The sequence below is a fragment of the Phytophthora infestans genome, genomic scaffold (assembly GCF_000142945.1).
Source record: "Phytophthora infestans T30-4 supercont1.1 genomic scaffold, whole genome shotgun sequence".
Taxonomy (NCBI): domain Eukaryota; phylum Oomycota; class Peronosporomycetes; order Peronosporales; family Peronosporaceae; genus Phytophthora; species Phytophthora infestans.
Window position 1 is genome coordinate 5,242,714 of NW_003303758.1, and position 112,856 is coordinate 5,355,569.

Below are 112,856 nucleotides of genomic sequence, written 5' to 3' on the forward strand. Positions count from 1 at the left end.
GCCGAGTGGTGACCATTGTGATGAAGGAAGTAGTCGTAACAACAGTAAGTTGCAGGGACTGAAAGTCCAGCAGGGGAGAAAACCGAGTGCTGCTGCTTGCTCTTGACGGCGCAAGTTGTCGAGTGTGTAGCAGCACACGGAAAAACCCCGGTAACATATATTGGTAGGATTAGCAGTAGGATGGAGCTGGCGGCTCGCCAGCCAATGGTCCGTCGAAGTCCGGCTTCTGGACGCGAGCATCGCGTCCTGGAGGCACCTGAGCCTCAGGTTTGAGCTGGACGCAGTCCTGGCTCTTCCTCCACACTTCACAAAGGCCACCGCCGCCAGCGCCACGATGTGCATTGCACCCGTCTGTCGTCCGAGCGCCTCCAAAGGTGCTGGTCGGATTCATGCACCTTCATGGTCTGTCGTGGGTACCGGCAAGCGCAACATGGGCGCGTGTCATTGGTGAGTTAGAATATGTGATTTGGAAGGTTAAAGTAGATTGCGCTTAGAAACTGAAATGCACAGACAGTAAACTCCCTCGCAAACTTGGGATTTCTGTTTTCAGCCTTTTCAGCTAGAAGTAGAGTGAAACTAACGATTTGCAAGATCTCATATCCTTTTCTCGCTTAATATCCTTTCGGAACTTAGTGAGGTCACCCCTTGTATTTTCTGGACGGAGTCTGTAGTACATAGATCGACACATTGTGGAACTTGGCAAGCTTGAAATTATCGAAATAAAGAGGCATTTCACTGGTGGACCATGTGACATTGACCGGCCTCTGCAAACAATCCCCTCGTTAGTCATAGCGACATTATATTTCTATTTAAAAAGATTCCTATCGCGAAAAATACCAAAATAATGGGTCCTAGATACTTTAGCTCGGTGCTAAAAAGTACTGTAAAGACTGTCAAACCTGGTAATACGTACCAATAGCTGCTGATAGCTTGACCTATTTGCATGCGTTTACTCGCCATCGCTGCAACCATCTCGCGAACGGGTTGTTATTTCTAGGGCTGTCAGGAGGCAAGTTTTTTTTGTGCGGATGCTTCTGGATGTTGTCGATGGCTACAAGGAATACTGTAGGAGGCGATCAGGGAAAGAATGGCCGGGAACGCCCGGTCTTTTGGTGTCCTGTGCAAGTGGGACTTTGTCATAGCTAAGCACCCTACAATAGGAATAGATGCGAATTCCTTCTAGCAACTGAGGGGTAAGAGGGGAATTAATTTAAGCTTGTATGCTGTTGGTAGCATTGTTTTTATTGTTATTGAGGGTGTGTTCCAAGTCTTAGGAATACTACCGAGGGGATTGTCTGTACTGTACCAGCCGATATCTCTGAGGGCGTCATTTTAGCATATCAATGGACACACTTTACGCCAGAGTCACACGCACATGCAGCACCAAAACACTTTAATCCGACCACCTGTACACTGCGCGTGGATCCTGTCTGATGGAGAGAACAGTTTACTCACTCATGTCCACCCGCTTTATAAATGCTGTCACGGATTCGAGTATTTCTTAATGCGTTGCAGTAAGAATCCGCTTGGAGCCATCCAGTTGCCTTCGCTGTGTGGTCACCGCGAGTCCTGCTGTACATTACGAAAGAGATTCCTCAGGAGTCACGCGAGACTGATTGGGAAGGCTTCAGAGGCGCTGTAGTTCGTGCGTCCATGTCCCCAGTGACGACAGCGGCTGGCTGCAGCTGAACCAGTAGTCTTGATAGGACGTTGATGCATGTGCCATTCTTCTAATGATAATTTGTGTCTATCTAGCAGGAACCACGTGTTGTTTTCGCATTTTGGCGTACATGTATCATTATATTTATTGTGGGGTGGACTGGTTTCGCGGGGCTTGTTCTTCTCTTCGTATTGCTGACAACCGCTTCAACTTGGGATCTCCTGGCTTTACGCACGCTTCGTTTCTTGCTCTTCCTCTCGCACCACATTGACGAGGAAAACTGCGCTGACACAATTAAAGCTTCAGCCGAGCGGCAACTACAGCGTTTCCTGTTGAGCATTTCGTCACGAAACTTATTAGCGCAGTCCCAGAAGTCGCTGGAAAAAAAAACTTACAGCACGGCATTCATCTTTGATCTACTAGCGGATCTTGCCGAATAAGTACCCGAACTACTAATACTTTGTGCCCCCCCCCCCAAGTCAAAGGGGGTACTAATTCGGATACATTAACGAATGACCAGTGCTGGCAGGAAATGGAGGTGGTAGGGGCTGGATGAAGGTTACTAACTATAATCACCAAAAATTGGAGTAAGCAAGCTTTAAAAGAGTAATGTTGCTCTAACGGATTGACAGACACTTCGGTATCATAAGAGTCGAAACAAAACGTTGTTTTCGATTTAAAGACCGGGTGAAGGTCCCGTATTTCTTTAATCGGGCACCAAAATCCTACGGGGTCAATACATTCACGTACCCTAAGCTTATGCCTCGATTAGTGGGTAGTTTGATGAATTTAGCGTCGTAGCTTACAGTACGAAGCGGAAATATCAGATTGAGCCCATTTTGTTTTAGAAAGGCGATTTTATTCTACCTCCGCAGTTTGATTACTCGTAAAAATTCACTCGAACTTGAAAGTATTTGTGGGTTTACTTGACATTTGTAACGGATGAAATCGTGTATCAAAAACACACACACGGGTCTCCTTTGAACTGTACGTTAACTTTGATCCGAATCCCTACCAGTAATATTTGTGCTTGTTAGTTTCTCCAGTTGCTTTCATAGCGCAACCGATCCGACACCCTTATCCGTTCTGACAAGTTTTAGACAGCTCGGATTCGCCAATCAGATCATGACGGTGTATTCAGATTAAGTACGCTCACCCTCGCATCGGGTCTCATTCGTGAATTTGCTGGCTGGAGAGCCCAGTGGTGCAAAGCCTATAACCCCAACATATTTTGTCCTTGGAGAAAGGACCAAAATTTGGTCAGTGTTTGCCGCCTTCTGGGGAATTTTGTCCTTTTGAAGGACAAAAACAATCGTACTTAAGGCGTTTTTGACACTCTGAAGGGAAACTTCAACCGCACTCTTGGCGCGCGCGCTAGTGCAGCTACAGGGCCCTTAACGTTACAAGGAGATGCTTGAGAGCGACTCATCTAGCAGTTCTTCGTCTGATAGCGACGAGAACACCGCTACTGAGGCAACGACATGGCGAGACGTGGAGAGCTGCGAAGTGCAGCTGCAAGTGAACGATGTTGAGCGCACGCTGCTGATCAAGTCTCGTACTGAAGCGGGCGCGGTTTTGGCGCGTCTTCGACGGCGCATGTTTGGATCGTCGTCGTCTGGGCGAGCTAGTGTCGGTGATCTAGTAAGTGCGTGGATGGGTGAATCCATACTATCTGCAATCAAGAACGTCGTATATAGAAGCATGGAGCCGGAGTGGCATGTGTGCGTGAAAGAGTTGCTGCAGTTTGTGGAGGTGGAGCTTTGGCTGAGCTACTATGCCGTCACGCCGACATTCTTCTACCACCGAGACAATCGTAATTACTTTCCCCCGGCACAAAGCGCGATGCCGCAAACGCGATACATGGCAATATTGAATGCGTTGGGAGCGCAAAGAGCTCGTAGTGATGGTATGACAGAGCAATGGACCGCTCCGATGAGTCCTGATAGAGATATTTCTCATGTGGCTGGACTCATTAGACAGCTGTGTGGAGAAATCGGATTCGTAGAAGGCACATCAATTGCCTCGCTTGATGATGATATGATTCGCCTTCGGTCTCATTTGGTTGATGACGTGGGGCTGACACATGTTCGAAACCCAAAAAAGGGGTAAGCACATTATGCCGTGAATATATTGCGTCTTCATCAATGCTTATATCGGTGGTGTATACAGGTATGGACCCGTTCAACATGGGATTGTTTCTCTTACAACGGGACTGTTTCTCGGAGGGCATGTTGCCACTCGTGGGGAGCAGACTGTAGACATTGTGAAGCTTTTACAACGGTCTTTATGCGGTGCCGCTACTGAAAGCCGGATTAAACTCCCTGGTATAGTTCATGCATTGGACCGGGGTTATCAATCCATTGCAGTAAACCAGCACATCCATAACGTTGGTGGTAAAATAGTTGGCACACACAAGCGAGCTGGTAACTTTCCGTTTACCTACGGAAAGAAAGCTTGGAAAGACCAACGAGAAATTGCAGAGAAGGGTGAAAAAACAGCGTATTGGGCGTCAAAAAAACTTCCTGCTGTAAAAGCAACAGATACTGCGGCGGGAACTGCGTATGCTCTGGCGTATCGATCCGGTCTTGGTAAAGTGGCCACATGCTATACTACAGATCGAGCTTTTGGACCGGGGCGCTGGTCATATGTTTGCACCCCAACCAAAACGCAAAGTGTGTCAAATATTGACGTTTTGTTTGAAGCTTTCGAATGTGGCATTCAGAAGCTAACGGAGACACAACGTACTCCGGACTGGTTTCTTATGCGAAAGTTTCGGATTACAGGCTCGACAGCTAGTCGAATTTTTCACCATATTGCTCGTTCTTCACCGGATCCACAACTAGTGCAAGACCCCGTAACTGATCCCCACGTGAAAACTGTAACGGGGTTACATGGTGTGGAGCACACAGGGGTACGAAGTACCCGGAGAGCTAACAAACTCTCAGTACATAAGTTGGAGAGTTAACAAGGTCTCTCAGTACGTTGGCTGAAAGCCACACGTTATGCATTTGATTAGGTTTAACTATGCTAGATAGTTAAAGAGATACATTTACCCCTAGGCGGCTTGGCCGCAATAATAGTAAATAAAACACTTCTGGTTTTGAAGCATAAAAGTTAAGGTGTTAACTTTGAGCCCTGGTCTTGGGCTGTAAGTGTCCTTTGGATAAGGAACTTAGTATTAGTGACTCTTTGAGTCGAACGTCTTCCTCTGACGCTAAAGCTACGGCAGCCCCGCTGCACTTGGTAGCACTTGTAGTCAATCCCGCTCCTGAGTCGGTTGACTATATCCTCTGCGAGGATGGAGCACCCCGTGTTCGCGAATTTGCCCCCGGCGCAGCAGGACGCGCTTACTAAGCTTATGTCCTTGCTTGGCCCGGAGGGCGTGGCTCATCTTGCATCGCAAGGTCCAGAGGCGGTCACTGCCAGGCTGGAATCGTTCTCCCGCTACGAGAACGCGCTCTTGGAGCATGTCCAAGAGAAGATGAGCGCCGCAACGGCGGCGGCGTCGATGACGCGTGAAGAGTCTATGAGACTGAAACCGCTCATGGTGAGCGTAAAAACCTTCGAGGGGAAGGATGGAGAGAATCTCCTTCTCTGGACCCGTGAGGTCGAGATGGCCATGGGATCGGCCCTGCTCCAGTCTGAGCATCAGCGCGTGGCGCTGGCTATCTCCAGGCTTGGAGGTCGCGCTCGCGAATGGGCACTAACGTGCGGCACGTCTGTTGACGCTGCATTTCCCACTTGGGATCAGCTGAAGCAACAGCTTTCGCGCGTGTTCGCGCCGCCTAATCAGGCGTACCGTATCCGGTCAAAGTTCCTTGCTACCCGCCAGGGTAAGAAGGATTTATTGGACTATGTCCAAGAGTTGAGAACTCTTATCGCCGGAATGGCGGCGGACCCTCTTCCGGAACTGGTCAGCGTGACCGTGTTCATGGAGGGACTTCGTGTGAGCGCAGCTCGAACGGAAGTGGTTCCGTGTACACTTTAACTCTTTTGAAGAGGGCGGTGGATGTGGCATTGAATGCCGAGCACAAACTTCAGGTCGCCGCGACCTGGTTGGAGTGCTGGTAGCGCCAGCTCTCGAGACGGTCCAGAGCCGATGGACCTTCGCTATGCTGAAGATGAAGAAGCTGAGCTTCTTGCTGCGGAGCAAGCGCGCCCGCATCCGCCGATGCTTTGTGTGCAATAGCACTAAGCACTTGAGGGCCTATTGCCCTCTGCGCAAGAAGCGCGAGGCTCCGGCGAGCCAACCCTCCGGGTCATCGCCGGGAAACGGCAACTCCCAGTAGGCGCGGGGCGGCCTACTGGGGAAGAACTGAGTTCTGTTGTGCCTCATAGAGGTAGAGGACAACGGGGCTCAGCCCCGAAGAGAGCTGAGCTCTCTTACGAGAAGAGTGTGTGCAAGCCGGGCTTGTTGGTCGTTCAAGCGAACGTGAAGGGCTTTGCAAAGCCATGGAGAGTCTTGATTGACTCGGGAGCCTCGGGCAACTACGCCCGTCGCTCCACCCTGGAAGGGAGTCAGCTGTATGCTGAGGCACTGGAAGTGCCAACGAGAGATACGATCTCTGCCCGTCTCGCGACGGGGACACTGGTAACTGTGTCGAAGGTCTCTGTCGACCTTGGAGTGAAGTTTGAGAACTTCGATAGCGTGGAACGCTGTTTGGTCTTAGACCTGGATGCGAGGTATGACCTCATCCTTGGCATGGCATGGCTGGAACGTCATGAGCCATGGATCGACTGGAAGTCGAAAACGCTGGGTGCGTCGCACCCTGCTCCTAGTGGAGCTTTGGTGAGTCATGAACCCACCTCTGCTAGGAAGCAGAAGCGCTTTTGGCGCGAGCACGAGGCCGAGGCGGCCGTAGTGCTGGACATTGGTATGTCCGAAATTGTTAGCAACGAGGTTGCTGTTTGCCCTGAGGGCGTACGTGGTGCGGCACGTTATCCGCGGAGCGGTGCAGGTCAGGTCAATGACCAACTGCTGGGTCCTGGTGAGGACGAGCGCGGAGTGGCGCGTAATCCACTGAGTGGTATGAATCTGGTCGATGACCTACCGCTGCGTGACCCGAGGGTCGCGGTCGACTGCGAGTCGAGGCATCATGGGCGTGGCCCAGGAGATGCAGGTGAAGTGACACCTAGTTCACTGTGTGAAGGTCAAGAACCTCTTGGCTTTCAGCCGAGTGTCTTGCGAGACACTGTATCCTCTTCGAGGAGTGATGGTGCTGCTGCACCCGGTGGTGGTGACGGAGATGTCGCCACACCGCCCTCATCCGGCCGGGCTCGGTCGCGGAGGGAGAGGAGAAGAAGACGCAGAGCGTCTGTGACGTCTTCGACGTCGGACGATGTGTCCAACGTGACGAGCGGTGATGCTCCACGTGATTGCTGTGAACAGCTGTATACACTCGTGAACAGAGTGACGAGAGAGGTAGAAGGCGATATCAGCCTTGATACTCTGCCCGCTGCAGATGCTCTGCTAGCGCTGGACGAGATGTCCATTGCCGAGTTCGGCGAAGCCTTAAAGGCAGGCGAGCTAGCCGAGGTGGTCTTGCTGGGACCTGAGGAGGAGTTGAACTCCTCATCCGTCGTGGACGACGCGGTCCTAGAGGACACCAAGAAGGCGCTGAGCGCAAGAAGTGGATCGGCGATCCTCAAAGATCCTTCGGATCCCTTCTACCCGGTGGTGAAGGAGTATGGAGACGTTGTCTCAAAAGACCCACCGACGGGCCTGCCTCCGGATCGAGGCGTGTGTCATGAGATTGACCTGGTTCCTGGAACCAAATACTGCGTAACAAGGCAATGGCCTTTGCCGAGAGAGCAGTGTGACGTCATTGACGCATTCTTCCGTGCGAAGCACGAGGCAGGGATGGTGCGTGAGAGTAAGTCTCCGCACTCGACCCCCACGTTCTGTGTCAGAAAGCCGAACGGCAAGTAGCGCATTGTTCATGCTTTTAACAAGCTAAATGCGGCCACTATCCCGGCGCAAACGCCGATTCCTCGCAAGGATGTTCTGCAGAACAACATGGTAGGCTGTACGCTGTACAGCGCGCTCGACTTGGTCGATGGCTACTACCAATTGCTCATGAGAGCGAGCGACATTCCGCTGACAGCGGTGAGTACTCCGAGCGGTATGCTCTGGGAGTGGCTGGTGATGCCCCAGGGGCTGTCGAACGCACCAGCAACGTTCAATCGTCTTGTGACGCAGCTGTTTAGGCCCCACCGGGCGTACGCTCAAACGTACTTTGACGATATATTCGTCCATAGTCGTGCCGAGCACGGAAAGTCAGACGTGGATAACCACATTGACCACTTGCGAGCGGTGCTCGAGTGCATGCGCACTAATAAGTTGTATGCCAACTTGGACAAGTGCGTCTTTGGCGCGGAGGAGATACCTTTCCTCGGGTGCTTCATTGGGAAGCGTGGCTTACGGGCAGATCCTGCCAAAGTCAAGGCCATCGTGGACTGGCCGGTTCCCAAGAACCAAAAAGACTTACGCAAGTGGCTAGGCTTAGCCAATTACTTGCACAAGTACAGTGCGAACTACGCGGAGATGACTCGGCCATTATCAGATCTACTTAAGAAGGACGCACCATGGTGCTGGAACGTCGAGCACGACGGAGCCTTTGAGGCTGTGAAGGAGAGCCTTCTCCAGGCTCCGATCCTTGCGCTACCGGACCCGGATAGTCCGTTTAGCGTCGTCTGTGACGCCTCCGATTTTGCAATCGGTTGTGCTTTACTACAAGCAGACGCCGAAGGGCGTGAACGCGTGATCGCGTTTGAGTCTCGCCAGCTCAAAGCTGCAGAGAAGAACTATCCAGTTCATGACAAAGAGCTACTTGCAATGAAGTATGCTCTAGTCAAATTCAGGGTACACCTGCTAGGCTCTAAGCCTTTTGTGATCTTTACTGATCATGCGTCGTTACGCACTGCGACACAGTCGCCTCATCTCTCTCAGAGAATGGCAAGATGGCTTTCCTTCTTTGCCGAGTATAACTTCGAGGTGAAGTACAAGCCGGGGCGGCTTAATGTAGTGGCCGATGCGCTCTCGCGCAGGCCGAACTACGAGTTAGCTCATGTCACGACAGTGACGTCGTCAGTGCCTGACTTGATACGCGGAGCGTATGCACAAGACGACATGTGCGTAGCGCTGCTACGGGCTCTTGGGAGCGAAGAGTTTAAAGACTCGGACAAGGAATTGTCTGGGCGCTTACGCGCGAGGCTGCATCGATACTCACTCGATGGCGGCCTGCTGTACTACAGCACCGACGCTGAGGATAACCCTCGTGTAGTCGTTCCTCATGATGAGGATCTAAAGTATCGAATCCTCTATGAGGTTCATGATACGCCCGTGGGCGGGCACTTAGGTCGGGAGAAGACCTATGGCTCGGTGAGCTCGATGTACTGGTGGCCCAAGATGTATAAGTGGGTCGGCACCTATGTACGCACGTGTGAGACGTGTCAACGGACAAAGTCCGCGCCGAGCACGGCAGCGCCATTGGCGAGTTTGCCTGTCCCCAAGGGATGCTGGCAGTCCATGAGTATGGACTTTGTGTTTGGCCTTCCCAAGGATAAGGCGGGAAACACAGGTATAGTGGTCTTTGTAGACCGATTGAGCAAGATGGCTCATTTAGCGGCAGTGCCGGACACCATTGATGGTGAAGGTACAGCTTTGCTGTTTTTAGACCGAGTCTTTCGCCAACATGGCTTGCCTGAGGCAATTGTCTCGGATCGAGATCCGCGCTTCACCGCGAAGTTCTGGACGTCCCTCTTCAGAGTGCTCGGCACTCGTTTGGACATGTCCACGGCGGACCATCCGCAGACCGATGGTCAAACCGAACGCGTGAATCGCGTTGTGGAGGATACCCTCCGAAGCGTATGCGCTGAGGCGCCAAAACGCTGGAGCCAGATGCTCCCACTCGTTGAGTTCGCATTAAATAATGCAGTGCACGCCTCGACAGGCTACACTCCGTTCTATGTGAACGGCTTGGTTAACCCTCGCGTCCCACTGACGCCGCCACGCAGTGGCTCAGGGCTTGGTGGGGGAGGGATAGCCGAGCGGCTAGCTGATGTCAGCCCTGTTGCGGTTCGCAAGCAAGTCGATGACTTTGTCTCTTTGAGACTGAGCGTAATGCGTCAAGTACGCGACGCTATGGCTGAAAGCCTAGACGCGCAGAAGGAACATGCAGATGCCAAGGGCAGAAGCAATGTTGAGAGGTTTGAGGTCGGTGACCAAGTTTTATTAAACGCTAAAAACCTACCTACTCATGCAGTGTCTGCAGTCTTCAAGACGAAGTTAAGACCTCGGTTCATAGGACCGTTCAAGGTCGTGGCCAGGAAGGGCCTAGCGTATACGCTCAACCTTCCGAAGAAGATGCGCACGCATCCGGTCTTCTATGTCGGCTTGCTTAAGCCATACCAAGACCCTGCTCAGGTGAGCGCGGAGGCGTTGGCACCAACGGTGGCTGGGCCACGGACAGCTGCAGGGCAGCAGGTGGTAGAGCCACGGGATGCTGAACGACAGCAAGTGGTGGATCCACAGATGGCTGATCAACAGCATGTGGCAGAGCCACAGGTCGCGGAGCGAAGTGCTCGAGATGCAGGAGCAAGGCAAGCTGAACGTTCAGCCGATCAGCTGGACGCTCAAGGTCCGAGACCTGGTTGTGAGTCAACAGTGGTGGCTCTAACCTATCCACAAGGTGGATCATCTCTTCGAGATCGACCGATGGGCGGTGAACGTTCGCGTCGTGGACGCCGGCGTCGTATGGACGCAGACGCCGTTCCGGCAAGTGCTGACTCTCCCCGCGAGAGCCCAGCTGAGGCAAGGCCTCCTCCTGCTCTGCTCGATGAGCATGGTGAGCTCCACTTTCACGTGGAACGCCTTGTGGCGTGGCGTAGACGCCAGGGTCGTACCCAGTACTTAGTGAAGTGGAGGGGCTACCCTCACTCACAGAACTCATGGGAGTTTGAGGTTATCCTCCGGCAAGATTGCCCTGACGTCGTTGACGCTTACGACCGGGCACATCATGTGCCGAAGCGCCACCATGGCGTGCGACAGCGTCGCCAGACGCTGGGCGCCTCCCACTAGAGTGGGGAGCGATGAGGTCAGTAGTTGAGCTCAGGCTCTGACCAGTGGCTGCAGCAGCCAGCTCGTACGTATGAGCGGTGCTCGCAGCGGGAGCAGGAGGTGGAGAGAACTCGTAGTGTTAGGGACATGGTCCCGAAGGAAGCAGGTGCTTCGTGTTGTGCTGAACAAGGTTCAGGCACAAGCGTCTCGATAGACGCATAGTTGTTTGAAACAACTTGCTCGATGAGCATGATCCAAATGTGGATGCGCTGTAACAGCGAAAGTGGTGTCCCGGACGGGGATCGAACCACTGGCCTTTGGCTTGACAGGCCGGAGCTCTACCATTGAGCTATAAGGGCGATGCCCGTACGTCAGTCCGAGAACGGACTACTCATGGTATGAGAGGGCTGCGCCCGGGTGGATTTGAACCACCGACCTGTGGCTCTCAAAGCCAACGCTCAACCATTGAGCTAAAAGGGTGTTGCCCTTAAGCTTGTCCAAGCGTGAACAATCGTTCATGGAACGAGAGGGCTATGCCCTAGTGGGTTTGAACCACGGACCTATCGCTTGTGAAGCGAGTGTTCAACCGCTGAGCTGTTGTCGACGACTCGAATGAGTCAAGAGCATTGCTCTAAGCGGTTTGCAGCTCTTGGAGTAGGCGCGGAGCGCGAGCGTAGGTCTGAGACCGCTTGAGAGCAAGATGCGCGCTGCGCTTGGAGCATTGGGCCGTGGGCCGACGACGAGAAGTTGGGCATCAACGATGCGTAGGCGTTTGTGAGCTCACGGAGCTGTACAACGCTGGTGTGAGGTGTAGTAACCTCCGCCGTCTTACAAGGACGTGACCTCGCTGAGGAGAGTTTCGAGAACGGAATGTTCTCATCTTAGTGGGGGAGAGTGTAACGGGGTTACATGGTGTGGAGCACACAGGGGTACGAAGTACCCGGAGAGTTAACAAACTCTCAGTACATAAGTTGGAGAGTTAACAAGGTCTCTCAGTACGTTGGCTGAAAGCCACACGTTATGCATTTGATTAGGTTTAACTATGCTAGATAGTTAAAGAGATACATTTACCCCTAGGCGGCTTGGCCGCAATAATAGTAAATAAAACACTTCTGGTTTTGAAGCATAAAAGTTAAGGTGTTAACTTTGAGCCCTGGTCTTGGGCTGTAAGTGTCCTTTGGATAAGGAACTTAGTATTAGTGACTCTTTGAGTCGAACGTCTTCCTCTGACGCTAAAGCTACGGCAGCCCCGCTGCAAAAACGGTGTTATTGCTGTTGTCAATTCAATGCTCTCGTGGCGTGTCTAATGGGGAAGTAGTTGCCCCTGTTCTCCTCTCTAGACAAGAGCTAGAAGCCAAAACATGTGAAGAATTGAAGTCGCTTTGTCGTGATGGTGGCCTCCCAATTACCGGCAGAAAAAAGGAGGTTGTTGAGAGGCTTTGTAATGGGAATTTGACCGACACTACGGATCAAAACTCCTCTGGTGTGAAACTCTTGTCGTCTTGGTTCATGTCGCCAACGTCGTCAGCTGCGATGAAAATTGGCTCACACAATGAAGCAAGTATTTCAGATCACATTCAACAGTTTTTCGACAAACATTCTCGTTACCATGTCGAGCGACTGAAAGATTACGGTCTACTGTGCGGGTAAGTGGGTTGTCCCTGCTAACAATTGAATTTGTTACTGGATAAAGCTTTTGTTATTCTTCTAGACGTGAAGCTCCGCACGCTGCCTTTTCACAAGATGACATAGGATCGATTCTCTGCACTAATCGAGGCAGATTTTTTGCTGTGATGGAATATAAGACACGGGTGGTAGAGCGAACAAAAGAGAAAGAAAACGAGCTGGCGGAAAAGTTTGGAGTGTTTACCTCTGTAGAGGTGGCTGCAAGCTGGTACGGTACTACGACGTTCAAAGAATTGATACTAGATACAAGTCACAGATGTCAAATTCTACATGGGATCGTTTGCAGTGGGCTTCGCGATGGCTTTATTGTTTATGCCTCGCCGACAAAGATCATTCGTGTGGTTCATATTTTAGTTGGAGACGATATGTGTGGAACATACCATGAGGCGATGCTGGTAATTCGTGAAGCATACATGAGGTGGATCTACGATGAATCTGTGCCAAATCCATCGTTTTCCTCGCGCGACTTAGGTCACTGTATTGATTTCGATACCTTGGCTCAGAATTTGGACTTGTGGAGAGCTCTCGTACGGATGGTAGATGAAAAAGGGTGTCCTTTGCCACCTGCAAAGCATATCCTACCATCGTTGGTTGCATACTGGAATCGGATTTAGGGAGGTATCGACGTTTATTCTCGATATCTTAAAAACGCCAAGGCTTGCCATTCATCACTGCCGCCGACGGCGGCAATTTGGTTACGAATGCTCATGACACTCGTATAGAATGCGTACCAGTCACACCAACTCTTTCAGGTAATGTGATCTTTACAATTCTTTTCTTGATTCCTTTTCATCATAGTGTATACACGACTAGGTGGAAGACCACTTGCGCGACAACACGCGGTGTTTGTCGCATACCTCGTACCAAAGCTACAAACACAATCTCTCCAGTTTTAAAGGTTTTTGCCGTGATGCAGCTCTTTCCCTCGGAGCCCCTGCCACCTCCGACACAACGCGCGTTCTGCGATCACTGGAAAATCTTCCGGGAGATAATGAAAATGACACACATGAGCTGTGGTCGGGGCGAGGTTTTGCTTACAAAAAGAGAGATCACTACGACAGAGATCCGGAGTGGATAAATCGACGGCTATCAGGGCGATTGAAACACGACCACGTAAGGCTATTTGATCTGGAAACATTTTGATAAATGTACGCTCTAACCCGTGGACTTCGTACCAGATATTAATTGAAGGTGAATCTACACAATTATGCTGTGTTCTATGCTGCCAGCTGAAGCACGACCAAGAAGATGCCGGACATACTCGGAAAGGTTTTAAAACGCGGTATCAGTGCAGTGACTGTGGGGTTGCTCTGTGTCGTACCGAGCGCTGGGTCGGTCAACTGTCGTGCTACACCAGATTTCACACTGATCAAGAGTTATCAAAGCCATGTGAAGCACCCGAGCAGCTTCTCCCGAGTACAAGACAAAACTCGCGGGTTAGAACCGCACCAAACCGTCAACGGAACTCGCTGAATACCTCAAAGCAGCGTGCTCCGAGTGTGCGCTTACAAAGCAAGAAGCGTAGGCGATCACTGCGCTTACAGGAGCAGGAATAAGTGCTCCTTAAACTTAGTCCTATGGAAAAGGACAAATTTTTGGCCTGGTATGTAGGACAAATCGTCGTCACGTAGCTCTTCACGACGCCAAGTTTCAGTCGTTATGCACGAAGCAAGATTTCAGTTGCTTTCATCACAAACGGGTTTATATTGCTGCTTAACGTGTTGGGTGGCCATGCCTAGCATCTAATTGCTGTTGTTTTTTATTTGCTTGTGGCAAGCAACAGAAGTGAGAATTGGTCCTATTTTTTGTCCTACCAAAAGGGGCTGTTGGGGATAATGCCTCTACACCTTTGCCAGTCCAAATCGGCGACAGTGTAAAGCAAAGTGGAACGTCCCGTAATTAATTTTTTTTAATTTTTAAATTTATTTTTTTAGAAAAAGCCTGTCATGCAAAGTTGATTTAGTGTAGTGCAAAACTTTACGTGCCGTACTCCATAGGCTCGCTACGAATAGCTGCCACTGACAACGCACAGTGGCGCGCCATCTTGTTAACCAAGCGCAGATCCATACATGGAAGCTATGCTCTGCAGCGTTTTCAAGCAGCTGCATCCGGCGCTCTGTTTTCTGGGCAAGCGGACGATGTTGAACTGAGCGCTGACTGGGAAAAACAACGCAAGGCAAGTCACTGAGTGTTTGTAAGTGGATGGAGCAGATCCACCAAATCTGGTGCTTGCATGGCAGCGGCGCGAGTGAGTGGCCACCCGGGAGGGGCGCGTGAACGACATACAGCCGACGCCCTCTGGGTCTTTCCTCCATTCCTTTCTCGCCCCAGTCCAACAGCCACATACACAGCAGCCATGGCGACCAAGAGCGTACGCTGGTCCACCGTCACCGTCTACGAGTTCGGCGTGGGCATCGGCGGCAGCGCAGTGCCTCGACGCGGTGGTCCAGCGGTCGGGCTGGCTCGAACCCCGCAATGTGTGTGGAGGACTTCAGTGAACGCGACGCAGCATCAGCGGGAGAAAACACAGGCGGGGGACAGGCAGGCAACCGCAGGACGACATCACGATGCTGGAGAAGGCAGGCTACAGCGAGGAGGGTATCTTCCTCATGCTCATGGAGTCGTCCAGCATCGCCCAGTCGCGACGGCTCTGTCTGCGTGTCGAGTGTGTGGCCTAAGTTGCATTTTGCACGTGTCGACGACGACCGAGGTAGCATGAGATGGAGTATCAACGCGGGGGTGCCGGGTACGATGGTGCTCGGAAGGGAGAAGCAAAGGGCGAAGACATTTTTTAACCTGTTTTGATGCCGACCACCAGTTAGCTCTGCACTAAATCGCCATTGCTCTAAAGTCAATTTTTGAAAATAAAAATTAAAAATTTCTTTGTCACTTAAGTTACTTCACACCGCCTTGCTTTACACTGTCGCCGATTTGGACTGGCAAAGGTGTAAAGAAGTGAGCTTTGGAAAGTGAGTTCGAAGGCGCAAGGAAATGATCTTAAAAGGCCTGTAGGCTGAAAGAGCTCATTTCTTTAGGGGCATTATAGGCTTTGCACCACTGTGCTCTCCAGCCAGCAAATTCACGAATGAGACCCGACGCGAGGGTGAGGGGTCACTGGTAGATATTTTAAAACAATAGCACCTAAGCCAAAAATAGTGACATCATTCTCGTAGGTCAGTCATTTGGATTAACCTCATTCAGGTTGGCCAATAAAACAGCGTCACTTATTAAACCTTGCCTAGGTTCTTTACGTAGCGAATCTTACAGCGCCAAAAATACCGACAGTGGCCTTGTGGTCTCAGTCTTCTTTTTTCGGAGCCATCCCAGCAGATCTCCCTTAGCAAAGGACCAGTTCAAAGCACAGTTTCCATTGCGCCCACAAATCTCGCCGGCACTGCTGGCGCAGCGCTGGGATGGTAGCGAGTCCGATTCCATGCTGTCGTCTTTATGATGTTTGCGAAGAGCTGCTATTCATATACATCTACTGACTTGTCTTACACATGTCCTACGAATTGAAGTGTGTCTTGAATCGATGTATGCGCAGGGCTAGCAATTTTGTCCGCGATGAGGTGTGTACGGTACGTGGTGATACAGCCGTCGAGGGCCCCATAGCGATGAAGTTTGCGCATCTCACGCAGTACGCTACCGCCGCCCTTCGCCTTGTCCACTCAGAAAGCCGAGGACCGCCGATTCTGTGCGTTGTCCGATCTCGAGAGCGCAATCTTTGTAGCCCTCCGATCTCTCGTGAGGCTGGAACCCGCCCTCAAGAAAAAAGCTTCATGGACGCGACGATCCAGCGGTAATCTGGCTTCTCTTTTCAGTCGTTAGAGCTTCAGACGCGAGACTGCCGTGTGTACCACTCGAATTAGATCGATGACAAGTTGGTAGTCGCTTTCTTTCTGCATTTCGATGCAGGTGTTTGAGCTGATGAACTTGCTCCTGTTCTGTAGTTTGGGCTGGGTCTTCATGCGCAGGTAATATAAGGATGGCAGCCTCCAGTACCAGCAGGCGTGCATACAGCAGCCTATTGCTTTTGATGAGCTCGTTTATGACAGCAGCGTGATGACACTCCGCCCCATTGCAGTCGTTCTTATCAGCGTCCTTCCTTTGTTGAGCAGGTCTGGGGACGCCATGCGACCGACCACGCCAGCGTGTCGGTGTGGGAGATGTCAGCTGCTTCTAAAGAGGCTTCTACTCGAACAACAAACAAGCTCCTGTGTTCAAGTGTCTTCACTTCCGGGAAATGCTTAATCAGGTAGGCTGTAAGGACCTCAATTACTTTGCGACTCACGTTTAGCTCGTTGCTCCTCAGCCCTACACAGGAAGCGAACAGCAGCTCCTGCAATCGGGTCATGCGCTCCTGTGTCCCATGGTCGAGAATGGCAGCATCAAGAATCGTGAATGACTCGTCAGCAGCCCACCCGCTCAAGACCCGTGCTACTTTACGGACCTCGCGTGGCGTGTTAAATACGTAGACCAAGCCTTTGTTGGTGCGCGTCTTGTCCCACAACCCACGATCAAAGCTCCACTGTGCAGCCAGCCGCTCATCCCCGTTTGCATGATGCGCCCCGCCCCGCCTGAAGAAGTGCGAAGTCAAGTGGCTGAGGCCCCTGCAGGCTCTGACACCCGCTTCAGGAACCGGTTCACGTACGCTTGGACCCTGTCGTCACCGCGAGCTTGGCTGGTCGCTAAAGCGTTGGCTGCAGCGGAGCTCGGAACGCTTGGCTGGGTGGCAGCAGCCTGGTTAGTCATCCCTGCTGCAGGAAGCTGCGAAGAGGTGTCAGCATTGACCGCAGGTACTTGTAGTACATCGAAAAGGGGTGCTCCTGTATCAAGTGAGGGCGCGGACGGTGTCACAACAGAAGGAAGCTGGCTTAACAGGGGCACACAAGGCGACGCCTGCGTCACCAATGCTACTGCGAGTGTGCAGCGGGCAGGTCACAAAATCCGCTCGATCAGGTACGAGCGTGAGGCCTTGCTCCTCAGCTGTCTTCATTCGTAGCATCCGAATGTAGAAAACGTTGTCAGGTGATATTGAGATGTGCTGCTTTGTGATGTATCCGATGACCGGCCGAAGCATTCCACATGAGGCACGCAAGCGCTGCTTCTTCCTAATACGAGGCGACGGATGCTGTTTTGCCCACATAGCAAATTAGTGAGCGCAAATCCACCTTTGTACAAGGTGGCGCCTTGCTAGTAGACCCTCCATTATCATGTTTTAAGCAGTGGTTTTCTAGAGTCTTCCCTTGTTTAAGCAATATTCAATCGGTTGGTACTCTAAGATGACGATACTCTTAAAAATACAAAGCTTCACGTTTCTAAAGTAAGAAATGGCGGTGTTGGGCGCCAATTTACATGTCTTACCTTCGCATGTGGCGAGATATTAGCCAAAACGATCCAGCACCGCCGCTAAGCTCTTATCGGAGCTGTCACTGAAAATGCATGCTCGGACAACGTCCATGGATACATCCTCGACTTTCAGCATACGCTCAAACGCGCCTATTCCGGTAGTACGCGCTTTTTGCGTGTTTGAAGGGATAAGTACGGAGAGGCTCATGATGGTTGCTGCTTGTCTCTTCTGTTATTTTTTTGTACAGGGCATGACTGGTTGAGTGTACCATTACACTACTATTCAATGTTATCCTTAACTCGGAGGTATACCGCATTGTCGAATTCACAAAAGTATTAATATATTCCTTACACGACTTAAATTCAGTATTTTTTTCAATATTTAGCTCTAGCTTCCGACAAATATTTGTCAGCAAATGTTGGAATGTAGAACCTGCTCTTGTGCGATCTAATTGGCTTAATTAAGAGAAATGGTAATATATGATTGGATGTTAAAAACATTTCACATTCTTGCCTCTGTACTGTACAGTGCACGCGGAAGATCGTTTTTTTACCATTTTTTCTTCCAATCTCAAGCTCTGTCCAAATGAGTTTTACTCAATAAAAAGCTCGTTTAAACGATTTGTTTGCGGTACTATCCGACAACTGACACTCGAGATACAGCCCATTCTATTCAACCATACCGTCAAAATTCCATCCGTCCGACCGGGGTTCCAACCGGTACCGGTATAAACGTCTGGAATAATATCGAACTTAGCCGTGATTCAAAATAAAAAATCCCTGCTCTCTCAGGCCACACAGGCATTCTCCAAACACAATTGCCACCACGACGGCACAGGAGATGGCGCGCGGAACACCGGCTGTACTGCGGCGACAAGCCCTCGTTCGACCCCCCGAGCGCACCGCGCGGCTGACCAAGACACGCCGCCTGCCGCTCCCACTCTTGCCGCTTCTCAAGTCCGTTGCTGTGATGTAAAATGACCCGGTAGGGCGGGCGGTATGCTGCCGGAGGTGTATAATCACAGAGTGGTGGTACTTGCGGTTTCCCTCGGGCTCTATACTACTCGTAGATATGGTAAGTGTTTTCTATATCATTACTTGAGCCGGTATGTGTCATCTAACTTGTTCTTGTAGCTATGCTGTAATATATCGTGAATGTTTTATAATAGTGCGCGAAATGCATTCAAGTCTATCGGATGTTTACTACCGGTGCTGTGTAGTCCGTGGTTGTGGGTGATATTCTTTGTTTTTATTCTACAGACTAACAGCCAAGGCGCTTCAAGCGAATAAATTCTGGTAAGGCAGCAGTTGGAGTAGGGTCAACCACGTCACCGCGCTCAGCACGATCATGGAACTGAGCTAAATGCGCGTCGAGCTTCCCGGCCTTATGGAGCTTACGAAAAGCTTTCAGCGCCGTACCGGATGCAGCTGCTGAGGACCCATTTTCTTTCAAGAATGCTAGCGCATTTTCTTGCGCCTTCTCACCCAGGGCCAGCACCTCGCTCTTGAACGCTGGAGACGCTGCATCTAGTGCGAATCCAGTCGGTGAGAAAAGCATCATGTACCCTGCGGTGTGTCTAAACTCGTACAGCGCTGCCTTTTTACAGATCACGCGGCATATACACGAGGCTCCGCCGTAAACCAAGCGAACCACGTGGCTACCAGCGACTGTGCTCCCTTCTTTTTCGACGGAGCTGCTTTGACCCCAGGCTGTGGTGGTTGTGAAGGTATTGTTGCGGCAGATGGGTCGATCGTGGTTGCTGCTTGCGTTGTCGTGCTGGCTGTCGAGCGGTAGCACTTTGTAGTCCTTCCAACGACCAAGTCTACGATGAGCCAAGTCCAGATCTCCGGGGCGACCCTAGAGCATGCTGCATTCCCCCATCTCACTCGCGTGGAGTAAGAAGCGCTTCACCGCCTCGTGGCGGTGTCCGGAGACGCTGTTGTCGCATCGCTGCTGAGCTCAGCGACGCCCGACCAGCAACGTCTTGCAGCACAAGAGTTCATGGAACGCGAGCTCGCCGATGCGAATCGGCGGGTGTCAACTCCCTCGCGTCCATCCCAGAATGACGTCGTCAAGATGGAGACGTCTACGTATTCTGGCGCCGGTGAAAACCGGCTCCCGCTAAACCGGTGGTTCCGCGAGATCGACATCGCTATCGCCTCGCGACGCATCGAGGCGTCATCCGCCAAGATGAACTTCCTCCTCTCCCGGTTAGCCGGTAAGGCCAAAGAATGGGCCCTCGGGAAGCTGGTTGTCGACCCCGAGGCTTTCTTGACTCTGGAAACTCTCCAGAGCGACTTGCGCCTCGCGTTCGAGCCCCCGCAAGATGAGTCTCGCGTTCGCGCAGAGTTCTTCGCTCTTCGGCAAGGGCAGATGTCCATGCGTGATTACGTCCAGAAGACGCGACATCTGGCGTCATGCATCGTGACCAAGCCAATCGACATGGTCTCGCAAGTCCACGTATTTGTGTTCGGCACGCGCGAGGGTATGACCCGCTACTGCCTCACCAGAGCTGATCCCTCCTCTCTCGAGGAGGCGTTTGCACTCGCGATTCGCGAGGATTACATGGTCTCTGCATCGTACGCCGCAGCCATACCTGCGGAAACCGAGAGTCTACCCCCGAGCCCATGGAGATCGACGCCATCAGCGCGTCGAGCGATCGACGTCGCGGGTCCTACCGCGGCAGCGCTGGGCGAAGCAATCGTTCCCTCAATTGCTTCCGCTGTGGGAAGAAGGGTCACCGCGCGGCGGAGTCCCGCGCGCCAGCTCCCGTCGCCTCTCACGTCGATGCGGAACACTCCTCGGTCGCTCATTCAAAAAACGACCAGGACTAGTAGGTGCGGGGCGCCCTACTGGCTTAAACGAAGGACCGGGCCCTCCGGTGGCAGCCCAACCTTCGAGCCCTCCCGTGCTCCAGGCACACACCAATGCCACCACTACGCCGGGCGACTCGAGACTGATCATTGTCAGCCTCCACGTCACCGGTGCCCGGCGACCACTGCGCGCGCTCCTTGACTCAGGAGCGACCAACAACTTCTTTCGCGCGTCGTGTTTGTCGGTACTACCCAAGAACGTCCGCGTCCGGAATGGTCCGGGCGAGATCCAAGTCAAACTCGCAGATGGTAAGGCTCGCCGCGTTGCGCGGCGTGACGTGTCCTTGTCGTACACGTTCGACGGCTTCCGTAGCAAGGACGACTTCTTGGTGATCGAGATGAACTACTCGTTTGACTGCATCCTGGGCATCCCTTGGCTTGCGCGATATCAGCCAGAGATTGACTGGCTGGCCCAATCAGTCAAGCGTCGACGTGGATTCGACGTGAGTGAGGTCTTCACACACCTCTTGGTGGCGCCAAGAGACTGGCCCCACGTCACAGTCGTGGACAAAACAGCAACGACACAGGCAGTGCACAGAGCGAGCGATGGCCCCCTCTGCATGGCTTGTGCTACGTTGTTGGACGACGAGCCCTCGCGGTTCCGCGAGGTAGATGATGAAGTGGTTGAGCAGAGGCTCCCACAGTACAAGACGCTGGTCGAGCAGGGGCTCCCACAATACGAGACAGTGGTCCAGCAGGGGCTCCCACACAACGAGACGGCGGTAGAGCAGAGGTTCCCGCCGAACGATTCGGCGATCGAGCAGATTAGGCTCCCGTCAAACGATGCCGCGGTTGAGCAGGGGCTCTTGCGTGTTCCCGGCCCGGTCGAGTACGGTCTCCCGCGCCTAGAGGAGGGTAATGCATCGTCGAGTAGCAGTGCGTCAGACTCGAGCGTAAGCTCGAGGAAGTCGAAGAAGAAGTCGAAGAGACGACGCCTGAAACCTCGTCGAGACTCCACGACCAGCGATAGCCCGCCGATGGAATCGGTCAGCGCGCTGGAGTACGTGGAAGGAGGCCCGAATCGGTCGCGCAGCATCGCAATCGCGAGTCCGCCGTGCGAAGCGGCGGCGATCACACGCCTTCCAGGCTTGTCCCGGAAGAACTTTTTTCGGGACCTCAAGGCTGGAGACGTCGAGCAAGTATGCTTGGTCACCGAGGCAGTCTCGGTGGATGAGTCAGCAAATGCGGTCACAACGGACAGTGAACGTTCACGTCCGCTAGGTGCTAAACCTAAGTCTGCTCGAGAGGAACGATTCCAAACGCAGTCCTGGGAGGCCTTGCGGGAGTCAGCGAATCCCGTATACGACACCGTCTGCGAGTACGCCAACGTCTTCCCGGATGAGATCCCCGTCGAGCTACCGGCGGATCGTGGGGTTCAGCATGAGATCGACCTCGCGCCATGTACGAAGTACTGCGTCACCAGACAATGGCCACTTCCTCGTGATCAAGTGAAAGCGATCGATGACTTCTTCGAGGGCCGCCGAAAGGCGGGTCACGTGCGTGAGAGTACCTCTCCCCATTCCAGTCCAACGTTCTGTGTGAAGAAAGCTACAGGGGGATGGCGTATTGTTCACGCATTCAACAAGTTGAATGATGCCACCATCCCCGCGCAGACTCCGATCCCTCGGAAGGACATGGTACTGAACTCCATGGCTGGCAGCGTCATCTACAGCGCCATCGACCTGACCGATGGATTCTATCAGATCCTGATGAGAGCATCTGATGTGCCTCTCACCGCCGTAAGTACATGTACACCGAGCGGGATGCTCTGGGAGTGGCTCGTGATGCCACAGGGTCTCAAGAACGCGCCTGCCACCTTCAATCGCATAATCTCCCATGTGCTTCGCCCGCTTCGAGACTTCGCGCCGAGTTTCTTCGACGACATCTTCGTGCACAGCCGCGCTGAGGGCAACCTCAGTGCCGTGGAAGTACATCTGAAACACCTGAGACAAGTCTTCTAGGTGATGCGAGAGAACAAGCTCTACGCAAACCTGAAGAAATGTGTCTTCTGCGCACCGGAGATTCCGGTGTTGGGATGCTACGTGAGCAAGAACGGTGTGCGCGCGGATCCCGAGAAGGTATCGTCTATCTGTGCTTGGCCAACGCCGACAAGCCCCACTGAGTTGCGTCAGTGGCTTGGCATGGCCAATTACTTGCACAAGTACACGAAAAATTACGCTGGGTTGATCCAGCCGCTGTCCTCGCTGCTGAAGAAAGACGTGATCTGGGAGTGGAAATCGAACCACCAAGCTGCATTCGACTCGGTGAAGAAGAGCTTGGCGTCTGCGCCGATCCTGAAGCTTGCTGATGACTCAAAGCCATTCCACGTCGTCTGCGACGCGAGCGATTTTGCCATCGACTGTGCGCTGATGCAGTTCGATGATGACGAACACGAACGCGTTATCAGCTATCAGTCGCGCCAACTGAAGCCAGCCGAGAAGAATTACCCAGTCCACGACAAGGAGCTCCTGGCAATGCGGTACGCTCTGATCAAATTCAGAGTGTACTTGCTCGGTGAACAGTCGTTTGCGGTTTACACTGATCACGCATCGCTGCGGACAGCGATGAAGAGCCCTCACTTGTTGCAACGGATGGCCCGTTGGCTGTCCTTCTTCTCCGAGTACAGCTTCGTTGTTCACTACAAGCCGGGCAAGAATAACATTCTCGCCGACGCGCTGTCTCGGCGTCCGGACTACGATCCCCGTGAACCGCTAGGACATCAGCTGGCTGATGAGGACGACGACGAATGTGCGGTCTGCGTGTCGTCAGGCATCAACTTGACGTTGACCACGCCCACGCTCCCGCTGGGTGACGAGATTGCAACAGCGTACGATGATGACCCTATATACGGTGCCATCATGAAACACCTGCGTGCTCCTAGTAGTGACACGCTAAGTGCCCTGTCAAAGACCACGCGGAATCAGATCGATCGATATCGACTGGACGGCAATCTGCTCAAGTACAGCATCGACAGGTTCGATGGACCTCGAGTCGTCGTCCCAAACGACGCTGATATACGTGCGCGCATAATCCACGAGTACCATGACGCCCCAACTGGAGGACATCTCGGTCGCGAGAACACGTACGCGGCTCTGTCGAGAGACTTCTACTGGCCGCACATGTACAAGTGGGTACGCAAGTGGGTCCGAACATGTGAAACTTGCCAGCGAGTCAAACCGTCTTCGACGTCTCAGGCCCCATTGCGCCCTCTTCCGGTCGCCACGGAAGCCTGGCGCTCCATTTCGATGGACTTCATCTTTGGTCTTCCGCCCGATACAGCCGGGCGCACGGGTGTACTTGTGTTCGTCGATCGTTTCAGCAAGATGGTCCATCTCGTTCCGGTGACAGCCTCAATCACCGCGGAAGCGTCCGCGGCCCACTTCGTCGACGTGATTGTTCGTCACCATGGTCTGCCGGAGTCCATCGTGTCCGACCGCGACCCGCGGTTTACATCCGCGTTCTGGTCACGCCTCTTCGAGCTCTTGGGAACAAAATTGCTGATGGTGACTGCGACACATCCGGAGACGGATGGACAAGCAGAACGCGTCAACCGAGTCCTTGAAGACGTTCTCCGCAGCTACGCGACTTCGTACGCGAGCTGGAGCTCGTTCCTACCGCTAGCCGGGTTCGCACTCAACAACGCCAAGCACTCCTCGACGGGCATGACGCCGTTCTTCGTGAGCAACGCTCGACATCCACGTGTTCCGCTTCTCGCCGAGGGCCACCCCACGGATGCTGGCGGCTCCACCCTTAGTGGGGGAGGATCTCCTTCGGTCGACATGGATGCTGAAGTTGCAGTCAGTCCTGCGGACAGCGAGTCCGTGTCGTGGTCATCACCGGTACGTGAACCGGTGTCTCAGCACGGACCGGTAGCCTCACCGGTGCCAACAGGCCTGCCGGCACACTCGACTTCAGGGTTATCTTCGGGTGTAGCCAGTGTGAACGCCTTGACTCGCTCTCCGTCCAAGCAGTCCATCGAGCCTCCTCGGCGTACTGCATCTCTGATAACGAGATGGACGTCGCAGAACTTGATTGATCCAGGCAACAAGATTCGCGAGCAGGCAGTTCTCACGGCCAATTATACACCGAAACACTCGGTGCTTCCTGCCGATCGCTCGGCAGTTGCGGAATTCGTCATGCAAAGGCAATCCATCTCAAGGTTCGTCCGCGACGCACTGCAGAATGCAGTGGACAAGCAAAAGGGGCAAGCTGATAAGCACGGTCGAAAGAACGTGAATATATTCAAGATAGGAGATTGCGTTCTCCTATCGACCGAGGGAATCCGAGCTTCTGCCGTAGTCAACCTCGGCGCCAACAAACTTGCTCCACGCTTCATCGGTCCTTTTCGAGTAACCAAGTCTGTGGGCGACGCCTACACCCTGGACATCCCGTCGTCACTTAGACTTCACCCGACTTTTTACGTCAAGCGACTGAAGCGGTACTTCCCTGCGACGATTCCTGACCCGAGCCAGCAGACGGAGCATGCGTCGGGCGACCAGCCCGACGAGCCTGACGCGTCTGCCAGGCACGATCTTCCGCCCGCTCAGCTCCAATCTGAGTGTCCAACGCACGGTTCGAAACAGTCTCCACCTCGCCCTGAACGTACAGGGCGTACGCCGTATCATCGTGAAGGCCCACCACCGATAATTGACTCGGTGGGTGATGCGCGCTGGATTGTGGAGCGTGTCGTTGACCACGAGGACCCCACAGCTCGACCTACCAGCGTAACGTCCGTAGTCGTGTCCCCCGCGCGGTTCCAACCGCGCGCCGCTATTTGGTACGTTGGCTCGGTTATCCCCCATAGCATGATACGTGGGAGCCCCGCGCCAATCTTCTCCGCGACGTTCCGGACGTGGTCCACGAGTATGAGACAATGCAGCTTGAGAAGAAGAATTCCGCGGGTCACCCCGCAGAGACCGTGAACAAGATCGAGAACGGCCACGAGAACGACCCGCACGAGGAGGCGACAACGACGCCGCGCTCCGACGCGTGCAACGTCGGCGTGAAGCCGCCGGCGAGCACTGAAAACAACTTGTCAGTGCATGAATGAAAACAAGAAACCACCGGCGACATCGAACCGGTGACCAGTGGGTTTGGCCAACCGCGACACGCTACGAACGGCGCGCAAAACGATCTCCAATTACCCATCGGGCAAACGTGGCCCAACAGTACCTGATTCTGGTGACACCAGTGGTGACAGCGTGATGCTCACTTGGGTTGCTCAAGTGGTTGACTTCCGTCGACAAGTTTCATGTCTTCGAGATGCTCGAAGCTACTCCGTTCTGGCAGCAAAAAAACACTCGCGTGTGCGTGAGTGAATGAGCCTGATGGGAATCGAACCCTGGCGTTCTGACTGGGAGCCCCATGCATTGACCATTGCGCCACGAAGTCGGCTTCGTGAGGTTCCTCGTGTCCGTGATCCAAGTGCCTCCAGCTCGGAGTCTTCTAAGTCGCATGTACGCTGGGCACTTCGTCGATGTGTATCCTGGGAACCGAGACGCGCAGTGACGGTCCTCGCAGTACATCCAGAGCTTGTGGCGCACCTGTCGACCCTGGGCTTGCCCTTGTTACCACCGCCAGCGACGCGCTGGCGCTGCCGCACTTCGCGCTGTCCCCGATGTCTCCGCCTTGTCGGTTTTCGAGTTTTCTTCAAATGTGTTCCGTGCGCTTATGTTGCGTAAGCGCAACTTAGAGAGGAGGGTGATGTAATGGGCCCAACTCCAATTACATAAGTAGGTAGATATTTCTTTAGTTATTACATAGTAGGTAAAGTGGCACACGTGTGCCAAGGTGTCATCATCTGATTGGTTGATAGTGAGGAGCCATACTCACTTATTGACCAATTAGATATAGACATGTGTTTGAGCGGCTCACACGAGGCCAGGGGTAGCCGCCCTGGTCCTAAATAAATCAGAGTTGAATTTGACACAAACCTAAGACTTGGTTTTACTATTGCGAGCTTCCTCCACACTATAGTGTAAGCTAGTGACGGTATCTCTTACCCCGTTACAAAAACAGCTCATTCTCCTTTTTTTTCAGCGGCTACTGAGCAGAGCTCCGACCCCCTACCACCACAGTGCCGTAGCTCAAGAAAGAGCCAGGGGTTCGCCCCTGAGGTGCCCGTTCAAGTCAGGCCGGCGCTATCCTTTGGGATTCGGTGGGGGTCTGATACTTGTGATGCTGAAGCAGGACGACGCTAGGACTGAACGACGGTGTCGCTGGGGAATGCTGCTGCCACTTACAGACGCTTGTGGCTACGTGTGATGCTGCTGCGGGTACGCTCCATGTGGTTTGGAGTGTGCTGTGCTGTGGGTGCGTTTTGCGTGGGATGTTCGTGTGTTCTACGTGCTGCGTGACCTGTACGTGCTGCTGGAGCGAGATGGCGCTGGACTGCGCTGGCACGGATGGACGGCGGAAGGCGCTGGAGCTGAGGCACGACGCCGTCGCTGTTTGATGAGCTGCTGCTGCTGTTGCTGCTGCTGGGCGACGCTGGAGCGAGTTCATGATGCTGGCCACGGCCGATGCTACAGCTGCATGTGTCAAAGCGTGTGTGTATACAGTGTACTAACAAACGCAATATGTATTTGCTTGGTTTGAAACTTACACGTGGCCTGCTACTGCGAGGATGTCTTGTGTGTCAATTGGTGCAGGATCGACAATTCTTCCAATCGCAAGCAGCCGCTTGTACGGGGCGATGTGCTTGTCCAAGATACCATCCTTATGGAGTGGGCGCAGCGCGCGCAGGACGCTTCCAGATCCCTTCGCGTTTGTGCCACGCGCCATCGAGAAGGCAATCACGGCTTCTTCCGCGCGGCGACCGGCGCCGAGGACTTGGTCTCGGTAGTCCTCCGCCTTCGTGTCCAGCTTGAAACCTTGCTCGAGGAATACTTTCATGAAAGCGACGACGTGGCGCGACTGTGACTTTTTCTGGCGGTCGGCAGAACTCCAAACGGGTGGCACCTTCGTGTACCACTCATACCATGTGGTCGACAGGTGCGTCACTTGCTTCTTTCTGCGTTTGGGCTTGGGATCTTGATCTGACGTTGCGTCCATTTGTTCACGCAGCACCTGTGTAGCTTGTGTGCTTGTACTATTTAGCATAGCAGCTTCGACGATTGTCAAGCGAGCGCTCAACGTGCGATTCATCGCGATAAGCTCTTCAATGACAGCGTTGTGATGACATCCTCTGCATCCTCTTGCCTCACCTTGTTGCTTGTTGGTGCGATCAAAGGTTGTCGACGGCGATCTGTTCAGGGCCGATGGCCAGGCGATCATGTCGGCATGAAAAGTTCCAGACGCGTCCAAGCTCTCCTTCACGCGAAGCACGATCGGCGCAGAAGGAGACAGCGCCTTCAACTGAGGGTAGTACTTGACCAGGTAAGCAGTAAGTACAGCAAGAACCTTACCACTAACGTTGAACCGGGGGTCTTTCAACCCCGAGCATGAACTGTACAGGATGTCCTGTAGGCGCGCAAGTTGCTCCTGCGTGGAGTGATCCAAGACCTCAACGTCCACCACTTTTGGCACATCGTCGACACTCCACCCGCTCAGTACACGCGCGACCTTGCGGTCTTCCTGCGGTGTGTTGAACACATACGCGAAGCCTTTGTTTACCTTGCTCGTGTCCCAGGCGCCCCGGTCGAAGATCCACTGTGGAGCAAGCTTCTCGTCCACTTTTGCATGTTGAGCGCCGCCGCGACGGAAGTAGTGCGAAGAGAGGGCTTCTGACGCACCAGCGGGGGTTTGAGACGCGATTGAGGAGGCGGTTCACGTACGCTTGGACTCCATCTTCCCCGCGCGTAGTCTCCCTTGGTCGGGACGGCGTCGACAAGCTTGGGCCTGGAACCGCTGAGGGTGCTGCAACAGCGGCAGCGTCTAGCAGACTTGGAGCGGGTGGTGTGCCAGCAGGCACGGACGAGCATGGGCCTGCGAGTGCAACCCTCAAAGCGGCCGGGTCCGCTTCCAGTAATTCTGCCAGCGGAAGTTCGGGGGCGTTGGCGGTGGCTTCAACGGGAAAAGGGTCTGGTAGCTGGCTGAGCAGCGAGCCGCATGGTGCATCCTGCGTTGCCAGCGCCACAGCCAACGCGTGGATTGAGCAAGTCAGGAAGTCCGTCTTGTCTGGCACGAGCGTTAGTCCCTGCTCCTCGGCGATCTTGACGCGCAGCAGACGCACGTAGAAGACACCGTCAGCACGTGCTGCTTTTTTATGTACCCCAGGTCCGACGATCGCCCGAAGCAGTGCCACATCAGGCACGCGAGTGCAGCATCCTGGTAGTCGGCTTTCACGCGAGCGTTGCTGTAGACATATTGTGTAAGTGCATGCAGGTCCTCCTTTGTACAAGGAGGCGCCTTGTTAACAATACCTCCTTTCTCTCTTTTTAGACTGTGCTTATCTAGAGTTTACTATGATTCAGTAGCTGAAGCTCCGTAGGCACCCTTAGATGAGGATACAGATCAAATAGCCAAAGCTTTACATTTCTATAATACGAAACGGCAGTGTTGCGTGCAAGTTTGCCTTTCTTACCTTCGTTAGTAGCCAGATAGAACCCAAAGCGGTCCATTATTGAGGCGAAGCGCTTGCCAGTCGTGTCAGACGCAATGTTAGCCTGCACATACTCTAGGCTTACCATCTCCTCTTCCAGCATACGCTTGAAAGCGCTTACCGCGGTGGTACGCGCTTTCTGCGTGTTTGCTGGCACGAACGATGCCAGGCTCATGTCTGCTTCGTCTGCTTTCCAACTGTGCACTCCTAGCCACTAAGACTTTTGTGCTGCCTTAGGCTGGCGACTTGCCTAACATAGGATAGTACCGGAATTAACGTATTTTTTGAAACAACTATATTTCATGCAACGACGCGTAAAAAGCTTGGAAGACGACAATTGCTTTATATTTTCACCCCTTCTTCCAACCAACTTCCATATTATAGCTGCAAAAACGTTTTATTGTAGTATTGAGTAGAATATAAGACATTCAAACCGCAAATAAAACAGTTTATTGAGCTGGTTTAGCTATTCCAAACCGACCATTACTCTCCCGTGGTCCAAACGGAACAATACCCGCACGAATAAAACCCCTCTGAATGGTCTTAGCGGGAACTTCATTCCAAGCTTGGACAACGATGCGAGTTATGAGATCGCGGCGGGCGGCTGGGTCGGGAGAGAAGCCGTTGTCGATGTGGTGGGCTACATAGAGCTCACGGCATCGCTTCTTAAACACTCGCATGACAGAAACGTCCATCGGTTGCGCCACGCCCGTAATTCCAGGCGGGATGAACTCGACCTCTGTACTGCATTCACCTTCTAACTTCAGTCTTACAGAGTCCATCTTGTGTTTTTTAGGCTGTCTAAAAGTAGAAATCGAGTACCAGAAACGGTGGGCTTCCAGACCTAGATTTATATGAAAAGAACATTCAAATTGGAGCTTCAGCAACAGTAAAAATGAAACTGTGGCTCACCTCGTCAATCCAATAGAGTATGCGTGACTCGTCACAATAAGCTTTTTTCTGAACTGTCAGAATAGCTTGGTGACGATGCAACGGATTTTGCTGCACTTCCTCCTCGACAGTAGCACCAACAACTCCAGCGAAGATAATCATCGGTGGAAGCTTATCCCCGGTGGCGGACGCACAGAGAAAAACAGAAGCTCTAAAAGCATTTTCCGTCATCCCTAAACATAATAAAATATTAGAAAAAGGTTAAAATAATAAAAGGAAAACATTTTTTACCTTGGACGACGTCGACGTGTTTGGCACCCACGAAGTCGATCGTCGTGTTGGGGTTCATGTCGATGTAGACTGCCGTTTGATCCATGTTGAAGACAGACGCGAACTTAGCAGAGCCAACAATGTGGGACACCACACTAGACTCCTCTTAACTGTATTGAACAGTTTTAGAAAACTCGTCAGCAATTTTCTAGAAACATTTATAAAAAATGAAATATTTGAATGATAAAACCAAATTAGAGAGCTCTTACAATGCAAGCACAGGTTACCTCCATTTCAATTCGTTTTTTGGTGCCCCGGTGAGTGATGTGCCGAATGGACAAGCGGTATCGTCTGCGAAATCTGTGCAGGTACATAATTGCCGCCATCTCAGAGCGACCAGAGAAAAACTCGGGTTCAAATCGGGCTGCCATGATAAGAAGACATTCGGTCGTCACACCAGTAAAATATACATAGAAAAAAGAGTTTTTAAATGTTACCTAAATTCCACCAGCCATAAAGCTCAATTTTCTTACAGCGGGATTTGTTTGCGCGCATTTCAATAACCCAGTTAAGCAATCTGTGGCACATAAGTAAGAAGAATAACAATGTTAGCGATAAAACGTAATACATGTAGTTAATTCTTTAAAGCTTTACCTTCGATCCATTGCCAAGAACCGAGGCTTTGGGCCCCGCTTGCCTTCGGTGACAAAGGTTTTGTTGGGCTTCTCCTTTGCAGCCACTTCAACACGCTTTGCGTCTTGAACCCAGCACCACAACGTCGTCCTGTTAACGTCGTACTCGTCGGCGAGGGTTTGGCTGATTCCTTGAGCTTTTGCCTCTTGCTTCTTGCGATTCTTGTTGGGTGATGTCCTGCCCATTTAGAAAATGAATATTTAAGCAATCAAGCTCGCCAGTGGTGCTGCCCGCCACCAGTACTTCTGGCGGAAAAATTAGTGCAGGGTTATGAGTATTTACGTTTTTTTAGTTCTTACGATTATACTTCAAAAGCGTTCTTACGATGTTGCAAGAAATACGTTAATTCCGGTACCTAGAGACCGGAATCTGCCAGCAATGTCCTAACAACTTGACATTTGCATGACATTTTCATATTTTGTCATTGGTTCCGAAAAATATTTGTCGGAAGCTGTCGGACCTAACCCTAGATTTTATGATTGGCGGAAATGCTCAAATAAAGGGTTGTGATTGGTTTAGAAAGTGTTGCTTGCTGTACAATGGTCAAAGACGTGTATATTCATCCACGTCCCGCAAATAATGCTTGTCCTGCCAAGCGATCCCAACATTCCACCTTAGTTGAACAGGTTCTTCACTGGTGCGGACAGCCACGCCGACACCGTATCGGCAGACACCGAGTCGACGGAAAAGTCAAAGTCGTCGCAGCCGATCTCAATGATCTTCACAATGCCGTCACCGGAGTTGTCCAAGATAGTAACGTACGTCACAGCTGAGTCGGTCGGGCGCGACGCGTAGTTGTCACCACCGGGGGACACAATACCGTCGTAGAAATAGTAGTGGGTGGACACCTTGTCCTTGTCTGTGTTGGTCTCGATGACCTCCGAGATATCGAGCTCACCGCAACCGCCATGGGCGCCCCAGCCACGACAGTTGCAACCATACTGATTCGCACGCACAACCTGAGCATTCAGCATCCAGATAGCGGGAAGGTTGGCAGTCGAGCTCGCCGGCATCTGCACCTTGGTTACAAACATCTTCATGCCGCCATCCCAGCCGTGGAAGCCCATGTCGTCGTAGTATCCGATGCAGCCCTCTTGGTTGGCACAGTTGGTCGCAGTCATGATGTTGACCTCACAACCGGTAGATAAACACGGACCGCCTCCAATCACCGACGTATCGGTGGCATCTGCTAGCCAACCACCAAAGACGGTCGATGCGCGGGCGGTTGCCTTCCCGTCGGCCGTCGCGTAGCCTTGAGGGCTCGAGATAGCACCGGTGTAGTCAATGTTCAAGTTGCTCATGAAGACCATGTTGTCCTGCGTGCCGGAACTGGCATCATAAGACGACACCTTGGTCCAATCGCTGCCGGGCGAGCCCGAGAACACAGCGATGTTGTATATGTTCATGGGGCCGCGGAAGACCATGGACACTTCTTCGCTCAAGGGACCGACAGGGTCGCTCACTGAAACGTCCTCGGTCGTACACGTGGTCATTTCCGTCACCTTGCCATAGGTGCCAGCAGCTGAACCAGCATTCGCACCGCTGTACACGAAGCTGGAGCGAATGGTAGCACTTGAGAAGTCTCCCTTACCGCTAGGTGTGGCTAACGTAGCTGGAGTTGAGGTATCAGTGCTGGCTGTCGAGGCTGAGGACGAAGACTCCGCGGTGACTGCAGGTGTGGGTGTGATTGTTGGGGTCTCTGCAGCAACGGGGGCATTCGTTGTTGCAGGCGTAATTGTAATAACTGGAGCCTTCGTTTCAACAGTGCTGGTCGTGGACGATCCATTCGGACAGAATGTTACTTTAATAGCGAGATTGTTTGGGCAATTGTGCAGCTTGGTGTCGTCTGATGGGTACAGATAGGCACCCTCACAGTCGGCGCTATCGCAGGTGACAGGCGTGCATTCAGCATTTACGGTAGTGGAGCCGATGTCGGGCGTGATACTCATGACCACGTTGTAGCCGGTCTTTCCCGAGGTGGCTGCACACTCGGTGTAGCTGTTGCAACTACCAGCTCCAGGGGGCACCGTACTGATGGAGTACCAGGTCTTTCCGCCGCTTATGGCGAACTGAGCCAACGTGGCTTCGGTGTTCATGCCATCGCGAAACATTCCACTGAAGCCGTCGGCCAGATCGCGCGACGTGGAGCTTCCCATTGTGATGGTCTCGGTGGCCTTGTTGTCGTATAAGCTGATGTCGTAGTTGCAGTTGTTCGCGAAAGATACGCTGGTGGCCAAGGCTACCGCCATCTGAGCCATCATAGCCAAGGAACCACCAAGAGCGATGAACACGCGCACCATACTAGCGTTCTCGTTCGGGTCGACACTGCTGATCGGTCGATATATTCACAATTGGCCGTTAGTGAAGTATTACTAGTAGCACAGTGTCCAACGCGTACTGATAGCCTATCAGTGATAGCCATGAAGCAGTTGGTCTTTTAGATCGTCGAGAAGGCTATTGTAGCTCTTTATAAAAATAGCCGTCGAGAAACAAGAGGAAGAATGTCATTTTCTTGCTTTTCGTGTATTTTTAGAAATCAGGAGAAGATAACCAATAAAAGATATTTGCAGAGTGAGTGCGGTAATCTTAGACTCCGGTGGGAGAATTTCATCAAGTTGAAGACGACTAGTGCAACTTCAAACGGTACTGTATATATAGCGTGGTGACAAAAAAGTGATTTGCTGCTTGCTTTTTTGCTTCATCATCATTTGGTTAAAAAAAATATTTTTGCGCCAATAGTCGCGGAATCTTCCGGTCCCAATTCAAAATGGAGGTTCATCAAGTGCCTGTTGTCGATATCGGAGCGCTCATGGCGCTAGGCTCTGACGCTGAAGTCGACGCTGCGCTACGCGACACTAAGGACGTCGCCCTCCGTGAGATCATTGAGAACATTCGTGCTGCTGCCAGCGAGTGGGGCTTCTTCTACGTCACCAACCACGGTCTACCCGAAGAGGAGATGGAAAGATTTCGAGAGAACATGCGCTCTTTCTTCCACCTCCCACCAGATACCAAGCGCAGTATCGCCCGAACGGAAGAGAATATCCGTGGGTACGTCGAAAAGGAGCTCACGAAGAACAAAACGGACTGGAAGGAGTGCTTCGACTTTACAGGCGCCTACGAGGATGATCCGCCCTGTCTCAACAGCAATGAACCACCAAGAAAACTGCAAAACCAATGGCTGGATGAAAAAATCATCCCAGGATTCCGCCACGAAATGCAAACTTACTACGTGAAGATGGCGTACATGTCTCGTCGATTGATGAAGTTGTTCGCTGTTGCTTTGGGTGAAGACCCTACCTTCTTCGACGAGTTTTTCCACGGAAACCACCCTAGTGTTATGAGATTGAACCATTATCCGATTGCTCCAGAGCCTGACAAGACTATGGGCGTTTACCATCACACAGACTCGGTCGCCCTGACCATTCTACTGCAAGATGACGACGTGGCTTCGCTGCAGGTGTTGCACCGAGAGTCGAACACGTGGGTCAATGTACCACCGCGCAAGGGCACATACACCATCAACACGGGAGATCTGATTCAAGTCTGGTCGAACGACAAGTTTGTGGCCCCACTGCATCGCGTGCTGGCTACCGACAAGGCCAGTCGATTCTCAGCTCCGTTCTTTTATCTGCCGGCGTACGACGTGCAGGTGGAGCCTATTGTGGTGAAGGACGGCGAAGTGCCCAACTATCGTCCGTTTAGCTTTTTGGAGTACATCGTGGCACGTGCTCGAGGCAACTTTGCAGATCTGGGCCAAGAAAACCAGATTGGCGACTTCAAGATCAACGGATCAATCGACATTGCCAATTCCTAAGGCAAGGACGGCTCGACGCTGTTGGTTCAACCATGAATTACTACACACTGGCAAATGACCAAGTACTACAGTACTGTACGCCGTTTCGGTGATCGTGTACATTTCAATTTCAACCAATCCACACACAAGATTTCTTTCGATCTTTCCACCAATCAAAACTACTTTCGTGTGGACCACTATAAGGTACTGGTTGGCGGAGAGGAGCCTGCCGGTAGTGCGAGCAACTCAATTAAATCTTACTTTGTGATTCAGTGGAGCTTACGCAGAGAAACGAATCAAGATGGTTGCCTCTAAGAAGTCGGTAGGGTGCACTACTGCTGCTTGATTCAGTGCAATACCCATCCGGTGGACGAGGTCGCGTGCAGTCGCTTTCGCCGTGGAAGGCGACGCTGCCGTTCCTGCGAAGTCGGATGGGAGAATTCGATGGAGGAACGACAAATTATATTAATCACTCGCTGTGTTTTCTAATGAGCAGAAGAAGTCCTCGGACAACATCAACTCGCGCCTGCAGCTGGTGATGCGCTCCGGTAAGGTCGCTCTGGGATACAAGCAGACCCTCAAGAACCTGCGCAGCGGCAAGGCCAAGCTCGTGATCATGGCCTCGAACACGCCTCCGCTCCGCAAGTCGGAGGTCGAGTACTACTCGATGCTTGCCAAGACTGGCGTGCACCACTTCTCGGGCACCAACAACGACCTCGGTACGGCTTGTGGCAAGTACTTCCGCGTGTCGTGCATGTGCATCCTTGACGCCGGTGACTCGGACATTCTGCGTTCCATGCCCTCGGAGAACTAGGTGCTTTTCGCCTAGTACGAGGACATAAGCTGACGTAGAATGTAATTCTTTTGAGGCTCCACGTATTGTTTTCTTGTTTTTAAGTTTTTACATCACATATCGTTGCAAGTGGGGACCGTGATAAGCCTCTGTGACCACATCAAAGTCGAGAGGAAAATAGCTCTCAAGTGTCACAGTTTTCTCGCTGTTGCAATCGGAAGAGTCGATGACACGGTAGTAGGTACAGTCGCGGCCTTCATTGCTATGGTAGGGCGGCGTGATAATGTCGAGGAAGGCACATCCAATATCGTCGTCGCCGACGAGCTCGTGTAGGTTGCTGTGGTCTGGAAGCAACTCCGTCGTGTACGGAGCTGTGATGGTTTTGTCTACACGAAGACGCGCCTTGTGCTTCTTACCGCTCGCTGCGGCGCCGTCCTTGATGAGATCGTACGACTTGATATGCAGAGAGCCGTACAACACGCGCGAGATGACGCTCATGCCCGGGTGGTCGTGCAACGGAATGGATACACCCGGCGGTAAGATGAAGATCCTGAGCAGCTACATATTAGTCGATGCGACCGAATCCATCGTACATATAGGGACCTACCCGATGGAGAACGTCTCGTCTTCATAGACGTGCTGGTAGTGCACACGCTTTGGGCGTTCCGGTCCGCTGTCCTCCGCGCTTGGCACTTTCAGCTGGACTGCATATAACGCACAAGTTGCCAGTGAATACCCAGACAATTATAGTACGTCGGCGTAACTACTCTACGTTACAATTGGCCGGGAAGAGCTGGTCGCAGATGGCCTTGACGGGTGCAATCTCCTCGACCGTCAGCGCGTGCGGGACGCCATCGTATTTGATGATCGCTTTGACCAGCAAGTCCTGAATACGCTCAAGTGCCTTCTGTCCGTCCGCCAGGTGTTGATTTCGGCCGAAGGAGAAGCGCCAGACTGCGTTGAGGAAATCCATCGCTGCTTAGCTTGGAGCGTGTGCGTTACCGACCGCTCACCGTTATGGCTGGCAACTTCGAGCTTCGAGCTTGACCATGCTTGTCTTTGCTGCAGTTTGGTGTCGAACACATCAGAAGACGGTGAAATAAGTTGCATCGAACTTCAGGGGACGATAAGGCATGTTGCAGATTCGATGGAGGCTTCAACGTAAACTGTCATCCGCAGGAGCCCGTGAACCGCCGAAGAACCGTTGATGTTAACGACGATGTCCATCCCCTGACATCTAGTGTAGCTGCTTAAGCCGACGTGGCACGAATACCTACTTGCCAGCCGTCCGTCACAGGGGTTCAAGCCCGTGCTTACGGTAGCGGGACATTTTTGCGTTATTACGGGAGGTGCTCACCAATCTCAAGACGCAGGATGTTTCGCGAAAAACCAAACCGAATCCTACAAACCGAATGCGCTCAGACCATTACGAAAAATTGGGTTTACAGTACTAAATGAAGTTACATGAAGGTAAACTTGGGATCATCTTGATATACATAAGTAATTCGCAGCTCATGTACAGTACTGCACCCCGTTTTCGCGCCCTTGGATCTTTGATAAACTTCCAGATGTGATAATTCTTAAATCCAAAAAAACAAAAAATGAAGGCAAAAAAATGATTTATTTGCAAATCCTATATGGTCCACCCCCGCGAAAACGGTGTGCAGTACTATATTTTAATGAAATCAAATAATACATGTATTTTGAAACGTATCTCTGCCCTCGTTAAAGCACATTTAATGACAACAACACGATTGGGGATAAATGTGCTGTAAGGCTTAAAACACATTTAAATTCTCACATTTTTAAATTCGGTTAAGTACGTATTTAACAGCAGCCTTTCATTTCCAGTTATCGAGCAGACGAGGCGACCAAGGAGACATCATAGGACACTGTTGCAAGACAGCTCTTAGAGTCTGTACAAGGCCACCACTCTTCAGCAATGGGAACAATTGTTAAAGAAAGTGATTCTGAGTGGGTGGACGAAAGCAGCATCAGTGACATCAGTAAAACTACTTCTCTGTCTCCTTCTCTTTCAATGCGCCCTATTAACGCTGCTGGTACAGTTCATTCACTAGATCATCTTTAAAACGTGTATTGACTAATAATCTGGGATATCATCTTGGTAGGCATTACATGCAATAATGTTGTGCGAGCAGGTTTATTAACATTGTTCTGTTTTGTAGGGAGCTTGCTGGTGACTGGACCAACTGGGCGAGGCATCCCAGTGCTAGACTTCGTCTCGTTAAATGAGCAAGCTATATCCATGGAACATATTCTCAACTTCTTCAAGGCAAAGAATCCTGGCTGGAAACAGATACAAACGGTTGTCATCGATAAAGATTTCGTTGAATGGCGGACTCTAGCCGGTGTTTTCCGCAGGTGAAGGTTTTACTATGTCAATACCACGCAATCACATACTGGAAGAAGCTTCTCCGTCGGCGCCAGTTTGACCTACGCGTTTCGGATCGCGAGGAGCTCGAGAAGTTCTTTTTGATGATGCTAAAGAGGTGCGCAGCTCTGATATTATTTAGTGCTGGTTCTACGTGAATTAATGCTCAGTGTACACGTCTAATGTGATTTAGCTACAGCAAGTCAGCTTTTGATGAGAACTACAACGAGTTTAAGAACTTTTGTGAGGGGAAATGCCCCGCCATACTATCCTATTTTGATAAGAACTGGAGGACATGTAGCACTATGCGGGCTTGCTACGTTCGGTCGCGTTATTTTTCGGCTGGCAATACAACTATCAATCGAGTGGAAGCTAATTGGAATTAACTAAAGGCGCTGTTGGGTTACCGTCCGGGTTTGGATGGAACGATTGGAGGTCTTTTGTGCCATCAGGTAGCGGTTATGCGGCAATTTGCAAACGCGTTGAGTTTGTCATCGTCACGCTCCCGTCAGGCAGATGCAGTACCAAGCTATCTGCGTCGAATGTCAACGGTGCTCAGCGAGTACACGTATCAGCGTGTCCGTCGAGAATGGGACCTTTTGCATACGATGATGGATGGAGCTCGTTGCACCCGATATGGAAATACTTCGAAGTGGGAGGTCACCTCAAACTCCCATATTTACGTTTGCGATGCAGAGGTGTGGAGCTGTTCATGCCTTTTTCACAGCAGTATTAAATTACCTTGCCGTCACCTTCTGATGATAGCGCGAGATGGACTTCGACTGCCAGAGTTCCCAGATAGCGTCGTTATTGCACGCTGAAATATTTGCGTTAGCTCAGAGCTTTTCACCTCCATTTCAGACGGCGTGCATGGAATATCAACAGCACTCGGCTCAGTATCTGTGAATTCTAACGAGAAAGTCGGAGTGAAGAATGTTATTCATGTTGATGACAGTGATCAAGAGGTTGATCCACAAACTCATCCACTCCCAAAGCGGAAAAATCCCAAACCAAGTAACGTGGAGTTCATGAAGCTGAGACGCAGAGAAAAGGCTGAAATGGTAGTTCTCTGCGGAGAAAAACCGCAGAGAACAATATCTGCGGAAAAATATCGCTATGCGCTTGCTACGCTTGAGCCATTGCTGAATTAGCTATCAAATATGTCGTCGAAGAATTTTTACGAGCATCTTGGTAATTGGGATAAAACTTTATCGAAGTCACTTCAGCATAGTGATTCCTCGGGCTGCAGCGATGGTAGCACTGGAGATGGCGTCCAGGATTTTGCGCATGAGAATGATGATAGCACAGCTGACCCGCAGGATGCTGATAGTTCAAACGTTTGGGATGAAGATGACGCAGAAAACTGCTCGTTCTTTGATGTATTCGAGTTCGGAGTGAATGACGATGATATGATCGGTGAAGTTGATGCAGACACCAACAGCTATTATCGCAGGGGTACCGGGGCTCTCAACAACACTAGCAGCGGCAGACGGACACCTGACACTAGCTTAAACAGCGCTGACAGGTTAGAGAGTTGTGGACGAACAGCTTCGGTAATGGTGAATCCAGCAAATAATTCTACCTTAGCGTGTCGAGCAACAAAGGATCACAACAAGGTTGCCGAGTGTGAAGTCGGGAGCTTTGCGTTGAGTACTCGGAGAAATGGTGATATAGATGTTCCCAAACTACCAGCAAAGAAGAAGCGCAACACGACACGAAAATCCATGAAGCAGATCCAACTAGTTCCTGCACCGCGGAAAGCAATAATTTCCTGGCCTAATATTTCGGTCCAGTTATCGGATCTACTCCGGTGGGCTAAAGTTACTTCAGATTTGAGTTTTGTCAAAAGGATTCTCGATGCGTATCCTCGTGCAATGACCGACGCTTTCTTATTTGGACGGGAACCCGTTTGTCGCCGCGAACTGGTTTGTCCGGCAGATTTCGAGTATAATTTCGTGGTTCTGATAGAGATAGCGAGGACTATGGAGCGAGTTTTGAACCAGGAAAGAGAGCAAACCCGCAGACGCAATCAACTGAGGTCGATCAATAACGAAGAGCACTCTCAACGGCACACGGGACTCATTGTGAGCTACGGCGAACTGCGAAAAAAATTCACGCGGTACGTCTTTGCAATACGTTTCCCCTGGTGTGAAAACTGATAGTTACATTGCTTGTTGTATGTAGACAAGCTGTATTCCGTCTCACGAACTTTTATTCTATATCACGCATTTGCACTGCTTGGGAGAAGGATGTAAATTGGTTGAGCATGTCGTGGAATCAAGAAGAAAATGGCGAAGTGGACCTTTTTAGTTTAGAGTCTCACATAACTTCCGGACGGGAAGGCGGTCGTGATCGAGATTGTGCGGATGATATTATCGCCAAGTACAAATCGGCGAGCTTTCAGACTGCATTCATGCTGCCATCGGGAAAATTTTCGGTGACTAACAACGATGTGGTCGGCTCGGTAGCTCGCAATTGCTTTCTCACGGACACTGTGATTCAAATGTGCCTGCAGTATTTGTGTGATCTGCGAGATGGCTGCCGTGTTTTTGATTCTAGTTTTGGATTGGCTTCGTGGCCTTCAACACCCACTATCCAAGGCCAAAGGACCCCAACCGGAGATGAAATTGTAAAGGACTTGTCTCTCATGAGATATCAAGTGTACCCGTGCAACATATCATGCGAGCTTTGGACTCTTCTTGTTGCGAAAGTCGATTTCAAAGAGAAGATTTCGGTATTTTTGTACGGCCCTATTGGCAAGTACGAGACGGAAACCGAGCGTGAATGGGCCCACGGGATGTATCCATTTATTCAGCAATGGCACAAGGATTGGATCAAGCAGCGAGTGGAGTGGAATAAAAATCGTGCTTCGAACAACCAGCCTACACTTCCCTTACTCAAGCTTCCTAAAGTAAATAAGAAGATGCTGCGAAACCCCATCCAACCCGATGGGGCAAGTTGCGGAGTGATGATATTGGCTCAAGCATACGCGCTTGTGAATAACGTGACGCGATTTAACACAAAGCGAAGTGTAAGTATGTCCTACGTTAGATCCAGGCGACTTCGAACGCTTTAGCTTTTGCTGTGCTACTCAAATGAGCAGTCCTTTCCACAAGAGCGCCGAGCCAGCTGCAAAGGCATACAAGACCAATTACTGAAGTACTTTGGGTAACACACTAAACGTAGATAGCAGGTCACCTCTGTAGTGTAGTGCATCTGAAATACATGAACAAATACCACCGTACTTGTGATTCACGGCCGATACTTTGATTCGCTCATTGACGTGCGAAGGCCTCATGTCAAAGACGCAGGAGGATCGGGCACTATGGGCATCGACAGGTACTTCATCAAGAAGACCCAACGCTACTGTCGTAATTTTAGAGATTTCACGATAACTGTGCGCTAAGTTATAGCACATTTATGAGTAACCGAGCATGATAAATGTGCTTAAGCGCGTTAAATGTGCCGTAAGACTGTTGTGCTCTTGTCATTAAATGTGCTCTAACGAGAGTCACGTATCTCAGTGCCCATCCACCAAAATTACGAATCCTGCTCTAAAATGTCCTTCAAAAGGATGAGAAGAAAAACAAAATTCCCAAAGCTTGCTGGCGTCAAGGTCAGTAGTATTTATACAGTACAGATGTACGAGGAATCGACTTTCAACATGCATGCCAAACTGCGTGGAAACTCTTTTGAGCTGCCTCATTTGTCAACTAGCAAGCCCAGAAGGAAGACGATATCCGATACGGTAGTCGTTGACATTGCAGCCCTAATGGCAATCTTCAGTGGTGCTGAGGTAGATGCCAAACTCCGAGACGCCAAGGACGGAGAGGTCTGAAAAGCAATCGAAAAGAACCGAGCTGCTGCGACCGAATGAGGATTCTTCTACGTTGCTATTCATGTGTCACGCGGTAGTGTGAGACGCAAGTAGTACAATCTTGAATTGTAGCCGTAGGACTTGAGTTGTAGGCGGTGATACTGAGAATGAGATTAAGAATGAAGTTAAAGGAACGAGAGCTACTTGGTGTCGTCCTGCTCTAGCCTAGGAAACCATATGAGAAGCATCTCGGCTTTGACTTGTAGAGACGGCTTGGCAGAGCCAGCGTGTGCTCACGTTGAATGCCAAGGTTATAATTTAAACCATGACAATCTTTCCCCCGAAGAGGAGCATAGCTTCTTGAACAGCGAAAATTATCGGGAAGCCGAAGGCGTTGAGTGGCGTGTTGAACGACGGGGTCTGGAGGATTGGTGCAACTTGGCGTAGATATCAATCAGACCTTGAGCTTGGGTCAAATTAGTAGCAGGTTCCCATGAGTCGTTGACATCGCGTCCATACCAGCGATCCTTGTAATGCAGTGTGCCTCGCCGCACCTTCATCCCTACAATCGCTTGTACCTGGAATCCCTCGTGACCTTCGCGTGTTATTAGCCGTGGCACGTCGTTAAGACGCCGGGGATTCTCATCGAAGTGATACGGTCTCAAATAGGAGACGTGAAACTCGTCATGGATCTGAATTCCCGGTGGTAGCTCAATTTTATAGGTATCCGGCGTTGTTGACTGCACTACTGGATATGGCCCAATAAACCTTGGGGAGAGTTTTCGCTTTCCAGATACACCAACATGGGGCAGGTCGAGATTAGTCATATCCAGTAGAACTTGGTCACCAGGCTCGAAGTGACGCGTCGGACGATTACGATCATGGAAAAACTTCATCGTTGTCTGTGCGACTTCAATGGCGTCTTGGCATTGTTGGAGCACTGCTTGCTGATGTTCCACAAATCGAATCGAAGATTGTGCTTGACCTCTTCGAGTCGGTAAGGCAATTTCACTCACGGATCTGGGGTTGTACCCAAGATCTGCCACAAATGGTGTCATGCCGGTGCTTGAGTGAGCCCGCGAATTGTATGCAAATTCCGCTAGCGATAGTAACTCGCTCCAGTCAGTTTGCAGCGGCGATACAAATGCTCGTCAGTAGTCAGCGATGAAGTGGTTGGTTCGCTCTGTTTGTCCGTCGGTCTCAGGTCATAATGCCGAACTAAGCTGCAGCTGTGTGTTCTGGAACTTCATTAACTTTGACCAAAATGTAGACGTGAATTTACTGTCGCGGTCGAAAGTGATAGTATCTGGTAGGCCATGCAACCGCTGGTATTGGTCTCGAAAATTTCTGGCCGCTTCTTCCGCTGTGCAAGTAGTGGTCGTCGGAATAAAATGTGCCCTCTTCGTAAGACGGTCGACAATTACCCATACAGCATCGTAGAGTCCGTGCCGAGAACGTGGAAGGCCGGTAATAAAATTCATAGTAATTTGGCTCCATCGACGGTCAGGAATTTCTAACGGATGAAGCAAGCCCGCTGGTTTTCGTTGCGATACCTAGATCCTTTGGCACATTTCGCAAGTAGTAACGTATCGCTTCACTGTCTTTTCCATGTGTAACCAGTAAAAATTGTCTTGAAGAGCAAGAAGAGTCTTCAGACACCCAGGATGGCCACTGGAAGCAACATTGTGATGCTTATAAATGATAGCATCCTTCAAATCCTGGCTGTCCGGCACACAAACTCGTCGAGGTGCGTCAGCACGCGGTTGAAAGTACAGGATGTCATCTTCGAGAAAGAAATGGTTGATGTTCGCACGAATCCGGCGGTGAAGCTCCACTGGCGGTGTGGTCTCAACTACTTGGGACGATTGCAGAAGCTGATATAGAGGACCGAACACGGAGTCTTCAGGGTAGAGCTGGGTACATTGCACCAGAATGGAGGGTCGTCTTTTAGCGTAGTGCAGATAAACGTCTTCGCCACTGTCTTCAGTTTCGTGAGCTGTGGTAAGTTGTCGAAGTAAGCTGGATAAAGACACGTAATGTGTAGACACCTTTGGCTGAAATGCCGAATTACGAAAAATTGCGTCAGCAACGATGTTTGTGTCGCCTGGTATCCAACGAAACGATGGCTGGTATAATCGCAGCTCATTTAGCCAGCGCGCGAGACGCTGCGAACAAGTCTTCTGCTCCAATATCGTTTGCAGAGTTCGATGATCTGTGCTGACGAAAAATGGCTTGTCGACGAGGTAAACCCTCCAAACGTGCATTGCATGCAAGGCAGCTAGCAGTTCTTTCTCGCGCGTGGGATACATTAATTCAGCGCGATTGAGCTTTCGCCCATTGTAAGCAATTACTCATTCCTTGCCGTCCGCATCAAGTTGATAGAGATACCCTCCAACAGCATAGTCTGAAGCGTCCATCCGGATGTGGAAATCCTTTGACGAATCGGGGTGAGCTAAGACCGGTGGCGATGTCAGCGCTGTTTTCAATTTGGTAAAACAATCACGTTGCTCCGGCGTAAGTTGAATCTGCCCCTGTGCTGTTTTCTCTTTGGTGGCTTCGACGAGTGGTGCTGATATGTCCGCGTAATTCTCGCAGAATTTCAACACATAGACACAGGTCCCCAGGAATGATTGCAGCTCGCGCTTTGTCCTAGGCGGTGGCCACTCGCGTATAACTCGGATCTTGTCTGGGTCCATTCGAACGCCATCGCGCCCAAAGTAGTCTCCTAGACACGGAATCTCCGCGGAGCAAAACGTGCATTTTGCCAACTTCACGTAGAGTTCTTGATCCTGGCAGCGCTGCAAGACAGCATCCAGTGCACGTAAGTGGTCTTCGATCGCGGTTGACTTCGTGAAAATGAAGAGGTCATCAAAGTAAGCTTGACAGAAGGCTTTCTGATCACTGAAAACATGCTGCATCAACTGATTAAAGGCAGAGGGGCTGCACGATAGTCCCATTGGCGTGACCAAGTACTCAAACCGGCCGTCTGGAGTCAAAAATGCTGTGTACGGAATATCTGATTCCCGTAGCCGGACCTGGAAAAATCCGCAAAGAAGATCTAACGCAGAAAACCAGTGACCGTTGGCCATTGCATCGAAGATGTCTTCCTTCCGAGGAATTGGCGTGACTGGAATGCGAATTTTGCTGTTAATTGCTCGAAAATCGTGAACAATGCGCCAGCCAACTGCCTTTCGGACACAAAATGTAGGCGACGAGTACGGAGACTTGGACGGCCTGATAATACCCGCGTCTAACATCTCCTTCGTCCACTGCCGTATGGTCCGTTTCATTTCTTCGCTGAGCCGATACTGCTTCCTTGCTACTGGAGTGTCGTCGGCAAGCTCAACTTCAGCTTCAATATCCGCTGAGCGCTGTGGTGGGCGATTAGGTAGCTGCATGCGGAACACGGTGTCTTTGTACTTCATTACCACCGGTTCCACAGGTGATCCTTTGATCTTGTCCCAGTCCTGCTCGAGCTGCCGGGTGGCCTTCTCTGTTGGCTCCGGTTCAGCAATATGGACCATAAAACAAAATTCTCCTTCTGATGGATTTATCTTCCGGAACTGCCTCTGGTTGATAATCTTGGTAGCTCCGTGGCGGGATAGATAGCTGTGTCGAGCGTAGAAGAGCACAGTCGCGTCCCCTTGAGATCGAGTACGCCTAGTGAGAGAGCGTCGACAACCTGCAGCCTTTATACAAGCAGCATTTCGCACACATTGTCGAAATGGCATTAATGATGTCGCCCCCCGTGGACGGATTGATTTGGTGACCCAATCGATGTCCAGATTAATCTTGACAAGCCACCCCCAGCAATACATATTTGTCCTCAGGAACGTCCATGACGAAAACTTCTGTCGAGTAAGGAGGGAATCCGTCCATGTCGAGCACGATTTCAGCTGTGCGCCGAGGAATACTGATGTGACGCTTGACACCGAGCTTGATCTTCAGTGGCTTGTCCGATTCTTTAATGGTCAAGGCTAATCTGGACGCAACCACTGGTGAGATAGCGTTGAAGGAGGCACCGCTATCAATGAATACGTCCACAGCAGAGCCTTCGATGCGAGCTCTCTTTGCCAGATAGCCATAGATGTTGTCTCTTGTACCGCGATGCCCAGGTTGGAGATGCAGTGACAGAGAGTGTGGGCTACCGAACGACGTATGGCCATCGCCGTTCGATGAAGTCAGCCCGACAGGTTGCCAACCCATCGAGCCTACGCGTTTTTTGGCGTCGTCACCCGCTTCGCCGCCTTCTTCTTCCGGCAGACGCTCTCGGTGTGACCTACGCGCTCGCAGTAGTTACAGACTGGCTTGTCTGAAGAGTCGTGATTCTTCCTCGAATCGTTTATCGCTCTGTTATCACCGCTATTATGCTTCAGCTGTTCCTTTGAAGTCGATTGGGGAGCCCCTAAGTTACGATTTTTGGCCTTGTCGCTTCTAATGTTCTTGTCGCTGGCAGGGAGCGAATCTTCAAACCTCTGCGCCAATTCAATTGCCTTGTGCAGCGTATCAGGGATATTCTGTGACACAAAAGCACTGGTCTCGGGCCGTAAGTTCTGCTGAAAAAACCAACGTTTGACTTCCTCCGGCAAGTCCTCATCGAGCTGAGAGAGTAAGTGTTGAAATCGTGTCGTGTAGGCCTGCTGGGATCCCGTCCAACGAAGATGGTGGAGTTCAGATAAGAGTTTGTGCTGGAAGTCAGAGTCTCGAAAGCGCTCTCGTATTTGCTGTTTGAATAGAGCCCACGTCGCTGGATTCTCTCCGAGTGATACCTTAAAGTCGCGGTACCACGTACGTGCCGCTGTACCCAAATTGCCAAAAATTAAGTTGACGAACTCAGAAGTGTTGCTGGCCATGTCGAGCTGACAGTCAGAGTAGTACTGCTCTGTACTAAAGAGCCATAGCTCCAAGTCGTCACTTGATTCGCCATTGAACATTGGCGGGTTTCCCTTTTTCTTTTGTTGTTTCTGGGAACTTGTCTGTTGTTGCAACATTTGCTGCTGAAACAACGCTTGTTGTTGCATTAACTGAGCAAACTGCTGCTGTTGCTGCTGCTGCGTCGTAGCTAGGAATTCGAACATCGGACGAAGCATGGGGACCTCTGCAGCCGGCGCGCTACCAGGTGCTGGAGGCGGTTGCTGCTGGGCTGCTTCACCAGTGCTGCCAGCATCGTGCTGGGCTTCTTTGGACGAGTTGAAATCGTGTAATGGCTCGTTGCCAGGTGCATCTTCCTCTCTCATTCGACGGGTATGTCGAGGTCTTGGGTTTGGACTGCGACCGCGAACCATGGTGTATTGATCGAGTCCTGGTGTCTTGAAACGACGTCACGCTTCAATAGTTTATTAGCTGTCACGCGGTAGTGTGAGACGCAAGTAGTACAACCTTAAATTGTAGCCGTAGGACTTGAGTTGTAGGCGGTGATACTGAGAATGAGATTAAGAATGAAGTTAAAGACACGAGAGCTACTTGGTGTCGTCCTGCTCTAGCCTAGGAAACCATATGAGAAGCATCTCGGCTTTGACTTGTAGAGACGGCTTGGCAGAGCGACGAGTTGCTGGCTGTCCCAATGGACAGCCAGCGGTGCTCACGTTGAATGCCAAGGTTATGGGTTGAACCATGACATCATGGCCCAAGTGGTGGCAAAGTTCCAGACAGCAATGCGATTCATCTTCCGCCTCTCCAAGGACATCCAGTTCAGTGGGGTAGCTGCAACCACAGTAGTTGGTCACGTCGCCCGGCTTCACCACAATGGGCTCTACTTGGAACTCATACGACGGGTTGTAGAAGAAAGGTGCCAAGAAGAGGTCGGCCCCACCATTTGCCAGAACGCGATGCAGCGGGGCTACAAACTGGTCGCTCGACCACACCTGCACCATGTCGCCGATTTTGATAGTGTAGATCCCCTTGCGAGGTGGCACGTTGGTCCACGTTCGAGAAGGGCGATGAAAAGCTTGCAAAGATGCAACCTTGTCATTTTAAAGCAGAATGGCGAGAGCACCAGCATCCGTGTGATGGTAGACACCCATGGACTTCTCTCAATCCTTCGTCGCTGGGTAGTGGTTCAGGCGCATGTGGCTCGAATTCCCCCCGTGAAAAAAGCTGGTCAAAGAATGTGGGCTCATTGCCGAGAACACCTCGAGCAGGCGACGTGCGATGTACATCTTGTTGAGTACATAGTCATTCCGTATTGGGAACCAGGCAACGTTACCTCACTAACCCACTGGTTCTCATCATTCTCAAGATACTGGTGCTTGTCGTTGACAGGACTGTCTTCGTTGGCGCCAGCAAAGTCGAAGCATTCTTTGCAAGTCCGTCTTGTTCTTCGTGAGCTCGTGATCGACGTACCCACGTGGGTTGGCTGACGTGCGTTGAACCTTTCGTCTAAGGCGCTACCAGGGCAAAGTACATGTCAAGGAAATTTAAATTGGTGACTTCAAGATGAATGTCCCCGTTGACGTGGCAAACGCAGTGACAAACTGTCAAAACAAATGTAGCCATATTTATCCAGGATAATACATGTAAGTACCAGTTATGAGCTTTAAAAAAATATACAGTACCGGTGCTTTTCAAGTTGGCACTCGTTATTTTGCCCGACTGAGGTAACATAGCATCGACTTTTATACGTGTACAGAAAGTATAGTACGGTTAAATTGGAGTAAAGGTAGGACACTAGCGCGTTTGCACTCGTCTGCGGACTTATAGCCGTGGGCCCGCCCCTCTCTTCGCTTGCTGCGCTGCGCTCGGGGGGCGCCGCTGCGCGGCCTGCCCCACCCCGGTCTCTAAGTCCTCGACTCGGCAAGGCGCTGTGTCTGGGAATAGAAATTAATTCCGAGCGAGTGTTGCCAAGACCGTCGGCTAAGTCCATTTTATGCATGTTGGGGAGTATAATTGTATAGTCGGTTAGCCAGTCGGGCAAAATACTCACTTCCTTTCAAGTTTTGTGAGAAATCCGGATATGTGCTTCATATCCGGATATGACGAGAACGCCGTCGGAGTCAGCCCGTTCCCATCCCGCTCAGAATCCTGCCTGCTGGGCACGCGCCATTGCTCAGTTGGCGAGATGGCAGGTCTGTGGAGCAGTGTAGGCGTGTTGCTATGGAAGAACTGGCGCGTGAAGCAGCGCGAGAGTCGCTTTAATCGCGGGCGCTTGGGTAAGCGCTGGCTGTACCCGGCGCTCGTGACGGACATCATCATCCCGCTGGGGCTGATTCTGCTGCTTATCCAGAAAATGTGCCAATACAACGCGCAGTTGGTGACGCCCGGAGGAGGGATCCCGGGCTTCGGGGGTATGCGGCGTGCAATGGAAAACGAGAGTGATGGTCAGTTGTTGCAGGCCGAACAAGCCATGATGGCTTCAAACGAAGGCGATTTAACAGAAGAACTGACCCAAGGAGTGCAACAAGTAAAGCACGAATTTGCGACATTATTGCTCACCGCATTGCCTTTGTTGCTGGCGAAAAGCAACCAGAGTTTGGCCATTTTGCAACGGCAAGACTCGCAACTGTTTTTGCAGCACCTCAACAGGTAAAAAATGGCATTTCCAGTTGCCGTCAATGATAAATTACTGACAATTGTTGCAACTAGAGAATATCCTGCTGCAACTCAGCTGGGGATTTCCAGTTACGCGGATAGAACCAAGATGATCCCGTTCAACAACACTGCGTCGAACGAAGAAGCCAACCGCGTGATGTTGGAGTTCCCCATGAAAAGTGGCTGGAATATTTACGCCGGTCTGGACGTAAGAAGGGCAGAAAGCGAAAGTGAAGACGAAGTTCCGCTTCCCTTGGAGTTATTGACGCTATTCTACCAGAAAACCCTCAACGATCCGTCCGAACAAGAGCAGGAGGACCAACTGGCCAAGTTTTTCTCGAAAGACTTGACTTTTAACCGCACGATGATGTTTCCCGACGTCATGCCGTTCCAAATGTCGCTCAACATGTTTATCCGTGAAAACTCCACCAAGTTTGTCAATAACGAGATCGTGGACCTCGACTCGCTCTCTCCGGAAATAATTTGCCAAGCGGTGGATAAAATGCTGGATGTTGCCAGTCTTCAATGGGGCGATTTCCCAGCCACTTCGCCACTGGGACGAAGTGTGTTGGCGTGCAAAATTGCAGTGAAAAAAGGAGGGTTATCGGCCGAACTTCGCTACTTTTTGGCCAATCTCATCGCCAAGGCGATCTCGAGCGACGAACTGGACACTTTGACTGTCTCGGCGTTGCCGAAACGTCCCGCAAACACTGTGGCGGGTCCACTGGAGGGCAATATCGTGTTCTACTTGGCCTACCTGTTCCTCTGGCCATACGTGCGACTAGTTCGTGACGTCGTGGCGGAAAAGGAGAAGCAACTGAAGGAGTATCTGATGATCATGGGGCTGCCGGCGATGTCTCTTTTGATCAGCTGGTTCTTGCTCTACTTTCTGGCGTCGGTGGTCGTGTCTCTGATCGGCACTTGGCTACTCAGTGGCAGTATGTTTGCCGCGTCAACAGATGGAGACGTGTACTTCTTCCTGCTTTTAGTGACATTCGTGTCAAGTATCCTGCTATTCGGCCTCGCTATCACCCCGATTTTCACGCAAACCAAGACCGCAGCTGCGTGTGCGCCGCTAATTTATTTCATCATGAGTGCTGGCTCGTTTCTTCGGTCGCTGGTGGGGGACGACGTGGTGGCTTCAAACGAGTCACTAGCGCTGCTGCTCTTTGTACTGGACGGGATCAGCTCCCCCGTGGTGTTTATGGGTACAATGCACGACATCTTGGCGTTTGATGCAGTGACGTTGGAGCGCAGACACATCACGTATCATACCGTCGCGACACCTATCCGTCTGATGGCTTCACAATGTGCAGGATATCTGCTGCTGGGATGGTATTTGGAGAACGTGTTTCCTCGCACCTACGGCGTGCAACAGAAGTGGTATTTCGTCTTCCAGCCGTCCTATTGGTTCCCTACTAAAGTGGATCTAACAGGATCCGAAGAGGAGAACGAAGAGGCCATGCGACTGACAGACATGGGGCGAGATACTATCCACGACCAAATGGACGAGACGCTACGAGAACAGTCCTTACCGGAGTACTTGGAACATTCCCGACCCACTCTTTTCGTCCAATCGCTGTCCAAGACGTATCCGAACGGGAAGGTGGCGTTGAGTAACGTGTCATTCGGAGTTCGGAAAGGAGAAATCTTCGGTCTGTTGGGTCCCAACGGCGCCGGCAAGAGCACGACGCTGTCGATCTTGAGCGGCATCTTGTCACCCACCAGCGGAGATGCGTACGTGGGTGGATCGATCAGTGTGGCGAACAACCCACAAGCCGTTCGGACGAGTCTCAGCGTGTGTTTCCAGCAGAATATCCTGTTCGACAACTTGACCGTGTGGGAGCATCTCTCGCTCGTCTGTGCTCTGAAGGCCACGATGGGTGTAAAAACCGTGTCAGAGCAGACCCGGTGCAGCAAGTTGCAGCAATTCGGACTGGACGAGAAGCGTGACGCGCTGGCGAAGACGTTGTCAGGAGGTCAGAAGCGTAAATTGTCGCTGGTGTTGTCCCTTCTGGACTCGTCTCGCGTCTTGCTGCTGGACGAACCCACCGCTGGCATGGACATGAAGGCGCGGCTGGACACGTGGGACGCTCTGAAACGCGCCGTGACGCATCGAGCGGTCATCCTGACGACTCATTCCATGCAGGAAGCGCAAGCTTTGTGCGAGAATATCGGCATTGTGGCGGAAGGGAAGCTGAAATGCTGCGGCTCGAGTTTGTTCCTTCGCAACCGCTTTGGCGTGGGGTATAAACTCACTGTGGTGCATCACGACGAGGAACACGAGAGTGCGCACAGACGATCGCAACGTGAACAGTGGGCGGATCTTTTGATGACGACGCTGAGGAAATACGTGCCGAATGCTGCGATCGTGAGCGACAACAAGTGGGAAACGCGCGTGCAGTTGAATGACGGCGACGAACAGCGCTTCGCTGCGTTGTTTCGAGAGCTGGAGACGATGAAGAAGAAGGAGATTATCAAACGATACGCCATCGCAGCGACCGACTTGGAAGACGTGTTCGTCAAGGTGACGGAGGGAGAAGACGTGTATTACCATGAGAAAGACGACGTGGACGCAGCAGACCCTGTACGTACGAAGATGGAGACGGACAAGGCCAAGACGGATCTGCTCGCTGCTGGGAGCGACAGGCCACTTCCTGGCTGGCAGCACGCGACGTCGCAACTGCGTGCGCTGATTATCAAGCGTGTGAAGATGTCGTCGCGCGACAAGAAGTCGTTGTTTGCGCAGTACGTGTGGCCGATTGGCTTCTTCGCGATCTTGATGGCTGTTCTTCAGCACTTGCTGGACTCTCGCGGATCTATCGAGACAGTAACGACGCTGTCTCCGGCTGCTAAAGACGCGTCTTTTTTCATCGCGTCTGCGTCGTCCATGACCGATTCAGTGGCCGATTTAGTCGCACAGTTTGAGCACAAGTCCCACCCGATAGTGTTCGACCAGAGCGCGACGACCGAGCAAGAAATGCTGGACGCTATTGCACGTGCCAACACGACGACGTTCTTCGCGGGGATCTTCGTCTCGAACGTCAACTGGACAGCAGACAACACGGTCATCTCTCCGGTCTTGTCGTACGCGCTCTACTACAACGAAACCGTGCGTCGGTCTCTGCCCGTGACGTTGCAGTGGATGTCTCAAGCCTATTGCAAAGCTCGCGCAGCTCACGAAAAATCCCCTGGAATTGACAATTGCGACTTGGAAGTCAAGCGCGGCGTCTTCCCCATTGAGATCGAGATCGGAACTGGCGTGACGTCGGACGAAGAGGACGGTGTGGCGCTGGACCCCGACGAGGCCGTGAACGTCGTACGACGCATTATGGTGGCGTTCTACCTGTTGATGACGATGAGTTCGGTGGTCGGATTCTACGTCGCGCCCGTCGTCCGAGAGAAGGAAAGCGGCCTGAAGCGCATCCAGTATCAGCATCTCGAGACTGCCAACGCGTCGTGTTTGTATTGGCTTTCCAACTTCCTGTTCGACTACATGGTGTACACGTCAGCGGCTGTCATTATTTGCGTCATCCTCGCCATCTTCTCGGGCTGTTTGACGGCCGAAATCATCGCTGCGTGGTTCGCGTCGATGGCCATTTTCGGCCTGGCGATTCTCCCGGCGCAGTATTTGAGTTCGCTGGTGTTTGCGTCGCACTCTTCAGCGCAGTCGTACATGTCGTATCTCTCGCTGTTCCAGATCATGGCGGCGTCCATCGTGTTCGCCCTGTCCATGATCCCTGGACTGTGCACGCAGGTGAACTTGGTCACGTACGTTTTGCAGCTCTTCCCGCTGTACTCGTTCAGTACGGCGGTGCTGAACATCGTGACGGTGTCTTGGGCCCCCATGCGACATCAGTGTCTCGAGGCGGGGGGAGATCTCGAGACTAGCAACCCGTTCGCCATGTTGGAAGGGCTGATTGGACAGCCAAAGGTGTCGGTCTGGGCGTGGGAGGTCACGGGAAGCAGCTGGTGTGCGCTAGTGCTGTCGGGCGTGCTGTACACGTTGCTACTACTCATCATGGACCAGTACCAGATGTATCCTACGCTGATGGAGCACACAGTGCGTCACAAACTACACTGGCTACGAGGCTTGCTCCCGTGTCGTAGACACAGTCGAGGGTACACGGAAGCGGACCAAAGTCCTGCCGCTTTCGACGAAGAGAGTCCCAATTCCGACATGGTGCGTGTAGTTCGAGTCTCGCAGATCTTTAACCCTCGAAAGAAGACTTCGGAAGAACAAGAAGGTGCAGCTGCAGTGCTGAACGAGAGCGGCCAAGTGGTGGCTCTGGACGACGTTAGCTTCGCAGTGGAAAAACGCGACTGTGTGGCGCTGTTGGGCGTCAATGGCTCGGGCAAATCGACCATGTTTGAGATCTTAACGGCAGGAATCGCCCCCACAAGTGGCAAAGCGTTGATCGACTCGTGCGACGTGACGGTGCAGCCTCGAGAAGCCAGCGTTCGATACGGCTATTGCTCTCAGGGCAACCATTACTTTAACGACTTGAGTGTCCGTGAACACCTCGAACTCTTCTACCGACTGCGTTGTAGTCGCAGCAACGCGTTGATGTCGGAAGACGCAGTGATTGACGAGCTTATGCGACGTCTGGATCTGTTTCCGGTCGAGAAAACGGCAGCTTCGCACTTGAGTGGCGGCAACAAGAGGCGACTTATGCTGGCACTGGCGCTACTGAGCGACCACACGTCGTTGCTGCTACTGGACGAGCCGTCCGCTGGCGTGGACGTCGTGGCGCGACGACTGATGTGGCGTGTGCTGCATGAGAAGCGACAGAGTCTCAACCGCACGAGTTGTTTGTTCACGACGCACAGTATGGAGGAGGCCGAAGCGGTGTGTGCGAACGCTGTCGTCCTGTTCAAGGGGAAAGTGGTGTGGTCTGGCAGCATTCCAGACTTGAAACAGCGTGTGGCAAGAGGAATATCGATCAGCGTGCGACTGGATAGCGCCTCTATTTGGAATGCGGAAGAGATCCAGAACTACACGCAGCAGATCCGACGCTCGATCAAAGACCGACCGACAACGAATGCTCGTCGAGAGGGATTGGAGAGGAATAGTATTCCATTACGGGAGTTGGAAGAAGCTTACGAGTTGTGCCACAATCTGTTCCATAAGAACGGAGACGCCGCCACTGCTGCCGTCTCTCGACAGCATGGCAAGACGTGGCTCGAGGGTCTACGCTCTCGCTTTGAGTCGGATGAGAATGATGTGACTCCTAATAAGGAGGAACCAGTTATTCCGCTTGTCGAGTTCGTCCAGGAGTGGCTGGTGCAGGAAGCTTTCGCTGGTCTCGAGACGAGGCTCTTTAAGGACCAGGTGACGGCACGATCTGGTGAGTTGGTGGTGTCTGCTGAACTCGAAACTGCGCGTGGGAGTGGCAGTAATACGAGTGGAGTGTACGAAACCTCGTGCACCGACAGCTTCGGACTGGCAGACGTGTTCGCCATTATGGAGGACAACAAGAAGCGATTTCACATCGCGCAGTATAGTGTTAGTGAGTTGTCGCTGGAGCGGGTATTCGAGCAGTTCACTGGCTGATCTGGCTACTTCATACAAAATTCATAATAGACACAACAAAATTTCGCAAACGTTTTGCCCTGACACATGGACTGGATGTGAGCTACCTAGACTAGGTACATAAAGCTCACATCCAGTCCACTAGGTCCTAGTGTCTAAAAGAATCGTTGAAGGCGATGGAAAAGCAGAGGAATACGGTATCCCCGTGAGCTTGTTTGCATGAGTGCAAGCCAAATACAGGTACTGTAATGATACAGTAGCCTTACTCTACGTCAGTGAGGAGTTTCGTGTGTTGATGCCAATCATCTGTTTATAACGTGGAAACGCTTTGAACCTGTTTTACTGTTTAGCGAGTACAGTACTGTACTGTACTGTACTTCCGAATGTTTCTTGTGAGCTTGTATGCATGAGAGCCGGTGCTGCAGGACCATAATACTGTACATGTACTGAAGCGCATACTCCACGTCAGTGATGATGCCAAGTCAAAAGGATCATGTGTTTATGACGTGGTTTCCTTTCTTTAAATCGCTTTTTAGGCACAGCTAAATTTATAATAATGAAGAGTAATAATGCGCAGGAAACCTCGATGAAACTACGCGAACGTCGTGCTCAGCGTGATTCATGTATTAATTCTTTAATACTGGCCTCACTGCCTGCACACAGAAACAGTTGCCAGCTTCTCATCTCAAACATGATAGGCGACGGCAGATCATGAGATCCTGCCAACAACGGAGGCGTTCGAGTTACAGTACCAGGGTAAAGGTACGGATGATTCATTTACAAGCCATGCCTACAGTACAAGTAGTTTAGCCGAAGGACGCAGCGATTCTCATTTTCGAATTTGACAGAAACAAGTCGAGCAACCCAAGAACGCAAGCATCAATAATGAAGATCTGTTTGACCGCCCTCGTTGCCATTGGAGCCATCGTTTGTGCCCCTGCTAGCGCTCAGCCGCTGAGAGTATGCCAGTCACCTTGCGGAGCCCAGAACTCGGATCAGAACATTTGGGTCGCTACGTGCTGTCAACAGAAGGGCGCTACTAGTGACGACGCCTTTAACAAGTGCTGTGCTTCGAGTTGCAGCACCGGCAGCCCTTGCAAGTGGGAAAACCTCGGCTCTGCCTCCGCGAGTTCCTAAATCACGCTCGTTGAAGCTAACGCTATCTAGCGTTAGTTCTTCTAGCCCCGTTAAATGCAACGATTTACACTTCGGCTCCGCTAAGTTGTTTTCTGATCCATACTCATTTTCAACGACGAATTTCTGTCTAAAACTTCAAAAAATATGGTGACGCTCTAATCCCGTGACCTTCATAATTTTAGTCTTCGGTTCCTACTGACGCCTCTACATGAGACTTGGTCCGAGCTAGCGGCACGATAAATCACACTCAATACCAAGGCGCTTTTAGCAGAAAACCTGAGGAGAACTCCACTTGTAGATTCTGTGGGAAGACGCTCGAAACTCGTTCGTTATCGCGCCATCAAAACCGATGCAAGGCGAAGAAGGGGGCAACCAATCACCCCCAGACATTCACGTTTTGTCTCCTTAACGAATCTGTGTTCAAGCACATTCTCATTTTGCTGCACAACCAGACACTCACCAAATTGCAGATGATAACGGGAGATCGGTACTCAGACTGCAAGCCTCAGTTGGCCAGTTATTGCTGCAAGTGTGAGAGCGACAACCCTGTGATTCTCCGTGGACTTTGTCGAGAGTGCGAAGCAGCAACAGAAGGATACAAACCTCTCGTAACCAAGAAATGAGCCAAGGATAAATACGGTATCAAGGACGTTTCAGCTATTCCCTGTCAAGATCGCAGAAGCAACACGCTGTATGATCGAATTGCGTTGGAGAACCATATGCTCGTATCGTGCGGGTCAAAATTGAGGTGGATACATGTCATTGCGAAGCGAGATACCCACAGGAAGCGATTGGATGTTTCTAAACAGCAACGAGAACACGAGAGATGCTCCTTTCTTAAACCTCTGGCAACTGGCTTCTCGTCGTATGTCGAGAGTATTTTGTGATAAGAGACCGAAGAAGGCGTGCTGGCAATTGCCAGCACTCGCTTCCTCACGCTTTCTGGAGCTTTGGAAACCCGCGGTTTTCGCCTTTGAGTCGATTCGTGTATTTGCAAAGAGTTTATCGTCTGGGGATATGGCTACATGAGCAATGTGGTTGACACGATGGAGGAAATGAACTTCCTCTTTGCTCATACCGAGTATGAACAGCTTTGTGCCCAGCGCGTTAAGGCGCTACAGGACGAGTGGGGTGGCTGGTTTCGACGAAAGTTGATGTACGACGTGATCCAAAAGTGTCGGGAAGACTAAAAGCGGAACTATGCGCTGACTATCTAGACGACAAGAGGGGGCTTGCTCTTCCACATAAGTGGGAAAGATGTCGTCCGAGGTTTGACAAGGTGCAATCATTAAATATAGATCCAAAAGTGAAGGCACAGTACATGTATTTGGAAGAAGGACGTTTAAAAGGGTAAACGTCAATTTTTGGTGGCTTCTACTTAAGAACATAGAGCTTGTGTTGTCGTCGGACCGCAGCGTTTAAAATGAACGTCTTCTGAAGTGCCGGATTCTCTCGTCTTCACACAAGCTCAATTCACAATTTTGGCATTGCGAAAGTACGAGTTCGTCATCCATAATCTTCTCGTACAGGACTCTTGTACGATACAAGTTGAAACATAGATTCGCTTGGATGGATACTAGGTTGACGTGACACGAATAGCAACAGCATTTATCTCAAATGTAGTTTCTTAATTGGATCTGTCCAACCCGATGCGGGTGCGGACTTCCTATTGCCGGTTTTCTTGTCTCGTAGCTATTGACTTGTTTTCCTTCTCGATCAGATAGGCCTCATACTGCGCCGCCACGTTGGCGCACTCGTGCGGAGTCTTCGTTTCTAAGATCTTAAAAAGTCGTAGAACTTGTTGATTAATCTTCGTTTCTAAGATTGTCTTTGCTTTCTAAAACTCTTTTAAAGGCTTTTTTAAAAGTAAAAAAAACAGTTTTTGTTGCCAAAGCCACCGGCGATAAATTTAAGATGACCTCAGTCTGCGCTTTGCATCTTGCGCAGCGATTTCTCTGAGCCAGCCCATCTTCGATCCACACCGTTCCAGCATGTGTTTTTATCTCGATCGTACAGCTCACTTTCTCGTGAGGTTTCCGGGATATTGAGGAAGTCGAGCTTCTTCTTCGCGACGCTCCTACGAATAGTGTGCATGGAAGGGATAATCTCATCGGCCTTTTCACTGGCGATCTCACTTTCTCTGCACTTGCGAAAGAAAATACTAATAGCGAGGTTGTCGTTCTCACACTTGCAGCAATACTGGGAGAGTTGAGGCTCGCACTTCGGGTAGCGGTCTCCAGTGACCATCTGCAGCTTGGTGAGCGTCTGGTTGTTCAGGAAGCTGAGAATATTCTCGAACACATTTCCGTGTAGGATGTAGAAGCTGTAGGGTCGATGTTTCTGGGCTGTAAACCAGGCGTCTTTCTTCTTGCAGTGGTTCTGGTGGTGCTTGAGCCCTCGCGGTAGAAATGTGTTCTCACAGTTCTAGAGAACAGGTGAAAAGAAAGGAAGCCGAGCGTCGCGCTCTGATAGCGAGATTCGACCCCGAGTTCAGGGCCTATTGCCGAAGCTTTGGTCTATGCACTTCCGATCTGGTGCGGGGCAACAAGCAGCTCCTACAGCTCGCAGCGGAACTCAAACGCCGTGGATCTCCGACCCGTCCAGACTTTCAGCATTTCTAATGACAAAGTCTGGGGATTTAGACGAAGTGGCTGACAACATGGAAGAGAAACATTTCCTCTTCATACGTACAGAGTACCCACGACTGAGCGGAGATAAATTCGATGCCATGGAGGGTGAATGCGTTCCTGGCTCTCGTGAGCCATATGATGGAATGAAAGGTGACTGGAAGGTGATGAAAGCGGGGGTGTGCGTGGAGTATCTTCGAGACAACAAGGGACTTACGCTCCCACAGAAATGGAACGCCTGTCGTCCACGTTTTGAAGAGGTGATATCACCAGGCGAAGATCCTGGTTTGAAGGCGCTCTACGTTTACGTGGGTTCAGATATTTCCGTGGAGGCTAAAACGGAATAAGCCGGAGCGACTCTGCATTAGATGAAATTCTGGGGATCGATGCATGGGAACGCATGATCACGGGTGGCTTAGTCCAATGGTTTTTAGCTTGCAACACCGAGTGGATTCATTACGAGATGTGTTACTGACAGAGTCTGAACCCATCGTTGAAAGCTAGGCTCTTCGTTTTCTATCGGCAAATACATGAATGAGTTAGCACGAATGAGTCACGTTTCAACTCCAAGTCACTACTAGCAGCTCCTACGAATATTTAAATACGACACAAAATGCTGATGCTTGCAGATTCGGAGAGAAGTTGATCCCAACTCGAGTATTGCCACGCCACTAAAACTGATGCCAGGCGAAGAAGCGGACAATCAAGCATTCCCAAACGTACACATTTTGTCTTCTTAACAAATCTGTGTTCGAGCACATTCGGAGTTTCCTGCACAGCCAGACACTCACTTTTGATTACGGGAGATCGGTATCCAGCTGACCAGCTATTGCTATAAGTGTGAGAACAGCACCTGACACTTCGTGGACTTTGTCGAGAGTGTGACAGCAGAAGGATAAGACCCCCCCAAGCAAAAAGTACTGTAAACAGCGAAAGTTGAATGCTCTGGCAAGTAGTACCGTGGCAAGATCGCAGATGCAACACGCTTCATGATCAAGATGAGGTGAAGATCCGCATATGAGGATCAAAGTTGGCGACGTGTCACTGCGAAGCAAGATATTTACAGAAATCAGGTATTTATTCACAGGTCGTGATAAACAACTTTCAAGTGTTTATATTGATACGTTAATTGAGATCTAAAGCCTCCAAGAGCATGCCGATTTTTTCTCTATACGAGTTTAGGAAGTAAAGTGATGTTGCACTTAAAATTATTCATTCGTGTTTGACGGTAGCAACTTCAAACTAGGTCCAAAGCTACTACACCTACATGCACCACAGTATTAACGCTTCATCGTTTTCAGCGAGAATGGTTTAGCCATAAATTTTTGCTATATGGTGAGCTTGTAGAGAGCCACTTTCACTGCGCAACGATTTATAAAATCGACGCTTTCAACGCTAGTGCGATCGTATCGAGTTCTTCAAAATAACATCACAGCCTGTGTACTCACTCTCCTATAATATTTACTCCAGGTAGCCGACGAAGCCACGCAGAGCCTTCCTTCTTATCAGTCCTCACGTTAATCTCAAAGTACCTAGCAGCTTATTGGCGGTTGTCCAGCCCGATGCGTGCGCGAACTTCCTGTCGCCGGGTTTCTTGTCTCGTAGCCATTGTCTCGGTAGCAGCGCCGACAACAAAGGTTCGCTCCTGTGGACTAGTCGTACTCTGGAGCTTGGTCTGGCTCTCCTTCTCGATCAGATAGGCCTCGTACTCAGCCGCCACGTCGGCGCGCTCCTCCACACGAGTGGGATGTCGCCGAAGCATTGGATCGTCGTTTCTAAAACAAAATCACTCACTTTCTAAAAGCTGTCGACGCTTTATTTATGTGTTTCTGAAAACGCAAAGTCCCATAAACCGAAAATCTGTCCACCAATCAAATCACAGCATTTTCGAACCGCATCATCGGTTAAGTTGTAACCGGTTCCTCTTTGATTCCACCATCCATTTTTGGCGGCAAAATTCGTCAACACCCAACCAACACGTCAGTCATTCGGGCTTTTATCGCCTCTACAGCACATGCGCGGGTGTCGTTTGCAGTCTTTTCAAATGCATGGATGGATGCCTTTTACTTTTACCGGAATGTGATGATTCGAAAATCATGAATGTCGCCGCCCCAGTCTGAAAACTACGTGTCGAGTACTTCACAGCACATTGACTAACAGCTCTGTGCATGAACATTCCCCTTCAAGTGCATTTCTACGTGTTTGTATGTGCGAGTGTAATGATGACAAGTAACTAACCCAGCTCGCTTCGACTCATTATGGATGAAGAGAACTGTTTCCGAGGGGTCACTCCCTCTTGACTGATCACTCAAAACCAATAGCTAGCTGTCTCCGTAGCGTGTATTGCGACGTTGGTGCCTGGATTCCAGTGAAAGGTTGCTGTGTTCTTCCAGGCGCTATTAGAGCGAGTGCGAGTGCGTATTATGATGACTCAAACTTATCCCTGTCCGACGGCTGGAACGCATTCCTCCGAACGTGACGAGAACCAAGCGTAACTTTTCAATTTTCAACTGAATACCACCGCACTCGCGTCTTCATCTAGCTAGTTTTTATTCAAAATTGGGATTGGAATGAGGAACACTACAGGTGAGAGCGCGGTTTCCGTTTTGGAAAGCTGCGCTCACAATTAAAAGATCCAGTTGACTTCATAGTTATCTGACCAATCTCCCACACAAACGAATCGAATTCTCTTTGTACTACTACAACGTAGTAAAAAGTGTCAATAGAAATGGCTGTGATAAAACCATACTCGATGCATTACTGTGATGAAAGAAAACATTGTGTTGCTGCCAACCCTCTTCTGTGATTCGTCGAAAATCGACTTCTATTGAAATAACTGGTTAAAAACGACTCATTAAACAATACTAGCCCCAGCCCTCGGTCGTCCAATATCCAGAGATGGCGGCCCGCGTAGGTGCGAGCTCTCGCCACGGCGCCAAGAAGTGGCTGGCGTCTTTGTTCGGGGAGGCAGAGCAGGCGTCTTCATCCAAGTCAGTAGCTAAGGAGCGACTGCAGATCATCCTGGCTCACCAGCGCGGCTCGCAGGTGCTGGCAGGTGTGGATCTAGCGGCACTACAGAAGGAGCTGCTCGAGTGTGTTCAGCGCCACATTAAGGTGGCTAACGGAGCCAATATCAACATCGCAGTTAAGAACGAAGGACAGCTGGACATTTTTGAGATGCAGGTGCCCGTGGACGGAGACAAGGCGGTCGAAGGGAGGAAACCCAGACGGTAAAATGCACAAGAAATGAGGCTTCAAGAGCTGTAGGACAGCAGACTATCAAAAGTCTTTTAAGAAAGAGAGAAACAATCGCATCTGACAAACTTCCAGTACATAGATCCAGACATCAGTACGGGTAATAGTCGTCGAATGGCAGCACTTCGAGGTGACTCACGCTGTCAAAGATCCAGGTGATCCGCACGATGGGGATCTGGAACTGTTGCCACTTGGCTTTGGCATCAGAAGGCAACGTGGCCTTGGAGACGACACCCACTGGTGTACGACGCGAACGTTGCTTGGATTTGTCCTTCGAGAACTTCTCGGCGTGGACGACTGTCCCTCCAAAGTTATTGACCAGAGCTTTCACACTTGCGAACTGGAAGTCGAACTCTTTCTCCGACACGAGCAACACGAAGCAGAAGATACTGAAAATGCTGTTGCGTCTCCCCGTTTGAACACGACGGATGCGTCCTTCATGTGGCTTCCCCACTGCGTCACTGTAGATGTCTCCGATCACTTCAAACGGGTCTTCAGTCAGCCATCTGCCAGCTGCGAGGCTGGCTTTGACCCACGAGAAATCCATCACGAAGCTTCCTTCGGCCAGTGCGCGCATGTACTTGGCTGTGCGTTTGCATCGCAATTCGTCTGGAGCAGTTCCACTACTGGCGCCAATAGGAGGCACCGCCTTGGTGACTAAATGCGTCACGGAGGTACAGAAGCGGCCGGTAACTGGGTCACGTTTGAGGTCAAAGTCGTGTCCGAATTTGCCTCCTAGTCGTTGCGTTGCCTCGAGCACGCGCTTCACTTCTTCACGCGCGAGATCAGAGCTCACAAACACGAAGTTGTTGTCACTATTGGCTGGCTTCTTCGAAGTGTGTACGGGAGGCTTCGAGTTCCCAGCCGAGCTTGGTCTTACGACGCTCTTCCTTGTCGTAGCAGCTGTGTGGGAAGCTGATGTTACAAGTCGCTTTGCTGCTTGTGACTTGGGCTTATCGTCGTTCTTCTCTTCGCACTGGAAAGCTGTGATGGCGCTACGGAAATCATCACTGACCCGCTCTTTCTTTCGTGATAATAACGCCCTTGGATCAGGAGATGCGGTCTTGTGTTCGGGAGAAGGAGGTAGTGGCACTGCCGGCTTCATCTCGTACTCTTCTTCTTCTTTATACTCTTCGTCTCCATCGTCATCGCTAGCACTACAGTCATCAGACGACTTGTACTCTTGCTCCGGTAGTACCGTAGCTGGTTGACTGTCCGGTACTTCATTCTCCTCGTCGGACTCAGCTTTCGATAGATCAATAGCTGACGCAATGTTGCGCCCATACGTCTGGTAGTTATCATCCTGCAGAGTAGGCATACGAAGTCTCTTCCGTGACGGCGACGATATTCGACCTCGAGGATGCAAGGAAAGCGGCGACGACAGTAAAACTCGCCGCTTCGCTGGCCGTCGCTCGCTCTCATTAGAGTCTGTGTGCTGCCGTCGGAAAGAGGATAATAAGTCTGGAGACTCCAGTGTACTCGTAGCTGGCGGCATCTGCGTCATCTGCGTCAACAGATCGCCGTCTTCGTCATGCTGGGACGCTCTCCGTCTCTCCTTCAGCAACTCGTCGAAACTATTGCTGCTGTGTAGAGAGCGTTCGAGATCCGAAAGTGACGAAATGTCGCTACTCTTTGCCTGATAAGTCCGTTCCCATTGACTCAACGCCTCTCGCTGCTTGCTGATACGATCCAGATAAATCTCCACCTCTTGCGTCGCCATTAGGCTGTTCTTCGGAGGAGATAAGAGCATCTTCTCATTCTGCTTCTCCTCTTCTGCATCCTCCGCCGAAGCTTGATCCAAAGACACACTGGATTTGTCATTTTTACTCCTGCCATTGCTGGAACCTTCTCTCATTACCGCACTTGAACTCCCAGCGTAGTCATCGGGCAAGTCGCTACTGCTCGTTTTCTTCCAATAAGCTGAACTGCCTTGTCTTGAGCCGTAATTCTGCGGTAAATACGGCTGCTCCAGCCTGAGTTCCTGTCGAATCTCCTGTGTGTCAATGTTCCACTTGTTGTTACCCACTGGACCTCGTTTCTTGTGCTTCTCTTCCTCAGTATCCATGGTGGAAGGTACGGTAGTACCGGACCCACTGGCAGCTCGATGGAGGGCTTTATCGGTGTCATCCACGGTAATTTTAGTGGCATGCTGTGTCGGGTCTCCATTCAGAGCCTCGAGTTCCGTCTCGACGCCGTTCCAGGCCGCCAAAATGCTCTCCAAGAACTGATTCCGAGTCACTTCACTGGGTCTTGTGGGTAATTGACAGATAGGACACTGCGAATTGTTCCTTTTGAGGTGTAACAGAATGCACTGGAGGCAGAAATTGTGCTTACAGTCGAGACATTGCGGGTCCTGGAATATCTTGCCGCTACAGTTAGCGAGCATTGGATCAGTGACCGTTATAGGCAATGAGATAACTATGTACCCACCACAATGTACAGCTGAGCTGCTCGCGGATGAGGCGCACAGCCTCGAGCCGCGGAGACGACAGTATTAGCGCCATGAACAACGGTAAAAGTGAGTGAGTGGGCGCTGACTGGCTAAAAATCGATTCGTGAAATACCGTGACTGTACAGAAGAAGAGCAGAAACCCGTCATGTGAATGAGTGACTTAGCTACATTACAAGGACACTTCTACTAGTTATCTCCTGAAGAAAACTACCATTCGTCTCGAATAATGGGCAGCGAGACGGCCAGGGACTGAGATTTGTGGTCCCATTTGGCTTGACCTTCGAGGTGACGCACTGGATATGGCAGATATAGCACGAGCTTCCTGTGGACAGCAAGTTGAAGTTAATACATCGCCCTTTGATACTTCAGATGGAACACGTACAATGTCGACGACAAAAGTAGCAGTTTTTGTCGCTTCACGTCCAGTTCAATGTCTTCCAGGCGGTGATTGGGACACTCCACGCGCACCACCATCGCCTCGCAGTGGGCTGACGATGGGTCCTTGTCACTAAGCCCAAGGAAAACGTCTTCTGTCATGACACTCTGCTTGTAGAGAATCTCAAACCTGCAGCATACTGGATTAGAGAGCACATATCTACAGGATGATACGATGATTCATAGTCGTACTTGGGACGTGCTCTAGTCTCGAAGGTGTCGTCATCTTCGTCGTCACTTGGGACTTCATTCATTGACCAGATCGCTTTGGGATCTTCCTGCCGGATCTGACCAATAGGCCGAGTCACTGACAGAAGTAAGATGAGTTAAAGCAGGACGGATGAGAGCACTTAGAGCGATCCTCCACCTTCAAGTGGCTTGGAAGCTCCACTGAGTGTGTACGGCGTGACTTGCTGTGCTCGATTTTGCTTCATCACATCGAGATCGCAAATTAGACTCAGACTCCGAGCCTTTCGATTTGTGGCCACTCTACCTCTTCGTAGTCGTCTTCTGCTTCCTGAATACCCGTGAGAAGATCATTTAATGCCAACAATTCATTCCCTGCAACTTCCATCCTTATCGATTGTCCAAGATACGACGTCGAGAGAGTTTTCAACGCGACTTTTCAGTAGCCCGACTGGCAGTCGCACTTAGAAATAATCGACCACCATTTACCACCTGAAGATCGATCTTTGTAAACGCCATGAGGACAATAGAGGAGCCTGCATGTGGAAGACTGCTAGCAAAAAAAGAACACAAAGTAACAACATGTAATCTGGAAATCTAAGACTAACGTTAGAAATGCGGCCACCTCTTTCAGCTCTAATATCCCGCTTCAAAGAGCTCCCAAAACGCGTCACTCTCTTGGTCCTGATGTTCAATTACCAGTGACGGTAGTGAGTTTGTTTCTGACAGACTCTGAATCTGCTTTTGTGCCGCCTGGACAACCTTGTCGGGTGCAAGACTGCAGGTACTACCAACCCACACGTAGCCTTGGACAGCTTCGTGTGGCTTTATTGAGCACAGTAGGAAGGCATTGTCTGGCGTCAGATCTTCCGAATCGTAATTTGTAAGTCGACCCCACAAGCCATCGCCGCTCTGTTCCCCTATTTCTTCTAGTACGAACAATTTGGGAACCGACACGGAGCTTGCAGGTTCCGTTCCCAATCGATCCGTAGCGTTGCTGTTGCGTTCATTTGTTGCTAAAAGAAATTGTGGCACTTTAGGGATCAAATCTCGACTCCATTGCAGCTCTGTCGCGTAGCCAAAGAGGTCAAAATCTGACCCTCTGTGGCCCTCAGAGCTCTCTTGCACCTCCACAATTCTCAGTTGCGTCGTGGCTTCGGAATTCTGAGCAAGTTGCTGCATGCGGACCAATTCTTGTGCAAGTTCGGTCGCGTTCACTACTGCGTCGGGGATCTCGCACTTGGAGCCGTGCCAGATGACTAAACCCGAGACACTTGTTGGGCTCTGATACACAAAAGTGCCTTGAGACCAAAGTAGTCGCTGTTCGTCGTCTGGCGTTCTCACAATGGCTACATTCTGTCGCTGGCGTGCCGATCCAGCACTAGGATCGTAGCAACGCTTGAGTACAAGACACTCGGGATCATAGATAGCGTGCGGGGCCAAGCGATACAGCCCACCAAAAGCTGTGTTGCCACTAGTTCTCATTAAATGCAAATCTTTTTCCCACTCAAGAAGTTGGCAAATGAACGCTGAGTTCGGACTCGAGATTGCTCGTTGACGCTTTACTATGACTGCAGCTTCACGATACGGCAATTGCTGTTCCAACATGACGTAGGCTATTGCAAATGCACACGAACGAGAAACACCTTGGTGGCAATGCACAAGCACCTTTTCTATTGTGCCATTTTGAGATTGCTGTCGAGAATTGGCAATTTGTTGCACCACTCGAGGAAAAAATGGCGTCAGATCTTCAGTTGCGTCATCTCGCAGTGACAATTTCAGGACGGTAAACGCAGTTGCTTCGTGCTGCTCAACGCCATTTGCGAAATGTTTCAGCTCTCCGCAACAATTGATTACGTGTGTGATCCCAAGTGCTCGCAACTTCGCCGTGTCACGAGCTACTCGTAAGTTGCTCACGTATAGAAATCCTGGCAAGATCTCGGAGCACACATCGACGTATGCATCCAATGCTCGAGATTTTCGCACGCTCTCTGGGACTGCAAACCGATCTTCGGCGCGTTCGACGTTGTTAAATGCACGGACGACTTCACTTGCTTCAGGACTAAGACGTGGAGTGTCCTCGTGTTGCAGCGCGTGGCCAGGAGGAACGATTTTATCGATATGAACAGGAGAGATGTTGACCACAGGCCGCACGCTGCCATCTTCGGCACTTGAAGCGGCACTCCATGCGTCAGAAATGATCGGCGGATCGGTATTTGCAGTTGTTGCGCCCGACGCGGACGGCAAGACGCCCTCAAACCCGTCGCGAGATTGGCCATTCCCCATTTTCCACTTGGAATTCGTGAAACGACGCAGAAAAACGCATTGGATGTGGCCTCGTCGTTTTTGCCATTTCTAAATCTTAATTTATGGCAGAGAAATCTGCCCTCTAAATCATCGCATCGTCTGATATCCGCACGAATCCGAGTTCGTCCGAGCTGCGTCGCTGGTGTTTTTCGTAATTTCTAGTTTCCCACCAGAACGCGATGGCGTGCCTTCGTTTAAAGACAAACGCAGCGGCCACAAGCGCTACCACAGCCGCTGCCACCCCTGCTGCCACATAAACTAATGCTGACGTTCCTGACGACTCTCCTGACTCCACACTAATCGTTTTCTCTTTGTTACTTGATGGCTCCGGTGTTGTGCTCGATTGAGACTCAACATCGGCGTTAGAATCCGATTGCGACGAGTTGTTGGAACTTCCTCCCGTCGAGTTGCTCGCAGAGCCCGAAGAGCTGCTGGCATCCACCCAATAGTCTGATGCCAATTCGGACGTCGTCTCTGGGGCATTTTCGGCACAAAAGATTACTTGAAACTCGACTTCGGCACTGCAGCTGTGCGTTCGAGCGTCTTGGGCTGGAAACTGATAGGCGTCATCGCAGCCGTCGTGGAGACAACGCAAAACTCTGCAAGTCTCAGTCGAGCTGGGCCCTCCACCGCTACTAGGTACGATCATCATTGCCACGTTGAAGCCTGTGCCTCCTGTCACGGCCTTGCAGTCCTCCAGACTGGAACATGAACCTGGCTGAGGAGGTTGAAACGAACATACACATTCTGTCAATAAAGTTGCCTTTGTTTTGGTTTTTCTTTTTTTGCCATTTTGCACGCACCCCCATGTTGCCGGCAGGGATGATGGAGATATCGTACCACGTGCTGTTGTCAACATTGGCAAATTCGGCCTCTGTAAACGCAAAAAGATGACAATGTATCGGAGACGAAAACGGAAGAAACCCGTCGCAACCGGCAGCAAAACGTACGTGTGGCTTGATACGAAGCACCGTATCGGTACGCCGCGTTGCTGCCGTCCGGAAGCTCCAAGCTATGACCACCGCCCCGAGCGATTTCGACGGGTTCACCGTGACTGCCGATGTGCATCTCCATGGTGCCGTCACAAAGGTTTACCGCTTGGATCTTTGTAGCGGTGGCCGGCACCACTGCCAGCATAAGCAGCGACATTGCTCGCCTCGCCATGACAAGTCTCTAATGCTCGGCGACGTGCTGCTAAGCCTTTTGCTTTGACCGATGGCAAAGATCAACGGAGCAATAGTGAAGCCAAGTTTTATTTGTTGAGATTTGTAATGGGGTGTAGGGTTGCAGGCGGTAAAGCGGACTTCAACAACCAGCTTCGGAGAGCTGTAATAGCATAGCGTATGATACCGACAATTCATGTTGATTTACGTCGCATTTACTACTGCAGTAGTACTTGATTTATGAAGGAGTATGCTTTTTCAGGTATAATTTATGCAGTCATAATGTATTCTGGAGGCCAGGGAAAAGGCATTAATTGTACATGTAAAGTACCACGCAGCGCGCAAAATGGACCGAGGAATGGAAATCGATGAGTGTGACAAGTCGCAGCGAGCTTCTTCAGCCCACATCCTTTGGCTGCCCGCGTCAGCCACTATTCTCAAGTGGCGAGAGGAAGGACGCTATCCGAATATGTACTGTGTCTTAGGGCAATATTAGTGCAATTTCTGGCGAGGTTTCATTACCAAAATCATGTACATAGTTCATGTACAGCATTTTGCCACAATTAGTAAGTCCTGATATGAGCATAATTTTTTAAGGTACAAACATCGCTCTCTATTCCGGTACTGGTATAAATTAATACCCTGAGCAAAACGATGCAGCTGTTTTAAGGAGGGAGTTTCTGGCGGGAATCGCTCAGCTCCAGTCATTCTAAAGAGCAGAACCGTGCTAGTGTCCAGCAGTGCGTAATTTACGTCGGCCCATACCCATGGGAGCCTGGATGAAGATAAAACAGAAGCGCGATCTCATCCAGAAGGCGAGCGACTGCCCCAGCATGACGCAAGAAGAGCTGGCGGCATGGGCAAAAGCGACGTTCAAGCTGAAGCGAGCGCCGGCGCAAACTACTGTTTCTGATATCCTTAAAGACGCCTCCAAGATAATGAACAGCAGCTACGGTGATGGCGTGAGGCGGAAACCGCTACGTGTGACCTCGCCTGTTCTGGAGAAGCTCTTAATAGAGTGGATTTTAAAAGTAGAAGGTAGTGGTATATGTCTCTCACGAGACTTAATTAGGCTTAAAGCTCGTGAGATTCAGAAGAACCTACCTGACGCATGGGATATGAATTTTTCGGACGGATAGCTAACCGCGTTCGAGCGGAGGCATCGCTTGCGATGCCGGAAGCTTCCTGGTGAAGCTGGTTCTGCTGATCATGTTTAAGTTACCCTTGGCCGACAGCGACTACAAGATGTAACCAATCTTTATGAACCTAAAGATATCTACAATATGGATGAAACGGGACTCTGCTATGCTATGGCTCCGTCCCGCTCCATTTGCACAAGGAAAGCCCGTGGTGCCAAGAAAAATAAGACTCGGATCACACTCGCTCTCACGGCGAATGCGGATGGGACTGACGCGTTACCGGTGCTATTTCTGGGGAATGCAAAGAATCCCCGCTGCTTCAAGAAACGTACAGCCGATGAGCTGGGATTTTGCTATCGCTCTAATAAGAAAGCATGGATGACGGGCTTTATTTTTAAGGAATGGCTGCTTAATCTGGATAAAGATATGCGTGCGTGTGGACGCCATATTCTCTTGCTGCTTGACAACGCTTCTTCACACAAGCTGGGGGATCTTGTATGTACCAACATCTGTGTGGAGTTTCTCCTTCCCAACACTACTGCGTTCCTACAACCGATGGATGCTGGCATCATTGCATCATTTAAGCTGGAGTACCGAAAGAAGCAGTTGCGGTGGGTTTCGACAAGATCAAGGACGGTGTTGAGACTGAAAGGAAGGCGTATGCTGTGGATCAGCTGCAGGCAATGCAATGGAGCAAGGAAATTTGGCAAGATTTACAAGGTAAGCGTACTATCGAGAACTGTTTTCGCCACACAGGCATAACTTTTAATGCTGTAAATGAAAGAAGTAAATCAACCGAGCAATCCAGCTACGGACCCGATGTAGACGTAGAAGCTGTCATTATCCTAGCCTCACAGTTGAGCTTGTAACTTTTTACTTTAATATAATATACCAAATCCAAGGAGATGGTCGGACCACGATACCGGAAGTGAGAGCGATATTTGTATTGCCATAATAGAGGTTTCAAATCATGCTTTTTTAAGACTGTGAAGATAGAGTGTCATAGTTCTTTTTAGGTTTTATAGCTTCCTCATTGAGGCAAAATTCTGTACATGTATTGTGGTTTTCATCAATTTTGTCGCCTGATTTGCTGTGCTTTCTCGGGGTCCGATTCAGCTACATGTACTTGATTATGGCGCCATCATTCCCAGACGACCTTACATTTTATAACACCATAAGCTTTATAGTGGGAAATGTGGGAATCCCCACCATTAAAAAGGCCTGGCCATCGTGGACAGAGGCACGGTCCAAGGTGCAACATGACCTTGCCTCAAAGTGCATTCCATCGAGTCAAAAATCAAAATCTCTGCAAGGTCTGTCCTCATTAAGTCAGTAGAATGCACGGATCATTATAAAGCTAGCAATTTCTGAAGTTTTTATAACAGACCGGTTATTTTATATTTTAAACAGTTATTTTTTAAAGAAAATATTTACAGTTCTGTTTTTAAGGTTTAAAATAGGGGTAGTCAGTGCTCGCAGCATTTTTTTTCTGCCGCAGCAAGTCAAACTTTTTTCAGGCGCTCAAATTGGGTGAAATATTTTTAAGCGTCCAGAATCAAAAATCGCGCAAGTCGGGCAGCAGCAGCTACATTTGTTTTCGCCGATCTGACAGGAGAACAGTCGCAGATTCACTGGCAGATCTAAACGGCACCGCGCAAGTGGAAGGCATGCAGTCGCGTTGCGAAGGCTACAGCTGATGAATCGGCATTACTATCGTGTGGAAATAACGGATTTGAGCACAGCATGCATCGCAGTTGCTTGGCTGCAATGCTCTCAACGTTCGGGGCCGAAGAATCGTTCGACAGTAGCGTCTGCGGAAAACGCTGTTATAATGCCGTTGTGAAGGCCCGTAGGCTGGCTTCGATAGAGCAGCCTTCTAAGAAGAGAGTTCCGTGGCACAATGATGGTCCAGATTCAAGCGTCAGCTCTTTAAGTGTATTGATTAAGTGGATAACGCAACAGAGGGTAGCGAAGGAGGTTGAAGAGGCAGAGGCTCGTATTGCAGAGTCAAATGCGCATGCGCAAAAATTGCGAGAAGAGGCTGAACATTGGTGCACACAGCGTCTCGTCACGTTGCTTCGAGAGCGAACAAAGCTTAAACAGGAAGGGGTCTCACAGGAAGATATTGATCTGGCATTACCTCTTCCGATAGCAGCTATCCACGAAGTTCGAGTAAGTACGCTAGGAGCTGATTCCGCCGCTCTTCTCCGTCAGATGCGTTAATTACCGGTATGTTCAGCTCATCGTCTGCTGAAAGATCCAAGTCACTCCTACCATTTACTTGTATATCCACCTGCCATTCGTCGGGAACTGGCACATTAATTAGTAGATTGTGCAGTAAACATGCACATGTAATGTGCCGAATTGTTTTGCATAGATGTCGTTTCTTTTACATCTTCGAACGAATGCCCTTAACGTATTGAAACCTTGTCTTCAACAAGCCAATGCAATGCTCCGACCTAACTCTTATCGACGCCAATTTGCAGTTGAAATATGTTTGTTCTCCACTCATAATACAGCCGACAGGCGTTTTGAAGGCTGGAATCATTGTTTGTGATGGTTGAAATGCTGAGTCTCCAAGTATATACTCACTGGGTCTAAATTACTCACTCTTACTTCGATTTGGCGGGCTATTTCTCCAGACACGGTTGTCGTGCACTGAGCCTGGCCACCCCACAACCAAGTGTCGTACTCTGGCAATATCATCGCAAATTATAAGCCCGCTGATCACATAGGAGTCTTTCCTAGTGTAGTACGCCTCTCCTTTCGTTTGTGGTTTGAGCGCTAGAAGAAAATGTGTACCATCAGCTACTCCAATGCAATTAACAAAACCATATTCACAATGAATTCGACGCGAAATTTGAGTACGTTTCATTTGGTCTGGCCATGCAATTGTGCTACTCTCCAATGCCAACACCGCCTTACTGCACGACGCAGATAGCTTCCGATAGCACCTTTGCCAAGACCGAAAAATACTCCATGCTTAGACCAGGTGTTGTCTTTGCCGTAACTTCCTAGACACTTCAGCGATACCATGAGGGGAAGCTCAGCAGACCCACGAAATGGGCAATTCCATCTGGATATGAGGACAGGATCGCTCTTTACCAAGTCGACGAGGCGGAAGAATGCCTCTCTCTCTAGGCGAAAGTGCTCGAGAGATTCATCAGCATTCAGACACTGTATCAAATAGTAAAGACTTCCACTGGCCCTTTGGACGCCTGTAGCTAGCTGGTCTGTCGACATACCGAGATCCAAGTACGTTCTCGTAGGCTTGAGCGTAGGATAGGTTCAAGGTCTTCACTTGAGTTGTCCGCATCAACAAGATACCGTAGAGCCGACGCAGCGCTCCTTTCTTCGACGACGATGTGCAGCTCTCGAAGAGTAAGCTGCCTAGTACTGTGGCGTGGCATCGCCGCAGAAAAAAGCTCTTGCTGGTGTGGACAGCCGCATTGTGATTGGATAAAACCCAATTCTGGCGAGCCGCCAAAAGAAAAAAATGTTAACATTGACGACCCCTAATACTTAAAAAAACTAATGCACAAAGTTTATATGTTTCATACAGCTATGTTCTAAAGAAAATCTTTACAATTCTGTTTTTTAGGTTTAAAATACTAAAACAAAATCATGCACAAAATTCTGGGTCTGGACCTCGTCCTCATAGGATCGACGTATGTATATAGGGTTATCAGATGTCCTGCAAAATTTGCGAGGAGCAAATTTCTTGACGTGGTTCGCTAAATTTGATGCTGGCACTTGCGAACAGTCTACTACAGCAGGAGGATTTCTTCAGCTTCTACAATATCTGCGTGTTGTGCTTTTTCGAGATAAGTCCAATTTCCAGCATAGGCATTGTGAAATCGCAATATCTTCGAGCTCTTAGCGAATAAAGAGAAGCTTGTAAGTATAGCAGAAACTAGTGTCAATTCCGCAGAACTGCAGCTTCAAAAGGCACCGAGGAGGAACACCACTTAGCTCAGGCCACAAAGACGAATTCCTCCATCATCTTTGACATCAACAACCGAGAGCCGCTGTCCTGCGCATTCGCCATCCACGTCTGGAGAGTGCTTTGGTTGAAACGTCGGTCCAACCCGCACAACCCACCGGTTCACATTCAGCTTCAAATTGATAGCACCTCGTCTGTGGCGTGACAGAACAAACTGGGATCAATTAATCACCGGGCACAGATCATTATACGTCTCCTGTGCCACTGGGAAGTTCAACTTTGTCTCCGCTTTTCCGCGACTCATATCGCCAACATTTCCGACCGAATCGCAGATGCGGGCTCTCGTTCATCTTGTAGCCGCTCCATAAACTTCGTTTTCACAAACTAACACGTGACTGGTCTCAGGCGACACCGTCCATAGATGTTCGCACTCTAGCACGCGTGGACGACCTGACGCGACATCCAACCCGCGCTAATCCGCTACCCGCCCGACGCGCAACTACAAATTATCACCACCTTCACAATCCACAGTATCCGGTTTGGGTATGGGTCAGAGCAACCTGTCGGCAGCGTCACAATCGCCTCACCCTTGCACGACACCCGCTATTTCTTTCAAGCGGCGGGTCTTCCATATCCCAGTAACCATCCACAAGTCCGCATGGTCCTGAAAGGCATCCACCGTCTCGACGCTTCTGTCCGTCACAAAGCCCCAGTGTCGCTCCTACTGCTATAGCACTCCTTCCATTCTCGACAAAACCTTCCGACCAAGCTCTTTGGGGGGGGTCTGGCTTTCTTGTTTCTGCTGCGGCGATCGGAATTTACTCGAACGGAAAGAGATTCACGTGGTTTGCGCTCAAGGCCGTCGATATCGCCGTTCTCAGCAAATGCGGTGCAGTCACGTACAACACGCGAGAAGTCGCTTCCGTGCACATCCGCCTTAATACCTCAAGAGCCAGCAAGCAAGGCACGTCGACGCTTCAAATGCTCAATTAGTCGGGGCGTGCCTTCCTACGTCCTATGATCCGTGTTCGGTGAGTGCTGAAAACGAGGCGCAGCCTTCCGGCAGAAATTCCAGCGGCTGTGTTCATCAATGAGAAGAACCGACCCGACTGCATCTCCGCCGCAGCGATCACATCGGCGATCCGACGTGGAGTCGCAAACTCTGACGGGAACCCCGCAGAGTTCAGTGCACACTCGCTTCGGGTGGGAGGGGCAACGCTCATATACCGAGCTGGTGTCGATGCCCTTTCAATCCAGTTTCACGGCCGCTGGGCGTCTGACACATTCAAACAACACACCAGACTGTGCAAGGAGTCCAGGAGGAGTCTCGCCTCCAAGATCGTGTCCGGACCAAAACAAACACAGTGTCTCACGTAAGGACTTACTGAACGAACCACTTCGTATGGGGCTCCCAACTCGATGCTCTGATCGAAGTTGACGTCCTCTTGTTGAATTGACTATTGGTTTGCTGTCCCCACGACGGTAAATACAAGGAAATTGATTTCAGTGAGAGATGTGCGGTTCAAGAATGATGGTTCCCGGTTGGAGGAGTGTACCATCTCATCAAAACGCTGCCCTGCTCGGCATTCGTGGCCGTGGTGAGGTCAGCTCACTGAGCACCATTCAGTTCTAAGGTTTTGTAAAGGGAGATTATTCCCACCCTACCACGCCCGGGTTTCCACCTCAATCCTCTGATCGCAGTTGAAGCTCGTCTGCACGCACTTATTGAATAGACTATTTGTTTCTTGTTCCCACGACGGTGACTACAAGGAAATTACGCTAAGTAGCAGCAATAAAAAATAACAAAATGGGATCTCCAATAACTGCGTCAAAATTGCGAAAATGCTAGGTTTCTCCAACGCAAAAGGGCCCAGGACTGCAGCAAGAAATGTTCCTATCCATACGTCAGTGTTGAAGAGCATCAGTATCACACGATATGACGGCTAATACTGCTTCAAGCGAAAGACAGATGGTTTAAATATCCGCAGCTATTATTTGACTTTGACATGTGCACACGGAGGCTTGCCAAAAGGGCGGTTCCTCAGAAATCGGGTGTCAAATGTCAGTGCTGAATAGGCGTGGTCAAGTAAGCTTTATGTGACTTGGAATTTTATAATGGAGCATGGATCGTACCAGAATACGAATGAGTGCACACAAATAGTTTTGCATCCACCACAAGTTAAAACGAGCAACATGGCGGCCTCATGCAGTAGCAAGGAGCAACGCCATGTAGCAGTTGAGTCTTGCAGGAGCCATTAAGTGATACACTTCAGATTTGACGGTGTAGGAGGTCCTGCAAATCGCTCAAAATGTCTTGGGTTTAGTAAGAGAGTTTGGGGGTGTCTTCATTTTTGCACAGGCGTCTTCCATCTAGCCTGAATGAACGTATTAAAAATGCCAAGGGTCTTCTCGGCGTTTACAAGGAGGATAGTGTTGATATTTTTATATTGAGCTGTCCAAGTTTCACCCTAAACGGAGAAAGAAATGACTTTAGGGGCTCGAATAATATTCCAAATCGCTAGGGGTATCTTGACTTTCTACACCCGCTATAGAGTCGATGGTAGGCGAAAATGAAACTAAGTCATAACAATTCAGTCGAGTGAAATGATTAATCAAGGTAGAAATGGTGGGCGACTTTCTGGCCGGAACGACCAGCACGTGGTTTGAGAACTCTCGAGATGGACGTATTAACGGGAGGTGCTATATAGACAGCGGGATAGACAGCCTCACTGCACACGAACAAACAATATTTACCAAATGCTGTAACTACCTACTACCATCCAGCGTTGACAGCCATTCGTTGCGTCGTTAGTGTTCTGAGTCGCTTGGGTACCCGCTGGTCGAACAAACATCTTCAAGACACTTTGGGTAAGCATGGACGAGCAAAATTCACGCCGCTCCGTCCTAATTGCTTCGTTGGGTGGTCCGCCGACCACAGCATCAATACAAATATTTTTGTAACACGACCGTGTTCAATGGAGCAACAATGCAGCACCAATTGAAGCCAGCACGTCTGCGCAAAATCTCGTACCAGCATTAGATGACAGTATATCCTTCAGCCCAGCCTTGGTATTGCTGCCTCCAGAGGCTTTGACGATGACGACAGCAGTCAAACCGCATCCGGTACAGCAAACTCAACAAAGGTATGCAATTATAGCTCCAGCAAGAGGTGTATTGCTGGCTGTAACCTGGTGATATAAACGGCCTTCGAGGAATTGGACATCGACCACAACGTGACCGGATACGCAGAGATCACTCAAACATCCCAATGATATCCGACCCAATTGTGGAGATTACCATGCCTTCGTGAGCAAACATTTGCTTCTCCAGCTTTAGCTCAGAAAGCGAGTTTGCTAAGAACCATGGGTACGCATTGGTTTATAAGGAGATCACTTACGATAACCAGGGAGCTAAGCGTGCCATCGGTTACAGATGGGATCCGCATGGATATCCGCGGAGGCACTCGCTACTAGCTGATGATTCACGGCGTCGGAATACGATCTCAAGAAAATGCGGCTGCACGATGGAGGTGCATTTGGTGAGAACTCTCAATGTACTCGAAGAAATCAAGTAGTCACTTAAGCATCGAGACAATGCCCTACCTCATAATCACGCGCCTTCCTCGCACCCTGCGTCGCATCCAATACTTTGAAGGGCTCCTCGGACGGAAGGCGTCCGGTTGGCGATTGCAGTGGACAACGAGACTGGGGCTGCTGCACGACAATCAATAGCTCGTTTACTCATTGAAGATCCAACTGTGGTTATAATTGCCAGAGATGTTTTCAACGAGAGAAGTAGAGCAGATCTTGCTGTGGTTGGGGGCTACTCAAGAATCGAGCATCTTTTGGAGAAACTGAGAAGGGACCATTCTTCGTGTGCTTCAAATGTGATAGCAGCAACCACGTGAGCCAACTATTGTTTGCCCACCATGACGCCATGGAGATGTATCGATCCAGCTACGAAGTTTTACTACTAGATTGCACATATCGAACAAATCAGTTCAATCTACCTCTTCTTAACATCGTCGGAGTGACAGGAATGAACACAACAATTCAATTTGCGCAAGCTTTCATGAGAGGGGGGAGTGGCGAGGACTACAGCTGAGCAAACGTCAATTGCATACTTTGCAGGAGCAAAATCATATCCAACACCCGCAAGTGCGCGGTTTAGTCTTGCAGAATGCACTCGATCGTGATTTTTGGGCATTCGCATGTGCTTCTTTGCCTTTGACACATAGCGAAAGACGCACAAGCCCATGCTCGACGCAGATTGTTCCCGAAGGAGATAGACCCTGCTTCAGACCAGTTGAGTGACTCGTCGGCCCATGAAGCGTTTTGCGAAGCGTTTCTTCGTGTAGTGGAGGCACGCACAGAAGGCGATTACAACTTTATACAAGCTGACCTACATCTTCTTTCGCTCGTGGAAGTTGCCAACATTGACGAAACTTGGCTAGACAAATGGAAGTACAGAATTGTACCCTGTTGAGCCGATCGTGTCTTGCATTTCGGTATGCATGCCACTTCTCGTGTGGAAGGCTATCATGCAGCCATGAAATGTTGGCTTGGCTTCTCGACGGGAGACTTGTTGACGGTACATATTCGTATAGAGCATTGGTGGAGACACATGATTGACACACACAAGGCTCTAATCTCCAATTCCGGAGTATATGCTCCAAATCGTCTTCGAGGCTGGTTCTTTGCTTCTGTGCTTAAGATTATTCATTGAAACGCTTTATTTTGTTGTTTAAAAGCATTGCAGCGTGTAAACGATCGACTACACCCGTGCACTGGCGCCTTTCGACAAACGTTGTGGGATCCATGTGCGCACATTCTACATCAACTCTTTATTGCCTCAAAGTACTTCACCCAAACCTTTTCATTATCACTGGTGGATCCACCGTTTCCAAGCACCATGTGAAGTACCACCTCAAATTTTTGATCCAGAGCGGATATCGGATCGCCGTGCGCGTACGGCATTGGAACGACGTAGCATATTGCTCAAAGTGGACCGCGTGGGACTCAACGAATACCGTCTCAATTCGAAGCCTAGATCGTCGTCGTCGCCTGCTCGCCTGTTCATCTGTTGTAGGCTCCGAAACTTACAAATATATTTGGAATTTACAAATCCTCCCTCATTTATTTCTGCGACTTATGGGCAAACCACATGGATAGTTATGAAACAGGCAAAAATTGCAATATCTAATCTTCAGTTCTCATTAGAATCCGTGACTTTTCAAACGAAGTCATGAATACTGACATCAATATCCATGACAATTAATGCATACCCACCGCTTTTGCGATGAAAGCGGACCCAGATCCATGATCGGAGCTGAATACAAATGATAGCCAATATGGATCTACTACTTCAACTTCCTGTATCTATGATGAATAACCTGGGTCCATGCTTATAGATAATGTACCCAGGACCGACAATGCGGATACATGACTGTCGATTTGTTATTTTATGACAGATTGTTTGGATCGACGAGCTTATCTTTCCGTTTCCACGACGTATTATGTAAATCTACGAGTAAGTAGCCGTATCTATAACCATCCATGGCGATCCATGATACATGTATGACCCACATATATCTTGATACGTCTATCTAAGCATAGTCATTATAGGAAATTTTCATTTGTTATGGAGTTCTTAACAAAATAATAATATCTGAAATGAAGAGAGGCCAAATATCTTGTGGTTTTTATTGAAAGCGTAACCGATTATCATATAAGCGGTTTCAATGCAATCAATAACTCCTATTCGCACGTCTGTGCGTTAAGACTGTTTTTCTCACCAAAATGACGGTCGCACTTGTCACAATAGCCACCTTTGTCGCTGCTAGCTTCATTTTCTTAGGGTTCGCCTCGCAGTAGCTCTTGGCGCTCGACACCGCACGAGTACTGTCGCCATTTTTAAAGCAGAAGTCACCCGATAGAATCCCCATGTCACGGGTACAGCCCCTTCATCGTGCGCCGAACCGCCAATCAAAATGTAGGTTTGCATTTAAATGTTATACTCCGGTCCGCATGAGGCAGATCGCCTCGATATAATAGCAGATCACCAGTCTTTATGTCGATCTCATGACTTCTAGACCGCAACGCCGCACCCAGGGTAGCGCCCAAAGCGACAACTAGCTTCAAATATGACCATAGAAACGTGGGCCGTCGCTTGCACCCATTCGTGACGCTCAATAGCCACAGAAGTGTCTGCTGAGATGAAGTCGTGACGCATGTGCTCTGGGGCACACCCAGGACCAAGCTTCGGCACCGAAAGTTTGGTTTCAACAGATCACGCTTGGTGGCTTCGCGAAGAGAACGAGTTTAAACGCTGGCTAATGAGTTGATAAGCACGTGGCATTAACCGCCCTCGTTGAGGAAGCTTCGTACATTGACGTAGCCTATATTCCCGAGCTCTACCATCGTTTTCACTCTTGCACGCTCAGCGGCTTCCTCCAACTCTGACTACTGTACCCCCAATTTAGGTAGTCAGAGTTGGATACAAGAGGTGTTTCCAAGATATCTTTTTTTCACGTTTTGACCAATCAAGGTTCGCTAACTCTGATATCCCTCCTGACGCTTGAATTGCAAGTGCCGGAAAAAAACAGCTCAATCCTGAATCCACGGATGCCTAGAAAAATATGAAAACAGCAGTTGCAGGATAGTCTCCGTGCTGCCTGGAGGAGCCGCCTAGCTCTTCGTGTGGACGACAGAGACTCCAGTGATGAGGATGACGATATAAACCTCTCTTCATTGTTCCTGGTGCTTGAATCTCAACGCTACCTCACCCGACGCAAGCGCGTAAAGCGCCCTCCTTCTCGGGTACATTACTATCTGACTGAGATGCCTGAAGACGAGCTCAAGCTCCATTTTCGCTTGTCAAAAAGCTATTTTCCGCTGTATGCCAGTTTATTGCTGGTCACAACAACATTTAGAGCATGGTTGGCAAAAACCTCAAAGCTGGGTGTGGAGTTACATGTGGTGGCGCTCCTCAAGCCATTTTGATCGCTGAACGGCCAAGGCCACGCAGCGGGCTTCTTTCTGTTGGAAGGCACACAGCGGAGTCATTTCTGACAAAGTGTATTATACGGGCATAACTTAGCTTTAAGCTGGATGTAGTTTGTAGGCCAGGAGCGGAGGAGCGTCGTGAGATCTCAGAGAGAATCGTTACGGCTTTGGTATTATTGACGGTACTCTAATTCCGCTTCTCCGGTGACTGGAGGACCACGGAGAAGATTTTTCTCGACTACTGTAAGTGCTGCTACGCTATCAATGGTCTCATAATTTGCGACGACTTTGGTCGTGTTCGCCTTTGAAAACATTGGTTGGGCAGGCTCTAGCCATGACAATCGTGTATGGCGGAACTGGAAGGCTGTCATTCATTTTGATACGTACTTTGAAGACGACGAGTACCTTATAGGAGATTCTGCGTACCAGCCTTCTTCAATTCTGATTCCGTCATTCAAGTGCAGTGGGGGAGGACAACTTTCTTTAAAAGAGATGCTCTTCAATTTACGACTAGCAAATATTCGAATCCGGGTGGAGCATTGCATCGGAGTACTAAAAGAGAGATCCTCTCTGCTAAGGCGACTGCATTCAAGACTGAAAAACGATAAATTTCTTGCGCAAGCGACACCCCTTATTCATGCGGCAATAATTTTGCGCAACATGGCGATTCACGACTGCATCCCCGAGGAGTGGGTCGACAAAGATGATGCTGACGACAATGATGTCGTCAACGTTGAACTTCTGTCTGGTGCTGCCAGTGGAAATAGAAGAGAATATCTACGCGACTACTTGTTTGACAAATAATTTTAGTATACGTTTATGAACAAACAAGTAATTCTTTTTTTTGTACTTTGCTCTGTCTTGTGGCTGCCACTTATTTCAAGTATTTAACTCGCGATCTGGTATTGGCAACAGTCGGTCGATGTCGTCTTGTTGTACCCGCTGTCTTGTAGCTTTTGCGAGAAAGTAGTAGCTGCACAACCGATTCTATCTGTGCAGTTTCTAGCTGCACCCTCTTTAGCTCTAAATCAACATCGGCGAGCGCTTCCTCACGAGCATTCTTTTCCTCCTTCAATTCCAGTTCTTTTTGCCTTAGGTCGCGTTCGCGACCTGGAGAAGCCAGTATCAACTTCCGCTATTCCCCCCGAGCACGAAGCACCTCCGCTTGCTGGTCTAGAAGCATCTCAACTGAATCTTGGGGGGGGGACTTTATTGGCGGGATGGGATGGCTGGACGGTTAGTGGACGGTAGGAACTCATTTGTAGTATGGTTGCCGTTCCGTTACGTACCTCAGCACTCTAAGAAGCATCAATGTCGTCTGACGTGACTCTCGGTCGGCAGGAAGGTCGGTTGATCATCACGTCATGTAATTCGTAGTAGTGAGGGCAACGTTTCAGAGTAGCAGCACGTAAATTTTTATCGTCCGAAATGCCAGCTACGGTGGCAGCTAGAAAGTCTTCCGCCTACCGGCACTGCTTCTCAAGAGTGTTGATCTTCTCGCAAGCACCAGCACTATCACGATGCGTGATGTCAGCTGCCTCCAACCTGTGCGCTATCTGGTTCAGCAGGGCCTCATTCATCTGGGCGTGGGTTCTGTCACTCCCGCGCCACTTGGCGTAGTTGGATGGGTCTGAAAGCGAATCTAGCACCACTCGAAAATCGAATTTACCACCGTCAACACCGTCGGAGTCCCAAAAAATGGGGGTCTTCTTCCCCGCTCGTGTCGTTCCGCAAACCACCTCGGACATAACTGCCTGGTCATCCTCTACCATGCCCCTGCGTGCCACTTTCTTTGCGTCTCATGTCCTCGTGGAGTCTCTCTTGCGCTTCCTCAATATGTTTCTATAGCTTCCGTCAGACCCTTGAGTCCAAAAGAGGTCTTGAAGGAAAATTCTAGGGTAAGATCTCTTGGAGTCCAAGAACATTTTAGCCAATGAAATCCAATTGGTAAATCATTTTCCTTCCAAGTAAATATTGTAGCTGATCTCACTTTTTATCACTTAAAAGCCTTCTTGTATCCAACTCTGACTACCCCTTTTGTTAATCGGGTTACGGTGGGCCTCTTGCTGAATCAGGAAGTATGAATCGAGCGGATACAGACCGCTTGCCTGTTAGCACCAACTTCTGTCGATTCGTATCGCAAATGATGCGGGACGTCTTTTTTTACGCAGAAATTGAGGTTGAAGCTGCCACACTTAATCTCAGTATGGTGTCCCGCTGACTTTATCTCGATCCTCGCTGTGACAGCATAGGTCGGTGAGTGAGCCAACTTATCATACACTTCTTCCGGCGCACTGCGCTTCCGGCTTTGGTCTGTGGTCGTTTCCGTTCGATGCATCATGTCATCCGACTTTACCAGGTCTGTGAGGCGAACGGACCGTGCTGTAGCTCGCTCACCGGGTCATCCGTCTCCATATCTAGACCGATTTTAGAATACCCTGCTTTGCAGGGTATACTTGTTAAGGTTACGAGTACCCCACGCAGTGATTCCGTCATCCGTGTGGGAAGCCGCTAGTAGGTTTCGTGCGCTCTTTATCTCGTGACGTCATGACTTGCTTCAGGGTAAGTGCGGTGCGGAATCGCGCCGTGAAGAGGACCCTCCTCGTTAAAGGATATGTCGATACGGCGAGGCGCTACCAGCAGCCGCTGTTAATAGCACCCCCCCTCACTCACGAGATCGAGGCGACGTGCTGGGCTCACGCTCAAATCCAGTTAGTGCCTAACTTACGCAATCCCGCAAGCTGACGCTCTACACAATTTGACCACAGCAGTACTTCCCCGCCAAGTGACCGTTCCTGTAATTTAAGACAGGAACAAAGTATCGTCTCCATGTCAATCTGAAAATTGGGCAACTCAATGCTTAAGAACTTCAATGAAGACCTATCAACAGGCACCAAATGAGATGATCTCGACGTATTCGGGTCAGCGCGAGTAAAATGAATGTCGAGCGAATGCAACCCTTGCCCTGAGGACACTGTTTGGGTAGACCACTAGGTTTCGACGTGCTGCGCCGTCTCGTTCTCAGTGTACGTTGGAAGTTGATACGGAAGTAAGAGCTTGCAGAACGCAAAAGAAGAAGTGTTATTAAAGCAAGCCCGATTGATTCGTGGCTTCAAATGCGTTTTGAAAGTCCAGAACTCAACTTACAAATCCTCAAACCCAAATTCGATTTGACCGTGATGGAGTTCCTACATTACTGGAGCTTGGCAGAAAGACGAACACGATTGATTGCTGAAAATCTGCGACAATATTTTTTAATCTACCGGCAATAAGTAGACGAACGAGTCGATCGAGACTTGGAAGCGCTTGTAAAGGTGCTTGGAATGAATCGTACACGCGAGTATCTCCACGTCGTTATTGCAGCGTCGAAACAAAAGTACAGGAGGTCATTGAGACAGCATCACCTCACGCCGATGAAATTACAGCTTTTCACCAAATGCAAACATGCGTTTTTGAGTGTGTGGACGGCGCGAAAGCCGCAACAAGAGGCAAAGAGAAAGAAAACGGCCGACAAACAACGTTCCATTGGGCGCTTTGAGTGTTGGCGCTCTAGTGGTGACCAATATTATCACGCCTATCGTAGCGCCGGTTCTTCGACAAAAATTTGTTGCCGCAGTCATGTCGCTACCACTAAATTTGTATAGCCTTCAATATATTATACCCTGTGGCACAATTTTCGACGATAATGTAGGTATCTGGATGACAATAATCAAATGCAGTTTAAAAGCAAAAAAAAGAAATTATGGAATCGGCAAGATGCAACGTACACAAAATTTGGGAAAACATCGGACAGCAGTATTATAAATAAATTCGCTACTAAGCGGTTTGAAACAGTATCGATTTTGTTTTGACTGCTGATGTCCTAAAAGTAGGAATGTTTTAACACATGTCATTGTACAATAAATACTTCTTTCACTGATGCAACCCCAAAACAGCCTCATGCAAAAATATTTTAACCAATCAGAATCAAATATCTTATTTACATAATTTCAGCCACTCAGGGCTTAAGTAACAATTACACTCCCAACATGCCGAAGGCGTCTTACGGCAGCGTCGCGACCAAGAAGTGCGAGTTGTGCGAGAAGGCAATATCTCGCTCCAAGCGCAAGAAGAGATACAAGGGCATTAAAGTCAGCGACGCTCAGGGTGATATCCGGAAGCGGCCGTGGAATAAGCACCGCGACATGCGTGCCAGAGAGCAGCGCAGTCGACGCGCTAGTAATTTATTCAAGAAACTTGAAGGAACCAAATATTAACAAAATCTAAATGTTGGTTTTTATAATATAATGTTATTTACAATTTAATTTATCGAAACCAGGGCTCCAACAGAACCTGTGCGAACTGCACGGAGAACCTCTTCCCCCTAAACCCGAGCCAAAAGAACTACGGAAGCACCCAATAGAGGTGCTAAGTCGTAACGCGACATTATTCGACTTCATTTTTTCGAAGGTATGTCTGCTGAGCAGCAGTTATTTTACTTTGACGGACGTACCGTGCTGTAGATGGAGAACGTAGACTTATTATCAAAGCTATGGTCAAAAAAATCTACCTGCTATTGTACCCTGACAAGCGCCACTGGGTATCGTTAAAGCTGCGTGAAGAGTCGGGCGTGGCACATATTCAGGAGACATACAAGGCAATGAGTGCGTACAAGGAGGAAAAGAACCAATCCAATCGTAAATAAATGTCTTCGGTGAAGCCAAGGACTGCTCAGCACTGACGGAGTTCGAGGTAGTCTAAACCGCTGGATTTATCGAGAAGGACAAAGCTTACGAGGCCAAGTTGAAAGTGCAGGAAGAGCAGATGACAAGCGCGCCGCTTTAGAAATACTTTTAGTATTGTGAGAATGAGTAAAAAACCAGTCAGGCTTGACCGACCCAATTTATGCTGACCTCAACTCTAATATGACGAGACTGTACTGTAAGATCTCAAGTCTACTATGGCAATACTGTACGTGCTATGACACTACTAAAAGTTCTACAACATGACTGTAAGTACTATGACAAGACTAAAAGTACTTTATTAAAGCGAATGGCTCTAGGCCCCACAATCCTTTGGGTGGACGAGGATTACAGATTCGGGCCGCAGTAGCGAGCTACTACGGCAGCTATGAGCGCCGAGACGAATCAGATCCGGACAAGTGAATGGTTATTACGTACGCAGCCTACTACACAAAGCACTAGCTGAACAGCACAGCAGGTTGAGCGTGAACGATCTCACAATTGATACGTTAGGCAGATACATTCGCCTTGACAAAAAAACGGGCCGTAAAGTCTTATCTGTAGTGCAAGTAATATCAGTCTTGCCACAGTATTTTTGGTCTTGTTTCGTACTTTTCATCTTATCATAGTATTTTTCATAGTACTTTTAGTCTTGGCTTTTATTTTTGGTCTTGTTTCACAGCTCATTGGTTTTTTCCGAAAAAAACTACCTTCAAAATTTTAGAGGATTTACATTTTTAGGATGCTAGAAAGTGTGCTATGATTCGTCATGCAATCGAAAGTTGCACGCATCGTTGTTTTAAGACACGGAAGTTACATCAGGCCAAGATCTAATACAATACCAAGTAAGTCGGAGAGCATCTTCCTTTCCCTCACATTTGCCGCTCACACTAAGCCTGGTCAGGGTTAGGTTAACTTTTCAAATGAGCTGTATCTTATTTAAACCTAACCGTTCATTTAATCAATAAAAGCGCTACATTATTTTTGGGTCCCGCCAACAAACTGTTTCATATAAAAGCAAACCCTTTTTTTTTAAAAAGATTGTTTTTACACAAAACTTTATTCTGAAGTATAATTCTTAAGTCCCTTGGATAACCGTATCGGACAATACCGGCAATCAAAGGATTAAAAAAAACTCCTCAGTCGTTGATCGTCAAAGGTTATTTTGCATTTTTGTCTCTTAGGGCCGTTCCGAACCAGGATCGCACGGATCGCGATCCGGAGTGAATAGGGGGAAAAAGGTGAAATCGCGATCTGGTCGTTCCGAGCCGGATGGCGCTCCACCGACAACTCGTGTACCAATTCTCGGGTGCATCTACACGAAGTTGCATTTGGCAAAAGCAACATGGCGACAGATCTAACAAGCTCGAAGTGGTCTGTTACCGCACCGCAGAGCGCTCGCAAGCGCACTATCCAGCCGACGACATCTGAGGACTATGCTGACTGGACGTTAGACCAGCTCAAGCTTGAATGCACCGCGCGTAAGTTGAACGTAGTCAAGAATACATGTAAGCAAGACCGCGTGAAGCTCCTCTCTGCCTGGGATACAAACAAAGACGGTGTTGAGCTTCTGGTCCGCCAACAGCGTAAGAGAGCGACTAGCTCACGCGAAGAAGAGGTGAAACGGACGAAGAACTGCATGTTCCGCCTGCTAAATGTGCTGTTTTCCGATCGCTTCTTTGATACATTCTTGGAGACTGGACATCAGCTGCGCCGTGAAGAGCTGGATCAAGGTGGATCTACATTCTGGACTGACGTAGCAACGGCATTTGGATCTGACAACAACGAGTTTGACACGCTAATCTCCGACGATGCGGTTTTTGAAGGCATCGATTCTTCGGTTGTGATGGCACATTCAGCTGCAAAACTCCAGCGAATGTGGAAAGAAGCAAGCAGCAACTTTGCACGAGCGGAAGCAGGATCCAAAGTATCGGGTCAAAATGGTCAAGACTTCTGGGATTATTGCAATGGACGGACAGATGTCTATTACGTGGATCGGTGGTGTGAGCACCGCCAAGCAGGAAGAGAATTTTGCGCAGCCAACGTTTATGCAGACAATGAAGACGACTCGACAAAAGAAGGTGACCAACAAAAGAATACAGCACAAAACCGGAAGCGACGCAAATCCTCAAATGCAAACGTCGTTGCCGACCTACTGAAATCAGTACACGAACTTCTAGAGAACGAGACCAGCAAAGCACAAGAAGATACGTGGTTGGAGCAGAATTTTTTTTTTCAACAACAGCGAGCTACTCACAAGCTCTCGACACTAACTGCGATGCTGGACCGAAGTATGACGGCGATAGAGCGCTTAAAAGAGCTTCGACGCGAGTATATCAGCAAGGGCATTGATGCGTCGGCAGTTGGCCTTGAACTGGCAGGCCGAGAACAAAAGAGGCTGGTGCTGGAGCAGAAGATTGACGAGCTTGAGTACGAAGTGCTGAACGGGTTTCATTGAAGCGATTTGTGGTTAGCGCACGCGGGGGCGTCTGAGGTTAAAATTCTGGATGTGGCTCACGATCACTTGACGAAGTATGCGACCTTGGGCATCGCTGCGCAAATCATCCGATTCGTAGTTGTCTGTTGGCTGGTATGAGCTTTCAGGGAGATTATGGTACGCTGCTGAAACAGCGTGAAGACTAGTTGTTGTGTTCTCAGCTTTTATGCTTCGATTGATGCAGAAGTTGTGAAGCTTCATACACGTTTTAATTACGCGGCCAACGTTTTGAAGTCCACGACAGGTGGTCGCTGAAATATTTGCCACTTGTTCACCAATAATCCAAATGACATCTCGATACGAATGCGTAGTTGGCTGAGATAAAAATTGAAGTCAGAATACTGCCTGCCCTTCAACTCCAACTTGGTAAAAGGCACAAGTAGCGAGTTCGATAATGGGTACGCATTATCACCAACGATATAAAACCCAGGTGGCAGCTTCATGATGTCCTTGCTCAGCTTCCACTTCTTGAACGCGATGGAGTCGCCCACCTTGCCGGGAGAATCGAAGCAATAGCTCGTAAAGCGGCACAACGAGTCACAGAGAGCTTGTACGTTTAGACCATACATTTGATAGTGTCCAGAATAAAACGCAGCCACATCAGGTACCTCTTTTGCGCTTGGGGCTCTAATTTGGCACAACCAGCCGTCAATACAACCCGCACAACCGCTTAATATCTTGTCTGTGCTGATGCTGGAAAATCCGTCTGCTAATTCCTGGATTCGATCCTCTGATTCCACGGGTGAGCGAATGCGAAGCTCGGGACACTCGCAAATCGCGGCCATGACCTCGTGTATGATGTCGTAAAACCCAGAAACCGAAGTACCGGCGAGACCACGAGTAGTGTGATAATTACTTCCTGCTAGCCACGAAATTGTTATCTGGAGCCTATTTTCTGGCGTGACAAATTTGATACCCGTCCGTCGAGATGACTGAAGGTCGTCACGAGCGAGAGCAGGTCGCAGCAGTAGCAAGAGGTGCTCGAACGACTCCACATCCATCCTGTAACAGCGCTGGAACTGTCCTTCTAATAGTAGGGTTTGCTTGTACACAGGCCACTCCAACCGTCTACGCTTGATACATTGGCCTTGTCCAGGGGGAAGAGCAGCAAGAGATCCAGCTATCAGCAGTAGGCAGCGACGGCGGCTAGCAGCAGCTTTTCTCGGGCCCTCTGTCCAACTTGCGAGAACATTCATCTTCTTCGCTGCGATAAAATCCGAAGATCCAGCCCTGCTTGCAATCCCAAGGTCAGATCGCAGCGATTGTCTAATCAAGAAAGTTACCCTTATCTTGACTCTGAATTGGCCAATCACAGAACGTTCCTGGGATTGCAAACCCGGTTCGGAACGGCCCTTAGGAATGCTTAGAACGGCGCAAAGCGAAGCTCAATTTCCGGCGTCTAAGCGTAAGTTTTAAACACTCTCCTAGCCTGATAGTAGCTCATTACGATCGTGCCACTTCGATGCGTCTTTTGTTTTTCGGGTAGCTTATGGTTTCTTGCATTTCCTACCTTCGAGAAGCTCATAAAAACTCGTATGGATTACGTATGTCAAGGCTTATACATGTATGCGAGTCCTAAGTGTTTACTGTACTGAAATTTAATTTAATGGTATTAATATGATGTGAATTCTTGCTCGACTAGCTGCGTAAAGACGCGGTGCAGCGCCGAGGGCATTTTGCTTTGGTGGGTGCCAGCGTAGGCGTAGCACTTGATCCTCCCGGGCAGAATGTCACATCAACGTTTGGCGTTGTGTCGGGACACGCGTGCGTCTTCCAGTCGTCTGTGGGATACTGATAGGCGTCAGCGCAGTCATCGGTAAGGCAAGTGATCGCCGTGCACCCGGACGGCGCGATTTGAATCGGTGTGTTGAAGCCCACTCCACCGGTGACTTTCTTGCAATCATCAAGCGAGAGGCAATTTCCTGGCTGCAGATTATACACATAGTTTAACATGTTAGAAGCTGTTAAGAGTTGCTGTTGTTGTACATTTTCCGCTTACTCCGCTCTGAGGACTTGTGGGGATAATACTGATGTCGTACCACAAAAATCCCCATGAAACCGAGAATTCCGCGACTGCAAAAAATCAATCACGTCAGTGCGTCTCTAGCTCAAGTATGCAGCATGACGTACGTGTTGCTTGGGGATTCCATCCGTTCCGAAACATCCCACTGAATCCCTCCTCAAGATTGCGAGTAGTGGTGCTGCCTGGATTGATCACCTCGATGTATGTGTTGTTGTACAGCTCAATTGCAGCATTGCAGTGATTGTTGAAGTGCACTGGAATTGCATTTGCCGTCGTGGCAGCACCCAGTAATGTCGCTACTAGCAAATAAGGTTGCATTGTTGAATAAACAAGTCGCTGCTCCACTAGCTGAAAGTTTTGCAAATGCATCACCATCGATACCTGCAGCGGTACCTTAAAGGATATTTCGGTTCACGTGAACAGGACCAGAAGCCAAAGGTATCTCGTCCTCGAGAAGATATTCCTAAAAATACGACAGTGGATTAAGTGAGCTTCAACGAGCTCAGCATCGTTCCCGATATAAAAATTCGAATCAGCCAATTATAGCACAAATGTACCAAAAAAAGTTGTGTACATGTAGTTTGGACCCGGACTTTTTACAAAGTGGGGATTCGAGTCAAATCGTCCAGCCGCTCGAAGTCGTCCTTAAGAGCCAAATCATTTTTTTGTTGCTTTTGCGACGCACCACGATGATCGCAGCAATGACACCGACGACAGTCACAGCACCTACCATCGCTGCTACAATGGTTTCCAGAGGAGGATCCGATGATGAATCATTTTTGGTTTTCGTTGTCTGACCGTCCGAGTCAATCGAAGGTGCATTTGTGGTAGATTTAATTGAAATTGTCGCTGCTGCTGCCGCTTGCCGGGTCGTATTGTTTTCGGGTGGGAACGTGATGATGCTTTCACTTTGAGAGCCCGAACCCGAGCCCGAGGACGACGAAGACAATGACCCCCTGCCAACCCAGGACGAAGAGGACGCTGCAGCCGCCACAGCCACTGGACTGTCTCTATGCTTCTCGGTTGCAGGAGTGATAAACTGGAGCACTTGAGCCGTGGTCGGAATCGGGATCGGTGTCTCCGTTGGAGCTTCAGTCGGAATGTGAGTGGGTGGATCGGTTGTCGTAGTCAAGGTGAAATCGAGCGAGGGGGGCTGAGTAGGGGCCTGTGTAGCTGTAGATTCTACCGTGGATGGCTGTGAGGTAGGGGTCTCCGTTTCAGGCGCTTTGGTCACTGAAACCGAAGTCGCTGGAACGGTCGTTGGAGCCTCAGTGACAGGGCTGTAGTGGTGACCGGAGTAGTGATAGGGGGTTCAGTCGCTGGTACCTGGGTAGTCGGGGTCGGAGCTTGTGCTGCTGGTCCCGAAGCAGGTGTAGCCGTTGTATGCGCTAGAGCTGTGGTGGTGCTCGTCAAAGTAAACGTACTGGTCGTACCCGAACAAAATGTCAGCGTAACACTTGCCGTATCGACACATGAGTGCGTTTTGCTATTATCACTTGGGTATTGGTACGCGTCAGCACAACCGTCTTCAAGACAAGTGACTACCGCGCACCCAGATGGAGCTATCTGCATGGGGGTGTTGAATCCTGTGCCGCCTGTCACCTCTTTACAGTCTTCCAAGGACATGCAGTTACCTGGACCAGACGACCCCGTTGGAATGATGCTGATGTCATACCAAGTGTAGCCGCCAGTGATGGAGAACTCGGCCACTGCAGTATCATAATTGGAATACGTTAGCTAACTCGCTATCAGTTTTGTCAACACCAGACTCTTATCGATGGTTAAATGCTGCTTACTGATTCCGTTGCGGAACATGCCACTGAAACCGGAGGCGATGGTTTCGGAGACCGAGTTTTCATAGAACGCAATGCTATCGCTGCACTGGTTTTGAATGGTCTGCGGAGTGGATTGCACTGCCGTGACCAACTCAGCGAGCCCCAGCATTAGGAGCTTTAGCTGCATCGTGCTCAAGCAAGCGTACGAGCTGTGTGATTCAAGCGTGAGGCCAGCGGCAACTTTGGAAATGAACGCGGACTTCACTACGCACCGCCACTGGACTCGGTGGGACCAATGCTATGAACGATGACAGACAACGGTGCGCTTACGTGCGCGCACTTTGCGTCATGAGTCATGAGCTAAAGCCGCTTCGACGAAGCCTTCGTCGAAGGCCCGGTACAGAGTCTCACGTGGCGTGCAACACTATAGGCAAAAACCACACATAAGCTAACTATACATGTAGTGGATGCACCACTGTGGCTTCCACATGCCTAGATGAACTGGCAATAGCGCGCCATGCATGAGAAAGAAGACAATGAGAATTTCTATTCAACCGATGTTAATGACAAAGGTTATTAATAAGAAGCTATCTAAATTTGGCCTCCGGATCTGGAGAATATCCTAAATCATGGCGGTCATTCGCCGTCGTCGAAGCTTGTGGTCCACATACAGTACATAACCTTGTGTACCGCAGAAAGATGCAGCACTATCGCATGCCCTGTACTTCTCGAAGAACATGAAACGGAAACACGGGGATGAAAGTTCTCTTCGGATTCCCTCCGCATGCCATCCATGGCGGTTCCGTTCAAAAACAACATACCACACCTGACATGCGAAGCTGAAAGACTAGTGGAGGGCTTCTGGCAACCGCTGGGGCCTTGGGCCAGTGTCGGTTTACTCACTTCATTACTGTCGGCCAAGAACGTACACCTTTCCTTTGATAGCGCTTTGCAATGCAGCTCGTGGTTACCACCAGCGTATTTGCCCTCAGCGTGGCGATGATGGCCCGTGCGACCACGCTCAATATCTACAATCAGTGCGATGAGAGTATCGAGCTCTACGATAACTCGGCAATCGAGACAATTGCAGTTGGCAGCAGTACGACCCGTACACTCATATCAGGGTTCAACGGCATGTTTCGCAACGGCGTTGGGCCGCAGGCCACACGTACGTTCGTCTTTATACGGGGTTGGAAATGTTTTTTTTTTCTGGTAACCTCGAATTTCCTTATATTGTAGTGGCCGAGTTCTCCATCACGGGTGGTTACACCTGGTACGACATCAGTATCATCCCGACAGGATCAACAACTGGGCCAGGCCACTGCGAGTCACTTGAAGCTTGCAAGGCCGTCACAGGCGGCATCGGTTTCAACACCGCTATGCAGATCTCACCCGCGGGATGCACCACCGTCACCTGTATGGCCGACGGCTGTGCCGATGCATATCAGCATCCTAGCGACGGCACCAAGACGCATTCGTGCTCTGACACCGCTATCATCGACCTGATCTTCTGCCCCGGTGGAGACATCTCAGCTACCATGACTTCACCTCCAATAACTTATTCTGGAACCTTTGCGCCAATGACGATACATGAAGCTTCTACTCAGGCAACAGAACCTCCGGCCACCGCATCGCAGCCTCACCTTCGATTTCCACTACGCCCAACGCCACAGCTCACGCCTGCTACCATTGCCTCAGGCTGAGCCCTACCGTGTCCTTCAACAGCATTCTTTCTTGCTTCGTACTTCGAAGTACTACTTCTAAAGTAGTATTAATACATGTAATACTATTAGAACATGTACAAGAACATGTGCCGGTATTAATATTTGAATCAAGTGTGAAGATTTTAAAATACCGGTAAAAGAAACCTACACTTTTTGGAGCTAGCAGCGAAACGGTGCACTGATAAGCGTGTTGATTTGACTGACGTGGTGGGCCGTGGAGTCCCTGAAGTAATGAACCACAGTGGTTCACATCGACACAAGTCATTGGCACGACCTCGTTAGCAGACAAAAACACTGCGGTAATCGCTGGTAAACAAGCAGAAGCCACACAGCCGCCTTCATCTTGCATATGGCGCATCGGGAGGCTACATGTACTATAGCACGACCGAGTCCTTTAAATGAGCAATATAATAGGAAACTTACTGCAAAGGCGCAAAACTTCGGTGAGAGATCGTCTGCTAGCTGTACAATTATTTCGTCCATGCACAATTTTTGAAACCGGTCCATGTATTGCACCGGGCACCTCTGCATTTGCAGTCACAGATAGACTGGCTCTATTCGTCGACAAGACGAACACTTAAATACAGAAACCAAGTGTGGTGACATGTGACCAGATGTGCTTCATAATCTCAATTGTTAAATCTTGGGAAGAGCACGCACGGAGGTGGCGACAATGTAAAGATCTCAATTGGATTTACATTAGAGAGCTGTAAGCATACCGGGTACACTGTACAGTAAATTCTGTCCTTAATAAACCTTGAGAAACCTGATATCCTGTCGTATCTGACATAACTCAGGTCCATAAATCCGGAGTAAACTTGATATTGCTCAAATGACAAACCTGATACGAAATTTGAGGAGAGTATGCGTAGCCTACGACTACGAAGGGGTGGTGGAAAAACTTGTAATTAGCTTCATGTCAGTAACCAGCACCCAGCAGTCCCGAAACTGTTTGTATCATTCTTCGACTGCGTAGAGAGCGATTTGTATGTGTTCTCGACGCAGTCGAAGTTGAGCCTGAAGCAAAAAAGTTGTGATTCCTGCTTTTTATCTTTCCAGCAAGCCCTCAAAAACCAGTATTTAGCTACTACGAACACATTCTCAGGGTCAAGTGCCCTTGCCCCAACTACCGGGCGCTCGCTCATTTTGTTTGTCGTTGTTGCTGTTGTTGTTGTTGTTGTTGGAAGCGCTTCCAACAGGTTAGATTTCGCTTTTATTTACTGTAACAGTGGACGCGAAAAATATCTCAATTGGATGTGCTACATTGCTCAACAAAAAGTCCATCGTCTATGAGATGAGAGCGGCCCCGTCAGACGAGAAATAGAATTCTCAATGGCCTGGCCACTGGCCGAGAGGGATTATTTAAGCTGAGTCCTTGTAGACGTATGAATTACAGCTAAGTCAGGCAAGGAGAGACCTCCAGTCAGCCACGCTGCCGGCGAAATTCGCTGTCTTTGGTAGCAAAACTCACAAACGGGTCTTCTGTTGATGGTGTTAACGCAAGTCATGCATACAATGAGGCGTTGTTTGCTGCAAGATAGTTAGTCAGATGTGCGCTCACGATGCCGCAACGGACTGCGCAAAAACTTCGTGAAGCTACAGCACGTAATAGCTACTGTAGAGGTGGTGGCGCAGCTACTCGAGCCGCATTTAAATCGCTTCTGAAGTTATTGATCGATGCCTATTTTGCTGTTGCCCGCGATAATAAATACAGACAGGTTCTCATTTTTGTCACTTTTAGTACCAACCTTATGGCCAATTGCGGGCTGACTCTTTCCAGCTGTTATAACCTTTACAAAATCCAAGTAAAGCTTCATCAATCGCCCGTCCTCTGCACACCGAAAAGATCAGTGTGATGCCACAGGTGGCATCTCTTGCATGGCGTGCAGTCGTAAGAATGCTGTCGTGCCTGGCGTATCCGTGGACAGACAGCGAGGTCCGCCCACATTGATAAACGCTAGCTGCCTCCTGCATCGTACCGGTCTCCCTATTATAGCGTCCAATATGCAGATCCAGGTCTCCGTCGCGGCGCTCTCATTGGCGCTGGCGGCGTTCTCTGCCGAGGCCTCCGTGCCCTTGACCATCATCAACCAGTGTAGTGAGAACGTCGACCTGTATGATAACTCGGTCGTCGAGACCATCGCACCCGGCGGCTCCACCAGCCGCACACTTGCTCAGGGTTTCAGTGGAATGTTCCGCAACGGCGTCAGCTCCCAGGCCACTCGTACGTTGCCCTATTCCAACTTCCGTTTCAGGGGATAATAGTGTCTAAGCTGTTTGTGTGTTGCGAATGCAGTGGCCGAATTTGCCGTGACTGGTGGCTTTTTGTGGTATGACATCAGTATCATCCCCACGGGCAGCGTCGGCGTAAGTTGTGTAGTTTGTTTGGTAGGTTGAGATGAATCTGTGGCTGATGAACGTTGGTGTTGCTTACAGCCTGGCTACTGTCCGTCGTTGGAGGAATGCAAGGCCGTCACGGGTGGCACGGGCTTCAATACACCCATGCAGATCGCCCCGTCAGGATGCCAGACTGTCACCTGTCTCCAGGATGGCTGTGCGGACGCGTACCAGTTCCCTAAGGATGACACCAAGACCCACGCGTGTTCGGACACGACCTCTGTGGTGGTGACCTTTTGCCCCGGTGGGAGCGGAGGATCGACGCCCTCGACCTACGACTCCACGCAGCAGCAACAGCAGCAGCAGCAGACGGCACCGGCCCCCACCACCGCTGCTCCGACTGCACCACCCACTCAACCCCCTACACAGGCTCCTACGCAGCCCCCTACACAACCTCCTACTGAGGCCCCTACGCAACCCCCTACTGAACCTCCTACCCAACCGCCTACGCAACCGCCTACGCAGCCACCTACTGAGGCTCCTACGCAGCCCCCTACTCAGCCCCCTACTGAGGCCCCTACGCAGCCCCCTACCGAGGCACCTACGCAGCCCCCTACCGAGGCACCTACGCAGCCCCCTACCGAGGCACCTACGCAGCCTCCTACCGAGAAACCTACGCAGCCCCCTACCGTGGCGCCTACGCAGGCTCCGACCGAAGCTCCGACGCCGACACCAACGGAGACACCAGTTCCTACCACGGCCGCCCCAAAGCCCACGACGGCGACACGTAGCAAGCAATCCGCGTCTTCGAACTCCACTTCCGATGATGACGAGCAGGAGGCTGCTACTGTGACGCCTTCGAAGGTATCCAAGACTGGCTTAACTACTGCCACAACGGCCCCAGAAGCTCAGGTTATCTCAGCGCCGTCAACGTCCACGTCCTCCAAGTCTGATAACACGGAGACCGTGAACACGCAGGCTAGCGCTGGCAACGGCACGGGTACAGGCACGTACGTCGCTACGGGTCTGGGAGGCTGTGCGGTGATTGCTGCTGTGGCTGTGGTGGCTGTTGCTCACAAGAAAAAGAAAGAACTGGACGCCACAGAGGACAAGGATTACAGCCAGGATCAGCTTATGACACCTGTGACACAGATCAATGTGCTGTAAGTCGTGCGTTTACTCGACTGGGGGTGTGTACACCCCTGGAGCGAGTTACACCTCAGAAATATCTCTCGGGTGCTCGCTCGGCTAGACAGTTTTGACAAAGGTATCAAGTGTAGATACGAGCGACTTCGAGTCAAAGTTCGCTGACTTTGGTGGATAGCGTGTACTTGTATTTGAATCTGAACCAGATCCGCATATTTGAATGTCCGCTCTAGCAGCTCGATTCTCGTGATCTCTTTTGAAAATTCACATCCACTACTACTGTACACAAGTAGGCTTTTTTAAAGAGGGAGCCTAGATACTACGTAGTACTACTTCAAGTAGTAGTAGTAGCTGGTAAAAGCGTTATTTTTTTTAACCCTTTCGCACCTTTCAGCTCTACTAATAGCACTACAAGTAGTACTCTTTTCCTGTACCAACTTAGCTCTACGTAGTATTATATAAAAGCCCTTTCGCCTTTCAGGCTAAATAATAATACAACAATTAGTACTATTTTCTATTTCTTAGTACTATTATGTATTATAAAAGTACTTTAATTAGGACCTCGTTACACTTTAGGTAAGCAGGTTACAGATACAGTATATGCTCCCTATTCCGGTACTGGTATAAATTAATGGCAGATGCTACTGTCCATGCGCCGACTATATGCTTTTACCATGCAGCCACGCCAGGTGTTGTCCATAAATTACGTTCTGCGTAATTTATATCCATACTGAAATCAAGTATTTACCGCCGATCAGTTTTTCACCGCATCAAGTTGCTGCTAAGTTGCATTGTCAATTTTGTCGTCCATGTATTGAGCCCACGTATAATCCATAAATCACCCGTGCATTAGGCATGAGCACGAACACAGGTAACGTTAGTATTATAGTCCATGTATCGAGTCCATGCATTGGTCAGATATCCTCCGTGTATTTAGACTCAAATTAGATGGGTTAGTTAGATCTACCATGGAGCACTAGCTGAAGCATGTAAAAGCGCAATATCGTGAGACCTTTTGGAGTTACATCCAGCGCAATGCTATTGTCTACCATTCGCCAGAGTCGTAGCATTACGAAGAAACCACAGTTGTGGCCGTCCGTCTGAATTAGCGCGTTGATGGATACAACCTCATAGTCGTCGCTCAGGGTTTTCGCCAAATCTCAGGACAGTCGATCCAGCACGGTCTTGTAAGTCCTCTGGTTCATGGAGTCATAATAAAGGACTCGAGTTCGCTTCACATCTACTGCAATTCCGCACCAGTGCGAATTTCCAACGTTAACCGGGATCATAAGGAGGTCTGCCTCTCCCACCAGCTCTTGCGCTTTTTTTCTTGAGGGATTCATTCATGCCCTTGGCATTTCGCCCCGTCACCGTGCTCTCAATCCCCAGAACACGAGCAGTAGGGTTTGTTGCACACAGTCTTGTGCAGAAAGCATGTATCAAGGCGTCGTTCGCCCAGGACGGTGGCTTCAAGCGGTATAGCATCGCGTAGTGATACTCAGTGGCCTCGATCACGATTGTGCTCTGTGGGTTCGATTTCGCCACTTGGTCTACCAAGGTTTCCAGCACAGGATGTTGCACTGAAGGTATGGTGCTTATCACGTTTTGAAGCAGCCAAGTGCAGAATTTGGCACCTTGCTCGCATTTGTCCTTCATAGTCGACAGATAACACATTGCCTCAATATGGGCTCGTGAAAATGTTCCAATACCTGAAATTTGAACACATTCTATCTCCAGGTTTTGTCCATGAATCTCCAGGTCTTGTCCACGTAATTGCGTGTCATCACTTTCAGCTTGCGAAGGCTGGCTCTGGGTGAAGATCTCGATTGCAGTCTCTCTTGTGTTCTTCACTGAAAGAACGGAGAGGCACTTGTCCAGCAGCTTCTTCGGGAGAAGATAGAACGCGTTGTCGTTCAGCACAGGGGTGCTCTGTCGAACATACTTCGGTTTCTTGTTACTCGCTCTATCCCACTTGGTAGGAATTGGGCTTACGCGGTCTAGCGTTTCCTGGAGTGTCGGTTCTCCCTTTGTAAATCTTGAGCAAGCTGTACTAGAGTAACTTCCCCCATTTTTCGGCGATGCTCCTCAGACTCGTTAAACAGTGCCCGTTTCTTCTTGTCTTCGGCCTCGCGCTCTTTCGTATTTAAACGAGGTCTTCCGGTCTTTGCAGCCTTCGGGTTCAACCTGATCGACAGTTCTGCTGGTGATTTTGTGTCTTGGTCATCGCCATCAGTCTCCACGAAAGGATTCGAGTTTGTGATTTTGATACGCTTCCGCTGTCTAATGTTCGTCCACTGTTTGAGAGGAAAATCAAGATGCTCTTTGTACTCGTCCTCGTCCTCTATATCTGCCAGTTCGTTGCAGATTGCTTGTGTAGCACTGAGCGCCTGTCTGTACTTGGTCGCTGCATCGAGTGCCTTCCGCTTTGTTTGGCCAGGCTTGAATTCATTTACAACTATAGGTCTAGGCATCTGCTTTAGCTCTGCAGGATGTAACCACCTGTACACATTCGTATCGAAGGGAATGCCAGCACGACATGTTAAATACTGGACGAAACATGTACGATGCATGGATAATACATGGACATCGCCATAGGCTCAGCTACTCACCGCTCATGGATCCGACTCAATGGAATGACACTTCCGGACACCTTTTTCCACTTTCGGTAGGCGATAGCATGCTGACAGGGTAAACGCATAGCACACGCGAAGGAACACGAACAGCTTCAGTTTGACAAGTCCACATAATGCTCCATGTGTTTTCCAGATACCACCACGAAGCCAGGCTTGGAGACCGTATCGTAGACGAAAACTTCGGCCACGGACATGGCCATCAAATACTCCTTCTGAACGTGCTCTGCGACAAAGTGAGTCGAAAACCGCAGCACTTGACACAGCTCTTCATCGTAGTTTCGGTTTACTCGCAGTCCCACGCGATTCTTGCGGAACAAATACTCACTAGACATTCGTGCGTCAGCTCCCACGAGAGCCTTGATCGTTTCAGTCCTCGACATTGTGTGGGTAACCGAATCCTTAAAGTGGCCGAACCAATTCTCCAAGTGGTTGTTAGTGTGGACGCGCAAATGTGCAAGCCGAGCCCGTTCGTACATGACCCACATGTCTGTACATTCATTCCAGTTTTCATCCATGTATTCCAGAAAGCTATTGAATCGTATCTGTGCGCACAGTGTCTTCATCGACTCCCAATTCTTTGTGTATATGTCTTTATTCACGGAGTACACCATATTATGCACGAGTGTATCGATCGCATCATGATCATCTTGCGATATCTGCCCATACTCAGGCTTTCTGGAAGCTGTGCGCAGGTACTTGATCACATGAAAGAAGCAGATCAACACACGCGCCTTGGGGAAGTACTTCTTCAGTACGCGAATCTCGTGCAAGTCTTTATCGACCATGATAACTTGCACCTTTTCGCCGATCTTATCATCTACCCGCAACAGGTGATCTAAAACACGTGACATGTGCCAGTCGGCATTTCGTTCGATGAGCGAATGTTGAATTGGCTGCCCACGACCGTTATCGTCAATGACCATCAAAGTACACAGTTGGTAGTTGTACCTAGAACACGAGCAGATTGATATGAGATAAAGATCAATAGATGGACAATACATGGACAATACCTAGACAATACATAGATATAACCTACCGGTTGGTCTTGTGAGTACAATCCACTAGCAACAACTCGGGGAAGCGTACGGTCATGTCTTGCTGGTGCCTCGAAGTCATGCTCATGACACCGGAGTGCCCAGCGTCAGTCTCGTCCACAGTCGCCACGTTGCCATCCATCGCTGCAAACTCGGTAAGTGCTTGTGCGCAGGTATCATCATCGTCGAGTCCGCCTCGAAACTCGGCCTTGACACGCTGGACAATGTTGTCCACGTCTTTCTTAACCAGGCTTTCCCCTTTGTCGAGCAGGTACTCGTAAATACGAGCGCGCTTGCGACCGTACTTCACCATTTCGCGCACGGTGGACCTTGTCTCAGAATCCTCCAACTTTCAGTTCTCTGCGTAAGTTTTGAAGTGGGCGGTACCCACGACGTGGTTGTGGTAATAAACCCCGTTCTTCACTCGAAGCAGCCACTGGCCTTCCTCTTCCACGACTTGAACCACGAACCGAAAAGGACACCCAGTGCCACGAACAAACTGCTTCGGCCGCACACCTGTGCTCCGATCCTTCGTCCGCCACCCATGCGTACAAATATATGTGCGCTGGTACGTTGCCCACTGGGTCGGAATGTATGGTACGTCAAGACCTTTTCGTGCAGCGACAGTTTTAGCCAACCGCTTGTTCCGCAAGTCGCAGCTTACAGTCATGGAAACTCGGATGATCTGCCGCGTTGAAGATGCGTACTTCTTCAAATAGACCGCCCAGTCGGCCCAGCTTGAGTGAAGGGCTTCCGGGGCACAAAAAGGCACTGGACAATCTGAAACCTGGACGCTGCATGGACGTTCCGCATTGTCGGTGCCCGACTCGTCGGAGTTCTCAGAGCCTTCTGCAGAGTTCGTAGGAGCGGAAGGAGCAGCATCTGGCGCCTCTTCGCTCGAGCTAGCCTGTTGAGGGCACGTAGTTAGCAAAACCGACATACGTATGAGATCAGGTAGTTATGCAACGCACCTCTGGCTGACCTGGCGCGGTTTCTGAGGCCGGTGATGGCGGCGTCGGCAGTGAAGAGGGCGCGGGAGGCTCCAGTGGGGGAGCTTCAGACTTGCTATCCGACATACCGGAGCGGGGGAGGGCGGCAACGACGTGCACAGCGACGACGGTACCGGAAGCTCCGGCTTATCGAAAGTGAAGTGAGTGGCTGTGCTAGCCCTCAAAATCGTTGAGAAGCATGGACATTTTACATGCAAAATACATGTATTTTACACAACCCGTAATTTATAATTTTCAGGTCGGTAGTTTTACAGCCTGGACAATACATGGATGGCCACCTGGACAATTCATATACTCAGCGCATGGACGATAGCATTTACGTAAATTAATCCCCTGAAATTTTCGATGTAATCATTTTAAAGAGGGAAAAATTGATTGGGCCTCTGATAGGGGTCTCTCGGCGCCAGTCATTTAATCTGCTCGCTTCACGCAAAGCTCGCATCTCACACAACAGAGCCCGCAACGAGCAGCGCATCTAGTCATGGGGAGATGGATGAAGATACAGCAGAAGCGTGGGCTTATCCAGAAGGCAGCTGATTTCCCCCAGCATGACGCAAGAAGTGCTGGGTACGTGGCCAAAGGCAGAGTACAAGATAAAGCGAGTACCGCCACAAACTACAGTCTCCGACATCCTGAAAAACGCAACCAAGATCATGAGCGAGAGCTACGGCGATGGCAAGAGGTGTAAGCCACGACACGTGACGTCGCCTGCGCTGGAGAAAATGCTACTGGACTGGATTATGAAGGTTGAAGCTATGTGTGTGTGCCATTCTCGCGAGTTAATTAAGATGAAAGCTTGTGATATTCAGAAAGACTTGTGTGATGCGTGGGGCCTGACCTTTTCGGATGGGTGGCTAACCGCTTTTGAACGGAGGCACCGACTGAAGAGTCGAAAGCTGCCTGGTGAAGCTCGACCTGCAGATCCTGCAGCGGTTGCCCTAGGCCGCCAGCGACTTTAGGAGATTACTGACCTGTACGAACCTAAGGATATCTACAACATGGATGAGACGGGGCTTTGTTACGCCATGGCTCCGGCCCGCTCAATTTGTACTAAGGGAGCCCGTGGAGCCAAGAAAAAGAAGACAAGAATCACCCTCGCGCTAACTGTAAACGCGGATGGGACTGACAAGCTGCCGGTGCTTTATCTGGGGCACGCAAAGAATCCTCACTGTTTTAAGAAACGCACGGCGGAGGAACTTGGCTTTAGCTACCGTTTTAATAAGAAGGCGTGGATGACAGGCGTCATCTTCAGGGAGTGGCTACTCAATTTATCCAGGGATATGCGAGGGTGTGGGCGTCATATCCTCTTGCTTCTCGACAATGCCTCTTCACACAAACTGGGAAATTTTGTGTGCACCAATATTCGAGTGGAGTTTCTTCCCCCCAACACTACTGCGTTCCTACAACCTATGGACGCTGGTATCATCGCATCCCTTAAAATGGCGTACAGAAGGAAGCAGCTCCGGTGGGTATACGACAAGATTGAGGACGGCGTTGAGGTTGATAGTACGGCGTACGCCGTGGACCAGTTGCAGGCAATGCAATGGAGCAATAAAATTTGGAATGAATTGCAAGGTAAGCGTACCATTGAGAACTGCTTTCGCCACACGGGCATTATCTTTAATGCCGTAGATGAAAGAAGCAAAGATACCGATATCACAAGCTATGAATCAGATGTAGATGTGGAGGATATTATTCTCCTTGCTTCTCAGTTGAGTTTGTAGTGCTACCTTTATTAAATGTATCAAATCCTAGGATATGGTCGGACCACGATACCGGAAGTAAGAGCATTTACTGTAGTTTGTCTCTACCAACGAATGTCTCATCGTTTAGCTTTAAAACGCCAGCACCTTTCGAGCACAACATCACTTTCATGTTCAACTGGCATGAACGTCTAGAAGCTATTCAATATGTAATTTTGCTTTAGGGCCAAAGTTCAGTGATGATTTCCGCCGTAGAAGCCTCCGAGGAGAAAGAAAAACGGGTACTGGATAGGGACGCAACTAAACCGATGGGGACGTAAATAAACGAAAGCAGGTCCGGTCGAAAATACCCTTCACGTGAAGATATCATTCCGAGACGTCAACGAGTGATTTAAACAAATTCCTGTTTTGATTTTAACATAAGCTAGAGGTTGGCAGACACGAGCGCGACAAATTGATGCCGGCTCTTAAGGTATAGCGTACAAATACTCCTTTTGACTTCAGTACACATTTTCAGCGACATTGTGTGTAGCGGGTGTGGAGCACACAGGGGTACGGAGTACCCGGAGAGATAACACACTCTCGGCACAAAATTCGGGGAGCTAACAAGGTCTCTCAGTACGTTGGCTGAAAGCCACACGTCATGTATTTGATTAGGTTTAACTATGCTAGATAGCTAAACAGATACATTTACCCCTAGGCGGCTTGGCCACAATAATAGTAAGTAAAACACTTCTGGTTTCGAAGCATAAAGTTATGGTATTAACTTTGGGCCCGGGGCATGGGCTGTAAATGTCCTTCGGATAAGGAACTTAGTATTAGTGACTCTTTGAGTCAAACGTCTTTCTCTGACGCTAAAGCTACGGCAGCCGCGCTGCATTGTGGACAGGGCCTTTGTCGTGTCCACTGTCCTGTGCCAATCTCATCTCCACTGCCGCATCGATCGCAGTCCCTCCATCTCCCAGAGGTCTCGAAAGCAGACTGTCAGCGCATCCTACTGGAGAAGATACTCTAAATTACAGCGCTGGTGAGCACGACTTCAATCTGTCGTAAGGTGTTGTCCGTACGTTGCGTTGCTGAGTGTGTCACAATGGAAATAACACCCCATCAACACCGCCTTCACCGTCACCACCTCTCCTTTGTCAAGATGTCTCAAGTACACAAGGAATAGTTCTGGACTTGTGTAATGCTCGTGACTCCAGGTGCTCACTTGCCCGCTGGGAAAGCAAAATGGAAGTCATCGGATGCAGAATTGGCATATTGCCTGAAATGCCGCTCAAGTTTAGAGCTGACAGTAGTGCTAGCGGCCGAAAGCACATGAACCAAAATTACCCAGAAGAGCTTGTCGGGGTAGTACGAGGGGGGGGGGTTGCAAGAAGGGTAAATAACGCCCTTGGTGGTAAGCGGAAATTGGGTACAGTGAGTTCCTTCCCGACCAAACGAACAAAACCGATAAGAAGCGGAAATGGCTACACGAGCCTTTATTGATCGTATTGCCAAGCGACTGCGTCCATTGAGCGACGCAGAAGACAATACACTTCGCTTTTTCCTAACTTTGATTCGAGCCATCAGCGATGTCTCCATCGCACAACTACGAATATAAATGAGGTTGCTTGTACAAGAAGATATTGCTGAACACGCCGAGTCTTCCTCGCTCATTACGGATCTGTAGACGTCACGGTCAACGGATAGTTATACGTCGCTTACTATTCAATTTGTAACGGCCGACTTTGAATTGCGAGGTTGCACGTTGGAGGTGGTTAGGTTTCGAGGCAAGCAACAAAATTTGAGAGATTGTGCACAAATGAGGCTTTAATCTCGCTCGGGTTGCCAAATCTGTGCGTGACAACGACTCAAATGTACTTAATGCTTGTGAAGGACTGGGCGTTGGGCGTTCTCCGGGTGTATGGTGCATACTCTGCACCTGGTCATTTCGAGAGCTCTTTCCAGAACACGCGTCAAAATGACCGATGTGATCAAGAATGAGGACGATGATGTTGTGAGAATGAAGAGCATTGGGTTGAGGAGCCGTACGTTGAGCTGGAAGTTATTGTCTCCATGGTGATCAATCTAATAGCTGCGTCAGCATCGGTGAATAATGCTGCTGCATTTGAAGCACTGCAGCCAGAGACGGTGATAGTAGAAGCCGATGATTCTTTTGATGAAGCTTTCGTTAACGGCTGTCTTAATGTGCGTGTTGCTTCTCAACCTCTGGCCGACATGAATTAAGCTGTACTCGCCACGAGAAGCATGTATTAAGCTTTCACTAGCTTGCTCACTACTTCAACAAAAGCTCCAAGAGAAAAGACAAGTTGAAATCATTCAGGCTGTACCAGCTCCACTTACTGTGATTTCAGATGTGTCCACACGGTGGAATAGTACTCACCACATGATTCGCCGTCTTCTCGAGCTTCGTCCAACAATTCAAGCTTTTCTCAAGGTTTTATAAATATCGAAAGGGAGGGAGGAATTTAGTGATGCAGAAATTACTCGACCTACAGAAGAAAGGTGGTGCTACCTGCCGTGTCTCGACAGGCTTCTTGTTATATTCGAGTTGGTAGCGAAGGTGCTATCAGGAGAAACATACCCAACGATAATGTTTGTTTTTCCGTGTGCGCGATTGCTTAAAAAGCGACTGATCAACAAGGTGGTGTTCGCCAAGGTATCCCCAGCTCCCGAGGGCAAGCCTTTCCCTGAAATAGAAAATACACCTAGCTCGCCGTCTCTTTCTGTTCCTGCTCCGGATTTGATTTCGTTGGCTCCCGAGCGATGTAAAAGTATCGCTGCTTGCTGGATCCGCTGTTTGTACAACGAGACCCCTTTAATACAGAAGAAATGGCAAGGGAAAAGCGATTCTGGTAAGTAAAACGATGCGCTCGACATGTGTCGATATTGACGATGGGGAGTCCAGCACGAGCCTGAAGGAGAGGAGCGACAAAGAAGAAGAGTTTATGAACGACCTATGCGGTGGAAATCAAAGTTCAATAGAGCACTGCACACATGAGGCATTAACGGATCAACAGCCGGTGAGCGCGGAGGTGGGATACTTATAATTGCGCAAAAGATGTCATCGATCCAAAAGCACCAGAAGGGGCGGAAAACAAGCAAAAAGTGAAAAGGAAGCTGACAAATGGGCTTATATGGAGGCGACAGAATTCCGGTGATTACCCGCACCTGGCACCAGCTGCTAGAAAACGCTTCGGCATTGTTGTAGCGTCAGTGTAATCTGAGCGCTACCTTTCATAGGCAGGAAACGCTATCACAGCTCGACATAACAGGCTAACGGGAGCCACGTCAGAGATCTGAATTTCCTTTATAGCAACTCGGTGGAGGAGGGATCAAACGAGGCAGATGCTAATTCAAGTTTTAAAAGACTGCGAAACAGTACAGCATAACATCACTTTATTTTGTTTTCGCCGTTATGCGTCATTCAACTCGTTTGTCATATAAGCAATAGATCTGCTGGTGACCATGTACGTGTTGAGTCACTTCAACCCGTAGCGCTTTCACTCCACATCGTTCGTGCTCTGCACACTATGCAGTACACAGTGTAGATAACAGACACATTCTCCTTTAAGAAATTCAGGTACTAGAAGCATCGGACATCTTCTTGCCGATCTGTTGTAGACTTTCTTGTCGCCCAGGGTCTCACACGGGTATAGAACGTCCTATGTGATATAACCAGGTTTCGCGGACACGCAGTAGCTGAGACCTGTGGTTTTGGTGAGTCTTGCGGTCTCGGTGGAGCCGTTCAGGAAGACCTAAATACCCATGCACTTGTCCGCACCTACCCTGTAATGAGCACGCACGCTGATGAGCTGTGCATCTACAACTAATTCTACAGCAGGTCGATGTACGTGGTGTCTGGGAGGCGATTGAAGCAGGAGTTGAAAGTGTAAGTGCGCTCCGTCACGCTGAGCTTGGCACTCTGCACCCAGAGTCTTACCGTGCAATCGGTCAGCAAATGGTACAACGCGTCGATCAGCTTGTCAATAATGTGGAAGTCACGTGAGGAAATCAGTGCTGGACATCCTAACGGCGATCCAGCTAACCCCATACAGTAACGTCTGCGATGTGTGCTGCATCCACTAGCCAACGTTTCATGAAGATGTCACTACCAAAAAGACGACGGAAGCGTTTGGCCGCCATGGCGAATGAGGTAAGTTTGTGCGAGTATTTAGGCAGCATTTTGTTTTAGTGTAAGCCTTTAGCTAATAAGATTGGTACCATGGGGTGCTGCCTCACAGACGTGAGTACATGCGCGACAAGTCCTCAGCTACCACGATCGCGCGATTATTGTTAAAGATTACTCTCAGAACTTTTGTGTTCCTAGTATTGCAACACGCCGTAGCAGTGGTGTTTCTGCTTCCTGGTCACCGCTAGCTGTTTTGGATATACTACGAGAACGGCGGTGCTCAGACGAACTATATTTACGAATAGAATACGAGTGGAAAGGTATTGATCATATCAATTCTGTGCTTGCTCATTTTATTAAGACGAAGCCGGTGCCGTTCGGGAAGAAGACATTGATCGTGTACGCGGACAATTGCTCAGGCCAGAACAAATACAGCTACGTGATCAAGCCCCAGCTAGCGCAAATGGACAATGGAGTTCTCGAGCATGGGGACGACAGATTCAATGTGAAAGTACCCTTGCGACCGATCCTTTTGCCATATTCGAAAGCCCATGGCTGTTGCTGAGTATTGGACCATGAATAATATTATTGACGCTGTTAACGCAACTGCGTCTACGTCTATCACGAGGAAATACCAGAAACACCAGCGTTTGTTTTGGTCAGCACCTCACAATCAGCAGGAGCACCGGTGCAAAACATGAACGATATTCTTTCCATCGACTCCCGTTGTTTTTCAGCCACACATGTAGACCTACCGTATGAGACAAAATAATGTATAATGTGTTGTGAAGACGACTGTATTATGCTCTGTCCCAAATCCTATTCTCAGAACAAGACCGTCCAAGCACCAGCTACGGGTTCTAGAAGGCCCCAAGAGGACGTCCGAGACCGCAGAGCGAGCATCGACACGCGCCCGGAGGTGGCGATTGCTGAGTCCCTAGTCCACGCTCTTCTAGGCTACGATAGTGTGCGGTGTTCTGGTAATAAAATGGTGGATTTTACCAACGAATTTTGCGATCTTGCGAATTGTGGAGATTGTGGAAACAGCAGAGCTATGATTCCGCGCATTGTAGCCAAGATTCCTGCTTCCGCTGACCGCTACGTTGACGGTGGGTTCTCATGGAACGATGCGGTTAGCAGCGAGGCTCCTGCGCTAGTCTTTCGAGGAGCCTGTAACGATGTGGCACGTTATCGCAAACAAGAACGACTTCCCGAAGCGCCAACCCACTTCAATGACTTACTGCGCGTGATGGATATGCGTGCCTATGTTCAACGTCGTGTTGAGAGCATATGGGAAAACAAGATGCCAACCCCTCGCGATCAGCTCATAGTCAATCTTCCTGGATACTACTCGAAGCTGGTATTTCCTGCCGATGAGGCCTACTTGTACCCTGTGGAGTCATGGCCCCAAAGCGGAAATCGAATCTCGCCGATTCACGCAGACCATGGTCGTGTAGTGTCGTATATCCCTCCAAGCCTTCCGCACACCTTCAAGATTGGGTGTTCTTCAGAGCGTCTAAGTGTGCAGAATTGTTTAGTTTTAAAAAGAAAACGACACTTTCAATCGTATGATCGACACAACCAAATCGTGCGTACTAGTGCAGCGCCCAGCTGATGTGGTTTATTTGAACATGCTGGTTTATCATTCTGTTCTACTCGGATTTATCCCCGGTACGCCGGATCACCTAAGGTGGGGGGCCATTTCTGGCAACGTGGTTATCAGCGCTAAGGCCAGATTGACATCTTTTCGCTACGCTACTCGCATTGCCTCGGGCGCTCAACGTGGCTCACTGAAAGCATGGGAGTCGACGTTGTCAGCATATTGCGCGATGGAGAAAAGGGAATGAATAATAAAAGAGTGTAAAAACGAGAAGGCACGACAGATATACTTCGAGTGTGAGCGCGCCCATTTCCTGTCCCAACTTCCTACGCTAGCTGCGACGAATTACGCGCGCAATGCAGCGACTACCCGGTCATTGAAAAGGCGCACGAAGAAGGGCATCATACTGGACAAAATAAAGAAAATGCGAGGCAGCGAAGAGGACAAACGCTGACACGAGCGATCCGGTGGAGCAACAGTAAGAACGTCACATTTGTCTTTTCGTGTTCACGAAAAGAAATTAGCAGCTTCTCTGAACCTGCTCACTTTAGTACAACTAGATAATCTAAATATAGGTGTGATCTTTTCGTTTTTTATTGTTTTGGGAGCTCGTTGAAGTGGTAAAGTATGCAACTTCAACGTCTTAATTTCTTGACGTGGCAAACCCGTCAAAACAACCTCGACTCCGCGGCATATAGATGTGTTTTAATATATGTAAGTTTCTTGTCAACTAAATATAAAGACACCTTCACGTAAGACGTTAGAGTTTACATTTCGTAACGTGTCCAATTAGTTCACTTCATGAATATATTCACATATCCAGCAGCTCAAACAAGTATTGTTATCATTGCTGTGATGCGTCTGAAGGACTATTTGTAGGCATGTTGAAGCGGGTATCGTAAAGAGAAACATAGATACAAGAGTAAAAGAAGTCATTGCGTAGCTTGCATTTAGCGTTAATATTATCACTTGAATTTTTATTTATCTAGTAGCCCCGATAACGTATGATACGTTTAGCGTTCAACAAAGGGTGCCTGTATTTTGCAGAATGTTTAGCTGTATTCTTAAAAGAGTAAAGTAGGTGAAAGCTGAGGTGGGTCCACGTAATGACCAGCCTTACGCGGTAGTGACAATTGGTAAGTTATTCCGCATCCCTGGCTAAGTTAAGCCGTTAAAGATTATTAAGAGAACACAGGAGCTCGTCCCGCCGCGATGACTACATATCGTGAGCCGGTAGCATCCCGGAATTTCTGCAAGACATGGTTGTTGAGAGCAACGAGAAAGGAAATATCTTAGCGCCACAACAATGGAGGAAATTAAGTGAATGTAAATATGACATGATATGAACATACGTAACCTGACTTAAGCATCGGCGAGATTTCAAAAGCAAAGACGTTATTCACTTTAAAATCTTCTTCAATGTAGATCCTACTCCATCTCTAGTGCCGCACAATTTTTGCGTGGGCGCCCGCGGGAGCTCTGTCCCTTTTTGCGACCGGATATTCCTCGATTGACAAGTGTCTGACGTCCATTTAGACCCATAGTCCCTCAGCATTCCATCGCGTAGATTGTGTGTACACAAGCTCCACGCTTCATCGAAAAGAAACAAGGGCGCTTACCCGAGCTCATGTCAATCAACCACCCTTCGAAGGCATACTAAGCGTTTCCCTTGCAGCAGTCAATTTGCTCAGCCGGGCTGTAACGGGTAAGTCCTCAACGTTGCGTCAGCGACCCTCATCCTTTAAACGCGGGCACGGCTTGCTAATAACACGGAATGTATCCAAAGGTTCGGCCTCCGTCGTGGTAGCTAGCAAAAATGCGATACTGTTCCGAGACTGGGGGGGAGGGGGTAGCTCATGCTAAGCCCACCCGCGACATCGCCCGTGGTCGACGAACCAACCGAGAATCTGGCTCCGGGGACACGGCAAATGGCCTAGCGGTGACAGCTTCACTTCGACACAGAGTAAGTAGGTGGGGGAGTAGGGCGCCGACCTTCAGCTTTCTGCGTGACATCTCTCTTAACCGCTGCATTGTACGTCTCGCATGGATTGTTCGTTGTCGCAAAACTATTCGGCGTATGAAAAGATTGCCAACGCCACACCCTCTCGTTCAACCAGATCTTTGAGAAATAGGAAGAAAATTTCGCCGGCTCCGGAGTTTTTGACCATCTCGCTTGAGCTTCTCCTAGCTTCTAGCTTTAGACCACCTCATCCATCGATAAATGGAGCTCATGAATGTATTATATGACAGAGGAGGCCGCCACAGACCCCAACGAGCGAGTTTTCTCGTATACCTTCTTTGCCACATGAAAGTAGCACATCAGTCATACAACCCCCCCCCTTGCCCACACGGCGTTCACCGCGTTCCATTGGACTGCGTCAGCATCTCCCATCACATAACGCTCCCGGAGACATTTACCAACTATGGTTTGGTACATCTTCCACACGAGCACAAGCCCCTCGGTGTAGTGTAGTTGCTGCTGTTGCGAGACAATAAATATTGCCAACAAATGAAATCATCTTACGCTGTCCGAGATCCCGACAACGATAACCGAATACCCTACTTGCGTGAGCTTGTAGGTCGCGTCCAAGTGAAAAATGAAAGACTCTGGATCACGGTCGGCACGGCGTAGGAGTTTCTTCGAGCTAACACCGACCACAAACGGATCAGCGTCACTGCCATTGCCAGTGATTGGTTTGCCGTCTGTATCACTGCGGCTCGTGAATGTGAGCGGAGCTGCTTCATCTTACTGTCCTGTAAACCCTGAGGCCTTGATTTTTCTGCGTACGGAGTTCAGGAGGTCACTTCCCCCAATCCATCCCGTAATATGGTGATGCGCAAAACGCTGCACGTTTGATAGATAGGATGCAGTCGCCTCGGTCAGGCTGAAACGCTGAATAAGTGCATTATAGATGCGCTTGGGCTTCATTCCAAGTCCTTCACCACCTCCTTCATTGGTGGGGTCAGTACCAGCTTGCGTGACGAGCGTGCTGGAGTGGCATGGGTGTAATGGTAGATTTCTTTACATAAGTAGGTGCATCGGCACACGACTAGCGTGTGCTGAAATGCTGACATGTCATTGGCTGATATATGGAGAACCAGACCCATTATTAGCCAATTGGACTGACGTGTAATTGAGTGGCCAGGGCTGTGGCCTTGGTCCTAAAATAAAGTCAGAGTTGATTTTTCCTTAAACCTAAGACTCAGTCCTCCTATTGCGAGCTTCCTCAACACTATAGAGTAAGCAAGTAACGGAGTAAATACCTGGTTCGTTTCAATGGGTATATGCCTCCTCGACCGTCACGAAGCCTTGCTCTTGACAGGACATGACCCGGGCTCGCCACGGACACTCTTGTGCCGACGTTACGTCAGCGCAAGCCTTGCATGCGCAAAGCAGGCGCTGAAATCTCATGAGATGCGGAGCAGGGTCCATGCATACGGAGCAGGGGGCCAGCTCACTCTTCGCCACCCTAGTCTACTTAAACCATCCACAAGGTTTGCTGTCTAGACGCATGGCATTGTTGAGGCGAGAAGCTGCCAGGGGTGTCGAATGGATATTTCAAAAGGAAGGAGCTGGAAGAATTAGCTTGATGCAGTTGGTTGGAAAATGATCTTGCCTACCCCCCCCCCCCTCGCTGGGGAAGTGCGCTGGTTGGACGATATTTCTGTGACGATCATGTTGCGGATTGGGCAGAATTAGCGAGTGAATTATGGTTGGTGCAGGACGTACTATTGCGGTGGTCAGTCTTTTAAAAAATTGGTGATGCTAGTGATATTACTGTGCTAGCCGTGCTTTAGCAGTGCTGATGATATAGTTTTGGTGTTTTTGTTTTTATTATTGGTGAAAACAGTACGTCCTGGTCTATCACTGTGCATGTGCCTCGTGATAATGATTTGTTTAAATCCTTCAAGTCAGTAGCTCCCGATTTTTTCTATGATTTGCTCTAAGCCCGGAGTGGACCTGCTGAGAGCAAATACGAAGAAATATCGAC

The 112,856-nt window shown here is 49.9% G+C and overlaps 19 protein-coding genes across 19 annotated transcripts; 9 read left to right on the plus strand and 10 right to left on the minus strand.

Moving 5' to 3' along the window:
- Positions 1-3,361: 3,361 nt before the first annotated feature.
- PITG_00875 (uncharacterized protein) lies at positions 3,362-3,665 on the plus strand (the record flags this gene model as incomplete). The annotated part of the gene is made up of 2 exons (XM_002909376.1): positions 3,362-3,566; positions 3,637-3,665. The coding sequence occupies 2 exons, from the start codon at positions 3,362-3,364 to the stop codon at positions 3,663-3,665; spliced, it is 234 nt and encodes a 77-aa protein (XP_002909422.1).
- A 27,972-nt stretch (positions 3,666-31,637) lies between these two features.
- On the minus strand, positions 31,638-33,323 carry PITG_00877 (putative GPI anchor protein; the record flags this gene model as incomplete). Its single annotated transcript, XM_002909377.1, has 1 exon — positions 31,638-33,323. The coding sequence occupies one exon, from the start codon at positions 33,321-33,323 to the stop codon at positions 31,638-31,640; it is 1,686 nt and encodes a 561-aa protein (XP_002909423.1).
- Positions 33,324-33,755: 432 nt separating this feature from the next.
- On the plus strand, positions 33,756-34,837 carry PITG_00878 (2OG-Fe(II) oxygenase superfamily protein; the record flags this gene model as incomplete). The annotated part of the gene is made up of 1 exon (XM_002909378.1): positions 33,756-34,837. One exon carries the CDS (start codon positions 33,833-33,835, stop codon positions 34,835-34,837), a length of 1,005 nt encoding a protein of 334 aa, XP_002909424.1.
- Positions 34,838-35,083: 246 nt separating this feature from the next.
- PITG_00879 (60S ribosomal protein L30, putative) lies at positions 35,084-36,059 on the plus strand (the record flags this gene model as incomplete). The annotated part of the gene is made up of 2 exons (XM_002909379.1): positions 35,084-35,138; positions 35,313-36,059. 2 exons carry the CDS (start codon positions 35,118-35,120, stop codon positions 35,628-35,630), a joined length of 339 nt encoding a protein of 112 aa, XP_002909425.1.
- On the minus strand, positions 35,089-36,611 carry PITG_00880 (uncharacterized protein; the record flags this gene model as incomplete). The annotated part of the gene is made up of 3 exons (XM_002909380.1): positions 35,089-36,159; positions 36,217-36,313; positions 36,387-36,611. 3 exons carry the CDS (start codon positions 36,580-36,582, stop codon positions 35,718-35,720), a joined length of 735 nt encoding a protein of 244 aa, XP_002909426.1.
- Positions 36,612-41,326: 4,715 nt separating this feature from the next.
- PITG_00881 (uncharacterized protein) lies at positions 41,327-43,335 on the plus strand (the record flags this gene model as incomplete). Its single annotated transcript, XM_002909381.1, has 5 exons — positions 41,327-41,340; positions 41,788-41,833; positions 42,099-42,128; positions 42,792-42,815; positions 43,132-43,335. 5 exons carry the CDS (start codon positions 41,327-41,329, stop codon positions 43,333-43,335), a joined length of 318 nt encoding a protein of 105 aa, XP_002909427.1.
- A 5,435-nt stretch (positions 43,336-48,770) lies between these two features.
- PITG_00882 (ATP-binding Cassette (ABC) Superfamily) lies at positions 48,771-54,899 on the plus strand (the record flags this gene model as incomplete). The annotated part of the gene is made up of 2 exons (XM_002909382.1): positions 48,771-49,339; positions 49,400-54,899. 2 exons carry the CDS (start codon positions 48,771-48,773, stop codon positions 54,897-54,899), a joined length of 6,069 nt encoding a protein of 2,022 aa, XP_002909428.1.
- Positions 54,900-55,763: 864 nt separating this feature from the next.
- PITG_22670 (PcF and SCR74-like cys-rich secreted peptide, putative) lies at positions 55,764-56,015 on the plus strand (the record flags this gene model as incomplete). The annotated part of the gene is made up of 1 exon (XM_002909383.1): positions 55,764-56,015. One exon carries the CDS (start codon positions 55,764-55,766, stop codon positions 56,013-56,015), a length of 252 nt encoding a protein of 83 aa, XP_002909429.1.
- A 3,947-nt stretch (positions 56,016-59,962) lies between these two features.
- PITG_00883 (uncharacterized protein) lies at positions 59,963-60,417 on the minus strand (the record flags this gene model as incomplete). Its single annotated transcript, XM_002909384.1, has 1 exon — positions 59,963-60,417. The coding sequence occupies one exon, from the start codon at positions 60,402-60,404 to the stop codon at positions 60,183-60,185; it is 222 nt and encodes a 73-aa protein (XP_002909430.1).
- A 1,120-nt stretch (positions 60,418-61,537) lies between these two features.
- On the plus strand, positions 61,538-61,978 carry PITG_00884 (uncharacterized protein; the record flags this gene model as incomplete). The annotated part of the gene is made up of 1 exon (XM_002909385.1): positions 61,538-61,978. One exon carries the CDS (start codon positions 61,541-61,543, stop codon positions 61,874-61,876), a length of 336 nt encoding a protein of 111 aa, XP_002909431.1.
- A 10-nt stretch (positions 61,979-61,988) lies between these two features.
- PITG_00885 (uncharacterized protein) lies at positions 61,989-64,401 on the minus strand (the record flags this gene model as incomplete). Its single annotated transcript, XM_002909386.1, has 4 exons — positions 61,989-63,008; positions 63,120-63,647; positions 63,756-64,250; positions 64,324-64,401. The coding sequence occupies 4 exons, from the start codon at positions 64,399-64,401 to the stop codon at positions 61,989-61,991; spliced, it is 2,121 nt and encodes a 706-aa protein (XP_002909432.1).
- Positions 64,402-64,556: 155 nt separating this feature from the next.
- Positions 64,557-65,358, minus strand: PITG_00886 (uncharacterized protein; the record flags this gene model as incomplete). The annotated part of the gene is made up of 5 exons (XM_002909387.1): positions 64,557-64,671; positions 64,732-64,914; positions 64,977-65,091; positions 65,176-65,197; positions 65,278-65,358. 5 exons carry the CDS (start codon positions 65,356-65,358, stop codon positions 64,557-64,559), a joined length of 516 nt encoding a protein of 171 aa, XP_002909433.1.
- A 248-nt stretch (positions 65,359-65,606) lies between these two features.
- Positions 65,607-67,256, minus strand: PITG_00887 (uncharacterized protein; the record flags this gene model as incomplete). Its single annotated transcript, XM_002909388.1, has 2 exons — positions 65,607-66,089; positions 66,159-67,256. 2 exons carry the CDS (start codon positions 67,254-67,256, stop codon positions 65,607-65,609), a joined length of 1,581 nt encoding a protein of 526 aa, XP_002909434.1.
- A 103-nt stretch (positions 67,257-67,359) lies between these two features.
- PITG_00888 (uncharacterized protein) lies at positions 67,360-68,351 on the minus strand (the record flags this gene model as incomplete). Its single annotated transcript, XM_002909389.1, has 4 exons — positions 67,360-67,562; positions 67,671-67,995; positions 68,081-68,151; positions 68,228-68,351. 4 exons carry the CDS (start codon positions 68,349-68,351, stop codon positions 67,360-67,362), a joined length of 723 nt encoding a protein of 240 aa, XP_002909435.1.
- Positions 68,352-81,513: 13,162 nt separating this feature from the next.
- PITG_00889 (uncharacterized protein) lies at positions 81,514-82,298 on the minus strand (the record flags this gene model as incomplete). The annotated part of the gene is made up of 2 exons (XM_002909390.1): positions 81,514-81,517; positions 81,994-82,298. The coding sequence occupies 2 exons, from the start codon at positions 82,296-82,298 to the stop codon at positions 81,514-81,516; spliced, it is 309 nt and encodes a 102-aa protein (XP_002909436.1).
- Positions 82,299-89,275: 6,977 nt separating this feature from the next.
- PITG_00891 (uncharacterized protein) lies at positions 89,276-90,112 on the minus strand (the record flags this gene model as incomplete). Its single annotated transcript, XM_002909391.1, has 3 exons — positions 89,276-89,670; positions 89,744-89,817; positions 89,875-90,112. The coding sequence occupies 3 exons, from the start codon at positions 90,083-90,085 to the stop codon at positions 89,383-89,385; spliced, it is 573 nt and encodes a 190-aa protein (XP_002909437.1).
- A 1,100-nt stretch (positions 90,113-91,212) lies between these two features.
- PITG_00892 (uncharacterized protein) lies at positions 91,213-91,729 on the minus strand (the record flags this gene model as incomplete). Its single annotated transcript, XM_002909392.1, has 3 exons — positions 91,213-91,262; positions 91,303-91,476; positions 91,564-91,729. The coding sequence occupies 3 exons, from the start codon at positions 91,727-91,729 to the stop codon at positions 91,213-91,215; spliced, it is 390 nt and encodes a 129-aa protein (XP_002909438.1).
- A 767-nt stretch (positions 91,730-92,496) lies between these two features.
- On the plus strand, positions 92,497-93,245 carry PITG_00893 (uncharacterized protein; the record flags this gene model as incomplete). The annotated part of the gene is made up of 2 exons (XM_002909393.1): positions 92,497-92,710; positions 92,782-93,245. The coding sequence occupies 2 exons, from the start codon at positions 92,497-92,499 to the stop codon at positions 93,243-93,245; spliced, it is 678 nt and encodes a 225-aa protein (XP_002909439.1).
- A 2,025-nt stretch (positions 93,246-95,270) lies between these two features.
- PITG_00894 (carbohydrate-binding protein, putative) lies at positions 95,271-96,982 on the plus strand (the record flags this gene model as incomplete). Its single annotated transcript, XM_002909394.1, has 4 exons — positions 95,271-95,490; positions 95,563-95,633; positions 95,703-96,766; positions 96,928-96,982. 4 exons carry the CDS (start codon positions 95,271-95,273, stop codon positions 96,980-96,982), a joined length of 1,410 nt encoding a protein of 469 aa, XP_002909440.1.
- Positions 96,983-112,856: the final 15,874 nt, after the last annotated feature.